The sequence below is a fragment of the Hetaerina americana genome, unplaced genomic scaffold (assembly GCF_022747635.1).
Source record: "Hetaerina americana unplaced genomic scaffold, ioHetAmer1.1.p SCAF_50, whole genome shotgun sequence".
Taxonomy (NCBI): Eukaryota; Metazoa; Arthropoda; class Insecta; order Odonata; family Calopterygidae; genus Hetaerina; species Hetaerina americana.
In genome coordinates, this window is record NW_027287096.1 from 1,758,015 (window position 1) to 1,870,832 (window position 112,818).

Here is a 112,818-nt window from a genome sequence, read left to right on the forward strand (position 1 = left end):
TGACTAGTATATTTCATAAGTTAAGCCTTAATTCTTGAAGAATGTCTATAGGATAATAAATTTGTTTTAATGTAGTATAATAGGGCACAATTTGAATAAAATGTATACTAAAAATCATCATTAGAAGGTGCATAACAGAGATGTTAAGAAAAGACTCATCAAAACTTTTATATGTGGCTATGTACGGCATGGAAACGTGGTCACTGAATCAGGGGGATGGACCTAGACTGGAGGCTTATGAAATGTGAGTGTGGAGAAGAATGGAGAAGGTGAAATGGACAGAGAAGAAAACAAATGAGGAAGTACTTGGTATGGTGGGCGAAGAGAGGGATTTGTTGGGAGAAATCCTATGGAGGCAGGAAAAGTGGATGAAGGGGATATTGACTGGCAGTGGGATGTTGAAGACTGTAATAGAGGGGAAAATGTTAGGCCAACAAAGAAAGGGCAGGAACAGGATAGGGATGCTGGACGGAATGAAGGGAGGAAGGAAGTACATAAAGACGAAGAAGGACTTTATGTAGAGTAGGTTGCTGGATTGTGTTTTGTTAGTACTCACAAAATATTTATTTGGTAGTTGTGTCTATGCACAGCCTACCTTAACCAATAGATTACTTATTAATAAAAATAGGATTGCCAAATTGAATTGTATTACAAGGAAAATATACATAATTTTGACTTTCCTCAGTTTCTAGGTAGATTAGGGAAAAAACATCTAACTTTTGTCTCAGGAACAATAAGTGCTTTAGTTAGTAATCGGATAATATGAGGAATAATATGAACTAGTAGACATTTATTTAAATACATTTGACAAAGTGGATAGAAGCAGAGGAATGTACAAATATAGAATTAGGTTTAATTTAATACGCAAAAACACTTGTTACCGCTAACAATCATTAGAAAAATATTGGAAAACTAGGGAATATAATAAGTACCTCAGGTATACCCCGTTAGAATTTTGGAAGGAGAGTGAAACAGGAGATACCATATCACTTATAAGAATATTAATGATGAATAATTTAGAATATATATATTTAAGATTTCTTTGTTCGTTTGATGATAATGTTGACATTTTTTAAATATAATAGGGACTAAGTTAACTTACACAAGCATAAACAATGCACTGAATAAGATTTAAAGGGAGAAATAGACATCTCAACAGTTACCATTAACGAATTAGAATGCATTCAAATTACTTGCCTTCCAGTATACGCCGAACAGTTCTAATAGCTAATATCCATAATTACATTGAAAATTCTGTATTCAGCCGTGAATCAAAGCTGAATATGTATTCTAACAATCATCGGCTTCTATATGCAACACACAATCGTGTTGTTGCATGTAGTAGCTACACACGTTACACAACAAATAACTTCGTTATTGCTTTAAAATCATTCTATACAGTAAAGTAATTCAAACTGTAATCCAAAAGTCTGTTCGAAGAAAGCTATATACTTGACTAACGTTCAAACTATCTTCAGTTTCAAATAAATTTGGAGAAGGAATTTTATATGGATTCTAAAATTAGTGGTAAAATCATTATGCACACACATCTAAAATTCAAACATGCACAAGTAATTTTCAAATGATTGGTACTTTTTCTAACTTACCATTATAGTAACCCTTTTTTCTTGACTGAATTTAATATTTAAACTGTTTTCTCAGTACCTACTGGGAGACATCCTGTAAAGTGTAGCAGTTGAAAGATAAAAATGTTCGCTATTTTATCGGCTATTAAGCAGAAGTCTTGTATTCCAGTATTTACCACCTTTTTCCGAATCATTTGGGCACTAAAACGTTGACTCTGTTTAACATTTAACAACTGAAAATGCTAAATATTTGTCAGACGAGATATTCTCGTAAAATAGGTCTGTGCCAATTTAACGGAACGTAATAATGAACTATTTGAATTGGAGCCTAAACATTTCGTCCTTCTCTTTTTATATTTCATAAGGGCGATAATGGCGCATTGTGATTTGTTTAAAAAATAAAGAAAATTTCCGCAGCCTTTGAACTTTTGTGTTCCTTCCTCGTAGTAATGACGTAAATTCTTGACGCACTCACTCTTTTGTCCCAATTCGCGATTTTGCGATAAAATTTTAGTTGGTGAGTTATTTTATGAAACGTCGTCTGCCTGTCATGGAACTCCCCTCTCGAAGTAGACTTGATGGTGGTGAGGTGTTCGTATTTTGAATTTAGTATGAATATGTGATACATAAAAATTGCTTAAGTCTTTCTAAATAGTGAACATTTTTTCTCAGGAACTGTGGCTCTAGTAGAACGTAATGAAGAGCCTTGTGGTGTAAGGCTGGTGAATGATAGGGTTGTTGCGAGACGAGCTCCGTCAGACTTAGTAGAACTAGCGCGGGAAATACAGACGGTATGTATATTAACTGACATTCTATTCTCCTTATCAGCTACCATTTCATTCTTTTCACTATCATATTGAATCGATTAATTAATTCGAAAATTTAACCCTGCCTATTTATGCTTTATACAGGCGGACAGTTTTGTTAAGGCCACTGCTTGCGGAAAACTGCAGGTAATTGCAGAGCAAGTTAGATTTCTGCAATCACAAGCACAAAAAGTGTTAGAAGAGGCAAAAATTAACTACAACCTTCACCACGCAGCTTGTAATTTCCGTAAGCTGCCTGGGCAACTTTATCACCTGTATCAGCGACCTTCTGGTCAAACTTATTTTTCCATGCTCTCGCCCCAGGTAATTGGTATTCTAGCCCCATGAGTAATCCTCCCTAATCATAGTGTTCATGGTTAAACATAAAAGTCTTTCTTGCCTGCCTCAATACTTGAGACTACCTGGGTAGCTTGGGTAACATGGGTCAAATCACATTCGGATAAGTAAAGAATGCCATTTGAAGGAACGACAAAGATTAATAACTAGAATATAAAATAATAGAGTTGCTATAGAGTGTATTTCACTGAGTGAAGTGGTAAATTGGGAAGGTAAATTTTTCTTGTCTCCAAGTTCTTTTATTATTAATTTGTTCCGTTCTGAGAATTCCCAACCGAGACTTATATTATCAACTTGAAATGCTAAAATTTGAATGAGATAGAGTATTTATGTTTGTAACACATTTTAATATTGATAAGTCTTCGTGGAGTTACCTGGCAACCATTATGTGCAGATGGACTTCTCCCACATACTTTACTATCCACTTAAAATCTTGATATTGACCTTATTTTGGGGTTTACTACCTCGGGCTGGCCTGTGATATATTTTTTCTGGGATATCAACTATCAAGATGTGGTATTCAAGTACAAATAAATTACAGATAGGTGTCAGGGAACTCCACCTTTACAAACAAGGACATTGGCTCATAATTCCATGACATCCATACATACCTAGTAAATGCAGCTCAAATACAGGAAATCCCTCCATATAGGGTCATGTATGTCAATAACACCTGGGACAAACTTTACTTCAGATTCCCCCTACTTCAACCCTTTTTATATGTTATATTACTCAAATTGCATATTGTTTTCAAATAGTTTATCTTACTATAACTCGTAAAGGAAATATTCAATTCTATATATAATCAAATGTGAGACCTCTTCATACACCTCCCTGCAATAATTCTTCATATGGTGTAAGATGCCCATGCTCCTCTGGCTCTTTTGTTCTCAACAGCATCCCCCACCAATCTTAAATACATTTTCCTTAGAATAAAATTCAGCTGAGTCCAAAACCACACTCCCAATGCTTCAATGTTCAAAATTGAACCTCTATGAAAAATTATCCCATTTAATTTATTATGATTCACATGTTAGAATTTTCATGTTCATTTATGCAAAAACTTAATGTTTTCATCTTCTTTTGGCCCTGAAATTTAGTATACCTAGGTCTTGTGAAATCCACGTAATGCAGTGTTTTTGTTCATTTCAGAGCGTAAGCTATATGTTGTGACCATTCTTTTTTCATGATTCGGAAATAACATTGACTATTTAATGGAACAAGGCATTGTTCTCACTTCCAAAAATTCTGATCCAGTCTTTTATTTATTTACATAATCACTGTGAAGTATGTATCTTTCATTGATAATAATTTTCCATCCTTGACATTTGAATTTGTGAACACACCTATGAACAATCAACTAATTTTGAAAGATTACCCCAAAGTTCTTAGGGTTCTTTTACAATTTATTGTTTTTGATGACATAAGATTAAACCTTTTTTTTCAAAATTATATTTAAACGAATCAATATTATCATATGTGAAAATTCGATCTCCCACTATTAACTGTCCTACTAAATATCTTTTCTTTTTGTCATGTAATGAATGTTACTTATTATACTATTACATATTTACTGTTACATATTATACTTATATATACCAAATACCTATTTTAATTATAATAACTTGCATGTATTTTGCACATTATTCATATGCACAAGAAAAAAAATTTGCACATATATGGAGATCGCTCAGTAAACAACTTTTTTTCCCTACCATGTACAGGAATGGGGTGGAGAAGGCAAGTGCCCTCATCACTTCCTTGGAACGTTTAGACTTGAGCACGATATGTCCTGGACACCTGAAGCAAAGTTACAGGAGCGAACAGATGAATTAACTATTCTTGACAAAGTTTTCAGTTCAGATCAAAATGTGGCCATTACATACAGCTTAAGTAACATGTAGTGTGACAAAAATGTTCTAGGGATAAATATGTAATATTACTATTATTTTGTTTACAAGTGGTAATGTCTGTAGTTCAATTTTTAAATGAAAGTTGGATGTCAGTGGAATATAAGAAATGAAATGTTATATTTTTGCCATTTTTGTCTCACTGGTACTTAAGAGCATGTCACCAATAAGATGCACTGTTTTCAAAAAGAGTACTGTAAAATAAATTATTTGAAACAAGATGATTTATTAGTCCATTTGTTATAGTTCTATTAATATGATTATTTTTCTTAGGTACAATACATGATCCCAGATCTGCCAAACTCTCTTGCTGTACATATAGAAAAGGTTTCATTGTCAAACATTACATGGCTATTAGCAAGGCACAAACCACTTTCAATATTATTAACTAAAAATACCCCAAAATCAAGCTGCCAGACTAGTATTCCCAATATTTTTTCAACTTGAAAACAGAAGTTCCAACATGTACACAGGAGAAGGAAACAGTTTTGATATTAATTACCCACAGAGTTGTACAACATTTTTATTTATTTTTCAGCATAATCTAGCAAATTCTGCTTACAAAATATGTAGGGAGTCAAGAAATGGTATCTGTCTCCCAGATAATGGTTTTCTCTGATACCAGGCTTTGGTACTTTCACTCACTACATGCTAAGTAGGACTGGTGTAGACCTTCTACTTCATTCTTCCACTCACACAATCGCAGGTACACAGATTCACACTTACTACATTTCCTTACTGTTCTCACTTGTAGCATCAAGTCATATTCACCCTATGTGCTGAAATGAAAAAATACAAAAGCTATAATATGTGCAATAGGCAAGAACATAATACTTATAAAGCATTACCCAATATATATTCTAAAATAAGGCCTTGAGGAATGTGTTTTCAGTGCATTAAAATAATTTTACAGATTAATATCATTAAGCATCATGATTAATGTTTTGGAAAATATGAACTATCTGTTAAACTTCAATAAACACAAATATTCATTCTCTGACATTGCAATTATTTATCTATAGGTCTTTCCTTTGGTAGCAATGAAATATTCTCACCCTACCCTTTCCAATTAATTAGTGTTACCTATGATTCTCGTGTACAATTAACTTTGAATCTTTAAGAGTGCCAACAATGCTCTTAGTGGAGCTGACAAATTAACCAAGAAGTCTCCAAGCAACTTTTTTTTCTATGGCCATTATTGTAAATAACAATTGATTATTCACATTTTTTTTGGGGCCCCATTACATTTGGAGGCTTTTGAAATGTAGGTGTGGAGAAGAATAGAGAAGGTGAAACGGACCAAAAGGAAAACAAACAAAGAAGTTCTGGGTATGGTGGGCGAGGAGAAGGGATTGCTGGGAGAATTCATAAGGAGGCAGGAGAAATGGATGAAAAGTTAATTGATCAGCAATGGGATATTGAAAACTATATTAGAGGGGAGAATATAGGACAAATAAGGAAGGGGCAGGAATAGAATAGGAATGTTGTGTAGGATAACGGGGGGAAGAAGTTGTATCCATATAATACCTACCTTAACCAGTAGATAACCTACCATAATATATGGGTTGCACAAAAAGTCCTTAGAAAATTCAAGAAATGGCACCTGTTATATCAGAAAAGGTTTGCTTTTAATTATCCTTATTTATACCTAGACTGCTATTAAAGCTTCAGCTATATCAATCACAAGGTTTCATTTTCATAGTCAATTGAAACAACAAACTTTAGCTTCTTTAGAAAAATTGAAGAAAATGAATTTTGGGTGGCATTTTAACACATCTGTTTCAAAGGCTTCACACAAAAGGAGATCAACGTCGAGTTGGCTGAAGATCATGTCACATCTGCTCTTGCGTTTGCAACTGTTTACAATTGGGTGAATGAGTTTAAATATGGTTGAACATCTACAGATGATGAACATCATACCATAAGAACTGACTTCCTCCAAAATGATTGACAAAATCCACAATATGATTTTGAGTGATTGAAAAATCCAAGTTTGCAAAGCAGTTGAGGCTGCAAGCATATCACAGGATACAGTGTTTTCAAATTTGAATGAAACATAGGGTGTAAAAAAAATCTTGGCAAGATGGTTACCTTGCAGAGTTTGCTCTCAGGGAAGAACAAATGAAGTAATTTGGTTGATTTGAAGGCTCAAATGGAGCTTTTTCATCACAATTCAAACGAGTTTCAGTGTTGATACATAAATTGGTGTTTGATACATAGATTGTGGATGAAAAATGTATACACACCCTACTACACTCCAGACACAAAGGAACAGTCAAAACAGTTGGTTTCTAAAGACTCCAAAGAATGCAACCATGGTGAAATTGAACGACAAGGTGATGGACAGTTTTTTGGGGAGAAAGTGGAATCATCTACATCAATTACATGCAAAAAGGACAAGCGATAAATGAAGAGTATTATAAGTTGCTATTGCACCGTTAATGAGTGAAGAAATCAAGAAAAATGTCATCATTTGGCAAAGGAAAAAATTCCTTTCCATTCAGATAATGCACAGGTGCACATACCTACAGTGATAGCGTGGTACTAGTGATAGTGAAAATTAAAGTTCAAACTATTGCAGCATCCACTGTATTCACCATATTTAGCCCCCAGTGACTTTTATTATTTATTTCAAGATGTGAAAAAATGGCTTGGTGGAAAATTATTCACATCAAATGAGATCATCACCAACACAGATGCCTATTTTGAAGACCTTCCAAAATTCTACCTTTTGGATGGCTTAAAAAAATTGGAGAAACACCGAGGTAAGTCAATCCAGCTAAAAATAGATTAAAATAAAAAATTAAAGAGTTTTCCCAAAATAATTTGATTTTCTTTTTTTAACAAGGACCTATTGAACAACCCACATATGATTCAACTTAGGAAATTTTCAGCAAATCGTTATGAATAATATTTTTACACATTATTTTCATCAATTTCACTTCTCAGTAAAATAGCCAGACAATTTTCATATACAATTTAGCATTTACGCACAATAAGTGGTCATGTTTGTTTTCCATGCGTAATTATGAGCTACTAGATATAAGTCATGGTTTGGGCTTAATATCTGGATAGCATAACAGGAACATCACACCACCATTCAATTCAGTCTTCTTTCTTCTGTGCACAAACATTAATATTTATAACAACATTCGGAAAAAAAACAAAGACTGATTTTTTCATACTTGGGTCATTGAATGGGCCCACTTAGTGAAGATTTGCAAATAGAATGGAAACTCTCACTTATCCTTGTAACACAACAAAGATTTCAGGGCATATTAGGCAATATCTGATCCAGGGATTCAAAACACTAACTCCATGGAGTATTTGTCCCACTATTCCTGGGTACCTTTGATCACTGCCAACTTCAAATGACTTTATAATACAACGGACCCAAAAATATAATAAAAAACAAATTTAAATACATGATCCATTTCAGAATATCGACAAAAATTAAGTCTGTAATAATTGTACCACACTAGGGTCAGATCTAATGCAAATAAGCATTCATGCATCCCACTAATTGTAGTTTAAAATGTATCTCGTAAGAAATTATGAAAGTCCAATAAACTTACACTGCTTGGGTATTCGCAGTGGATCATTATCCTGGACCACACATTCATGCAAGTGTCCATGAAATAGATACTGCACTGATAGACTCTTCTCCTCTCCAACACAAGGATCATAAAATCCTGGCAACTGACTCTGTAAAATGCATATTTCAATATATTAGTAGAATCTAAGTCCTAAAGGCATTTCCCACTAGATGAAACTGGTATGCTTACCATCCCTTGAAAACAACCTACCTTTGTCGACTCATAAAGTATTAGCTTGGATTCACGCACTAAGCACTGTAATGGGACAGTTACATCAATAACTTCCAGCTCTTCGTCAGCCTCTCCAGCCTCTTGCTCCTCAGATATGGCTGAAGAACCTGAGCTGGGACGAGCCCCCCGTCGAGCAGACCTGCTCCTTCCCCACGGGGCAGTGGACAAGAGCACTCCATACAAAGCACGAACTATCACCAGGCCCTTGCGTGACTCTTCTTCTGAGCGTATCCTTGAAAATGTTGCCCGCATTAATTCTACTGCAGCACGTGCTTCCCGTTGCTTTTCTAAAATTCTGAAAGTAAACACATATTATTAATTCTAAGTCCTTTTATATAGATTATTTTATTCAGAAACTATGACATTACTGTCACATAAAATTCACTTTCAAGATATCCATTGTTGAAAAGTTTCCAAGCTTAAGTACTTGTCACAAATTCAACCTCCGAGTATGAGCCATTGATTCAAAGTCCTCAAGGATAACACTTTAAAAAATTCCAATATGAAATTTTTAAAAGTAACTCTTCAAAATATATTTATTATCCCCAACCTGTTTAGCATATACCAATTATTCACATCCAGAAGTAGCTCCTTTAAATGAAGCCATTTAGTATGACTACGCAAAATGTTAGCTTTTGAAGGTTACATTTTTTTGAGACAGTCCAGGTTTGTGTTAGAAAAATATGGCAAGGTTGTTTTCTTTCTATGGCAAAATTATAATGCAGGGACAAAGCCAGGCCCACATAGGCCTACACCAGAACTGAATTGAATCTTGTGTACCTTTTGCCAGGAAAACTATTATATCCTGAGCATGTTGTAATCTACAAGTCCTTTTGTATCTCATGAGTAAAAATTATTAGAACATATGAATTGAAGTTTTAAATTTAAGTTTGACTTGTATGGAGAGACATACATAGGGGCGTAACAATGTAGGAACATACTGATGCCATTCCGATATACATCCACCATGACTAGGACTTCCTCATTTGTTTTCCTTTATGCCCATTTCACCTTTTCCATTTCCACTTTCTCCACATCCAAATTTCACAAGCCTACAATCTATGCTTATCATCTTGCTTCAATGACTACGTTTTCATACCATACATAACAACCCTCCATATCAAAATTTGAGTCATTCATTAATAAACTTAGTGAGCATATGTCTTCAATTCTCTCCTTGTGAATGCTTCTTTTCCAGATGAAATTATTCTTCTTATGACTCTACTACTTTGACCCTTCTGGTCCAAAAAACTTGCAACTGTTTCACCTGCTCAGGTTTATGAGCTCCTACTTTTATATTCAACATAGCTTTTCTCTTTCTCGAAAATCACATAAACTGTGCTTGTTCACAGTTATTCTCATCCCATATCTATTGTACTGACTTTCCAATGCACTCAGTAATGCTTGCAATCCCATAACTGACTGCAGAACTGAAGCTTAATTATTCACAAACCTGATTTCATGAATTCTTCACTGGTTTTCAACCCTATCTACAGTTATGCCTATTCATCATAAACAAATAAAGATAATTTATTTATTTTAAACCAAAATTATGAAATCACTTCCTTATTCACTGATGAAATATTAACAAACTCCAAAAAAAATATAAACATTGGTTAACACACTAGATAGTTTTTCAATAAACATCAAGATCCTATCAATTTTACTAAACTGAGGAATCATTATTAATTCACTGGGAACAAGTGAAATCAAGGCAAAAAGATATTAAATATAGTAAGCATTTACCTTGCCCTGTTTACTTGTCTCTGCTTCTCTTTCTCTTGAGCTTGCTGTTCCATTACGTATGGATCCACAACAAGACGTTTTACAACCAGCCACACAACCACAGGTGCTATCGTGGCATAAAACACAGGACTTGCGGCTACATCCTCACTCAAGTGTATAGGGAAGCTGTAGGTCTGGCTGGCACGTGTTAGCCTAAAAAGTAAAAATGATGACCAAATATCACAGTAAGAAACAATGAATGAAACACATTGGATGTGTATAAACGAGGGTAATTCGAAAAGTAATTTCCCCTATTTTTTTCATGAAAAATCATATTTATTCTCAATTTTGCATACATTGTTGGAAAGGTTGAGCATTAAGCTATTTTTCTACATAGTCGCCTTGACGATCTATCACTTTTTGCATCCCTGTAACCAGCTTTTTAATACCAGTGTCATACTTTTCTCCTGCCTCGCCATGAAGCCAACTGACAACTGCTTCTCTGATATAAATTCATCGCCATTTAGTGAAAGTGTACGGTGAGAAGTGTATGGACATCAAAAACGTGCGGAAGTGGTACAGGGAGTTTTTTGATGGCAGGGAAAACATCCACGATGAGAAGCAGTCGGGGCAGCCATGATTGCCAGAATCAACAGTAGCTCCAATTGACAAGATTGTGCACAATAACCGGAGAATCGCCCTTCATGAGATAAACGAAGGCCTTAATGAAGAGAGTGGCTACTTCTCCGGGCAGAATATAGTGTTGGAGGTCCTCGGTTACAACAAGGTGTCTCACCGAAGGAGTGTGTTTGCATCATGACAATGTATGTCCACATAAGTCACATCAAACGACCACCCTACTCAATGAATTCAGCTGGAATATCATCGACCACCCTCTTTGCAGCCCGGGCGTTGCCCCCAGCGACTACCACTAGTTTCCTGCTCTCAAAAAACACCTTGGATGACAGAAATTCCAGTCAGACAAGGAAGTGCAAGAAGGAGTCTTCAATTGGCTTCATGACACGGTGGGAGAAAGGTACGACGCCAGTATTAAAAAAGCTGGTTACAAGGATGCAAAAAGTGATTGATCGTCAAGGCAACTATGTAGAAAAATAGCTAAATGCTCAGCCTTTCCTACGATTTACACAAAGTTGAGAATAAATTTGATTTTTCATGCAAAAAAATAGGGGACCTTACTTTTCAAATTTCCCTTGTATATCACTGAACAATAAATAGCAACTTCAGACATATAACTCCAACTATAATTTTCTATTTGAATGGTGCCAGTGTATGGGCTCTGGAAAGTAAATTTTAGCATTCTGGAATCCAAATTATTTTGTTACAATGCAAATACAGGAAAGAACTGATGAAGGTCCAAAGTTAACTCTTTATATAATCTCAACTCTCAAATGCAGGAGGCTTACTCAGCAAGCTTACCACAAAGAATAGATATATAATTACAAATATTTAAGGAATATTAAATAATGGTCAGCACAAGAATTTTATTTTCTGAGAGGTAGACGAGATCTATTTGTAATATTCCATTAATCAAAACATCAACATATGCTGTTTTACTTGAGATGGCATCTTCATCTAATGGTCAACATTGCAGCTCCTGCTAAAAAGCTGGCAATTCGAGTGAAAACTCATTCCTTTTGGTCCTTGTATGAAAATTTTTCATCATAAGTGCTCTAAGTTAAGTGAATTTTATATGAAACCCTTAAGTGAGGCTGATTATTTTTTTGGAAATTTTTTCCTGTCCAGTAAACAAGTTTTCAATTGCCAAGATGGCCGACAACTTTAACTTTTAAAGACTGATTTGAATAATCTCAAGGCAAATCTAGAGTCTATCATAGCATTGTCTAGCAAACAAACTGTCATATCTGAGCACATGGCGCAAGTTAACACATCATCTTCTTCTTCTGAAGAGACTAATTCTGATGCGGTTTCAAATCTTCGTCATAATTCGAACACCACAAGTGCCAGTGCAGACAGAAGTAGTGACGACGGTTTTCAATGTGCTAAATCTAAAAAACGCAAGTGGCAGAGGGTGAATGTAATCACTGGAAGTTAGTCTCAACCTGCTGAGAGCGTTTCTTTCACAGGGGTTCCTCAACTAGCCACCATTTATGTGGGTTGGGTTTCTCTAGATACATCTCCCAGTGATATCCTTAATTTCTTATATCAGTAATTTCCTAATAATCACTTTACCTGCAACCAGTTCTTATCGAATGATGTGCATTGTTCTTTTAAAGTCAGCATTCCTATACCTCTGAATGATGGGCTTATGAATTGCTCAGTATGGCTCGAATGCATTGTTGTCAGTAAATTTTTCCTACCAAAGAGGCCTCACTTGATTTCTATGGGTGACAGAGCTGAATCAGATCAGAGGAGACAAAGTGCCAACCATGTCCCAAATCGCAATACTGCAAAGCTTACTGATAATGGAGATCTGTCACTTCAAGCTGTTGTACTGTCCAATGTATTGCCAGATAATCCCCTGGATATTACACCAGCAAGGCCTTTTAACACCACTTCTAGCAGGACAATTACAAGGTCTGTCGGCAGTATCAACAAATCCAAGACTTAGTGACTAGCTAAGGATACTATTCTATTTGTGTTCCTCCTTAATGTTCAATGCTTAAAAAATAAGCTACTTGAGATAGAAGTTTTATTGGATTACTTAATACCTGACATTCTTTGTCTGTGCCAGCATTGGCTCACTTCTGTTGATTTCACCCAACTGGGTGTTTATGGCTATTCCATAGCCGATATTTATTGTCAGTCTGTTTTTAAAAATGGTGGTACATTGATCCCGTTGAGGATGGTTTAGTTTTGATTGCTCTGCCAATGATACCTGATTACTTGGTGTCAGAGAAAACCTTGGAGTGTTCTGTGTGTTCTTTTATTTATACGAACATTGAATGTGTTATTATTTGTGTTTATCACTCTCCACAGGGCCTTTTGACCTTCAATTGTTTGTACAAAATCTCAATATTTTGCTTGACTATATATTCAACTGGATACCTGAGTCACTCATTATATTGACCGGTGACTGCACTTAACATTGCGTTGGCAAAAACCAAAAAAATTTCCTCAATTTACTTAGGTCATGTAACTTAAATGTCAGTACAAATCACATCACATGATGTTAACTATTCCTCATCGACTCAACTCGATCTCACAATTTCAAATCTTGATCCCAACAATGTAAAATCCAAAGTTATTCACTCTGATGTATCTTATCATTATCCCATAATGACTTATTTCTACATAAAATATATTACCACTTTTATTGACCTGCTGAATCCAGGAACATGGACTGACGTAAGCATTTGCAATGACTTTAAAACAAAGCTTTCTTTCTTTTAAGAAAGGTTTTTATACTATTTTAATGTTGCTTTTCCTTGCAAAATTTCAAATTTAAATCTAAAAAATCAATGGATTAAAGATGAAATTCGTGCCCTATCAACAAACCTCAAGGACCTATTCATCCAACATAAATCTTCGGGTAATAAGGATCTAGAGCTTGCATACAGATCTCTCAACAATCCCTCAAAAGTAGTCCTCTGAATCTCAACTCCTACTGACCCAACGCAATTCAAAACCAATTCTCACAAATATTTGAAAAATCCTACCATCGATGGTTAATTCCTTACTTAGAATCCTCCAAAATATTGACCCCATATCAACATAGTTTTAAAAAGAACAAATCTACTACACCAGTTTATTGCACAATTGCATCTATATATGATGCAATTTATCATCTACACAATGCTCTGAATGATAAATTTAATACCTATTATTATTATTAGGTAATCTACTGGTTAAGGTAGGTTTTTGGATGGACACAGCTACTAAATAAATATTTTGTGACTCCTAGCAAAACATAATCCAGCAACCTACTCTACATAAGGTCCCTCTTCATCTCCGAGTACCTCCTCCTTCCCTTCATCCCGTCCAAAGTCCCTATCCTGTTCCCGCCCTTTCCTCATCTGCCTAATATTCTCCCCTCTATTAGTCTTCAACATCCCACTGCCGATCAATACACCCTTCATCCATTTTTCCTGCCTCCATAAGGTTTCTCCCAACAAACCCCTCTCTTCACCAACCATACCAAGTACTTCCTCATTTGTTTTCTTCTTGGTCCACTTCACCTTCTCCATTCTTCTCCACACCCACATTTCAAAAGCCTCCAATCTACATCCATCCTCCTGCTTCAATGACCATGTTTCCACGCCTTACATAGCTACGCTCCATATCAAAGTTTTTACGAATCTTTTCTTAATATCCTTACTTAACATCCCTGTCATCAACTCCCTCCTTTGAATACCTGCGCTTTATTTCTTGATTTCACCAAAGCCTTTGATCTTGTCAACCATAATGTAATCTATGAAAAATTACATAGGATTGGTGTAAGAGGCTCACCAATATACTGGTCGATGTCATATTTACCAGACAGAGTTCAGCATGTCAATATCTATAAAGATAAAACAAAATATACTTCTCACTCTAAAATAATCAATCTAGGTATTCCCCAGGGTTCCATCCTTGGGCCCACACTCTTTATAATATATATTAATGATCTACCCAATATACTGAACGGCATACTGGGCAGTCATCCCATTTTATCGGGAATAAATGATGATATGATATGATATTACATTCGAAATAGGAGGAAACTAGGATGGAGGTTCATTGGTTCTTCCCTTTTCCCTTTACTATTAACCTACTGCTTCAAACAGTATTGGTAACAAGCAGCATCACATGAAGATATTGTTTTACACGATATATTGAACATAAAGCCTCCAAAGAAACTACTAACATACAAAATCATTCACTAAAAATATTAGACCAAAGCAAATTCATTTCCATACATACTTGATCTTCAATGTAACCCCATTAGGGACACCAAATGACACAGCTGCAGACAAAGAACTATGCTTGGAAACCTTTTTTTCCACACCATATTCAAGAACAGCACCAAACGTTCCAGCCCTAAAGAAAAGAAATATCAAATAAAATTTTTTATTGAACAGTAAGTTCATTTATGTCCGCTAACAAGAAGATAACCAAAATAATTGCCATTCCAAATCCAATCATCATAATGCAATGTTTAAAATTCTTTTTAAATTCTACTCAAGGGATTTACAGTACCACTCTAGGAATTATTTAAATAGTTGGGCAATGTGAGACTTCTGAACGTTAGGTATCCAGCATCATAAATTACTATCCATCCAAAATTATCTGTTCCTGATCCTGGTATTCAAAATGAACAAAACCGTGTTCCTTCAACCATTGACGAGAGTAATGCAGGATGTGCCCCCTACTGGTAGAGCAATGGGCAACAAGCAAGTGATACCTCTGGGCAAACCCAGCTTTATATTAACTTCAATTTTACTGGAGTTTCGGTTTTCTCACCCACTCATAGAATGCACTAACAAGAAATACATGATATTTTAAAACATAGGTGCAAATTATTTCTATATACATGCAGGTCCATTAAATTTTATCAGACGTTTGAGAAATTAGCATACTAAAAAGGAAAATCTTATAATGGGAAAGCATACCAGCTGAGTTATACAGCATGTACCTGCTACCACTACATTTAAGTCTCAACCAAGTTATAGCTATAACTTTTTAAATACCTGATGGATAAATTTCTCAATATCAGAGGTATTTTCTATGAATCACAATGGAAAGAAAGAAAACAGTTGGACTCTCGTGGAAGATGAATAGATCTTCCATGATGATAAAGCCCATGAAAACTCTCCTGGAAGAGTTTTCATGGGCTTTACAACTGATAGAACAACTCTCCCAAGAAAATAAGTAACTAGAAAAGATGAAACACACATTTATTATCATTGAATCAATTTATAATCAATGAAATTTATTTACTTACCGAATGGCACCTCTGACTTTAATTTCTTGAGGCACTGAGATTTTGTGGGAATATGATATGGATGCAAATGAATGTGGAATCCCAAACTGGATAGAAAATGTCAAGTGTGACTCTTTGGTTTGCCTGACAACTGTTGTGGTCAACGAACTCTGTTGACCCATTCTCCATGTCATGTACCCCATGGTCTGTTGGTCTAGCTGAGTTCCCAGTGCTGTTCTCACATGAAACAAGTGAATGGTTAAAGAAAAACTGATAATTATCTCTTAATTGCCCAGTAATATCTCATTTTTGATCAAGTAACCGTAGGGTTCAGTGAACAATCAACGTAAGTTAAAATGAAATGCAACTAATTGAGATTTTTAATTTTGCATTAATGTTGATCATGGCCTCCTAGACTGCCTGTGAGAGATTACACATAAATACAGAATGGTAGTCAAAAAAGATTATTTATGGATGCACAATTATTGGATAATACCAAAGGAATACCAACATGATAATTTGGGCTAAATCATTCACAACAGTCAAAAAATATAAGCATTTTCAATTTTTTAGATACATATTGTCTACAAAAGATTACTTCCCCTCTCATACAAAATATTTACAGTATAGCATGTTTAGAGCAATGAACTATGACCTCATTAACTGAAGAACACATTGTGTTCTTCATTTAATGAGCATGAACTTCCACAGAGTTGAGCCAGAAACAATTGAATACATAACTAATGGCTTATTATGCTACACTTATAAGAATAAACATGTAATTAAAAACTAGTCTCTCAAGATTACAATCAAATGAATACCCAATAGAAAATAAAGATTTAAGTTTTGCTTTTGATGCTTGTGTACGTTAGTTGTGGTGACCTAACACCCCCCACCACATGCCCTGGTGGTGGCTTATGGGGTATTATATGGATGAGATGGAAAGATAATAGGAATAATTGGAGCAATAGTTAGACGGTAATATTGTAAACCCTTGTAATCCCAAAATGGTTAGTATAGAGTGGGTGGTTTCTTAAGGAGTTACAAGAGCCATGTATATTGTCAAGAAAATTGTTTTGCTTGGATATTTTTATCAATATGAGTGAAAATACTTGTACCATTAAAATAATTCATCAATATTCAAGTTTTAAAATTTAAATCATGAATTGAAAATTTACACAGGAAACAAAACACATGTTCTTCAAAGAAAATGCCCAATATTACCAACATAATGCAATAGGTATATTTTCTCTCCTTGGGTTTTAAGAATCTTTAAACCCTTTTTTCTAAGTCTGCCACACTGCCTAAATACAATTCTTGGGAGTAGCTGAATTAGCACCTATGAGTTAGCAGTAAGGAAGTCAATCCAACCATTCCTTTTCCATGCAAATAGCTCACTGAATTTCTGTGTGTGGTGTAATTTTTATAGTTAGATTAGAGGGACAATTCTAAAATTTAGTGAAGAGATCAACTTCTAAAGCAATTATAATGACATGGAAAAGAAAGAGAGATGCTAGAAAAAATTATTCATGGTAGACAAAGTGGCTGGAATAAATACTGAGATATACACATGATTTTGAAGGCTGCGATAGAAGGTAATTTTTTGGGGAAGCAATGAAGAAGTGATAAAGAAGGGAGAATGGAAAAGAATAGTGATAAGAAAGATAAAACTATGAAAAGCCGAAGAAGAAATGTAAATGGGAAAATATGTTAATATGTCTGCAGTATTTCAGAAGTCTACATCCAATAGTTTTTAGAAACTGTCTAAAACCTGGATGTACTAAATAGGCTGCCCACAAAAATAATAAATAATCATTTCTAACACAAATACCATTGTGTTATTGCAAAAGGGAGTGGTTGTTACAGAAAAGTGATTCCCTCTCCATGGTATCAGCTAACCCTTGATTTTTTTAATTCTAGTACCAGTAATAGCAATGTTACAAAATCAACAGTTACAGATTTAAGCTCGGCCTTAGCCATGGCTGCAATTAAAACTTGGGTTGTGCAGCCTATTAAAAAAATACTGTCCCACAAATGTGTTGATATTTAAAAAATCGGGAACATTACATTAAAAAAGAAACGGGAGATGCTGCAAAAGTGACTTTTAACGGAGTCATCCCCTTATGCATTCCAATGCAACAATTTCAGATTGTAAAAATCATTCCCCTTGCCCGGCGATTTTGATGGAATGATTTTTACACTGAAATTGTTGCAGATTAAACTGGCCTCAAACTAAGAGTAGACTACAAAACGAAATTTATTAAACTGATGTGCTGAAATATTAATGTGGATTTGCTATTTAATTCTTATTAATAATTTGGCATTTTATTAACCTTTGAAGAGACCATAAAATCTGCAACTATTTGCAATAAGTCTGAAGAAAGCTGCAATTTATAAATGAGAAAACTATCATTTCATAGCATATTCAAAATAAAGTTTTGAACGCCAATTCTCAGTAAAATAGAAATATAACAGCGTTGATGATGCAATGTGAATGATACTTACATTATCCTCAACTTTTCTAGTGAAATCAAGTGTTTTTACACCTAATAAACTAAACCACTAGCAAATGCCTTTCAAAAATTACATAGCTTAATTTGCCTAATATATTAAACTACCACAAAAATTTAAAAATAATGGAAATTAAAATTAATATAAAAACCTGTTTTAAAGTCTGATTGAACAGTAATAAAGTATATATAATCATTTTATATTACTATCTTGTACTAATGAAACTGTCATTGGCAAAAAGGAATAATCAATGTAATTTTCACCCCATAGGTCCAATTTCATGCTAGAAACAAGCAATACTTCTGTACTAACACATAGAGATCAGCTGTTTATGGTTATTTTTTAAAGCCTGCATTATATCTGAGATGGTGCGTCAATATCAACCAAGATTTAATTTTACTCTTACAAATGAGAGAAAATTCTGAATGATCACTTTGTTCTGTTTAACATTTATTATAAGTAAACTGATGAAAAGAGGATCCACAACAAGTAGGAAATTAGGGTAAGAGCATATTGAGTGGTCACCCCAGTGAGAAAATTATCCTTCGTGTAAACAATATTAAATCATCAACATAGTGCAAACCGTTGAATAATACTAATACTTGTTTAACACTTTTTCGTTTAATCTGTAAAATGTATATTTGATTAAATTCCTAAGAAGTTAATGATAACAAATAAAATATACTTTCCATGTTCACTACAAGTTTCAATTAACATTTTTTTCCATTGAATACAACTTAGCGAATCAGGAAATTATTTTTGAAAATGATGGCCAAAGACAACAAGCACAAACAAAATGCACACTTACAGGTCATGAATGCAGGTCGGATTCCTCTCCTTCCCATTTGAAGACTCCCATTTACATTTAGAAATGTATGTTTAGTAAGAACACGAGATGTTCGTAATCCAACCAATGGACCATTTCCAGCACTCACTTCAGCCTCTACCCAACCCCTGTTTGGAAGAAGTCGACGCACAGAAGTAGTCACCGAACCACCTCCAACACCATTGTGCGTAGAAAGCTGTCCAGAAAGGCAGAGGGTGTCTCGAACTGTGAGAGGAGCCTCAATAGACTGGGACAATGTCATACCACTCACTTCAACGATTGGGAAGGAAAATCCTGCATCTCCAATACGATCACCACTAGATTAACAAAAAGAAAATTACCATTTTAACCTTGTAAAAACATTTCAGGCTTTGTAAAATAAATATTAGTGGAAAATCCGTAGAATTTCAATTGTATACAATTTTTACTACAACCCATTCAAAAGTTACAAATTACAGTATGAGCTTTTACAGCAAGTCCCAAATTTGAAGTAAGTAGTGAAGTAAATGAATGACTGCTAAATTTCAGTGGAACAAAAAACATTGCTTAAGCTTCCATCCTAAGTCACAAGTCATTTGTTGCGTAAACTCTTACATAATTCAATTCTCAGAGAATTCAAATAGAGTTATAAACCTTTGAACAATATCAAGAAGTAGGCAATGGGATACAAGAATATCCAATTGACTACCCGTTTAGCTGAGAATACTCTCAATTTGGATCATTTAATACAAGCCATGTCTCAGCTCAATGCACTTATTTCTACTAAATGATACCAATGATTATAATTACATTTAATATACGCAATTGAAGATTAATTTCAATTATGCTTATTAGTGATTTTTTTCACTATTTTTACACCACTTATTAAACTACATTTTTACAACGAAGCACAATTATTACCTGTCTCTTCACGTTAATGAATAATAATTACAAACTTTAAAAATCGAATAGTGGATATTGCATGCGTTTAATCTATAACATAAGAAAACTTAATATTTTCGCAATTCACGCCACCGTTCAAAATTTGCACTTGAGAATTCTGCAACAGTTCTTTCATCAGTTGACAGTCAGCAAATTTATAGAATGAAATGATTGTATTGATTTCCATATAAAGAAAAAGAACATTAATTCTTGAACCAAATAATTAAAATAAAGCAATGGTGAATTGCCATTCGAAGAATTGCAACCGAAAAATGCCCCCATGGAACTTTCTGCTTACCCAACTTCATCATAGTCATACTCATCTTCATAGCTGCTAAAAATATCAGTGGCGTTTATGTTTACAGAAAGACTTCCTTTGGGGTTTGTTCGCATCTGCAAACGCCTTTCCTCTTGTTCCCTGAAATATTGCCATAAAAATTTAATTCGCCGTAATGTTTATATATTTCATAGTATAGTTGGAACTCGGTTAACCAGAATTCCGGAATATTAATGCACTTCCATATTATTGATACTTCAGGAATTTAAGAAGTTGTCAACAGTGTCTACTCCAAAGAGCTATCCCCATTCATACCTAGCTAATCGCTCAAATTCTTCTCTGATTTCCTGAGGAGTTTTCGTTCTTTGTACAATTTCCCATCCTTCAGTCTGTAAGCCTTTAACTCCAACGCTATCATAGATTGCTCTCTGGTGGGGATCACTCAACACTAAAATATTAAAAGTTTAGATGTGATGACTAATAATCCTCTGATTTTACTATCACTTTACCAACTAGGGTAATTTTAACGGTATAGAACATACCCTCGTATGCTCTCTTGGTCTTGTTAAACAATATTTCCGCCTCTTTCTTTTGAGAAAGGTCAAGGTGCTTGTCTGGGTGATACACCCTGCTGAGCCTCCTGTATGCGATGGTAATTTCTTCATTTGTAGCCTAAGTGAAATATATTTCATCCAGTAAATTATTCCGAAAACACCGATCAGAAAAAAGATTTAACTTCATAAAACAATTGCTTAATTACTAAGATAGTAATAACAAATATACTTAAAAATGAAAACCATGGTGATAATTCAATATACATCGAAATAAACGGACAATATGTATCACTATATTTAATGAATTTTAAAAATCTGTTACATTTCTCGGCACATTCAGGAATGCGTAGTAATTTTCTTCTATTAGCATCGGTTCAATCCCTTCATCCTCCATGCTCTTCAGCTCTTCACGAAATATTTGACTGAAGTGTTGACAGATGACACTACAGTAGGAAAACAACTGATGCGTGAAAATCGTTCAATTGGTGGGGGTTTTGTCTTTCGTTGAGTTGTGTACATCATTAATTTGCCACGTACTACTTCACTCTCGGCTCAATGTCAACTAAATGGTGTACAAACACGTAAGCTAAAGAAAAATATAGTTACTTTGATGAATGTGCTTAGCTGGATTCATGGAACTACTTATCCTAGCATACATTAGCTATACTTCCATATAATGATGTGGGAAAGAGTGTACTGTATTTTACTTCCGTAGAAAAATATTTCTTTGATGTAGTATGCTCTTCATAAACTCTCACCAATTTTTCGTAAGCCTTTTAATGCCTCTGATATACCTTTCGATATTTTATCTCTGATTATTATACGAATAACTCAAATTTGCTCTGTTAAGAGTCCACAAATTCCACCCAAAGAATGCAACGATGCACTCATAAAATATGTGTGGTGAGTGTAAACATTTTGTTTGGATATAAATAAAAGACTCGCACTTCATATGTACCAATTAAATAAACAAATGATGGGTATTTTAAATATGCATGAAGTTAATTTCCAGCACATAGGAAGAAGAAAAATTGATAGCAATACAAATTTGTGTCCCAATGATTTCATTAATAATGTGCTCCAACAGCTGAGATGATATTGCAATATGTTCTAAAAAAATGGAGATTAATCATAAAATAATACCTCGTCCTTGCTAGAACTGAGTTTCTAATCCACAATCTTTGCATCAACCACGATGGTAACATCTTGCCAGGCATACAAATGAGCTGTGTATTCATATGAAATATGTATATCTAAACTTTAATATCATGCCCTATTACCAGCAAACTCTTTGCACTCATGTCCTTGATCTGCTTTATAAGAGACAATAGTACACTTTTCATTACCTAAGTCAATAAAATAGCCAGTAGCATCAGATTATTCATGGATAACATGGATGTCTTACAAGTCTAGTACATAAATAGGCTGAGAATCTCTCCAGTGATCTCCAATATACATGTACAGATATCATCCTGTACTGGGACATGGTTCAAAAAGTGAGATATTTCTTAAAACCTGATAACAAAATTCAACATGATTCATTGCTGGGAAAATATTCAATTTGTCCTCTCCCTGCAGCTTTTGGTATCTTTTATGATATATTTCCATTTTTCCTCAATAGTACTCGGCCCTTTTCCCTCATTTATGAATTTCTCTACAGACAGCTAATACTCCTTCCTAGTCGATCCATTTAATGCTTCTATGTCCCATTTCCTAACCCGCTGCCCCTGCCTTATATTTTTTAAACAGATGCTACACTCAATAACAACTAAATTGTGGTCAGAGTCTACATCCGCTGCCGGGAAGCTGCGCGAATTTATCACACTTTCTAAACCTGTGCCTAACCGGAATATAATCTAACTGATACTTTTCTGAGTCACCTGGCATTTTCCATGTATGCCTATGCCTTTTTTGGTGGCTAAACCAAGTATTGGTGATGACTTACCCCTGTCTCCTGCATCACTCAATTGCTTTCCCCCTATGATCATCCCTAAACCATAGCCCCCCACCTCATTACCCTCTCTTTATTCGCCTACCATCACATTCTAATCCCCCAACACTATCAAATGTTTTCCTGCTGGAACATTTGTGATTATGTCCTCCACCTTATTGTATATCCTATTAACTTCTTCCTACCTATGATTGCTTAATGGCATAAATACCGGAACAATGAACAAGTTCATCCGTTCCGCTTTTATCTCTCCCAGTAATATTCCATCCATTGCTTGTTCTTTGTTGACTTTGCTTTTTCCAACCCTTTTATTCAATATTATGGCAACCGCTCATTGGCTCTCGTCCCCTCCACTGTATATTATTCTATAACTATTACTCCAGTAATCCCTGCTATCCTTCCATCTCACCTCACATTAACCTAAAATATCTATATTTCCTCTTTCCATCTGTTGCTCCATATTCTCTAATTTTCCTGTCCTCAACATTGCCCTAACATTCCAAGTTCCTATGATAACTAATTCGGTCTCCTTCGTCTGCATCTTCTGTCCTGCTACTGTCGGTTTTCCTTTGCCAGGGTTTCAATCTCAATAGTTTTTTAACTCAATGGCCACCCCAATGAGGTCAGATGCCTTTGCAGCCACCTCACTGAGGAACAGATGCTGTGTGGACTACCTTTCATCTGGCTCCTAAGCTTTGACCTATTTGGCATGGGTGACCCTACCAGGGGCAATTATCATTGCTCCCACCAGTACTACTCTAGGGAATGCACAAGCTTTTCAACTATGGCAAGGTTGTAGTCCTTGGGAGGTAATTAAATATTAAATACTTAATGTAAAGTTAAGGGATAGGTGGAGATGCTATTTGATAATTTAAGAACTTTTAGGGTGAAAAAAAGAACAATCATATCAACTAAGAGTTCAAATAGGAAACTTAGGAATGGAGCTGAAAGAGAACCAGTTAATATGGTGAGAATACAAAAATATATGGCCTTATAATAAAATATTTTTCAGACCTGCAGTTACTTTAATATGGTTTCTATTCTGTGGATTGAGTTTCAGATACATTTATCTGACATCATTTTTTAAAGCATAAAATAAGTTAAAAGTTTTGAACCCCTCGTAACTGCCAGACCAACTGAAACACTAGAAAATCATCAATTCAAAAATACTCAACCTAGTGTGGAGCTGGGTATGTTTATTTCAAGGGTGGTAAACCAGAAAAAGAAGTGTTGGTTAAAAATAAGTTCCATCAAAACACTAATTCTTCATCAATTTTATACATATATAAGTGGGTCTCAGTAGTCCAGGGGTAGAGTATTGGACTACTGACTGGAGGGCCTGGGTTTGATTCCCTGAAAGGCCTCTCTGGGCACCTGCAGCTCCACCCAAGCTAAGTGATTTTTCCTGGGAAACCATAACTGGTGCAGGGAAAGGAACAGACCCAGTACCCTGATATGTGAATTTCAAAAGCCATCAGGCTTAGTACTGGGTGAACTTTATCATCACCTAACAAACCAATCTTAGAGTTGATTACTGTGTTTATGGATATATATATATATATATATATATATATATATATATATATATATATATATATATATATATATAATTATTCACAACTACTGCTCTTTTTCATAATTCAATTCCATAAGAATAACACATTGGTTGAGAGTACAGAATGAACATGACAGATATACAACTGAAGCAATGATTAGGATTAAACATAATACAGCTTTATATGGTTAGATTGGAAATAAGCACGATCATTTTATTATTTCAAGTACATATCACATTCTGAGAATGTCTTTGAAGGAAGGACACAGATGAGATGTATATCAGGAAAATTTTTTTTTCATTTGTTTGTGAATGTATCATAAAAATGTGGAGGGTGGAAGAAGTGCATAATGTTGCATCAAAAATAATCAATGGCTTTAAAATGGTAAAAATAAAATTAAATCATGTGTTTCATTTTCAAGGAATTGGAAATTCTTAAAAAATTATAATTTTGTGGAGATAATCAAACCATTAATGTGATGCCAATTTAAAATTATTTTTGAGGAAGACATTGAAAAAGTACCTCATTAACTTATTCATTTTTGTATTTCTGAATTCTATATTTCCTGGGGATTGAGATGGTCTGGTGGCTATTGTACTGGCTTCCCACCCATAGGGCACAAGTTCAGATCCCGGCAGAATTTGTTGAATAGTTTTCAGTGGTATCTTGATCCCTACTTGAGGTGCTTTGTGGAGGGCACCTTGAGTAAGTACACCGTCCGTTGGATGGGATGTTAAGCTGCAGACCCCTTGGCGCCTTTCGTAAACAGTAGGCTAATGCCGACGCCGGGTTTCTCTCCATCCTTCAACCTTTCCTGTCCATCCCTAATGGCACAAATGACCTCAGCTGTTGGTCGCCTTCCCTAAATACTACTATATTTCCTTTAAAGCCACGAAAGTTAGAAAATTAAGCATTCATTAAGTTAAAATATAAAACTAAAAGTGTTCGGGTTTATTTTTCACCTAAGCCTTCAAAAATATTTTTGAATACATATATGAATGCAACAATTTGCATTGTGAACTCACTACATTTGTCTTTTGCGAATGTTAACACTTATTGAAAGTGAAAGACAACTTTGATTTATAAACTTATTGCAGAGTTATGATTGGCACTGGAAAAGACAAATCATCATCACCACTCCTTCAAAAATGATTTTCTATTGGCTACCTACAAAATACGTAGTACTTTTGGGGGCTCTTTCAAAGGCCTCTTTATTTCTTAAATGCTCCATCTTAATATAGCTAAAATTCTGCATCTTTATATGCAAGTTTCTCCCATTGCACCAAACCTCGAGGCAATTTTTAGTCCAGAGAAAGGAATCTCTCCTGCAAGCGAAAACATATTCAGTTCTTAAATTTTTACTCAATTAAACTATGTGAATAAATAATTTTATGATCACTCTTTATGAAACAACTGTCAACTACTATCTTTAAATATTTAACAAAATTTGAAACTCTTATACATTAACTTTAAAGGTTCTTCAACAAGTTTTATATTACTCATGAAGAAGCGGTGTGGCTCTGGTGTAGAATGGTCTTAATATCTTGTCTAAAAGACTTTTCAGGGACAAGGAGCTTCTTTGATGCCTTTTGGATTGTCATTTCCCCTTTTTTGGATTAATCCAAAATTTGGTTTAGTCTAATTTTTCTCATAGCCATGGTATAACTTTGACTATAAATTTTTGGTAATCTTAGCACATGGCTAAAGTCATTCTAGTTCTTTCAAAATTACAACCAGTAGCAGTACAATTATACAATAGATTTATATCCATTAACATATTTTTTTAAATGTATGCACTGAGATTAAAACTGAATTCAAGAAATATTAGATTCGACATTTGCAGAAGCACTCCTAGGCATAATCTTATAGAATATTAAGGCTCTTTCCAAAAAATTTAAAAATCCACTACATCTAAATACAAATATTTAATAGGTAACGGCTGAACTGCCTGCAAACTATCAACATTATATAATTTTCCATTAGCTTTTGTACTTCAACTTGAGTACCAGTTGTAAAGTGAGAAGTCAACCAATAGCAGACATCTTTATTTTTTTTTAACTACGAAAACCAAATTTCAATGAACACGAAGTAATTCATTAGTTAACTGAATCTTAAAAATATCACAAAACTGGACTAAAAACCCAAATAGTTTCTCACAATTTGTAACAATGTTGTTTTACCCATGTGCATGCACTTATTTTGAATATAAAGGCCACTAATTAAAACCACCACACCTTTCTCCCATAGACCTACTAGGTACATACACTCAAGAACAATAGACATTGATATACATACACATTTCATTTTTTCAGGAAATCTTCTTATTTGGGTGAGTTTTTAATTTAAAGAATTGAGCTAAAGTTGGGTCTTGGATAGTTGAAAGATATCTGAATTTCCATCAAAGAAAACAATTGACACAATTTGAAGACCAACAAAGTTGGACACTGATATCACTATTGGCTGCAACCTTGAAACTTCTTACCAGCAGGTCTCATATCAGTCACATGCCGTCTCAGTTTACAGCAAAATTACTTGCTTCATAAATTAATGCCTTCTTAAAAATACGTCCAACTGTTCAACATTACCCTAAAGTGGTTTATTTACAGACTAATTTGCTTAATATGGAACTTTTACTGTTCTGTTCTACTTGAGAAATCCTGTGCCAATATTTAATGGTCTTTAGAAGAATAAAATATTTTTATTAAAAAAATAAATGATAAATCAAGGGAGAATAATAGTGGTTTGACAAATACTAGTTTTGAAAATTCACTAATTTCTGAAGATGATAAAATCAAGCAGGTTTCCTAGTTTTCACAGTCTATGATGACTTGTAGTACAGCAACCCTCAGGCACAGGAGGTGCACTTATTGGGTTGGACAGATAAGACTGTGTTTTGTGGACTATGTACAGGGACAAACATAAAACATCTTAACATAGGTTTCAAGATACACACCATATTTGCCAGTTAAAAGTCAAATTTTTTTAGGAAGGTGAAAAAATTTTAATTCAGGAGTGCCAACTACTCAGGCGCTTATTTTTTCTTTCCGTGAATTTTAATTGTTGGAAAGGATGTATTGATATTTGCTGAAGAAATGGTGGCTATATTATTCTAGTTGGTTAAGTTTTAACTAAATCAAATTTTACAGGTTAAATTAATGTGTAAAATGCAGCAGTTCCGACTCTGTCAGTCCAACAATCCTTATCAGGCTACCAAGGATTCACAGACTATTGGAGGTGTCAGTAGATAGAAAAAAAACGCAGTTAAATTTTAACTTCATACTGTAATTTTCATCATAATATGCTATACTTTTTGGTTTAGTTTCCTGAATTGTAACCTCCACTGACAAAGAGACTAGCAAATAAAATGGCATCTGATGATTTTAGGGCTACTGCTTATGGTAATTAATGCCAAATATTACAACTGACACCTAAATTCATCATTTTTTTTAACCAAAATCTGATTCCTTTACTGAATAAATAACCTGGGTATTTTTCAAACAAAAAAAACTTCATAACACTAGTAATTTCAACACATAGGATACCTGATGATTTGTCGAAACCGGTAGTATTACAGTTTTTTTGTGTGAAAAAATTCCTAGTTTATTTATTCAGGGAGCATACATTTTCCCTAAGTAGAGCCTCAAACTATCAAATTCAGATTCCTTTGTGGGTGAGTCATTAAAAAATGTCCCCTCCTCCCTATATCCCTCTTAGTCTCCACGAATGGAAACAATGACCACATATTTGTGCACCTGATAGCTGCCATTGCTATTAATCCGATTTGAAATGAAAATGATGCCCATATTTATTCAGATTTCTAAGTTAAAAATTTTGTTCTCAAAACTGTAAAATTTTTAAACGTGTTCCTCGTAGATTATGATGCAGAATAGATACCTGTACTATAAGAAATTGAGTTTTTCATTCATTCAAAGAATAATAATATGAGAGGAACCATGCTTGCCTAGATAACAACAATAATTCCTACCTTCACTCTTATAACATTTGTACCCCAAAATATCATCAATAATTGTTAACACATTCATTTAAAACTTCATAGAAAAATCTTTTGTTTACAGGATGTTAATACTAAAAATATATGGTTAAGGGTGGTCACAATAGGTAAGAAAATATCTTTATTTTCAATTTTATATTTAAGAAAACTAATTTAGTCGCATATTAAATACATCTTTCAAATTATTATCATATTGCACTATACGAAGAATGTCATGATACATGAATACAATAAGTACTTTCAGCTATTGAGAAGAACAGGAGAGAAGAAGTACCTACAGATATGGCCCATAGTGCTGTAATCATATACATCGAAGAGACTTTAGGTAATCAAACATTCCACATATAATTGAAACTACAAGGAAGATCACATGGTTCCATGAATTACCTATATTGAATGTTATTGATTTTTTAACAATTGTGGTTACTAAAACTCTTCTTTGATCTATAAATTAAAATACAGCTGCACCAAATTCACAGCAATGAAACAGAATGCTAATTATAAAACATTACTTTGGAAAAGATTTAATGCCAGGGGTTCTCACAGTTCACAACAGAAGGTTACCTTTGACATTATAAAAGCTCTTTCTGGTACGGCTATACCAAACAAGGCTCATCAGCAGTGCAAAATTCAAAGTTTTACGCTGGTATTAGTACTAAACAGAAATGCTTTCCATGTGTCGCTACTAACTCCACATCCTTAACAATGTTAAAAGTTATCTAAATAGCTCGCTTAATAGAGAGCACAAATGCCTTTCCTTGAATGAGCACTCATTCCATGCATAAAAAGTACTATGTTCGAATATATTTTTGCAAGTGCAAAAATATTTTAAATTGCAATTGAACACAGTGGGCTTCATACAAAATCTTACAAAATATTAATGACTCTACTAAAACAACCAGTCTTTACCATTCAATCAGGCATGCAATTGCTTATTATTTCTCACTGGTATTTGTGCAAGCAAAGATTAAGAACCTTGATTTCTTTTACTATTGTTATCCAGTGTCATTACCTTTCCAAATTACCAAGCCAGATAATATAACTTATTGACCTGCATCAGTATAATTTTCAAATACTCCAAATGACTTTACAAATTTGATTCATTCATCAAATTCTAAGTCATGATTAAGTAATCTAGCACAGTTCATTGATACCGATTATGGATCTACAAATGATATCATGATGTATCTAGTCCCTCTTGTCACAGGAAGCCCTTCATGGTAGTGTGTTAATCGTCCTGGATGCATCAGCATCCATCCAAGTCTCGTATCCACCACAGAACAGTTGTACCGAAGGAAACGGCAGCCACCACCCTGTAAAATAAATGCACATGGTTTCACAGAATTATTTTGAGGTTCAACCGAAATATTTACATGCAAAGCATCCATGTATTGTTAAATGACAAGGTTTCCACATAATGGATACTTGGTAAGTGTAATTGAAACTTTCCAATAATTCTTGTAATTTGCATCTGCAAGTACATTTAAAAATATATTGAAAATTAAATATGCACTATATTTTTCCAGAGTTTTGTTTTGGTAAGGCAAAAAATATACTTTCATTTCCTAATTAAATGTCATCAAGTACGCTAAAAAATAATTTTATTTACAAGAGAAAATATGTTTCTAATATTATTAATAAGCACCTCTATAATTCATAGAAAAATCATCTTTCCTGATGCTATATTTTTGAAGCTCAAAAAAGCATTTTCTATCTAGCCATTATACTAATGAAAAATATGTTCATACCATTCAGAATTATAATCTGTGTGGAATAAGAATTATAAGAGTGTGAGTGAGATATTTATCTACATTAGTCATGCTTGTCTAATTAATAAACCCAATCACAGATAAATGCAATGCTTCCCAATCCTTACTATTATACTTTTATTTGGCACGTAAATAATGATGCGGTTGATTAGTTATGATTGAATATTCAGTTTTCAAATAGAATAGCCATTCTTTTTTAAACTTATATGCTTCCCCATTCCAGGATTACATGAATAACAACATTCTTGTAGCATGATATTAATTTTTAGAAGAATTATAATTGCTAATTTCTGACTATAAAACACACACACAACCGATATTGAATACCTGGACATTTTTATTATTTAAAGCAGGAAATAAAGACTGCATTTATGGAACCAGAATCCTGAAGTTCTTTTCTTTAACACATTATAAGCTAAATGGACTTCTCTTAGAATATTAGCATATGTATCTCTTGATATTACCATGAAAAGAGCAAAACTTGAGTTGAAGATAAACTATACTCAGGAGTATAACTTTTTCAAAATTGCCAATAAGATAGCATTACTAAATGTATCCTTATACTTCCAGCTAATTGTTTTTTTATACTTTACTTCAACTACTTCATATCTTCCTTTACTCTTGTTCATGCATTCTTGTTTGTCTCTTCATTGTGCCTAAACTCTTTGCCTGAGAACCTGTTACCCAGAGGTGCCAATGCAGGCATCTTTGATTTGATATCAATTGTCACAGCACATTGTGGAACATCAAAACATTGATGAACACCAAGTTGCCAGGTGTCCTCAAAAATGTAATGGCATCTATTTGAGAGGCTTGTTATGTTACTTCACTCTCTTTTCATGAAGGTAAAGTGCCACAAATTTTAGGCAGAGAAATATTAGGCGCTATTGAAGGAAATGATGATGACAGAAGAATGCACATAATTCATCAGCATTATCTATTAAGTAAACTGTAAAAGTTTAATCACTTACCTCGTAATCAATCTTTGGTTTATTTAGGGCAATATTTATAGTATATGTTGATGAGTCATGGTGTGGCCTTAAAAATGGCTGTTCATCTGGCTTATACCTAACTACAAAGTTCATCAGGGATCTTGGAGGCTGAAAACATAATAAGCTTTTATTATATGAAAAGTTAAAATTGAGTCTATATTATACTAATGCATTCATTTTTTAAATATAATATAGTAAAAAAAATGAACAATTACAGAATTCATTGGTTTATAAACTACAAATATAATGCAAATTATTCAGATGTAAACTGATAGAGTTTAAATTAAGACTTCAACATTATTTCTTAAATGAATTGTTATTCAACTAACTTCATAGTTGCAATTCAGTAGTGGATAAAAAAATAATAAATAATCACAGATTTCAATATTGTGTCAAGCATAAGTGAGCCTAAAAATCATTTTAATGGCATAAAATAAGACTTGAAATGGGATTTGAAATCAGTGACCTGATCCATTAATAAAGGCATTTATAAAAATCAACATATTTTGAGTATTTATAATAAATTTTTCCAAAATGAATAAAACTAAAAATTAACACTCAACAATGAAAAACCACTACATAACCACTATCTTTATGAGATTAAACCAAGAATGAAAAAATCTACCCTTGAGACAAGTGAGACTTTTAACGGACGTAAACAAGGGCAGGGTGTTATAACAGGTACTAGTAAGGCTTCATGGAAGGAGAAAGAAGGTTGAAGACCAAGAAACAGCAGCAAGTTAATGGAAGTGCAGCTAAAATTTCAGATGCTGACAAATATTTCACACCAAACAGATAGATAAGGTAAGTTTAACATTTTTATAATAAATGCTTGAATTACATAAATTATTGAAACCTGCATTCATTTAAATGGTTACATGAATAATACTTAGAATCATAATTAAAGTAGGACAACCTTAAAAATTAGGTACTTTTTATTATAATTACTTAGAATTCTGTTCTGATTATAGAAGATAACAATTTTAAACTACGTGCATATAAAACTAACCAACGACTGAGTTCTGATTTGTTAGTATGGATGTAAAACATGTTTTATTAAAACAAAAACTGTCTTCTCAATCTTAACCCACCAAAAATATGCACTAACATGGCATAAAATAAATGATAATTCCAACAACATTCTAAAGTTTTACATGGAAAAACGAGAACATGCATATGAAACAAAAAAGCACAAATTATGCATGCTTAAATATGAAAATGAAATTAAAATGGCAGACAGAAATTAGACTGACAAGAAGAATTAATGCAAATATCTAAATTAAGATTGGTGCCAACTCATACTTCATGGAATGTCCACTTAAAGTACTCCCTAAAATAATTATAAGCTTGAACATTTTTAAAACAATTATTTGCACGATGTAGCCTTTCTGTGTTGGCATTTCAATACAGATACTTTTTTTTAGCTTTTATTCTCTGCATTTTAAAAGTGCAGGCCATTCTTTTTCCATTAACTCAAAATTTTGGCATTTTTGGATGCTAAGTAACATCTAAGATATCTACTTTGTCCTACATCAGTGAAGGAACACTATTGTGTTTTTTATTTTTAAAATATTGTCAATACACATTATTTTGCTAATTTTCTCCCTAATATGAGTACGTAATTTTAATGTGGATTCCACCCATGATCAAAAAAGGGGAACATTTTAGGGTGTCAATTCTCGAGTAACTTGTGAAATATCTTCTGATAAGGATATTTGTCTTTGTCAGATATAGATATTTTTGCTCACTTTGAAAACAGCATTCACAATGAAGTGTTATACATGATGTAGTTTATTATTTAAATTATGTATTTACATTAAATAATGAATAATTAACAATGATTAGTGAGATAGCCAATCTTTAGAACTTTTCATTTCAAGCAATATCTCTGTGATATGTTTTTGGAATATCTGTTCACATTAAAAAATCATTCAGAAGAGGTCTTACACTTGTTATTTAAATATTTAAATAAATGAGTTAAAATGCAAATATCTACAAAACAATAGTTAAATATATTTCAAACAATGAGATGTATCTAAAACACAAAATTAAGATGCCATCTATAGCTATCAAACCGAAAATTTAAAATTCTATATTTCTGTTCATTAAAGTATCCAGTTGAAATTACTATTGTAGATTATGGTCTTAAATAAAGTAAATATTATGATCATAAATGAAACAAAAGTTATGCGGTTGTTGGTAAAGAGCAAAGCTAAGTTAAATATTAAAATATGAGCTAAGAAACTAGGAACAATTTACCTATCTTGGAAGTATTTAGACAAAGATATTAAAAGTAGTGGGGACATAAGAAGAAGAATTACATTTAGCAATAAAGTTTTTACATCAGGAAGGAATTAGGTACATGGACATTGAGTACGGAATGTTAAGAAATGATTCGTCACAATTTTGATATGCAGAATGGTTTTGTGCAGCATGGAAACAGTCATTGACGCATATTACCGTTGAAGCATGGTCAACGATGGGCATACATTAGAGGCTTGTGAAATGAAGGGGTAAAGAAAGATGTAAAAGGTGAAATTGACAGAAAGGAAAATTAATAAAGTACGAAAGAAAAGACGTTCTAGGTGGGGGTGGAGATGAGAGGGCAATGTTGGAAGAAACCCAAAACAGAAAGGAATATTAAAAAAGTTTTCTGATTGGCAAAGGAGGATGAAAGTATGAAGAATTAGAGGAGGACTTATTGTTGTGTTGGATGCCAAGTTGTGTTTTGTTATTAGGGGCAAAGAAATGCATCATAGTATTGCTCTAGAACCAGTGCCCATCCAAAACCTACCTTAAACGGTAAAATACAAAAAATAATAATACAGGTCAAGTAGGATTATGTTGCATAAACATTTGGGATTTTTATCAAGCTGCAATTAAGATTAAAGTGTGGAAAATTTCTAAAATTTTAATTTCTACATGTTCATAAAATTTAAAAGAAAAAATTTTCAACTTTGATTGATTCTACCCATGAACTAAAATTATATATGTGTATACAAAAAAAGACTTTTGATACTCCATCCCTTCTCTGAGAACTGACACTCTTAATCACAAAGATTTGCATTGAAATGTTTAAAACACCAATGGTGTTTTATTCAAAGACATAGAATAACCAGATCTTAGAAATTAACATTTAATTGTATGCCTCCAAATGCCAAAACCTGCAATTCATGTGAAACATATTAAGTGCTATTTGCTACTTGCAAATGAAAAAAGATTAAAATTTAATAGTAGCTGATGAATACATTCCTGCTCGGTATTTCATTCATATATAATGTTTTTAACACAACGAGTTAACTGGCATTCCAGTCAGCTCCTTTAGGTGAACAGAAAATATTACATGTGGATGAAGACCCAAACAGAATTACATTCATCCATACCATTTTGTAGAAGCCTTCATAAAACAGTAGATAGTTTTTTGAACCACCACAACCATCAGAGCAACAGCAAACAAATGATTGATTATAGAAAATAGTCAAGCAACCAGTGTTACACCTCTTGTAATGAACTGACCCATATATGTAAAACATTAAGTAGTGACTGAGTAACAATATAATTGCTTTCATAATATTCTACTAATTTTTCCCTCTTTAAAAATTAAATAGCACAAAAAGGAATAAGGGAAGTTAAACAGCTCAATTTATACAAGCAAAAGAAAGCTGATATACACACATTAAAACTATGTGTTAAATCATAACATGGATGAAAATAATCCACCTCCTAAAGCATGCAGCAAATATTTATTTACTACCTAAGGTTAGTGCTAAATTTCAGTGCAGAAAGAATAAGGCAGAAGCAGCACAAAAAAGATTAAAAGTTTGTTCTCAAATCTTGTTGGAAATGAAAATTCAGTAACAATTTAAGAAGGGAACTTGAATCCTTTATTTGACTAATTTAGATACCATAAAAGATGCAATTAATTCTATGGTAAATTACCCAATGAATTCAAACTGCTAAGACTCACAAGCCTGTAATGCAATATGCATACTGTTGTTTGTGAATCATTGTGCGAGTCAAAAGTATTATGGCAAATATTTAGGTCTGAAAGACTAAAAAACAAAAGTCAACTCATCAAAACCAAGCACACTGCAAGGCAATTTCTCATAGAGCATAAATGGTAATTTGAAGAATGTAAATTGCTTCAGGATTTGATTTTTTAGGACTAACACCAAGCAAACATTTCATATTGATAAAACAGAAATTCTCAGAGTCTAGGGAAATGTTTCTTTAGTATTAAAAACTAAGACATGGAGTTTCACTGTTGCACACATGTAAAATATGAATGGAATGATCATATGGCATTAATTATGGAATTATCATGGAATTAAACATGGCATGAATCCATAAACCCAATATAATGTAGCACTGCTGAACTTTCCCTCAAAAAGGATAAAATATTAATGACTTGCCCAGGCAGGAGTTTGGTGATTAACAACCCCATGCAGATCAAAACCCTACAGAAAGTATTTCCAGCCCGAATAAAGGAATTGTGTACTTCATAAATGATGAATTGCTATACTATCATACATAATATTTTCTGCTGTTTTTAAGCTCGTGATGGGCATTTATAACTTACGTCAGTCAAAAAATGAAATACAGAATAATATTAGATATTTAAAAATGTTATGTTATATGCCAATGTCCAATCTTACAATTATAGAATACTAAAAACTTCATATCGATTTTGTGATCTGTTGTTTCAGCAATCTAGAATGCACTTGTCAAAGCTTTACCTTCGTAAAATACAGCTGCTGAGAAACATGGCCATTATGGTTAAATGTGTTTTGCTTTAAAAACAATTCAGAAGTCATATCCCAGAGTTACACATTTCTCATGGCCCACCATGCTTAATAAACCACTAAAATGTATAAAATAATTATTGATGAATAAAGTCTCCAGTACTAATTAAAAGGTCATGCATAAAATTGAAAACTAGCAAGTTTTACTCTCTGTAAAGAAATAAAATTGCCATGATGGACAAATTCACGGAATATGAGGCAGACTGATTGGTTCACCCATTTTCCAAGGTGAAAACAAGCACGCATCATACAGCAGATTTTCAAAATATCTATACTTTTCAAGCAATGTGTATACATTTAATTTCTGGACATAAGAGGTTGTAATTCTATTAACAAATTCCCCTATCAAGAGTTCACACTTAGTAAAGTTGTCACCTAATGCTTCCAAATGAATGTACTTATATAGGATATCTGAGGAAGCATAGATTTGTCAAATTTTACTCAAGAGCGATGTATATTTGCACCAAAAATTCAGAAGACAATTTTTATATGAAATACTATCATTTCTGTATCATTATAGCAGGTAAAATGTCATCACAATTTTTACTGTTATAATTTAAAACCTGCATTACAAAGAATAAGATCCAGGAATCATTTAACATTAAAAACCTTCGGCCAAATAAATAAAAATACTTCATGCGAAAACATCAGCAATCTGATAATACTTGAGAGGAATCATAGGAAATTTCAATAAAAAAAGTGCAGTGACTTCATGACAAGCACAAAGATCGAAATTAGAGACTTATTTTTATTTCTCTTTAGTTTCTCATTTTAAAAACACATGGACACTATATTTTCAATGAATAAATATTAATAAACTGATTGCAAAACAATTGTTACCATCTCCAAAGGATAAAGTGCACTTTAAAAGCTATTTAAGTCCCACAACCATCTAATATGTTGGACTCTCATTAGAGCTACATTGAGATGTTTGATGTGATTGAAACTGTCTGTCTTACTTGTGTGTAGCCATCAAACACCCTCCTCTGAAGAGGTCTCACAATTTCCATGAGAAAATGGTCCCACTGCTTTTCCATCCCAATCTGATTCATATGGATATCTCTGGTAGGCACTTGCTCATATCCACCTTCAATACGCTGATCCTACATGTTTTCATGCACATACCAAGTTGCATGAAAATTGTGTTTCAGAGTATGTGATTTCATATTGGGAAATATATTGAAAATACATGTGATATGTGAAAAAGCAAATTATGTTAATCACAGCAATTATTTACCATGATCACAAATTTAAGAGTTAGGAAGCAAATTATTTATTCCACAAGAGAAGATTTTATTGAAGCCAGGAATTTTTATATTTTAATGATTGTTAGTTTTAATGTGAAGAAGAGATGAGTTTCGTTGGAAGGGAGAAAAAAAGAAATGAGAAAAAGAAGATGTGAGTATTTTTTAGAAAGAAAATATATGCAGTTGAGCGAGTTAATAAATATTAATAATTTTATTATTATGGATGATGAACGAGGGCTGAGTGAAACAAAAATGAGAAAAATGTCACTTCCTCATAGTTTCAAATTCAATAGTCACTGCCAAAAACTGAGAACACAAACATGGTTAGTGAACTTAAATATGTATGCCATTATTGTTAGTCCAGGAACGTCAGCCATACATAAAAAAAATTAATCAAAAACATAAATCTGAAAATACAAAGAAAAAGATTAGGAATATAAATTGTTCAAGTGGATCAGTCATCACAATATGTTAAATGGTTAATGCCACAGGTCAAGAGAAACAAGCTGGATTTGTGCTGCATTCGTTCACAAAAAGAAAGCTAAGGATTAGTCAGTGAATAAGCAGAACCTTATAAAACTCAATTTCATGGAATATCCTTACTTCTGAATGGATTCTTAAAAGTCATGCTCTTGGAACTGGTGGGCAGTGTTAATGTGAGATTCGGAAATGAGAATATAGGGGAGTTACGGAATTTTCTATTGTTTTGAAAACCAAAGTCATTCCAAATGCATACATGTAAATATGGACAGCCTAACATCTGATTTGCATACTGCCAGTTAATACTAAATATGCTGGCTGTAAAACTTAAAATATCAGTTTTATCAACACTATCATTATGATATTTTAGCGGTTTGATTTAAAGTGAGTTGGTTGGCTGCCATCAGGTAAACTCATGAAAAAGCAAAATCTTTGTGAGTGTCAATGAAAGAAAGCTCAAAATATATATTCGAATAAGAAAATAAAAAGTATTTCAACTTCAGCTACAGAAAAATTTATTAGGGTAGTGAAAAAATATCTGAATTTTTTTGCACCAAAGTATATCTCATGAAATATTTTACTAGACTCATCGAAAGAAAATGGAAATTTGCCGATGACTTCCAACAACAAAAAACAGAATGTTTCACAAACAACTACCACAGTGTCAAAGTTTTGAATTCTATTATGTATTAATTTTGGCTCTTGAGATACTAGTGCTAAAACTCACTAAAGGCAATACTGCCAAAGCAATGATGTATAAAAATATATACTCCCAGTATTACATCTAAGGATTCAAGTCATTACAGAGGAGGGAAAGCAGATTAAACTAAAAGTAAATGGTATTCCTACATACATACATATGTTGTTCATAACATTCAGAAGCCCGAAATGAAAAGATAATTAACACCCTGTGTTAGAAATCTTAGAAAATGAGGACAAAAAACATAACACAATTTTAAATCAAAACAAGTTGCACACTTTTTCACTCACATCCAAAGGAATGCAGCAAACAGAAATACACCATTCAATTCAGATTTTAAACTCTCATCACTGCCTTCATGTCAATGCAATTACAAACTATAGCCAAACCTTATGCCACCATGTATACCAATGGCCATAAAAGCCGATCACTGTATAGCACACATACATCATGAAAATATCCTGTGAAGACAAACTCTTGCAGTGGTCGTACATATAATCTGAGGAATTCCAGCCATTGCTGATCCATGCCAACCTGCTTCATGTGAATATCTCTTGTTGGAACATTCTCATATCCACCATCCAGCCGGTTATCCTATTTTGGTTTCACAATGGTTAATTAATTTCATGTATATTCTTTCATCAATAATGGCTTTAATTAAACATATTCAAATTAAGACACTTTCAACCTTAGCATCAATAACTTTTTTGAGGCTACTTCAAGGGAAGATTAGACTATACTCTTCATATGGTCAATGCTCTGAACAAGATGTTCATATGCTGGAGAGAAAAGAAAGTTTTTAAAATTCACAGATCATTGATATGACAAAGAAAATTAATGGAAAAAATTAATACAAATCTTCAAACATGGAGGTACAGACAAGAACCAATCATCAAAATACTGATTTCCTGTAAATAATTTTGCAGGGAAAATTGGTGGCCTAATCTAAAAAGAACCTCTACCACTGAGGTACCTAAAAAATTAAATTACTGTAATGCAACACATAACATAATCAGTGATTTATGCAAATAGTGCAAAATAGTGGGTAACATAAAATTGTACTATGGTGAAAATATAAATACCACCTGAATAATCTCATGGCAGTTTAAAAAGAGACATTTAAGGCGTGATATGGTGGACTATCATGATTAATTAAAAATTGGCAATTTTCCACAAAATAAAATTTAATGAAACCGGTTTTCAATGTAACTACATCATTATTAGGTGATGTAGTTACATTGAAACCGGTTTCATTAAATTTTATTTTGTGGAAAATTGCCAATTTTTAATTTATCTTGGCAGTTTATAGAAGTAAATATTTCTTCACAAGCCTCAATGAAGGGAGATTAATTTTGATATGATTAATGAATTAGTTCTAACCAATGAATATGAAAAACACATTATACATCTTATTTACAGTCATCATTATTCTAACAGCTAAATAATACAACACCAACACAATAATTAACTTGGAGATTGGTTACAAAAAATGAGGATAGAGCTCACTCACGTGTGAGTGTGTATATCTCATCCATTCAGATTGAGGATATGGTTCCTTTCCACTAGACAATTATATTTTCTCTCAAAAGTTTTGGCACCCAGAAAATAGTATTAATTGAATTTTAAATGGAATTGTCCAAAGGCAGCATCCAGGATTAGAATCTGGGACTTTACAGTTTAGTAGCTTAATGCTCTATCTAGTACCACTGAATAACTGCACATAAGTTAATATGTCAAAACCATGATCAATCTTGAACACAGGTAAAATCAAAATAAGCATTTTTTTTATTCAGCACTGTATATCAACCTCTTCATATAATCCAGCTGTCTTTGAATGGAATTTTTATTTATCACCTTGTAAGTGCCTATTTTCTTGAGCAAACAAACTAAGATAATTAATGTTTCAGGGATCACTCACACCAATTATGAAGTGGTGATAATTGGAAAGATAATTTCATCCATCATTCATCCTCTCCAGGGTGTTTGAAGAAAATATTAGGAGATTGAGATTATTAAAAACATAAAAAACTTGGGAAAATAGGAAAAACCACAAAACTGTTTTTATTCTCACCATGTTGGAACCATCCGACCATTTCCCATAGTTCTCCATTTCTTCTATGAGCTCTTGACAAAATCGTGGTGAACCAACAGGGAACCAATAAACATCTGGGCATGGCTAAATTTGGAAAAAATTAAAAACACCACATAATTAATTACAGACTGCAGTATTTCTTGAAACATATTGATAAAATGGAGAGAAGATTGTTGATTATGATCTTTTGACAATTGATACTTGATCTTCTCACAATTTTAATAATAATACACATTTAAAAGTATCACAAGTTTAATGTTGTAACTATTTCCCCATTGAAAATGACATGTTAACATTGAAATCATAATTAGCACATTCAACCATAGTATAAATTTTTCTTTCTCACAGGTTAAGGAGCTGATTGATTTTCCTCAACATACATGTCTATATCTAACTTCATAATAACAATACATTACATACCTGCAGTATTGTTTTATTTGGGTTGAAATTTTCGGTATAATTTTCATGTATGTAGCGCTGCTCCCAATCCCATCTGTTTTCAAATATTTGGTAGAGGTCATTGTGTAAATGAGATGTATCAAAGTTGTCTGCATTAATGAGATGTCCGAAGTCCAGACGATTGCTTACATACATAAAAACATTCTGGAACATGAAATTATAGCAGGCATGACTTCTAATTTATCATCAGTATGCATATCTTCCAATTAGATACCATACATTTGTAAAATGGCATTATATTAAACTTTCCACATAATTCATTGTTAGAAAAACAGGGCTGGTTAATGGGCACATCAAAATGACTGTAGAAATCAATATGGGCCATTGGAAATGAAAGGAAAACTTTTGATGATGATGCAAGATAAATGCTTACTTAAGCAGAACAAACTGAAACTTAAACAAAAATATATTTGATCTTAATTTACAGCAGAGCTGAATATATTTAACTTCTTATATAATTCTGGATTTCACCAGCCAAACACTTCACCCCAATTAACATAGGTGATACAAACTATTCAAGTCGTGTCAACAAATTATGGAGGTTCTCGATGTACCACATTACAAGGGGAAAGTCCACTCATTAAGTTCTTTAGACACTTACATGAATATGTGCCAAAAGGTTTCTCCAAAAATGCATACAAAAGTAAACCTAAGTATAGCAACATAATTTAACTCTCAATTATGGCATTATCTTCATGCCAAAATTACTTAGTCAGAAGCCACAATAATGTTGATCTCACAACATTTAAAAATTCTAGGTTATTACTTCCAATATTTCTCTTTTATAAGTGGCAGAAAATAATTTCTAGGGGATTAGTAAAATAACCTTATTATAGTAGGACAGACCTTGTATATGTAATGTGGTAGGCTAGATGGACATGATTTTGTAGTGACAAGCAACAGAAACTTAATAATGAACAATCATATAGTAGGGCAAATAAAACTAAACTACCAACATTCTCTACCATTTTTTTCGGAGCACACAAACACTGATGATGTAAAACCCTGATTTACAAACAAATATTCTTCACACGTTGATGTCATTATTTTGATCACATAGTCATCATATGTCAACCAACTTACTTTTTCCCTCATATTTTGACAGAATGCCATATCTGCATCCATGAGACTACGAATATATGACGGCTTTGTTTCTTCATTCTTGATCAATGTTGCATTGATAAGATAACAAGCAGATATGTAAGGGATGTTCCATAGCCCCCTAAAATAAAAAACTTATATTTACTTTAAAAAATATTTAACAGATTTGCTCACATTAAAATTTCAATAATGCATCAAAAATATTTCATCTGTTTAGGTCCATCAATTCTTGGCAAATAGATGAAAATTCCATTTTATTAAGTACCTTACAATACCAGGGCAAAATATATATGAGGCTGAGTAAATATTAAAATAAGGCAAAATATATATAAGATATTTTGTTAGTTATTATTGCCTACTCTCATTTCTGGTAAATACATTTCCTTCATCTATTTTGTCCAAAACACCAATTTGCTTTGTTCAGTTAATTCTTTCCATTGATCATCTTAGGCAACTTTTGCCATCCATTTATTTCATTGACCCATGTCATTCATTACAACATCAACTCAACAACTCATCATGCCCTAACAAGTCATCTACTCAATCTTTGGTAAATTTTCCCAAATCTCCAAAGTCTCCAGGACACTTAAATTCTCCTTTCTCATCATGTACACTTTCCAATAGTATAAAGCCACAATTCACACTGGTGGGTTCTGCAAACTTTATTTAAGCATCCATTTAGTTCACATTTCTTAAAAATGTGTATTTATTACTACAATCCTTCTAATGACATCACTACTCTTTACTTGCTCAGTAACAAGAAAACATCTGAAATGTGGATGATTTATCAATTAAATAGTTACAACCTTTTAATACGTGCTTAGTAAGGACTATTGCGTGCACAAGTAGCAAAACTCTCAGGCACTTTGAGGAAATAAACCAGCCAGTTTGGCAAGCAAGGAATGAAAAGTAAAATAAAGTCTGGCTGGGCATTCAGGCAGTTAGTAAAAAGACTAAATAATAAAATATCAAAATTTAAAATAAAATGTGAAGAGGTAATTATTTACTACAAATAACTATTGTTAAAAACAACTTACTTTTAAAAGTGAATCTAATTCAGTTATTATAGGACCCTTGTGGAAATAAAAGATATACTATGAATAAATGCTAGTTGAATTTATTCATACATATGAATCAAATGCTTTTAACCTTCGACACAGTTTACCATACATGTCACGTCTTCAGTAGATTGATATACCCTAAATGTACGTGGTAGATTTAAATACTGTGAATTAAGCCTCTGCATTTAAATACCCAATCAGCTGGAAGGTTTATGACAGAGGTTCACAAACATTCACGCCTTCCTCAATTATTAAAGATGTTCATGTACTTTTACAAATAATTGATTTAAGGAAACAAGCAATATATTGTTCAAATAATTTTTAATGATAGAATTGGAACATTAAAATTTTTAAATTCTGAAAAGTATACTGAGTTACAAGTTTCATAATTGGTATTTTGAAGTGATTGTCCTTAAATGCAACATTTTTAATTTTTTGAAACAATCCCTGATGTAGGGCTATACCTTCCTATAGAATAGAGGATGCACTATTTTGAAGCTGCTCCCCTGAACTGTTAACATTAGCACCATAGTCTCCAATCATTTAAGTTTGTTATGAATTCAGTTACAAAAATGTAACTATCTCTACCTCCATCTACTATTCAAGATGTAATTTTCAAGCGCCCCAGAGTATTTAATTGGATGTAAGGGAATTTCTCATGCATTTATTGAACTACCAGCTAAAAAAACCAGTTATAAATTAAATGCTTTTAATAATCGCAGGCAAGTCAATGCTGATCCAGGTATAGAAAGCATTGTGAATCACAAATTTCCAAAAGTTCTATTAAATGTTCAAGGATGCACTTCTCTGGAAATCCATCCGACAAAACATTCGGGGAAGGTCATTAGAAGATGAATTGTGTTAGTAAACAATGCATTTCCAAAAGAGAGATAACTGATGATTACGTAGCAAGGATATAATGAAAAGATTTATAAGGCCTGATCTCAAGCATAATGCTGAATGAGTGAGAAAAAGGTTGAGCTTCTGGTTAAAGTTTTAAGGGAAACGGAGTGGACAAGGAAAAATAAAATGAAACGGACATGAATGAAGAAAAATGTGTTTTAGATGATAATGGAGGATAAATTTAGTGGGCTAAATTTGAAGCAGTTAATAGATGAGATACATATTTTGATGTAGCAGAATATGAAAAGGCTGTGAGAGAAAAAACAAGGGAAAGAGGGAGGCAAAGGAAAATCCAGAAGGTATGGAAGAGGGAGGAGCTGAAAAATGAAAGAGTAGAGGGTGAAAGGTGCTGGGAAAAAGTGCTTTAAAATCCACACCCAATGGTCAGCCCTACACAGCCCTACATTGGGAAAGGGAAATTTCAGCCTATACGAACTCCAATAACATGAAAAGCCTAATCTGGATTTCAAAGGACATATTTTCAAAGGTGCATGCTTCAAATGATAAAAATGTACATAATACTAAATAAATTGAAATTATACATGCAACCAAAGTGATTTAAACATTGAAACATTCCTGTATTCCAGTAGACTAATTTAATGCCAACAGCATCAAGGCTGGAAAGGCAATCAACATTAAATGTTCACAGAACGATCATTTGCTGTCTTGAAAATTTGGGAAGCCCAATTTGAAAAGAATATCTTTACACACTTCACTTGCAAAATAAAGGAAGAATGTGCAGCCACTCAGTGGCTGTTGACTCTCTCACCACAATTCCCCAAGTTTTCACCCCTATTCCAATCCCTCAGGGGGCCCCACAGATGGGACTGATAGAGGTGGTAATTACTCAATTGGTGGCAACGGGCCCCCATTCTTCCCCCCTTCCTCCCTCACTCACACTCTCCCCCAACTTCTCCCCCTTCTCCAGGCCCCCAATGCTATCCATAAAACTTTCTGTGCATAAAAAAGACCCTCATTCTGAAACCTTTCATGTTCACCGCATTGACAGCTAAACTCAAGTATTACATGTTTAAATGGATGTTCAGACATATATAAACAAATCTGGTCGTAGATCAGAGTAAATTTCATTGCATATTATCATATTACCTTGAAATGGACCATCCTCAATAAATTATGATAATCTTTTTATTCAAATCATCACTCAGTAGAGTGAAATAATTTTTGTTTTAAATAATAAATCAAGTAAAATGTAAAGATTAATGATGAAAAAATAATAGAATGGACTGCTTGAATGAAGAATATGTAATTCACTTGAGGTAATGAAGTAAACTAATGTTTAATAAAATCTTACATAAAAGGTTTACATAAAAAGATTTGTATCAATCCAAAAAGAATAAAAATGTAGAATTTCAAAGGGTTTACAGATGAATGAGTACTTAAATGGAAAATTGATTCTGCTATTAACAAATACCAGAGGAGGAATCCTAATTAAATACACTCAAAAAGAACTATTCAATTTTTTTATTCTCTCCCCCTCTGACTAAAAGTGGCCTCATGGAAACCCCTTTCAGCATCAATAGAAGGGGGGCTCCTCTAGAGCCATTCAACTCCGAATCTCCCCACTCCCACCCTTCAACCTTAGCAGTCCTCCTAAAAAAAAATTAAAAAAAGAAAACACCTCATATCCATCTAGACCCCCTTCCCATGTCACCGCTTCCCCTCAATCTTCTCCCCAACCAATTGAGGCATCAAAACAAATTCACTCACACAGACCGCCAAAACCGACAAGGGTATCATTTCCCATTTCTGACAGGGAGAGGGGCAGCGGGGAAAGGGAAGGTAGGAGAGAGTGGTTATAGGAGGGAGGGAAGTGGGAGAGACCCTTATGCAAACCACCCTCCTTCCCTGCTGATTCGTTTCCCCTCTTGACACTCAACTCCCATGGAATGATGGGTGTGAATTAATGTCTGTCACACAGTCAGTCCGCGCTTCTTTGGTCTAGGGAAAACAGCAACTTGTCGCCCTAAAAGTTGTGTCCTCCTATGTTGGTTCATCTCAAACAGGATTTTTGCCACCGTGTTTTGGGCCGGGGCCATGACTTGAAGGAATCATCAAGGAAGGACATAAGGTCATAAGAAGGCGAGGGAAGTTAAAGTAGACAAGAGAAGAGATTTATTTAAATACTGCTTAACTCAGGTATGGAAACATTCAAAGGTCAACCACATTTGTTCACAAGGCTAGCTTTATTTCTGTGGGGAATTATCAGTGACAACAAGGCTCTAGTGCGTGACAAGGTGGATGTACCCAAGTTCGTTTAAGTGCTGCATATTGTGAGTGGCTTGGTGTGAGTTGGTTTAATATCTCAACTAAATATCATATTTGCAAGTTTCCTTCAGCAAAAGACTCATGGAATAATGTTCCTAAATAGATTTGTGTCAACATGGTAGAAGACATCATACTGTAGATTGGAAATATTGACTAAACAGATCGGATTTTGTATCAAATTTGGCAATTGGGCTAACTTTGCAATATGTGTAATTTGAGTGAATAATTTTTATTACTTATTTCCCAGTCTTCTCATCCCAATGGAAAACATTCAAATCGAAAAATATCCATTACAGAAATACTGCACAAATCTTCCTAAATGATGACCCATAGAACCTGAGTTAATTTTTGTAAAAAACAGGAAAATATTTTAAACTTGATTCATGGGGAATAGTGAAGTGGCATTAGTGTATGGATATTATTGGAAGTATAAAAATGTTTCAATTTTTCAATACAAATTAAATTTTTGCACTAAGAGTAACATAAGGAAATATTTCAGACTTCGAAGCACATATCCATCAATAAAGAGTACAGAACTCTAAACTCAATGCAGATATAAACTGTACTAACTAATTAAACAGGTGGAAGGCATCCAATCTTAGAGTACTATTATTCATGCTGTTCAGTGCTGTCCTACGGAGGAGAAATCATTTTTTAGGGTCTCACATGAGAAAAATAGTGAAAATCCTACACTGGAAACAAACACTACATACAATGGATTTCATCTCAGTTAATTATCTTGTATAATGCAATGGTGATAACAGATGTCAGGTAGCATCACTAAAGTGATATAAGATTTTATTTTCATTACAGATATATATGACCCCTGAAATGTCAATGGTGTGCAAACTGTTACACTCCCTGGGAAAAAGGAGACTTTGCTTCAAATCGTCATTCCTTCTCATGCTAGTAGTCATCCTACTTTACCCAGAAGGTGGAGAGAGTGCAAGGGCCGGTGGAGGTGCCAGGGCAGGGGCTACTGCTGGTGGGAAGAGTGGAGGGAGGACAGGTGTTGGGAGGGGAGGAGGGCGAAGGACACATTACTCCTCTTCTGGAGTACCAGTTATAATCAACTTTAGGAATCCTGCAAGTGCTAACTACTACAATCATCCAGATGTGAGTAAAAAACCAAAAATCTTCATTCCATGAAATATTTCATTGGCAGGATAACAAGCGACTTGGCATAAAATGCTACTACTACCTGACATACTACCTTGATCAAAAAGTTCCCGGAATAACCACCGTGTGGCGCTCCCATCGTTCCGATTTGAGTTCTGTTTTTTTTGTTAAATTGGTACATCTGTTGTTGATATTCCCTTTAAATCTTAGTGTCATAACTTGACATTTGCAAAAGTTACGGTCGGTTTTCGGTATGTCCATCAGTGCTTCCTGCGATTTTTCCATTACTTCCTCTCGGCTGCTAAAACGCGTTCCCCGTAATGGTTTTTTAACTCGATTGAACAGAAAGAAGTCACAGGGAGCCAAATCAGGTGAATTCGGTGGCTGTTGGATGGTATTTGTTGCATTTTTCGTCAAAAAATTACGAATAATGATAGCACTGTGCGACGGTGCGTTATCATGGTGCAAAATCCACGAGTTTTCTGCCCACATTTCTGGTCTCTTTCGGCGAATTGCTTCACGCAAACGTCTCATAACGCCCAAATAATACTCTTTGTTTACTGTCTGGCCTTCTGGCAAAAATTCATGATGCACTACACCGTTGTAATCCATGAAAACCGTCAGCATTGCCTTCTTTTTTGACTGAAAACGACGTGGTTTTTTTGGTCTCGGCTCATTTGGTGAACGCCATTCACTTGCCTGATGTCTGGATTGCGTGTCGTACTCATAAACCCACGTCTCGTCTCCAGTAATGATCCTTTTGATGAATGTGGGATCGGATTCAGCCTCGCAAATCATGTCTTTTGCGACGTCAACACGGTCTCTTTTTTGCATGAAATTGAGGTCTTTTGGAACCAACTTTGCTGCTACACGACGGAAACCCAAATCATTAACCACAATGTCTTGGGCGGATCCATAGGCAATGTTCAAGTCCTCCGCTATTTCTCTGATGGTTAATTTGCGGTTATTGACCAACATTTCTTTTACTTTATCAATTTTTTCACCGACTTTCGATGTCGATGGTCTGCCACTGCGTTCATCATCTTCGATTGACTCACGACCACTTCTGAACCGCTCGTGCCACTGGTAAACGACCGTTTTTTTTAGAGAATCGTTGCCGAAACACTTTTCCAACGTCCGTGCGCCACTAAATCCGTTTTTTACGCAAAATTTAATACAAGTTCGTTGTTGCAAATTTAAATCCATTTCTGAAATTGTAAAAAATCGCCAACACACACAGAGATAGATGTACTCTTGGCTACGTAAATTTTGCAAATGTCAAGTTATGACACTAAGATTTAAAGGGAATATCAACAACAGATGTACCACTTTAACAAAAAAAACAGAACTCAAATCGGAACGATGGGAGCGCCACACGGTGGTTATTCCGGGAACTTTTTGATCAAGGTAGTAATCGATAGGCTGATTGCACCACATAATCTCATTCAGATACTTTTTCCCGGGCAGTTCAAAATATAAAAGGAAACACAATTAAAAATGTTGATAAGGCAATTACCAACTCATAGTTTTAATAACTGAATAGAAACTCATCATTAGAATATTACAAAACTAGTGTGTATGTAGTCTAATTACTCCACATATCATACTGATAAATTTCATCAGAAACATAATCAAAGCTTACCATGAGAGCATGCACATGAACTGGAATACATTTTTGTTTAGAAGCATTTGCCAACATTATAAAACTGTATTGTCAGACTGTGAATTTATAAAAGTATACAACTTGAGCAGCATTAAATAACACATATTACCTTTCATGTAAGTTGATTGCACAACTATAACTTCATAATATTTCCGCCATTTTTTCTCACTAAAGAGCCTCTCAATTGGCACTCTTTCACTACAAAAACTATGAGCAGTGCAATTTATATTTTTTAAAATAGACAAGCTCATAACTTTTCTGGTTTTGAGTAATGGATGAAGTTCAAGACTTCTTCCACCATATGTGTTCCTCTAATACTCATGCCATCATTTGTATATGCTTGATACATCTTCATTCATTTTTTAACAAAATAAAAAAAATTAATGATTTTTCTTGCATTAACAGGGTGCACAAATTGTAAAATCGTCCCATTTTGAGCTTGACTACATGCTGGGAAGAAAAATAACATTCTTTTGCATGGCAAAAGGTCTACCAAGGCCTCACATTACATGGTTTAAAGATGGAATTGAGCTATATGCACACAAATTTTTCCAGGTAAGATTTACACAATGAGCTCAAATGGACAAATTACAAGAGCATTCCATGCTACAATTTGCAAGTTACTGGTAACTATATTTTACCACATTTTCAGAATAGCTGCTGTGAGAAAGAGTAATTAAAAATTACCCAGCTAGTAATAAAAAATCAGATGAAAAAATCCTAAATATTGAACATAAGTTGACTTGGCATACAATTTATATTCAGTGTTTTTGAGAATGCATGTTGTTTCATATTCTCTACATAGAGTGTATTCTCTATTTTCTTGAACCAGAGAGAAACATGTCATGATCATGTGATGTCTTCAAGAGAATTTTGTGACTATACTTTGCTGAAGGATAAATGAGCTGATTTAATGTGACAGTCACATTTGCTAAAGGAAAACTTGAATGGATACTTGAACAGTTTTGGCATCATACATGTCATAATGTTTTAATTTCTATATGCTTCATATATATTAACTGTTGATTTTGAAAATAACTTATTAACAAAAATATTCAACTTATACACCACAATATAAAATGTAATAATTCAATTTCAATTATTATAAAGTTAAATTTTTATGTTAGTCTCAAAGTCAGTTGAGTTAGAAAGAAAGCACTGATCTAAACACATTTCTACTTAGCTCATGATATTTTAAAATGAAATTGACCTCAAACTTTTTTTTATTACACAGGTTCATGAATGGACAATAGGAGAAGATACAATAAAATCAAAAATGGAAATTGATCCCACAACCCAAAAAGATGCAGGCTACTACGAATGCCAGGCAGACAACCAATATTCAATTGACAGACGTGGGTTTAGGACTGATTATGTAATGACTACTTATTAAATCTCATGTTGGCAATAAATTTGTTTAATAAGAGTTATTCCAATTTCAAAATTAAGATAAAATCATGCATTAATAAATTAAGCATTGTGAATTTATTTCAACATATTTAAAACAGATTTTCTTAGAAGAAAGTGAGATGCTTTTTCATGTACATCTGAGTTTAAATTCTGGGTTTATTAATTAATTATAATTAAAATTTAAATAATATGACTCTTGATCACAATGCTTGTAAGGCAAAACAAATAACTTCCAACTTTCACTGTTCATTAACAGAAGCACATAAATCCTCATCACATCAATTCTCACTTTTAAAATGCTTAAATTTAACAAATAATTTCAGGTAGATAATTATTTAATAATTCATACATTAGGCAGATAATTAGAATTTCCCAAAATATCAATTATTTCAACAACAGATAGAGTTTTAACAATATTTTGCATAAAAGTTAAGGCATTTCTGACTAAATCAAAATGTAACACGCAGTTATCAAAAGATAGCAATATTTTTTACAACATTATTATTAAATCATTTTTGAATTATATGAATTTATCTATGACTTATAAGTTCCTTTTTTTGGAACACAACATAGCAAGACCTCATGAGAAATAGGAAAAATACAAAAAAATTTATGAGCAACCATGCAGCAAATGACTGAGCTGTGCTTAGATTGATTTCATTTTTATAGATTATGTATCTGAATTATGTAAAAATATTCATTTTAATAAATCAATAGACATGTTTTTCAGTATAAATGAAAAGTTCATTTGCTTTATCTTACCTATGATTAACATTTATAGCTTATAAATAACTAAATATGAATAAATACGACTGAATTTAACAGCAAACTATAAGTGCACATAAAAACTATATATGGTGATGCTCATATAGTAATGCAACGATTAAGATGTAAAAGTTATGACAAATAATGCATTAAATGAGTGAAAAACCATCTGAGGGAATGTTATTGATCTAAACCATGTGATTTCATGCTTATTTTAACCTTCAGGCTGTGTGCATACCAGGAGCATGTGAACATCTTCCAATTAGAAAGGGAAGAGAAGGTTTTTAATGAGTAACGCCTGGCATCCACAGACATCAACATTGTTCCCTTAGTTTATTTATAAAAACACATTATTAAGGCACCTCTGAAAATTTAATGCTATGGCTAGACCATAAAGACATGTAAACTGGAAATGGTGGAAGAATATATTTTCCCTTTATTTAGATGAGGAAACCCAAAGAGCTTCCTAATGCTAAAAGTTAGGCTGCATTTGCTAATTAATAGACTAATATTTATCTAGAATGGTTGAAAACACTACAAAAAATAAATCATAATACATGGAAATGATAAACCCATTTTAAAATAGCATGCAGGCATATAATATTTCTCAGGCATATCTATACAATACTAAGCATGCTGTACTGAGCTGAGAATGCTCTTTAAAGACAAAAACAAAACTCACAGCATGAGAGCAGTAGGGCCATTTTGAAAGGATGAGTGAAGGAGTAGCTAGCAAGTGTGGATGCCTTCTAGCAAATAGGAATCTTGTGGGCCAACATAAGTATTACATGACCTGATGTGTGCTACAGGGAACTGCCTGGTGAGAGATTGACCATAGGGAATCGATCCAACATTGAAAGAAAAGCATGGCCACGTGGTAAAGTAAGATACTTTCTCATGTACATATCATATATCTGAATTATCTACCCTGGCAAATTCCAAAGAAACTGTGGGATATGCCACAACAGAACATTTTAATGGAGTCATCAGCTCATGTGCATTTCAATGCAACAATTTCAGGAAATTTCTGAAATTGTTGCGTTATCTCCCTTTGGTTCCTCAGCTTACTGTTCCCATTCTACTACACACTTAAGTGCCAAAAGCTGTGATATTTTTAATTTGCCAGAAATTTTAATTGCTTTTCACTAACTACAACTATTACATCAGACAGGCATCAAATAATGACAAGTATATGCTTGGAAAATGTGTCAGATATGTGAAAATGCTATGCATATAATGATATTAAAGAGTTAACAAATATTAGAAACGAAATAAAATTTCTACATAGGTACATAAGGTGAACCAAAATAACTGCATTCAATACATATCAAATGCTGATGTATTAAATACAGTTATGTTGGTTCACCCAACAAAACATTTTTTTAAAGCCAATTCTAAGGCTGAAGATTATTTACGAGGTTAAATTAGCAGTAATTCATCAGATCACTGATAAAGTGCATACACACACTAAATTTCATAAATCTAACATTTTCTGAATGTCCTTAGGCCAAAGGGCTACTATTTATATGGATTTTGCAACTATATATCCAGCGGTTTCCCTGAAAATCTTCATTACCACTTGATGTCATCATGGTGATGCTTATCTAGTGATTACTAAACATTACCTAAATTACATAGCTGTACATTTGGTAAGGCCACCAGGAATAGCATATTGCAAAATATTTTACAAAGAAATTGTTAACAAAAGAAAATATTCCATAATTTACTAATATAAAGCTACATCAGGAGTTATGATAAGTATGGCGATACACCTGTTAATTGAAGACTAACAGAGTAATGTACATAAAATCTTCAGGTTTCTAAAGCCACTTTGAGAAAAAACTATTAAAATATAACTTCACTTCTAGTGTTCTAGATCTGATGCTAAAATTTTCAAAATTCCTTTTCTCTTGATTAGATTATTATATCAAGATTTTTATTCACTCTGTATCACAAACTAACAGCAATGTTGTGTCCCAAAATTTATGAATGGCATGATTCTATGACCTATACCTATAGTATACGAGTCTTCAATCAAATCTGGAAATTTAAAATAAAAAATTCCCAAATACATACGCACTTTGTGATTTCATACAAAAAGGTTTTCTGTACCATACAGGATCTGTCGAAGATTTAAATTTCAAATACTTGCTATTCATTGACTATTCCACATGAAAAATTACAGCTAACATACGAGATGGAATTAAATGCCATTTCAAAGTGGAATGAATTTAATATGTGACTATATTGTGGTGACTATGAGACATTGAAGTATTAAAAGTATTATATACTCCAAATTTATTTTAGCAGACTACAACAAAATGATTGCAGAGTGCATACTCATTAGCATAATTTTGTACACATATACAAGTATTTAGTATCTGTTATTTAAAAAATCAAAATAAATACAACAAATAGATTGCTCTCATTTAAAAAATGTAAACGTTTACATTTGCCTATGCATCCTTTATGCACATCCATACATCATATTCAATATTAAAATTATTTATTAGGTAATTTAAAATCCAAAATCTTTAATAACATTAGGAAGGTGGAAAGAAAATTTTGTTAATTATAACAGAGAAAAATACTGTTCTTAATAACTTTCATAACCTCTAATCATTTAAAGTAGCAATACCAATAAGAATATATTTTGGAATCCCAAATACCTACCAAGATATTAGAAATAAAATAGTTTTGGACAGAAAGCTATTAATAAACGACAAATTTTAATAGCACCTAAACAATGCTCCGTGAATAGGTTCTAGACAATTTAGAATCCAACAAAAGTCAACACTCAATTATTTTGACAAAAACAAGATTGGAATGAAATGGTTGGGCAAATTTAATGGCACACACTTTCCTTGCATGCATGTGGAAAAAAATTAAAGACATGCTAAAACTAAAAGAACCGGTGCACACAAAAAAACTATACAGTTGAAGGAGATATTTAGAAAAAATATATATAATAATATGGAAACTCACTAATTTACTTTGATTCGGTCATTCAAACATTGTAGACATTCCTTAGTGCAAACAAACTGATGCATTATTTAAGAACAGGAAATGATTTTCAAGAAAAATTACACCTTGTCAGTATTATTATGAACATTCAAAATTTCTAAAACTCAATATTTTATTAATTTCATCAAAACGGTCAGAATTTCACACCTATAACTGGAGTTGCTCTTGGCATGCCTTAAAATGTTGATCTTATTATTGTACCTTACTTCACCAACTTACAGAACAGAAGACATGCTAAATCATAAATAATCATAATGAAGGCACAACCAAAAAAAGATTCAACTTTCCAAACATATTTTATGCCATATCTCTACAATTGGTTTCAGAGAATTATATGTCATAAAAATACTCAGACCGCCATTGATACAGGATCTTGATTTATCTTTTCCATTGATTATTAACGTAAAAGTTACAGACATGAGTGATGTTACATTGGATGTAGTGATGATGCTACATTGGATTAAAACTGTAAATATTTTATGAAGAAATGTGCAATCATACATTGAAATTCTATGAAGTTTTTTATGGATGACTGCAGTAAAACAGCTCTGTATTTTGGAATTTCCTCAATTTCAATGAAATTTAATTAATTAATGGCGAGTTAAAAAAGAATTTGATGAGCCTCTTGCTTTATAGCAACCGTAATTCCTACCTAGAAGGATAACACGTTAACATGGACTGACATGTTCATCGTACCAATAGCCAAGGTTATTTTGAACTGCTGTCACAATTCAAGAAAATCCCCAGCTAAACCAAATGAAATTTGTCCCAGGAGTGACTCAAACTGTGATTTTCATGAATGTAGTACATATAACCAATGCTACTGGATTAAACAAGCTAGTAAAAAGGTGGACAATACCATTTATTCAGGGAGCAATACCAAAGAAAAGTGAAATTAATCTAAGGTGTATTTATTTTCTAAAAATTAAACAGTAGATTAGCAGTTTTCCCAAAAGATAGTCCATTCATCTAACAACTGAGACAAAGGAATTACAAGATGCTGTATTTAACTTGAGATTGTAGATCAAAGTCAACTAGCTAGTCAGCTAACTATTATCATTAAAAATCATATACATACACTCAGTCTATTTTCCCATTGCAGATAACAGAATTTAGTTGAGTTCCTTGTTGGTAAAAATTTACCTTTCCTTAAACCTAATCAATTCAATATCATACACATCATCACAAATTGAATTTACATGACCGAAAAGATCCCTTTACGATACCTCAATATGGTACTAATATGTCTCAGAATTACTACTGATTTTTTATGATGAGCAGAGATACTTCAAATTCAAACAAACATATCATCTCATAATGTAGATCTGATCCAATGATGACAATGAATATAATTAAAATGTGATTAATTATTATCATAACTGAAATTCTACCTGACAGGAGTATTCCTTCAAGCTAATCTAGATCTTAAAGAAATCAAAGAATGCTTAAGCCATTGGCTACATATTTTTCTTTAAGAATTCCACTGAATTATGTAAACTGTTCAATATTTTCTAATATATTTATGTCATCCTATTATAATACACTTAGTTCCTACTTGATGATAACTTAATATATCCCCATTGATTCTGTCTCTTTTCATTCCTTTCAACTCAATGTCATCAAGCATAAAAGAATATAAATTCACAATTTTAATAAGTGATATAGGTGACACATAAGAGCTACCGGTGAAGTATGCATGCATGAATGCTTGTATGCCCCACTATCTTTTTATAATGGTAAAAGGATCAATCAATAAGTATTCATCCTAAACTATGGAGTTGATTCAAGGAATTGAGTTGACTTTTGATAATGAAGATTAAATAAGAAAAGCCAAGGGAAGAGGTCACATGAACTAAGAATAAAAACTATGCTGAACAAGACACAGTTCAGCAGCATAAGCAGAGCACTAAACTAGCTGTCTAAATACCTATTCCATAACCCCAGAATCATACAACATAGAATTTCTTACTAAAATGGTAGTGGCTTAAATGATAATTAAGAATAATGAACTAATTTGTTAAAGAGATAAAAGAGAAACCAACTGTTTCCTTTTTCTTATTTATCTTTGTGCTATTATGCAAACTGTGTATAAGTGATTACTGATTCTATTGCTGTTTAAAGTGATAAAAAGAAACCTCTAATCAATAAAATGGCATTTTATGAAATTGCAACATGGCTAGGTTGAATGTGGCTAAAGCAAGATTGTTATAGTTTGCATTGTGGAGTGTTTTCATGTGTAAAATTCAAGTAAATGACTGTTAAAAATAAGTTAAATGTCATCAAAAATAGTTCATTGGTTGTGATCCAAGTGAGCTATCAATGATAGTCATGTGTATACTCAATTATATTTCATTTGAAGATTGTTGACAAGCATACAGAAATAAAGTAGTATCTTCCAAATATTTTTTGAAACTTCATAACAATAAGAGCAAAAAAAATTTCAAAGCATAAAGCTCCAGCAATAACACCAGATTACTACTTCAGAAATATGCAATGCCAATGAATTACACCACTCAAAACAGTACATGAATCCAAGTAGCCAGCATTTCATTTTCACACACACACAGCTGTAATAGGACTGTATCTTTTGATAGGCCGCCGGGTTCGTAAGAAAAAAATCAATTCCTGAATGACTCTTGAAAGACCCACTGTGGAAACAGCCATCAATCCAGAATAAATGTTGATTTACAGCAATGGGTTGTGCGGGGGAGCTGAAGTTGTGGGAGGAGGAGCTCATGAGAGAGCAGCAGCAGGGGAGGTGTCGGAGGGAAGTTACTGAAAGGAGAGCAGTGGGAAGGAAGGGAGTGAGAGGATAATTCGCAAGGATATATGGAAGGACTACCGGGTGGGGAGGGCTAGAAGTGAGTGATGCGGCTGTAGGGGAGGAGTCCTCTGGCATGAAGGATAAAGCAGTTGAGGTTCAGAGGACACATGGAAGGCAAGTTAAATGAAAAGATAAGAGAACGAAGTAGAAGGGAAAGAGGCTAGAATATAAAGGAAAGGAGTGAGATTAAACAAAGTCAGAATGGTTGAAATGAAGAGATTATACATGTATACATATATGCATTAATGATCAGGAATTACATTATCAGATGGACAAGGTTGTTCTAAACTATTGTCACAATTTGAGGAAAAATAAATCACTGAATAACAATCAACCCTGAGATGGAACAGGAACCTACTCCTGCCTAGCAGGAGAGTATCCTGAGAGAGGGTAGACAGCAAATTGAGCTCTCATTGCTGCTGATTCACACAGGATACTTTATAAACAAATTCAATAACTTAAATATTACAAGCCCTATAGAAAATAGATGATAGTGCTGAAAATTTATAATGGCTCAACAGCACAAAATATACAACTGAGACTTGATTTGAAGAGAAGATAACGTGAGGAAAATATCTAAAAAATAATTAAGAAAAGCATACAAGGGAGATAAGAGATAGCTGAGGATTATCAACAAGCTGTAACATTGGATAGAGAAGTGTGGGGGCATTGGGTATGAGTGAGGATGAAGAGAAGAGAACAGGAGGGAGTTGCTGGAAATGGGGGAGAGAAAGGAGAAAAGTAGGGGAGGCGCTTGGCTTAGTAATGAATACAAGGTAGGAGAGAAGGAGGGAAGGGGGTTCGAGGGGAATTGAGGGGCAGAAGGTGACTGGGAGTTGGGAAGATAGGGAGAGGAAAAAAATAAAGGGAAGGGAAAGCTGGTAAAGGTAGAAGGGGGGAAAGTGGAGTGGGGACAAAACAACGACAGGCATGGGGAGAGGTAGAGGGTGAATGAAGGGGAGGAAGGCAGGAAGTAGCTGGGAAAGGAAATGAACAGGCAGAAATCAGTGAGTGTTAGAGGATGAGGAGGGGAGGTATGAGAGGGATTGGTGCCAGTAGATGGAGGAGGGGACCAGACAATGAGAGCTCATGATAGCACGAACCAGTCCTGGCATCACCCCCTACTGTGATCTCTCCAACCCCCTCTCAACTGTATAACAGCTCCCCCATCTCCCAGCCTCTCTCAATTGCCTCTCTCCCCCTTCAATAAACCTCAGGACTCAACAGGGCAGACTTGAGAGGGAGGGAGAGAGAGAGAGAGGAGGGGAGATAAAGGATAGGCCATATTCAGTCACCCCAGGGAGGAAATAGGAGATGGATCTCCAGTGACCCCACAGCAAACTCACGACTTGTCGGGCAGGCAAAAGGTGTGAACCTGCACTAGAGAGTGTTGAAAGTAGACAAGACTAACTGGACCCACCAGATAAGTGTGCTCTAGCCTCCAAGTGAGAGGTAGCCTACATACATCAAACTTGGCCTCCGACAAACGAAGTCGGAGGTGCCGGAGAGAGAGAGAGATACTCTCTCCTAGGTGTTGCGAGTGAAAACAAAGGGAAGCCATCTCCCCACCCCCCACATAGGTGGAGAACTAAGTGACGGAGTGGGGTTGAACCCAGAGAAGGAGGGAGAGGGGGTGTCGTCAAAAGGGTTCAAGAGTGGAGGGGTGGGAGGGGCACTATTGGGGGAGGGAGAGGGGGGTTCAGAACTTTGACGGCCAGCATGACAGACACTCCCCTTGTCCTCACTCAGGGTGCGTCGATCAAAACTGGAGGGGGAAGGAGAGGAAGTGGAAGGAATGGGATCCTGACCCTCGCCAGACTCCAGCTGCTTCTCCTGCTGATCTCAATGGTGGTCTACCTACTAATACACTCGGGGCCTGGGGATGGGGTGGGATGGCCTCCAGGAGCAGAAGCCAGAAGAGGAAGGGCCCGTGGGAGGTCCAAAAGTCGTGTACAGATTGGCTTACCCATCACAGGAAAGTATCGGGACCCGGAATCAGATCAGTACTACAACAACAACAATGTAAGCAAGTGTATATAATTTTTTCTGCATCCTTTTAAGGTTAATCTGAATATGACTGTGCCACATTAGCTTGTTTGTATAGAAATAATGGAATATTATGATGACCAATACCACCACTTGGCTTTGCCCAATTCAACTGTTTGTGTGTGAAGAAAAAAATAATTTAAGAAAGATTTTCAATCATTATGCATCAGTGTAAATATAGAGTCATTTACTTCTCATATAAATGGCAATACAATTTTAACCTATGACTCTAGCAGTAGAACATCATCACTAGCATGCTTTTATAACAATGAAAGGTATATTGTTAATATGCAAAATCAAGAATTTCCAGTAGTTGATGCAAAAAAACCGGTTAAAGTGATGGCTTAAATCATTGCAACTATTATGTGCTACTACCAATGCAGTTCCTATGGTAATAGTCAAAGGTTATTTATCAACTTAAATGCAACTTTCCTATAATTAACTCCTTAATACTGAAAAAACCAATTAAAATGGCTTACACAACATTAAAATAACATACAAATGGTATCAAATAACTAATGCTGGCAACTACTTTCATAATGAATGGCAAATGTGTTTTTCTAAATTTTACCGGAGTACTAAAACACCTAAAAAAAATACTAATGTCATATTTACAACCTGACCACAGGCACCCATCAAAACTAATTATTTCCTATATTTTTCACCTAGGGAGCAAAGATAATACTAGCATCACATTTCGACTACGAATATGTTCTGGGGCACAAGATTGCCTTCTTGTGTGTAGCAAGAGGTTCTCCTCGTCCGCACATAACATGGTTCAAGGATGGGACAGAACTGTATGCTCACTCCTATCTACATGTAAGTACATATTACAAAGTGCCATGAAATAATTGTTAGTATATCAAATTAATTCAATACAGATAGTGATAAAATTCCATTATGTAAGAAATTGTATGCAGCACTGTCTCTAGTATTAAGCTAATTTACAGTTGAGATAGCATCTGACACCTCATACTTTGATGTGTGAACAAAAATACACTATAGGCTTCCCAAAAACATGATTAATCTCATTAAGCTATTAAATCTATTAATTTCTTAGCGATGGCAGAAATTGTAGAAATATTGTTCCATCCTTATTGATAATGGATTTATCATAAGGCTTGGGATTATAAACATGGCATTTGCATTAAATTGATCCTTATGAGGATTAAAGGGCAATGTGGGTAACTACAAACCTATTTAGGCTTATTTTAAAAGCCTTGTCATGAAATTCTTCCTGTACCCTGAATTATATAATAAGTTCTATAGCTGTTTTTAGCTATAGTCATTTTATTTAAATTAATTTTGAAAAGGACAAGAGAGAGTAAAATTCATCATCAGGCCATTTAATATCAATTAAAATTACAAAATGGAATTCCAAATATTGTGTCTAATGAAAACTCTCAGGCATCTCAGGAATTGAAAAAAATGTTTAACAGAGACACTAACTGCATTTCTATGAAAATTATAAAATTTCTATTACCTTCCAGAAATACTTCATTGTCAATGAAAACAGTTTATCCTATTGTCCTTACTTTATCGCAATATGAGGATTGAAAGATCGAGTATTTTTGACCTGTCTCCAATTAGATAAAAGCTGAAGGGATAAAAACTTCTATCTAGCAATTAATAGTCATACGGCTTTGTTATAACATGTCACCAAAATTAAATCACAAGTACTTTAACGTTAAATCCCAAAAATTTGCTGATATTAATTCCATTTTTTACATTTTTATCCACTAAAAATAATACAGGACAGTAATAGCACTGATAATGCACAGTTAATTCTCCCCGAAAGTAATATCACATTGATGAGTTTGAAAACCTAGCAGTTTTCTGTCCTTCTGGATCATTCATCATCCAACCTAGGTTCAGTTGATCATTGTAAAATATAAATAAAATATTTGTCTCAGTTTTGTTAAATGAAATGATAGCACTTGCATTATTCATGGGAAGCCCATTAGTTAAATAGAAAGGAGGGAATTTGGTGCACTCCATTTCACTTTTACCAAAGTAGCAACAATAATTTTGCAACCTCTCAAAGCATGGTCATCATTATCACTGACCCAGATGAGTTTCACAATTTCAAAAAACTGATTGCTACAAAATATACTTCTAATGTGATGACTTTTTTACTAATCCTCAAATGAACAACCAGAAAAGAAATATTTCCATAAGAATACAAACAAACTCCAGAATTCCTCCATGAAAACTTTATGCATCCATGGAGGTCATAGATTCTATCATTCATGCAACAATTCATAATAATTTTGGTTAAAAAAGTCACACTTGAATTCACATGCAGTGGAATTCGCACTTGGCACTAAAAATAGTTACCATCTTAATTAGGGGGCCTATCATTAAATTAACCAAGACATGTAATCTTGTTCATGTATGCCATAGCCTGTATTTACATATCTCAGTTCTATATTTAGACCATAATCATAATAGCTACAAAAATTTTCACTTAATACTGCTGATTAGCTGCCCATTTCATTGGACTTACTATATTTCATATCTCAATGACATATACATTTCACCATCATCTAAGGTTCGTTCTACCTCTTGAAATATGAATGAATTATTGAACATGGCAAAACAAATATAATACATCTAATTTGTTATTTTAATGTGATATTCAATTATTTCTATTATGAAATTTCTTACTATCAAACCAAAGATTAATTTTCAGTATTTCCCAACCCTATTCTCATCTCAGCTAGCTCTTCATTTTTTCAAAATGTTTCCTTCTAGCCCTAACTATTTGGGGCATTTTTCTGTAACTCTTTACATCCATCCTTCAAGTAAATATTGTCTTTCAGAGGCTGTTATTCCATTAGGGTACATCCTAAATGTTCGCCAATTTTACTTTTCACCATAGTTATAACTTTTTTCAATGAACACTTCATTGAGCTTACTGAAATTATTTTATATATTTCCTAATTAAATTTATCTTTTTCACCCTTTGGTAATATTACATTCCCATTGCTCTCAAATTTTTATCATGGCTGCTATTATTTTCCATGTACCACTACCATAAAATAAAATGCTCCATATATTTGATTTTTTGAAGAGGTATTATCTTACTCTGAAGCTTGTGTTGCAAACTGTCAGTAGACTTTCCTTCTGGTGAAATAAACCTCTATCTCACCTATTCTGTTTAAATATCTTTCTTAATTAACCTACCTGATCCTGTTTCCAAAGGTAACCAATCAACTGGACAATGTATTCTTCAGAAAACAATAATTTTGGTTATATTTTTATCAATTCTTCTACGTTTTTTCTTTCTGCGCCATCTTTTCAGATCTTACTTCTTGACCAATTTGCTTTTTTACATCATAAGATAGCTTGTTAATTATTTTTTCGTGTTCATTAAGTACTTGATTTATTTTTTAAGGAATTTCTGAAGAAATAATAATAGTAATACCAAGCATAATAATATAATATTACTGCCTGATATTTATGTGATGCAATCATTAAATCAGCAGATCATTATAAAAGTACGAAATCATTAAAGAGGATACACACAAAATAGGATAACAACAGTGATATTTGATATAGGACAATAACCTTAAAGAGAATAGAATGAACAATTCTCTTTATAAATTTAATGACGACAGATCAATATGGTTCGGTCAGTGTAATCAATAATTTAAATCCTAAGAATGATCCGGCTGATCGTAGAATGCCTAATTTTTAGAAAGGCAGCTGATCAGATAAAGAGTAGGGTGGATGAGAAAGTATAAAATGAGGCTTTTAAATATTTAGCTGAAAACATAGCTAACACCCAATTTACAAGGAAAAAAGAGCATCATGAAAGCTTACCCATCATCTTCACTTCCATAAATAAAACAAGAAAAAATTAAATGCATATGATTAATTCTGTACGGCTAAAATTTGTTGATAAATAATTCTTTTTGTCTTCTAAAAACAGTATGGTAAATGAGGCAAAGAAAAGTTAAAGCATGCATTATTGACATGGCTATACCTCCTAGCATGATTTTTTGTATCTTGATTAACCTATCAAAATAATTAGAGGCAATATGTATCATTATATTTCATTTTAAAAGGGTCATCTTAAACTACAAATAATATGTATATCAAATAACTTGTTATGAACATGAAAAATATTATTGCCGCACATCATTTTAGCCCAAATACTTATTCTCCATGGCATGCATTCCTTAAATAATTCCAAGGCATTTTAAATGCAAAGGTATATGGAAAAATTACAATAAAAGAGCTTCCATTTATATTAGTAAAAGGGTTCTTTCTATTCTAAACATCAACCAAATCATTATATACCTATATTATTGAACTAAATGAATTAAATATAGGACCTATCATGTTAAAGAGGTCAAACCATATAAATTATGAGTAACTTAATTGGAAAACATAGCCAATTAAATTTGGACTTCATTCATTTAAACGGGCCGAAATATTTATTAGCAGCTATCATTGAAAATTCAACTAACAAATACTTCTATTTTGGAGGGCAAAAGGGGTATCCATTTGTTCACAGTGGAAACTATTGTCAAAATGCATTACCTTCAAGCTGTTTAGGAAAATTAAGCCAGAAAAAAGCATTTAAAAAAGAATTTTGCTAATAAATTTTATGCTTAACAAAAATAACATGGGCCATCATTGATTTTTCTGGCTACATTATCATTGCATTAGCTTTTTCATAAAGAAAAAAAACATTGATGATATGAGCAATGGGGATACTTGTCTTTAAATATACATTAACAGAGACACACAAATTCCAAGACCTCATGAAAAATTTAGCATAAATGAATAACAACAGAAAAAATTATGATTATTATCAATCATCTCAGACATAATGCTGTGGAACAGCATTTTATAACTAAGGGTACACTTTGTACAGCCCAAAGCAAATTTTAATGCCCAAGCATACTTGACGCAAGAATGAAATGATTGTTGCATTGTATAATAAATAAATACATAGGTAGAATCAAAAGCGTTCTTAATTATAGTATGAAATACTTTCTGAAAGGAAGCATGTTTCTGGTGTTTAAGAAAAAAATCATGAACTTTACTGTCTAGGTACTCATTTACTATTTACCGGGCTGAAACTTTATTTGTTAATGTTAATACACTTTCACTGGTAATTTTATGACATTTATATCACTACCTAGGGTGAATTTTTTCTGATTTTCCCTAAGGGTAAATTAGGAAAAGAAACACAGCTGTGGAACCAAAAACAGCAAATCAAAAAATTTAATAATAATAAAACATCTTTATTGGGGCAAGATTAAGACTAGATAGTCCCTTCTTCCACCTAACCCCTAAATAAATGACCAGTAATAAATCCAACTAAAAAATTTTTCACTCCCCAAGAATTTTCAATCCAAATACTCAATGAATTTATTTATTAAGTAAGTGTTTACGGTTATTTTATTCACAAAAGGCCTTTTTAAATTCCTCAAGATTTTAAAATATCATACTCAAACCAATTCTACCCTCCATTACAAAAGCAATTATTTTAAGATCTACCTATTATTACACTAAAAATTGCAACTAGCCGTATTTTTGGAAAAGAGGTTCACATGGTGGATCATACTGCCACTTTATGCTTTAAAAAAATAAACTATTACTTGGGAAAAATAGCAAACCACGGATAAAAATGTCAACAAATGAACAAATATTACATATATCACCTCGTTGTCCATCTCATAGGCATCATTAAACAACGTACATGTACATACATTAACTATGTACCTTTGTACATTAAATAAATTTCAATATTAAGCATAAATTTGCATGGCCATCTTACATATTCTCTTCCAAAAATCCATCCACAATTAGGATGTTTCATAAATGTGTCATATACTTATTTCCAGTCAGGCAAAGCCATTTTTTCAAGTAAACTGCCTGATTGAGCGTCAAAATTAGCCTTAATGTACTGATCCTTATTTATTAATGTATTATATCTTTCTCTTAGTGAAATTAATGATGCTAGGAAAAATTGAAGTTTTCAGTTTCCTTTCCCTATTCAAGTAAAAAATTATCTTCATCAAAGTCTGAGGAAAATAAATTATTCTCAACATCCATAATGGAGTTGATTAAATCTCAATAACAGATCACAGCCAAAAATATATGACGAAGCACTGCTCAAGAAAACAATTGAAATCACAAGTTAAGATCCAAGGGTCCATCCAGTAACTACAAATAATATATGTATGTCTTGTAAGAAGTTGACTTCCCATCAAACATGTTTTTCCATGATGGTGATTAGTAAATATCCAAATTATATTAAATTAATTGAGAATTTTGCAACAATGAATTTTACATTTTCACTTCAGGTATCAAGCTAAAAGATTAAAATTAGTAAATGGTAAATTGTACCAGAGCATTATATGTGATAGTGGGTACATACATATACAATATTTAATATTTTATATGATAATAAATAATTATTTTCATTATTAATATCATTAATAATTAATAAATAACTTATTATTATTTTAAATCATTGCATACTGTAAATGCATACATTGCATTGCATACATAAAAAGCAATGGAAATCATACTTCAGTGTTTTCATTTAACCTCCTATGAAATGTGAATACCAAATAATATTCATGATGCACCACTAGGCATATATTTTTCCGGTTTTACATATCTGCATATTTGACTTGAATGATTTAATGCTTGGCTTATTTGAATGATTTCATATCAACACTGAAAATGAAATAATGCATACAGGAAAGGAAATTGAAAACTATTGCATTTTAAACCAAGAATACCAGCAGGAAAATGCAACAAAGCTCAAAATCATTTATTATTTTAAAGTAAACTCTGAAAAACGTATTTTTAACTCTCCCTAGGTTCACGAATGGAGGATGGGGAAGGATCGCCTCAAGTCGAAGCTGGAAATCGACCCAGCCACCCAAATGGATGCTGGTGTTTATGAGTGCTATGCAGATAACATGTATTCAATAGACCGCAGAAGCTTCAAGACTGACTTCAGCATCAACTTTGACTGATTTACTGATACATTTGTTTGAAATTATGAATTTCAAACTTCAAAAATTTACTGTGCACAGAAGTTTATCAGAAGATAATTTTAAAATGCAGGTATTACTTCAGTGGCTGATTTTCTTCTAAAAGCAATGAAACTTTCCTCACAAAAAATTTCTATTCAATTCCTAACCCTTATCTACATGAGTTACAAAATTTTTCCAGATAAAACTCGAGTTTGACTTCATTAAATGTAATTTTTTAAGCATTGCCGCTTCCTTAGTAAAATACAGTGCTCCTTTCAACTAGTGCGTGCTGATTAACTTCAGCAGTACTATCTATTGCCTATGATGTATCAGCCTTCCAGTCATATGTTGCACATCTGTTGATGTTGAAATGCTTTAGTTTATCTGTGTGTCAATGCATAGATTTTCATAAGAAAAACAGTTAAGACCAATGGTGTAAAAATAATAAGTAACAAATTGAAATTATTTATGACCAAATTCTTCCACTTTTTATTAGTGATAAAGTGTTTTATTGTGCTGATTTAATTATTTGTAGTAGTCCTATGGAAGAGCAGAATAAATCCATTACTGATGTTTATATACTAACAGCAATAATAATATTTGATCAAATTGCAATGCAGTATTCAAATATAACCAAACAGAAACAAGCAATTACAAAATATTATAATCTGTTTTTGCTTTTTGTAATGCATACTTAAATAAATTAATATTTTATTCAAAAATTCAAAGGATTACTCAACAATTGAAAGAGCTACCAAAAAATTACACACTGCAAGACAATTAAATTAAATGCGTCTAATCACAAAATTTGGCTATGACTTTACTGAGGAGCACAAATACTAGTGATAATTGAACATTATTACTACCACTTCTTCAATTGAATATTTATATCAAGAAATAATTAGTCATCACAAAGTAAAATTTGGGCAGCTCAAAATGTAACGGCATTTAGGGAGATTGTCCTGATCTATAATCAGTTTTTTCATGGTGTTAATTACAGAGATGGTGAATTCTTGTTTAGCAATGACAATCAGTTACAAGTTCGTTCTGCTCTGGGTGGATGGTTCATAAAATCTCAGATAGAGACTAAGAGATGGGTATGTTACCATAAGCTTCATTTCAGGTATGTAACCAGTACACATCATGGTAAACTTAGAAATTACCATAGTTTTAAGTTTTAACAGTAGTGTAATAGTTACGAAGCAGAGAAGCTTGATGGCAAGGATGTTTATTATGGATACTAAAAAATTACTATTGAAAACTGACATGGTGAGTGGTTTTGTATGATGCACAAAACTGGTCGGTCGTTCAAGCAATATTTAAGGTGCAGATTGGAGGGTTTTGAAATGAGGGCATGGAAAAGGCAAGCTGGAAGGAAAAGAAAACAAACATAGAAGCACTAGGCATGGTAGAGATGGAGAGAGGGTTGTTGGGAGATATTTAAAGAAGGAAGGAAAGATGGATGCAGAGCATTTGAACAGGTGAAAGAATCTTGAACACAGTGATAGAGGGGAGGACGTTAGGCCGGCAAGGCAAGGGGAGGAAAATGATAGGCATGTTGGATGGAATGAAAAGAGATAGGATTCATGAGGAAGTTAAGAAGGGTTTTTCATAGTGTGGTGTGCTATGTGGTGCCATGTTAAGCCAGGCTTATAAGTGTAGAGGTGTCCAGTTTGCACCCATCAAAAATCTACCAAAATAAGATTACCAAATAATAACAATAGAAATGAACCAGCTACAGAAGAGTCAGGATTTAAGTAAGGGTACAAAAATACTTTAATCCATCCAAACCACGACAGTGATATTCACAAAAATTATTTAAAACCTTGCGTTAAAACAAACATGGGAGCAATATACAATTTGGCTTTCTAATGAGAAATATATAATTGCGCTTCATAAATGACAATTGTCTTTGCAAATGAGAAGACAACTATTAAAGCTGTCAGAGAACAAATCAAAAGCAAACCAGAATTAATTAAACAGAAAATACCTTATTTGCCTTTTTATAGAAAGTGTAATCTTACTACAGTAAAGTAAATTAAATGCTGTTTCATATGCACATTAATTTCATGCACTTAAGAGCAAAAATTGAAAGGCTGCATTTCTCATCCACACATACATCAAAATATGTCCCTCAATTCATTTTGTTCGTTTCATTTGATAACTACAAACAACACCATTTATCTCCTGAAAGGATTTCCTGAATTAATTTCTTATATCTGCTATGATATGTGAAAAACTGTACATAAAAAATGTTAAAAAGAGCTTGCATGAAAAGTACAATTGGTATCAAATATGATTTCTCAATGAGAAAAATGTCACATGTGGAGGTCATAGTAATTTACAAAAATTACTATGTCAATTTTCAAACATCTATCTCTATACAGACCAATTTACTTCACTTCACTTACACTCAAGCAATAGTTTTACTGATTATCATTTCAAAGATGAGAAAAATCTCAAATGGCAATGATTTCATCAACAAGACAGGTTTTGATACTTTGAAATAATTTTTAAAAGAACATGGGAAAGTAAGCACATTCACTGATCTGCACAAAGAATGATGTTCATTTTCAAACATGATTTACCTTTCATTTAATTTTAAAAGAAAGCTAATTAAACTATGGAAAATACCAGAATAAATTTTAATCATAACATTGTTATACTAGAACCCTGCCATGCAACTGCTGATGCATTATGAAAAAAATGAGCAAATGAATTTAATTTAATTATCATACCTTAGAATCAAAGCATACACAGAACATAATAGTAGGCATATTTAAAAAGTATATGGTTAAGTAAATATACTAGGCTGCATAAATTTGCAAAATTCTAACGAAGCTACACTTTACACAGCAATGTTATGAGTGTGAGTGTTTTGGGTGTGAATGCCTATTGTGTATAGGTCCCTTAATAGATCATTTCCTGTTTCTCCAGAACCTTGATATGATGCTCTGAATGTGATACAACCTTCAGGCCTGCACCCTTAAGAGTTAATAGTCACTGACATTTGATTAGCAGTTGATGAAATCGACGCTATCATTCAAGCAATAGTTTTACTAATTATCAATTTGCATGCATTAGGAATTGCCATCGTAATTAGGCTCAAGGAGGAGTACACAGGCTTTATTGTCTATATTAACACTGAGTAGCATAATCAAGGATTCATCATACCAAAACTAATGGGGAAATCAAATACCAAACTTAGCAAACATTTACTAGCCTGATGATATCCTTAAAATACCAGGTACAGCAATAGAGATACATCATTTTTGGCTAACAGATTAATGCAACATGTATTATTATTGCACCTAATTATCATAACTAATTAAGTCAATATATTAATTTAAAATTACAGTTACTGAGAGAAAAAATAAAATATGTACAGAGAAACAGTTGCAAGGTTAAGTGGAATTGCTCAGTGATAGATAAATAAATTGAATTACATTTTCTGCATACAATTCTTTTTATATCGATATATTTCTGTGAATTTATCAGTCTAAACAATTACGTATGCTAAGTTACTATTCTCATAAAACAAAAAAAATATATGGTGATTCAGCCTCTACTTCCGCTAAAGGTTGATCTCATTTCATAAAATTAATTTTACACACCCAAAAGGGAAGCATATTATGCTTTTAATTACTCTTTAATTCTTCATATGATAAATAGAATTGCAACACCTAGAGTTTATCTTTATGGTTCTTCAAATGGTTCTGGTTGATTGGAATGTTCTTGTACTAAATAAAGTTAAATTTAGACCACATCCACACTTCAGACTAAAAATTAAGGAAGTATACGCAGTATACAAAAGGATATACATAACAAACATGTAAGTGCCTTTGGTAATGTGCTAGTCTGTCCATATATATCATCACAGCTCAAGTCAGTTAAAGGATTAGAGCAGTAGTGATAGCGAATGAAGAGCATTTAAATTCTGCACGATGACTGAAGTCATGGAAACAATGATAATATATTGCATGCTCGATAATCAATCATTCAACAAAGACATCAGGGAAAATAAGAGGAAAAATATAGAAAGTATGAAGAGTTCAACACACACACCTATGTTAATATAAAATACTTTCGACTTTTGTTGAATAAAAATTATCTGTAGGCACTCTGTATTGGTGAGTATGTTCAAAACTGAAGCAGGTTCATAAATCGTCAACAATTCACCTTTCTCGGGAACAGCATTCTAGTAGGTATGCACCAAAATTATCTCACTGACTATTGTAAGCATAACACACACACACACAGACACACATATGTATATGTGTGTGTGTGCGCTGCATAATGGTATTTCCTCACAATTTAACGTTTGGCATATACCTTAGTAAGGACATATGTCTCTACCGTTAAGAATAAATTGAGTAGCTTCAGGCGTGATGTGGTGGAAGTCGAACATAATGAATAACTGATCGTAGCATTTTTCCACTTGATAAAAATATTTTTATCAAGTGGAAAAGTGCTACGATCAGTTATTCAATATGTCTCTACCAAATGAAATACCAAACTTAGCAAACATTTTCCAAAATACTAATTTATAGTAGTCATTTCCAGGAAAAATAAAAATATTTTAAAAAACTTCCACATACCTTCTTTCATTTTGCACAATTTCCATATAGTCCATGGACCGAGCATAAAATCCATCGGAAGTCAAAGCACCCCAGAAATTAGACCAAGCCTTTTGGGGTCTTGTAAGCATTGGTCCAACAATACTCCTAAAATTATTTAAATAAAAATCAAGATTTGTAAATCTAAGGTTATTAATAACTCCACAAATATCACTAACGGAAAACACTTACCTATTTTGTTCAATTAGATGAATTAATGCTATTGGATTATCCAAATGTGCAACAGCATCAACATTGAAAAAATAATCACAGCTAATAGTGTTGCAGTGATTTCTGAAATAAAAATTTTATCCAATGAATCACACCAAAAGTATGAATTCAAATGTAAACCAGCTGCATTTTTAATGCACAAGTATGTACACATGAGAACGATAGAAAATATTACTTAGATTATTAATAAGTATGCCCAAACAATTCATACAAAGTGCATTAAATAAATATGAAGGCAGAAATGAAAAAAATGTGATGATCTTTACATTTTATAAATACATATGTAGAAACTTCATAAATCAGTTGAATTGTTTGTCTTTAATACTCTTTCAAGTCAACATTCATAGCAGTCAATTAGTTGATTACCAGCATTGACTAAACTAATGTTCTATGAATATATAATCTTCATCAACTGCAGTAAAAAAGAACAAATTAGTCTTGCTGTTATATAATGTCCAAAAGTTGAATGGAAGGAGTATCACTTTTCTTACTATTCCTGTAATTGGCATAATATGGAACAAAAAAATTAAAGGAATCAAGACACTATTGTCCAGCAGAATTTTAGGCTCTTAAGTTCAAAAATAGTATCTTTATAAGTATTTTCAAGATCTCAAAACCCATTCCTCAAAGTTGATTCACACGCCTTCTGAAAACAGCCTTAAATCAAATACAAAACTTCCACATTTGCATACAGCATAATGTGGGCAAGGAACAAGTGCTGCACTACAGGGTCCTTACAATAAGTATCGGGAATGGTTCCAAAAATCAAAATTTATTGCAGTTATCATTACAATTACTTAATAATCTTCAAAATACATTCCACCTGCATTGATACACATAGTTTGGTACATCTGCCACATGCCAAAAGCCTGCTGGAAGTCAGTTTCCAGAATACTGTTGAGAGCCTACGTCGCCACTGCTTAAACCGCCTTGATGGAGTCAAACCGATATCCTTTGAGCTCCCATTTTATTCGGGGAAACAAGAAAAAGTCAGGTGGAGCCAAGTCAAGGCTGTAAAGGGGGTGAGGCAAGGTTGCCACGCTGAATATTGTCAGCAGCTGCTGTCTGTTTTTGTTCCTCGCTCAAGACTTTCGGCAACAGCTTCGCGCACACTTTCCTCATCGCAAGATCCTCTGTTACAAGAGTGTGGATGGTTCCGACTGAAAGGCCGGTCTCCTCACTGATAAGGGCGATGGTTAAACGCCTGTCAGAGTCCAAAATTTGTTTCACTTTGGCCACCTGAGCATCGCTTTGAGCAGTCATCAGGTGTCCAACGCGGTGCTCGTCTTCGACAAGCTCCCAGCCTTCCTTAAACATTTTGTGCCGCTCAAAAACTCTTGAGCAGCTTAAGGCATCATCCCCATAAGCCTGTCTAATGAGTTCAAGGGTCTCCAATGCAGATTTCCCATCTTTAACGCAAAACTTCAAAGCGTAGCATTGCTCGACGGTGCACTCCATGCTGGCACGACGACACCACAAACAATCACACATCACAAAACTCCACCTCCTGTCTGAATGCATGCCCGGAGGCAACTGAACTAAAGTGCACCTGAGTGGTGGGGGACCCCTCTACCGAGACGACCGGTTGGACCCTCATCCACCTTACTTGAGGCTACAGCGAACCAGTCATGATACTTATTGCACGGGCCCAGAATTTATTACCATCAGTAGACTACACTACATACAAATTACGAGGATCTATTAAACACTTGTAGCTTTGAGAAAGGAGACTTTATGTAAATGCATGATGTTCATTTTTTTTGCTTACATACAAATAATAGATGGAGTATAATGATAAGTTTACAGAGAGTTCATATCGGTTGGTTGAACATTGTGCAACCCAGTACTTCCCTATGACAAAGATGTCATAAAAATCCAACTTTATTGGTTATAAATACCAAACAATAATTAACTCTATTCAATCACTATCATGAACACTTAAATGTAAACAGCGCTAATGATATTACTTACATAGCCAAGTTGCGTGCATGCCATTCCTTTATATTATCTTCTGGGGTAATTTGTTTAATACTAGCATATTCTTTCTCAACACCTTCGACAAAATGTTTTACATCTTTGGTATGGTATTCTTCCTGCAATAAGTCGAGTTCCAGTTTAATTCTGCCAGCATAAAAAAATATGCAAAGGATATATGAAATTGAAAGAAGTTACTCACAATGTTGTGAATAAATATATGAATCCTTTTCTTTGGATACTCTTGTTTTTCCAATTTCTGAAAGAATTCTTCTAAAAATGGAGTAGCTTGCTCAATAAAAATGGCAAGTAATACTGTAGGATAGCTTCCTTCCTTTAACTGTAAAGGAATAAATCATAAAATATACATATACTTAACATATTTTTGTAGCTCTATTGGCCTGCATATATTATTGGTATTTTTTCCATTCATAACGGGTCTGGACTATGAAACAATGCCCCTAGCATAATGAATGCATAACTCACCATGCCACATAATCGTACATTCAAATTTAATCCCACCAAAAAAATTTAGTAAACATAAAATAAAAAATGAGAAGATTGAAGAGGATAAATGAAAAAATATGCTGATTAGCTTCATTAACAAAAGAAAAAAATACTGGATAGGCCATGTCCAAAGAGGGAACATACCTGAGGGCTATGATATAGAATACAAGCAACAAGGAAGAGTGATGAGAGAGGACACAGAAGGGTGAAAATGATAGATTGATTGAAGATTGGAGAAGAGTATAGAGAGATGAAGAGAAGGGCAGAAGAGAGAGAAAACTATATGAAAGACACCTTATACCTGCACAAGCAAATTACTAATGATGATGTAACATTAAGAGCTGGTATTACTTTTTCCTGAGTTGCTTAATTAAAAGCCAAAATGAGGCTCTCTTAACACCACTGGTTTATTTACGAGGGATGCTTATGTTAAATCTCAATCATTTGTTCCGTGAAATCAACTCAACCAGCGAAAACACCACTGGTTGAATAAAGTTCAGAGAACATATGATTGTTAATGTTTTCTATCCTCTGGAGAAGGGTAACTCAAAGGTCCATTAGGGGTTGATTCATACACCTTTTGTCAGTGTTTTGCAAGATGCTATTCCATGAACAACATACACAAACAAAATTCATATTTTCATGAACTTCAAGTGATGGAGTCCACTTTTTTGACTACGAACATCAACTGAACAAAACCTCACTATTTCTATGGAATGTGCATTTGAATGTACATATGTATTCATGTTCAGTATAAAGCTATGTGTGCCTCTATGAGTAGTGTAAAGGTGTGGACAGGCTAATTGGACCATTAAGACCAAAATAACTCTTAAAGATTCAAAAGTTCAAAAGGCGATCCCTTCATTTTGATCAGATTACAAAACTTACATTTTAAATTAACAAAATATCTCATTCGCATTCTTACATGAAAATTTCATCACTGATATCCACACACAAGCCAAAGGGAGCACTCACATTGGATTCAAACAAAGGAGGTAGAGTTTCTTCCAAACATGCAACACAACCATCCTGTGGGTTCCAGGCATTGGCTAAATAATTTCCCAAAGTGTTGAAAATTAATTTGCTAAGTCCATTTCCATGGATTACTAATGGCACCGTTCCATATGCTGTATTCTGTAGATATGCCTCCTTTCCTCTAAACCTTAGCTCAACCTCCACTGAAAGAGCAAGTTACACATATTAATTCATCATTCAGGAAACTGGTAATAATTTCACAAATATCACTATTTTCACACATGCATAAAACAATTGCTGGCATTGAGATGAATCTTATGATTGAACATTCAGATATGAAATTTAAATTACATGAATATTGCAATCTGCCATTTTCAAATGCCCCTTTGATGATAATCATTATTATATACATATATATACATATATATATATATATATATATATATATATATATATATATATATATATATATATATATATATATATATATATATATATACACACACACACACACACACTCACACACGAGGGGGGAACCAAAAATAACAGGAATGTTGTCATAGATTCTTTAGTTCTCAATATAATTACATTACATTTTGTTCACCATCAAAATATTCCACATTGACCACAATGCACTTCTCCAAACAATGCTCCCATTGTTCAAAACATTTCTGAAATTCATGTATCGGGATGCCCTTTAGGCCTTCACGCGATTTTTGTTTTACCTCCTCCACAGTGTCAAAACGCTTTACTTTCATGTCCCTTTTGAGCCTGGGGAACAAAAAGAAGTCACAGAGAGCTAAATTCAGTGAGTAGAGGGGGTGGACAATCGATGTCACGCTGTTTTTTGTCAAAAACTGCATCACGGAGAGGGCAATACCTCCACAATTGAAGAAAAAAATGATCATAGTCTTGATTTTTTATTTCACTTGGCGAGCTTTTTAAGGACGAGGAGAGCCAGTTGTCTACCATTGGCTTGATTGCTGCTTCGTTTCAGGGTCGTATCCATAGCACCATGATTCATTACGAGTAATCATCTTGGAAAAAAAATCAGGGTCCTCTTTGAGCTGATTTTGAAGCACAAAACATGCTTGAACTCGATGCTCCCTTTGCTCATTAGTGAGATGGCGAGTGAAAAATTTGGCTGCAACCCTTTTCATATGCAAATCTCCAGATAGTATCCTCTGAATTGAACTCCATGACACTCCAGACATCTCACAGAGTTGATCAATGGTTCTGCGATGGTCTTCACGAATTAGGGCACTGATTTTGTCGAGGTTTTCGTCAGTTCTTGATGTTAAAGGGCAGCCTGAACGGGGTTGGTCTTCAATTGACATTTCACCATTTTTAAAACGTGTAAACCACTCGTAGATTCTGGTTTTGCTTAGGGCAGCTTCCCCATGAGCAGTCTTGAGCAATACAATAGTTTCCCCGGCCGATTTCCCCAACAGGAAACAAAATTTCACTGCAGCGTGTTGCTCTTGATAATCTGCTATCACGTTTTTTGCCGAAATGAAAAAAGTTGTTTCACTGAAACAGCTCTCACGGATGGACCAATCCAGTCACAGCAATGGTACTGCACATACTGACGCAGGTGGCGTGAGCCTGACGTACGACCGGCTGAACAAAGGCTTCCCCCACTCTCACTCCCCACCACAGGTCAATTCCCATTACTTTTGGGTCCCCCTTGTATGTGCATTTGTATTTTGCATATTCATTAAAAACTTAACATGCAACACTTTTTAAGTCAAAAATTGAAAATTGAACAAGACACTTACATATAGCGCCATTAAGATTTTGAAATATTTCCGATTTGTGATCCAATTGAATTTTATGCTTTTCCCTCATTTCTGTATTAAGATATACTTTGGTGTAAAACAGTTGATCATCATCTGAATTCTTGATTTGTGAAGATGACACAACCGCATAAAGGTCATTAGCATAGCCAATAAAACCTATGATGAGAAAGAAAGATGAATATTTTAATACACATAAAAACACCTGTTAATGACTTTTTGCCCCACCAGACCTCTACATTGATGTGTGCTTGTAAGCTTTCAATATTCCACTTCTGCCTTGTAATCAAGTTTCTACCCTATGGAGTGTCGATGCCAAAATTGAGACTTGAACCAATGATCTTTGGGTTAGCAGTTATGCTAGTCAGAATAATTCAGCCACTAATTAGTGAGAAATAAAACCTTTTTTGTTATTTTAGCAAAAATTATTTTAGAGACATTGATATGATAGAATGAAACTTTTATATTAGGGATATTAGCAAAATTTCATCTCTTACTTTACTTCTATGGTTATGACTGAAAAGTTGTCTAGATGCTATTGTTCATTGCAAAACATAATTTATAATTAGATACCCAATAAGATGTTCACGTATTATAATTTCAGGGAGCATATTCAATATTACTGAGTAACAGCAAGACTCAGGAGCCATTTTATCATTTTAAAATTGTAATTTTATGTCTTATTGTTTCAATTTGCATCATGCCACACTAGTGTGTGTTCATGTTAAAAGGGGATTTGATGAAGTTTTGAGGAAATGTACAATATGAGATGTGCGGACTCTTACCCCCGGAGTTGAGAAAACGTTTTCCTCTTGATATAGTTGGATACTGACTGGCAAGCGACCCATCAGGCCAACAGCTTCGTTCGGCAGAAAACAACACACGAGCACCAAAATTTTCAAACTGTTCAATAATTCTATCAGACCCAGCAGTCAAAACCACATCATAGCTGTAATGAACAAACAATATCACTTGCATCTTGTAAATAGGAGCACCTATAGGATACCTATACAACAAATTTGGTATGTTCACACATTACTTTCAATGAACACTTGCCCCCATAATTAAGAAAATTGTAATTATGGTGGCCTCTTAATCAGTTACCCAAAATCTCTAATTACCAATGACTTGTGACTGAGAGTGGCAAAAGAAAAATTTATAAAATAAATTGAATTAATAAGGGGTTACACAAAAAGCCATCCCATACATCTATGAGTAAGTATGCGACCTTTATTATTATAAATAGCATGCCTAGACCTTTATGAATATCTATAAAAACAATTTCTGGTGATAATTTACTTACCTGTACCTTGATGAATTCCATGATATGAGAGAAAAGAAAATAGTAAAGATTGGTAAACAAAATTAACTGACAAACAACAATATCCAGACACAGGTTCACATATTATAAATAAGCAGTTTTGATATCTGTACTGGAACACAAAAGGAGGTAAAACTAGAAGTAGGACATAGAATAATGGAGTAATCTTCGAAAATTAATGATGAAAAATGAAAGAACTCCATAACTTCATCCATAAAACAAAAATAAACCTGTGTCCAATAACCACATGCTATGATGTAACTATGTATTACAAGCAAAGAGAATGAATTCGCACAAATACACAATTCTGTTTTCATTAGTCAACAGGGCACTTAAGTTCTGTAGTATTGTAATCATAGCATGCAGTACAGACCAAAGAACGCAAAATGCAGAAAAAACAAGCTAAGGATATTATGAAATATTGTAGTAGATAAACTTCTGTATCAAAACTTTAAAAACATAGTGCACACCAAGGAGACAGTAATAGTACATGATTTCCATTCATGTCACCATTCTCATTAAACAGTTTGCATAATTTTATAAAAGGAATGACTGTAATGTACTGTTCATAAATATGCAACATGATGCTCCTTCAGAGGGTTGAATGAAAACAATTGTCTCTTCAGTATTTTCTCCCTCCAATATTCGTCATACAATAACCAATGTGTTAAATTAATTAATTTATTTATTTATTTATTTATTTATTCAGTATAAGTCCGAAAACAGCACATTTTGGCCTTTACATCGAACTATTAACAACGATAACAATGGTCATATTTTACAAACACCCAAGCCCTAGATGGAGCGAAACTCACCCAGGCGCGAATCGAACCCACGACCCTTGGAATGGCAGACGAGGACGTTACCCCGCCGCCACCGGGGCCGGCGACCAAAATTAATAACAAAAACTGAGGATGTAAAAATGATTTCATAAATTATATTTTAAACTAACTTTCTAACACCTTCTCAACACCATATCTGCTTAAAATACTAGGATTGCTCATTAAAACTATCATACACATCATACAATACAAACTATCATACAATAAATCTTAGGAAAAGCCTACTCACAAAAATTGAGGGTTTGGCATATTATTTTTGAGTTTTAATGCAAGAAAGTTTTAATGGAAAAACTATTAAATAAATATTTTACTGATTATAATCAAACAATTTTAGACTAAATATCATTCATAAAAAGAAACTTAGGAGATATTTTAGAGCACAAAGAAAGAAAGACATTTCGTCACAGAAGATAAAATAGCAGTAAGAAATGGATAAGAGAAATGAAAGAGTTAAAAGGCTTTTGGAGCTCTAGAAACATTACAAATTAGTCAAAAATTGAAATTAGTAGTGGAAAGACTATTTCAAAAACGTTCATGCAGGTGATATACTTCGGAGGCAACCAGAGACGTAAGATATGAATGCACCATCTTTACGAGTAATTCAAGAATCTCAATAAATCATGAAGAACCAAAGGCAGTCAGAAAAACTAAATGAAACTGTTCCATGAATGGCATTGCAGTAGGCACAGAAAAAGAAATGGAAAAATGAAGTGCACACTTATGATTGAAGACCGATGGTAAGATGTAAAGATTGGATCATAGAAGGCCATGAAATTAACTGTCGGCCATAGGAAACCACGGATTAAAGATGAAGTACTGGGCTTAAAGAGAATCTATTGTGTCTTAGAAAGATGAAAGTAAAAAAATTTAAGAACTGAGGAAGTGAAATTTAGTCAAAAAAGTTAACAAATGAAATTAACCAAAAGGTGACTAAATTTAAGGGAAGAATGGATAATAAGCCTATGTTAGGACTTGCATCATAACTTTCTTTGAGAAAAAGTTGGAGCTACTCACAAAACCATGAAACATCACTTTAATGTAATCACAGTTAAGCCATTCAAGAGAACAGAGACGAGGTGATAAGAAGAGTATTTGGAGAACATTTAAGACAGGAAAGACATGCACCCCAGAATACATGAAGAAGACAATTCTACTGATGATTATGAAAGTGAACACCACACTCTCAGACCTGAATTTGATGTAGCAATAAGGGTTTAGAGGTGGTCAGGGCATTAGGGATTAATGAAATCTAAAGAGAACCAATAAAAAAATTACATTGATAACTTTAATATGTACATCTATAAAATCTAATCAGTGATATGAAAGGACAGATACTGGTGGACTTTGCGGAGGGATAAATTCCCTTTGAAGAGAGGATTGGAAAGTGGAAGAAAAATTGATGACTAATTAGGATTTACAAGGTTTGTATAAAAAATACTGGCAACAATTTTTACCTGGCATGTTTGTGAAGTGCTGAAGTCAGACTGTCGATTAAGTGCGTGCATGATCACAGATCATATTGGCATTGATAAGATGACAGTGCATCCCATAATCACTGAAAATTTGGGGATGTAAAAGATCTGCCCAAAACTTGTCCAGGTCTACACGGATGACAAAAAGCAGAGTCAAGTGTCTAATTGCGAAGACTCTGCAACACGTTGAAGAAGACCCCAACTTTTTGGACAGTCCCAACTTGGCACCAGAAAATTAATTCCTATTCCAAAAAGTGAAATTCTCCCTCAAAAGGCACCACGATGATAAGTGCCATCAAAGAAGCTTGTATGCATACCCTTTAGGGTCTTCTGGAATCCACCTACCAGGGAGCCTTGGAGTCGTGGAAAAGCCAATGGCAAAAGTGCATCGATGCTCAAGGGATGCACCTTGAAGAATTTTGAGGCATTGTAGCAATATCTGAAACTATCTATCTATTTTTCTATTTATATATCTATTTTTCCCGATACTTTTTATACAACCATGTAGAAGAAACAGAGGAACAAGAAAAGCTATTTTTGTTCTATAACTAATCATTGAGAAGAGCATAAAGTAGGAGCAACTGACCATCTCTGTGCTCATCGATCTAGAGAAAGATAGAGTTTACAGGATTAAATGATCTAAAACCTAAAGGAAAATGGAATGAGCTACAACAACATGATTGATAAATACTGTAAATAGAGAGCTGTCATTAACATACAGACATTATGAAAGCAGAGAAGCAGCAAAAAGGAGTTATACAGCATTGTTTGCTATAAATGTCTATATTGAGAAGGCAATTAATGAGAGGAAAAGAAAAGGCGGTGTATGAATACATGAATATACATGGATAAGGATCGACAAGATTAAATTGGCAGCTAATTAATCTGTATTTGTAGAAAAGAAAGGAGCCCTAACAAGGATGCCAGCCATTAAAGAGAAGGGAATTAACAAGTACAACCTCAAGATAGATAAAATAAAAACCAAGGCAGTCATCGACAGGAAATATAAAGAAGATAGCCTTAAAATAAGAGGATATAAAGGCACTCTGTAACAAGCCAAAGAATTTCGCTACTTCTGCAGTAATTACGCTAGTAGCGATGAAATAAGTAACTAGGGTACAGTAAGCAGGATAGGGATGGAAAAAGAACAATTACTATGGCTTATAGTAACAGTCTAGACATAAAGAAGCATTTCATTAAAATTTATGCATGGAGTTTAATTTTCTATGGTTGAGATATTATTGACTCAGAAAAATGATGAAAATAAGAGATCAACTCAGTAACGATTGATTAAATACTTCAAAGAAAAGAAAGACTTTTACAAGAAGAGGAGAATTAATTCGATATATATTAGAGACATGTTAGTAGTCTGAACACCATCACTGAAGGAAACACACGGGGGAACATTGTCAAGGCTGAATTAATTACAAGACATGAGCATTGAAGATCTGAGTTCAAGGAACTACAAAATAATGAAGATATTGGCAGGTAACAGGATAGCTACGAGAGCTGCTGATATTTCTTGAATATCAAATGCTTGCTACAAAGCAATCCTCAAGATTAATAACTCATGACAATGATGATAAAAGTATTCACGTCAACAGATAAGGAATTCGAATTGAAATGAGCCTCTTACCTGTCTGTAAACATAATGATCTTGTCTTTAGAGTCCTTGTATTTCTTAAGCTCCTTCTGAAGAAGATTCACCTTGTATCCACCTCCAACAGAATTCATGTCACCGCCAAGCCATTTTTCTCCCATTCCAAGAACCTGAAAATATATATATTAATAAACCTGTATTATTGAAAATTTTTCATCATCATATAATAAAAGTTAACAATGATGAGTTATTCAACGGTCAAACACTTATTTTCCCCTAGCCATCAAATTTAAAAAGTAATTTCATGCACCCTCATTGATTCCCCTGATTTGGGAAACTACTAATTGATCTCCAGGACCTCGCCAAGAAAATAAGATGTATTTGTTAATGTCCAGCGGACAAAGTAAAATTTACATGGTAGCTACCAATATCTAAGATTACTTTATCACCGTTCATGTTCTCACTGCCCAAACATACTTGTACTATGGCATCATATTTTGATTTTGTTTCTCCAATAAAAATTAATTCAATAAATTACTCAAGGCAATAAATGGACAAAAAGTGACTGAATGGGTTCAATGCAAAAGGCAGGGATGGGCCAATTGGGATATTTTTTCTGATTTTAATTTATTTTAATGAAACCTTGACCTCAAAGGGAGTGAAGGATGGATGCAGAAACAATGAGAGGTTCAGTAAATGAGGCGGGATGGGTGAGATTTGTTTGGCATGTTGAAGCATGTGTTTCTGGACTTTGAAGATGGATAATGTGATATTTAGTTATAAAATGACTTTTGATTCTGATAAATATATTTGCAGTGTATTTCTCCAGATTAAATACAGGGGAAAGTATGTCAGCGAGATGATACATTGTATTTTTGCACATGCTGGTGGCTTAGGAACATATGTGTTATTAAGCTTGTTTAGTTTATAGTAAATTTTAGAGTCGACGAAGTTTTAGGGAGGAAGTAAAGTAAAAAGAGATGAGTGGACATCTCCTAAATAATTTAGAGAATACCTGGTTGATTGGGAGAGCATTTGAAAAAAACAAGAGCATTTTGATTTAATCTGTAAGGTGAATTCATAGTTTTAGGACAATGGTAAATGTATTAGGCTCTGCTCATCCATGCTCTTACAGCATGGGATGAATTACAAACATGAATTTAGTCCTTCGTTTTGAATTGAAATCCCTGTGTGTATGTGTATTAACAGGAAAAAGAGGAGATAATGATTCTATTTTGCATAATATAAAATTTTAAGGGTTAAGAATATTATACAGAAACCTCAGAGGAATTAAAGTAGCTATTAACCTATGAGCCCATGAAGAATTACCATCTTTGTAGTCACCCCCAAAGATGGATTTGATGCTTTGAAAATATTTTTGTAACCAGACAAAGTACAAAAAAATTATTTATATGTGACCATTTAAGTACTTCGTGGTTACAACTGGAGTTACTTTTATTTGCAGCATGATGTTTACATTAAAATACGAGGTAATTTATAACACACAAATAAAAAGGAACATGAACACCCAAAAATATGACAATATGGATGGAACAAGTAAATTCCTAAAAAGAACTATTTTTGATATGGCCCAATTATCTCAATAGAAGAATAATTTATTCTTTGATTCATTCAATGAGAAAAATGGGAAGGCCCGCTAAAGCAACTTGAGAAAAACGATGTGTTCTTTATGTCAAATGTTTTCATCAATGCATTGAAAGCAAATTTATTTAGATGTTTAATGTTTAATTGATATAAATTCATTTATATGTGGCAAAAATGTGCACCTCCAAACAAATGAACCTGAATTGGTACCTGAATGGTAATAAGTATCCAATGACAAAATCTATTTTGCATTCGATACCATATATAAATGGAATGAATATAATTTTTATAAAAGAATGCAATTTTTCAACATCACATATACTCACTTTAACAGGGACATTGTAAAATTTTGCAGATCTGATGAATCTTTTATACCCTTCAGTCCTATTTGAAGCAACAGTTACAAGAAGAAAATCTGGAAATTGAATAAAAATAAGAGTAATTAAGCTCTATTTCAGTACCTATGTCAAGTTACTGAAATTCAAATGCCTGACTGCAATAGCAAGTCCAGTAATTCATTTCAAAATGACAGGTCATTATGTCATATGATTGGGACAAGTATTTCTGGGTTTGACAAGTAAGCAACCAACTATGTAGAACATTATTATTACAGAATTGAAAGAATGAATTTATCAATTATTTATTTATTATTATTAATATAATAATTAATTATGCATTTAATTATTTATTATTATTATGAAATAAAGCTAAAAATATAATTAGCCTGTTAAATGTATTTTGTTGATAAGGCAATAAATTCACAGAAAATTAATTGTGAAAGTAAAATATTACAGAAACATAGAAGCTGTAATTAAATCACAAATAAGCATAAATGATTAAATTCAAAACTATATCAGACAACCCAAATGTATATTTTTCATAGATGAGGGTAAAGCTCAACTTGTACATATCCCTCTTGCATGTGAAATTCACACATTATGGAGGGGGACCAATTTCTATCCCTGTATTACTTGTAGTTTCCCAGGAAGATCTGGGGGTTTCCAGAGGCATGTACAAATTGCACAACATTTTGTATTAGATTACCAGCAGTCTTTGTGGACTAGAGAGACATTAGATACAACAATAGGGACATGAAATAACAATATGGTATGATATAAATGAATCCTGGGTTTCTTTCGGTAATTAAGTAACTGAAAGTTTTTGATCATTCTTAAAGTAGCAGGGTGAAAAGTAAAACCAGCAAAAGGTACTGCAGTGTGGCAGTACTGAACAAATACGCTGATAATCAAACTACCATTAAATGTTACGTGAGATACTCCAAATAATGGCAGCAATAATTCATATTGAATGAAGAGGGTACTTTGGTGGAGCTTCTCAAAAGTTCCGATTTGACTGTTACTAGTGTTCTGAGATTTAATTTTAATTAGATGACTAAATAATAAAATAGCTGCTGATAACTATGAATATTGTCGCATTCTCTTTGTCTTCATGTAACCCAGAATATAAATTCACAAAGTTAGTAGTATGATTACTTGATTCAATGGTAAATTAGGCACTTTGCATCTGATGCCTGCCATTAAATCATTCATTTGTCATGGCATGATTTGCTAAAATATAATAACTATAAAATTTGCTATTTCAATCTTTTACGAATGGATATTTCAGGCATTCAGATTTCCATCCATGCTATAGTATCCTAAATAATAAGCGCCTATGTCAAATGACAGCAATAGCTACTAAGACATGAAAAATCAATTCAATTTACTGTCAATTTAAAAAGATGATTTCATAGTTTAATATTTACCCTAGTATTCAACTGTGTATCCATAAATACAGGGCAAACAACCAGAAATCGGTGGACAAAAACATCGGTAAAACAAAAACATGTGTGTATAGAGGTCATGCAAAAATGACACAAGATAAGGGGATATGAATGAATATACGAGGAGAGTGGAATTTATGCAGTGTTCTCAAAGTTTCCACAAAAATTAAGAGGATGATTTGTACTTGTTAAAATGTCACTATGAACTTGGGACATATACTATATTTTTAAGGTGAAAGTAGTACAAATGGTGGCAATAATCACGTTATAATATGCAAGTTGTTTGCAATATTCTGTGTAAAATATGAACAAAAGAGCATTTGATACGACCATTTTCAGGATGACTCCTCCGTAAGGATCCGACTTCACGTACATTTGCCCATTTCCTTAGAGCCTTCTCGTTTTGAACACATTTTCGAAGTAAAATTTTATGACTTTTTCACTTAAATAATTCGCTAACTATTACAATTACGCGGCGGTTTTTAATTACTTTTGTGGTGAACGTACTTTCAAGTCGGACAGGGTTTACATTAAGTAATGGAGAGCGATCTTTGAATTGATATGTTCTAAGTATTTGAAATCGTCAATTATCTTGGTAACTAGTAAACACTTTCGTGTATGACAATATATCAAATCAATTCCGTAATTACCCTAATCACTAATTTCCTCGGGCGTATGAATTCGGATGCAATCAAGTTTGCATGAATGTGACTCGCTTGCTAATCCCCTATGCCATTAGGTATATATATACGATACTCGTATATATCCAAACATAAAAAACCTTAAACACAGTAATCAACCTGGTAGAGTTCACCCAGTACTAAGTCCATCGGCGTGTGAAATTCACACATCAGCGTAGTAAAGCCAATTTCTTTTTCCTGTGCCGGTTATGTTTAGCCAGGAGATCTGAAACCCGAAAATCACATAGCTTGTGTGTCCTTGCATTTGCCCAGGCCACCTTGCCCGGGATTCGTACCCGGGATCCTACGGTCAGTAGTCCAACGCTCTACCCCCTGGACTACCGCAATCCATATATCCACTCGTACACACATAAATACTAAGAAACCCACTTATATCCTCTCCCTCATCCTGAAGCGTGATTTCCATACTCGTATTCCCATACGCACTATTAAAACATTTAGTCAACAAATAATTTCCAGATAAGAAGCATGCCCAATTAGTTTGCCAGGAAATAAGCCTCAATCTGTGGTCAAAATGAAATATACCATGATATTATGATATTTCAAATATATTTTCCAACCATACCATAATTAAACACTAAAACACTAAAAATACGGTAACTGAGGAGCATCGGCAATAAAATCTCAACATTTTCGGGAATTTTACGATGTGTCTTTCCTTTCTGCCATCCAAAATCAATGCAAACTCTATATTTCGGTTATGTTATTTTCTTGCATAAACGTGCAAATGCCGCAATGGTGGGATCTCGAAATTGTTACTAGATTTCACTAAAGAAAAACACATGTTCCTGATTGCAACATTTTTTATCGCTCCATAAACCTGGAATAACTGATTGAAGCACTTTTCCACTTGATATCAAGTGGAAAAGTGCTTCAATCAGTTATTCATTATGTTCGACTTCCACCACAACACGCCTGAAGCTACTCAATTTATTATAAACCTGGAATTAGTAAAACGCAGACATGAACTTTAATAATATTTAAACTGCTATTAACAACAACCAAAAGACCGCTTTTAACAGGGAAGGCTTCAGCATACTCACTACGCGTGAGAAAATTAATACACTAAGAGCATTGGGAGCTATTCTTTGGCTGAGGCATCTGTGGTTTCCCAGAAATAGTGGAATTCACAGCATCACACCACTTGAATTTTAGTGGAATTTTTCCAAAGTCATTTGCTTTTGCCCTAGAACTCACGGAACGAGCAGCTGAGTTTTCTAACCACTGGCAATGAAATACCATAATTTATTTAAAGTATAATTTATTTTTACCCACTGAACTACCCTAGTAATAATATACCATTAGTTTTTTTAGAAATATAATTTATTTTAAAGCTTCACCAGAGTATTCGAAAATTAAAGGAAAACACCACCGTATCAGAATGACAAGTATTTGTTGGCAAAAAGCTAGAAAAGTTTTTCTTTTTTAAAATATTAAGAAACCTAAATATTAATTAAGTCAATACTTAACCTTCCGCATTAAAACAGTCCGTGCAAGTAATGGAAGGAGTAACAGCAAGGTGATCAAAAATAGAAGCAACATACATTCAATAATTGTTAATCCAAATATATTTCAACTTAGAGCAAAATGGAGCATTTATTTTCTCCAAGAGCCCCAAGCAAGTAGAATTCTAGTAAAATAAAACACTCCTATGAAAGGCCCTTGTTTACCTCACGGCGAGAGCGAAGTTTTTGAGGGGAATCACGTATAGCATGTACCCGAGTGAGCTATCATAAGCCGGGATTATCTTTCGCAAGATAACCACTTCCTCGCTCATATGAAGCACAGAGTATAGCCCCGACGACGACTAAGAGAGCTTGTCGTAAAGAGATGCCGAGATTGTGTGTGGGGGACTGAAAAGACACCATGCACGAAAAAAAGGAGAGGAATAAATGAGAAGAAGGGGTAGACGGGCGGAGACGCAAACAAACTATTCAACTGGCAAGAACGAAGGAAGACTGTGGAAGAAGGGCCGCAGGCGAGCGACTAAGCGGAGGCGGGTCGAAAGAGATATAAAAAACTCTTGGATCGAGGAAGCGGAGGAGGGAAGAAGAGGGGGAAAGGAGCAGGGGCGTGTACACAGCGTCGGTCGCCGTGGTTACGTGACGCTCCAGTCGTACCGTCCTTCATGCATCGTAGGAAGTGGTCCTACATTCTTCCCGCCTTCCCCATGTGTTATTACGATTCGTTCACGAGCGGAATTAAATCATGGTCAAGAATGCGATTAAAGTCCATTACCCTTCGCCAACAGTTGTGCTGGGAGAAGAGAGGGGGGAGAGGAAACAAAAAATGAATGAAAAATCAACCGATCACAAGGCAAGGGCAGTTGTTTCCAGCATGCCCGTCACTCAAAGACTCCCTTAAAGGAAGAAGCTGGTCTGTTTCACACGTGTTGGAAGCGAAGTCACAGTAATGAAATCATTCCTCGTGAGAGTTCTTTCCATCAGAATAGAATTCTGGGAAATTTGGGACATTTGGCGAGATGGCCTTCGCGTGATCGAGATCATTCCATCACAGATTATGTCACGGCCATTGTTTCCCGTTATTACATAAAATCGGGAAAAGGATTTCACGACACACTCCGTTAAAATACACCAAGAGGCCTCCAAAAAAATGTGAAAAAATGACGATATGAAAATCTCCCCTTCCCCGTAACTAATTATTTGGTTACGTTAACAAGGATTAACAACACGTAAAACTATCAATAGAAGAGTTCAAAACGCTAGCTAAAACACAGATTTACAAAATATTAATTATCTTCTTAATTAACTTAACTAGTGATTCACAACATCTGTCGGTCAACGGCCTTCACAACATATGTTCCGGGCTTCGGGTGGCAACAGGAAAATTGCAAATATTTGTATAGAAACTACTTCTGGCGTATGAATAATTTTATTTCACCATTATTTATCTAAATTCACAACGAAATACAAGATTTGAAGGACATTGCATCAAACTGAATTGGCACAATGTCATTGATCTCAAACAATTAGGCGAGTATTATATACGGTGACAAGACCTTCTTAGTATCCCCTTTTCTAAAACAAAACCAACCATTACGATTAATGGAAAATAAAGAAATATGTGAACTTCCGAATAGTTTTTTCTTACGCCAGCGCTCGCACTAAAAGCAGCAGCATGCCGCGGATTGTGTACCAATGAGATAATCCACGACATAACACATATAACTCATGACATCACTTACAAAAGATGAGTCCGATCCGGCATAGCTACATTCTCATTCAGTTGAGACTACGGGAGAGCATGAAGACCAAATAACTGTGCCATTAGCAATTTATAATATGAAATAAATTCTTCTCAAACTACATTGAGTTTAAACAAAAGTTTTCAACATCAAGGAAAAAGTATTCCTTCACTGTAGGTGGAATAATCTTTTAACTGTCCAACAAATATGGGCATTCCATTGCATATAATAACGTCTGGAACAACGAAACTAAATTACTCCAAATTATGGTTACTTTCCTCTAACATGACCAGTATTTATTTATTTAAAAATTATAACGCGAGTGATACCCACGGTACAGCGGTATTAAATGCTTACGTATTCACGGGGAACAATGCAAAGTAATCTGGAAATACAGTTTCTTTAAAATGATCAATAGTAGTGCACATACTCCATTTAGAACCGCCAAAATTCGGAATGGTTTTTAACCAAATTATTTGGCGTTAAAAATTATTTGTAGTGTCTACATTTATTGTACCAAAAATTTTAACAGTGCTGTTTCCGGAAGAATGTTTCAAACTCATAAGGAGAGCATTCGAACAATAGAGTTGCAAAAGGGGAAGGAACTTTCCCCAAAATTCTCCTCCCATTCGCCCTGCCAAGGCACAAGTCGGAGGAGTCTGCAAGAAGGTTATCATCTTTCGCCAGAGAGAAGAAATAAAAAGAATACTGCGTCACATGACCGGAGGAGGATGAATCCCACGCCCGCTCCAGCACCTCAGTATCTACCACCCCAAGTCCTAGTAATAAAAAAATAAAGAAGCTGGTCTAGAAAAACCAGCTAATCTTCCTTCCTTACGGAAAGAGACAACACGACCGCATGAATGAAATCATTAATCTAAACGCATATGCAGTCAGCCGGTCGTTGACGCGACCTCTTTGCGACGCGGGTCATTGATATTTTTTCTAGAATCCAGGGCCACGCAGAGATATATATATCTGAGATACTGGAGTCACTAGGATTTTGTTAAATTTTGAATCCAGAATAAAAACTTGATGCATCAATTGCATATCATCTATCCCCCGGGCTCTCAAGTCTTCATTCTACTCGATTTGGGATTGTGAAACATATTTCGTACGGTGTCCGATTTTGGACTTTTCAACCACTACCACCATTGGGATGAAAAATCAAAATAGCATGGAAATTGCACTGCGCTCCTTTACGGCGTCAACTTAACTTACAAGGCTGTCAAAGGGTTGTGCATCTGCACTGCAAGTTGGATTTATTGGATATGAAATGGTTGACATAATTAAACAAGTATATAATTGAAAAATGTCTGCAGCTGGTCTTAATCGTATCAATTATCAACATTTGTGGTTTAAACAGGCAAGGGTGAGCGCAGAGGCAGGGGTTTACTCGGCGTTCTGGATATAGGCATGTAATCCCGCGCTACGTTCTCCCGAATCATTAAATTATAACAGAAATGATTAAGGTTAAAAATAATAGGCAATTTAAATTCTATACATATGGTCTATAACAATAAATCGATACTAAATTCAAATTAGACAAATTATTTCAAAGAAAGTGATTACAAGTAAACTCTGTACACAATAAACTTCACCGCAGTTCACAATAAATGTCTTCAGTTTGCATAGTTTTAGATTACAAGCTTTGGAAGCAATTCAGGATACACTATTATGCTGCTTACAGCATCCTTAATCTCATTCGAGGAGATGAAAACTTCCATAAAAGTATAAAAATGTAATCCTTACCTTTTTTGTTCTTCCTATCTTTTAACGATGCCCCATCGAATAATGTGGCGAAATAAAGCAGAAATAACAGTAAAGCAACCCTCAACCACATCATCTCATCTAATACAAGATGTACACATTCACACACTCTACACCAGGCCTTATTTGCAAATGATTTTCTTCGTAAAAACATTCAAACACCTGGCGGTCAACATGTGAACCACTTACAAATGAAACGCCTCTTGTATCAAGTGCTGCTATCTACGACCGAGATGTCAAATATTTAGAAATATTCTGAGCGGTAATTTGGAATCGTAAGGTACCTGATACATCATTTGGCTGGTATCTATAAATACTTTTGGCATCGAAATATTGCAGTAATCAGTAATGAATAAGTTTGAGAAATCTTTTTCTCTAATTCAATTACTGAGGATAAAATATGACTGTTATTGGGAATAAAATACTCCCAAAATATATTTAATTGATTCCTATTCTTTGAATTTGGAATTTATTTCGAAACCAAATTTTTCACAATTAATACTATATACATGTGTTTATGGCTCCCGAGAGTGGCTTAACTTGTATAGGCTTTGGGAGATCAAGGTAATTCTCAGTGCCTATAGGAGAAGAGTACAAAATTAAATCAATTGTTACTCTACTGTTTCAGAGTGTAAAAATCATTCGCCTTGACTGGGATCCCAGTCAAGGCGAATGATAAAATTAAATCAATTGTTACTCTACTGTTTCAGAGTGTAAAAATCATTCGCCTTGACTGGGATCCCAGTCAAGGCGAATGATTTTTACACTCTGAAACTGTTGCATTGAAATGCACATTAGCGGATGACTCCGTTAAAAGTTACTGTTGCGGCATCTCCCGCAGTTTCTTTGGAATTTGTTACTCTACTGATTACTATACATTAGTATTCATAGAACTTATCTCCTTCCTTCGTCATCCCTTATTTTCAATTCAATCATTATACCTCATTCACATTTCTACATTTCCCACAGTGGAAACGTCCATTACGCTCCACTGATATTCAAATCTCAATATCATTGTAAAATATTTATTTGAGTAAATGGTACGTAACTCTTCAGACAAAAAATGAGCACTATATATAAAATTGAACCACGGTGGCCAAATGCAGTCAACATTTCTAAGGTATTATACATGAAATCTATTATCTGTGCATGTACTATAAGTTAAAAGGAATCTTTTGCCTTATAATGATCAAAATTAGGATGCCTTTACTCTGAAACATAGAGTAAGGAATAGTAAGACTCCTCCAATCTAATAATTCTCCTGTTCCGACCTGTTCTGAGATATTTTTTCCGATGTAATTTCTTTATTTTTCTCCACATTAAATGATCACGTTGCTAATTACTAACATATATTTTGCATAAAAAAACAATCATCGAAGGAGGATTCTGATGTAATTTTTATTCAGATAAAATTAGGATCTAAATGCTACATCCATATTACCAACTTCTAGCATCAAGACACAGTATTAAAGCATTTTTTATGCTATTGCAGTCCTAACATGACAATTTCTTTATATATCAAGGAAAATTAATTCATTCAATTGATTTAAAAAAATAGTATAGCGAGTAGGTATTAGTGTCTTTTCAAGCCAAACAACGTACAAAAATGATTTGTTTTGATTGTAAATAAAAAGTTTATCCCTGGAATCATCTCATTATATTTCAATCAATGGTATCTGATTTTTGGCACCTTAATCTTCTGACATACCTGAAACCTAAGAATATGAAAGCCCTTCCTTTTTAAGTGAAATGTCATGAGCCAACCTTCATTTTGTACTCTACTCCTATCTTCTGAGGAAACTACAGGTATATCATATAGTACTCTCAATGGCAATCAAAATTTTTATTTGGGTATGACAAACAGATTCACAAGTAAGAGAAGTGACCTATGTTTCATAGACAAGTAATAGTAATTTAACAACGACAAAGTAATAACACTTACCTATGGGAGTGATAGTGCCATGTTCACCATTCTTTTGGAGTTCATACTTGAAGGCTCTTCTTGAACCCTTCGTATCAGTGCAGATGCCACAGTCAGTAGCAGCAGTAGTTGATTTTGAGGTGCATTCAGTCGATGTCTCAGAAGTATCATCAGCAACTTCACATGCAAAAAAAAATAAATGTTTTTCCACATAAACTGTGCCATGTTTAAAATTATTCAACTCTATAACTATGCATGAAAAACATTAGTAAAGGAATCCATTTCTTTGTAATAAATGGCTCATTCAAGGTAGTGCCAAATGAGAATAATTGAAATTTCATAGCATTTGGGTAAATGGAATGGGAGCTTTTAAATTCATGGTTTTCCCACAGAAAATAAGAGACATGTTCAGATGTTTCATGGTAAATATATTACGATTGTGTTTAATGATCAAATGTATAAGTTTTGGAAATATAAAATATCTCAAAATTCCATTAAACCACCAACCACAGTAAAATAACTGAATGTTGATCGATTTATAATTTTTCTGGTGTATGGAGTTTATAAAGTATCCCTAATTTTCCATCAGATCAGCTATTTTTCTGCTAAAATTTCAAAGAATAACTCTGTCATCATCTCAGGGCATCCCCAAAGCATTGAGGATAATGCAGAATTAGTCTATGAAAAACCAGCAGTGAAATACCTGACCTGATGGAAAACCAAAGAAGACTTCATAAAGCTGAATGCTGGTTTGGTAACTGGGTGAGGATAATGATCACACTCAGCAAAAACCTACTGCAGATGAATTCACACAATAGAGCAGTATCCGGTCTCCTCTGCTCTGCCGGAGGTTTCCCAGAGAGACAGCACCTGAATAATCACTAAGCTTGGGTAACACTGAGGATACACAAAGTCAACCAGGTACAAACCCAGGTATTTAAGCCACCAACCGAACACTCCTCCAATTAAGTTTGCACACTCCTAACTACTTTGATAATGGGTTTAAATTACTATAATATAACAAAAAAGGGAAATACTCTTATCTTATAATAATAATTGAGTCAGGTGAAGCATAAGTAGTTACAGTAAGTAAGGGGATAGGTAACCATAGGTAGTACTTAGTATTACATTTTGGTCTTCAATGATCTCTGAAAACTATCAACAACTGTCATGAACCTCCAAAGATCTTCCTCCTAGAATAATTCAAACGCTCTTTTAATATTTTTTTTATAATTTCTGGTCCAATTCATATCACCTCAAGTACCTATTCACTTCCTTTCTCTTCTCTGATGTCCCACAGTTCTCCATTCTATCATGAATCTCAATATACCCCTCCCACTCAATGGTTTCTGTAACCACTCTTTCTTATCTCTTTGAATTTAAGCAAAAACTTCCCCTTTTTCTCACCAAAAGAGACATTCCACCATTTTATCTTTTTCTCAATCAAACTATTCTCTCCATTCTTCTCCGCATTCTTATCTTCAAAGCTTCTAATTACTGTCCATCATCTTTCTTTGAATGTCAAGTTTCAGACCTATACAATGCTTCATATTTCATTCCATCTTCTTATAGGTTTTTATTCAGTATGTCTATCAACAAGTCCTTTTTTTATATTCTTCTTTTGATTTCATAGTCCTTACCCTGAAGTCGAAACTACTACAAGCATACATGTATAGTAACCAGTTCTATGCTACTTGTTCCTCTGTTCTGCAAATATCCTTTTCCTTTTAAGTGCAGCACAAATATTAAAAAAATTGCAGTTTTAATTTTTTTCCTATTTCCCCTATTAGCCAATTTTTTAAATATTTAATCTTAGTACTACCAAACGTTCTTTTGTGTAAAATATAATTTATCATCCTATGAGGAGAGAATTGATGATAGGGATATTGATTAAGGATGTTAAGAAAAAACTCGGTAAAACTTTGATATGGATTGTAGTTATATACAACAAGGAAACATGGTAACTGAAGCAGGAGGAAAAACATGGATTGGAGGCTTTTGAAATGTTGGTGAGGAGAAGGATGGAGAAATTCGAGTGGACATTACGAAAAACAAATGAGGTAGTACTGGGAATGGTGTGGGAGGAGAGGGGATGGTTTGGAGAAATCATAAGGAGACAAGAAAAATGGATGAAAACCATATTGATCTGAAGTGGGATGACAAAGACTGTGATAGAAGGGAGAATATTAAGCAAACAAGAAAGTTGCAGACATAGGATAGAGATGTTGGATAGAATAAAGGGAGGAAGGAAGTATACAGAGGTGAAGAAGGACTTCGTTGTGGAATAGGATATTGGGCATTGTTTTTGTAAGGGGAGAAAGGAGAAATATGTGATTGTTGTGTCCATCCAAAATTCATCTTTAATGGTAGATTACCAATAATAATAATACTTCATTTTACCACTTTTTTCTTCTTAAAGATGGAGATAAAACTGTCATATTAAGCTTCTGTACCTATTTCTTCCTCTAGTAAGTTTAATTCCCTTATTTTCATTTTCCCTAATGCCTTGAATAACCACAAGGATGTTATTTATTCCAACCACTTTGCTCAAACTTTTAGTAATTTTTCTATGACTCTATCTAGTAATGCAAGACCAGAGCCATTCTCACTCATGCTTCCTTCCCATTCTATGTCTATTCTTAGTTAATTGGTTTGATCCTTCATCACAAAATTATCTATTTCATTTTTCCATCTTCCCTAAATCTTATAACTTTTTTAGGAATTTCAAAGGTTGACATTGAATGGAAGTCATCAGTGTAGCTCCAGAAATTAATTGCATGGGTTTAATATCCTCTATAGTATTAGAACTTAATTAAAGAGAATATATGTAGGTAACAAAAAACCATATAAAAATCTTCTATTGAAAAAGATTGAATTGCCCGTACAATGTTTCCCTGATGCTCTCAGGTTTTAATGTGAAAGTTTTTATTATTTGAATCCATTAATTTCTGAATGATGGCTCATTTTTCAAAACCCCTATCTCAGATTAATAAAAAACATGTAAAGAGACTTGACGTGAAAAATTCTCAATTGATATAAACGAATTGGAAGTTTTTGACTCTGATACTATGATGCTTATACCTACTTTGTAAGCATATCAATTTAGGTTAAGATCATACTTTATATTCCTATTATACTGATAGCCAATCAAAATTAAAATGTTTTTGTGGAAGATGCAAAAGCTGTTTCCTCATTCCATTAATCTTCAGGGGGTTTAGTGAAAATATTACTGATTACAATTGTGCCAAAAGCAAACTATTCCATCCAGGAGATGTGTGGTGTAGGAAACTTGTTGTGATTAAGCATTGAGTAATTTGCATGCATGATCAAACTAAATAAGAATACTGCAGTTTTAAACTGCTAAGACACCACCATTTTTGGCAATAAAAATAATGATAGTAAACACGCTCACAAAGTACTTAATGCCATTCAATTGAAGAGCTGAGTTAATTTTTTGGACAGAAAGAAGATGAGGTATTACAAATTTTACCAAATTTAATTATTATCAACCAATTGTTAAATCTTAATGATATCACCACAATATGCAGGCATGCAGCTCAGTTATATACATGAACCAAATTTCCCTCCTGAGAGCTATTTCTGGGTTCAATAAAATTCCAAATTAATATTGCTTATTTTCCCAACACAGTTTTGAATGCCTTTTGTATTCAAAGCCTAAAGTATTTACCGCAGGGTGTGATCTCTGAGGTGCGATAAGCTTCAAATTAACCGTTTTTTTGGATACATAGGTTGAAAAAAAGACCATTGAATTATTTTTGTTCATATGTGCCCCCCCCCCCACTTCTCAGAGGTTTTCTAGAGCCGCTATTGCACTTTGGTCTACTGGTTAAAACTTTAATGCAAATCTATCAAAATACATATTAGAGAGTATTATTCAAATAGCTGAATGGCATAGTTATGTGTATTCAAAGAAGATTGTAAGAATAAATAAAAAAATATATTCTAGTCGAGTGATGAGGACCAAACCGAATGGCTGGTAATGAGAATGAAGTCTGGCGGCAAGTGTAAGAATACACGAGCGTAGCTACGTCAAAAACTTGGCAAAGAAATGATGAACTCCCAGGACAAGAAGGGTGAAGAATTACAGAAGGCTTCAAATGAGGATAAGTGAGAGTGAAAAATGCAAAGGAAGGCAGAGGCTTGAATGAAAAACACAATAAAAGGAGTATCGGAATGCGGAAGTCAAGTAAGAAGATCCAGATGGAGAAAAAGGTGAAGTCTGATGTTAAGTTAACCTGGTCTTAGGAATTTTTGTATAATGCTTTATCCCTAATTGAAAACCAAATGAAGGGCTCCAAATTTTCGACTAGGTCCGACCTGCTCATACGGAACAGAACTACAATATATCAATCTAACTTGTATCGTACCCTCTTGGGCCAACATTACTTTCATGACATTCTTAGGAACGCCTCCGGATCATGGATCTCGTGGTTTTCAAATACGTTTAGCGTGTTTGATGAATTCCATAAAACAAAGCGAAATTCATGTATGCAGTCGTGTGAACTATGCTTTTAAAAACGAAACATGAGAACATTCACGCTCCACTTGAAGACAATCACGAAGTCTTCGGTTTAGAGAACACAATGAAATTAGAAAGAGCGAACAAAGGGGGTTCAGATAAGTGCGATGGCTGGCATACCGGCTTCCTATCCCGATAAATCGGATTCTAATCCCGGCGGTGGCAGAATTCTTCAATAGTACTTCGATCCCTATTTGGGTGCCGCTCTGTGGAGAGCACGTCAAGATGAGTATGCCACCCTTCGGGTGGGATTTCTTTGCGCTATTCGTTAAGAACATACTAATTCTGACACCGGGTTTCTCTCCACCCTGAGCATCCTACCTCTACCAAATTATCCCCCTATCTCTTTTGGTGCAAATAACTGCAGCCGTCGGTATGTAATGCAATGCAACACAGACCATAGCGTCCACTTGTTGAACGACGGGGATTTCAACACCTGTGCGGACACATTGTATAGAGTAATTTCCAAAAGTCTGTAGGCAATCAACGAGACCCCTAGGAATGTGGAAAGGTGAAAATGTTGGCGGGCACTTGGGCTGCGATAGTTTTCCTTCGCTCTGACTACCTGCCCAGCCTTCATTTACCGATATAACGATTATTTTCACATTTGAGAATGATGGTACCTGATGCGACAGTATGTTTCGAAGTATGCAGAGAAGAAAAAATCTGGAGGAAGCGCGTCTGAGCGCCATTTATGCTCCCACTTACCTAAAAGGGACACTCCGATTGCAGCGAAGCAGAACCATCCCAGGAAACGACGAGGCATAATGTCAATGGGATGTCTTCCGATGGAAAAAGAAGTTAACACGCGGAGCCAACCGAAAACTGAGGTGGCGTCCCTCAAGCGAACATAACGATAGCTGTAACCCCTGGAGAGACTTGGGTGGACGCTGGAGACTTGGACGACCCAAGCTTGCCACCGGCCACAGATCCTCGGCACCAACTAAATGGAAAGATCATAAGGGACGGTCTTTTCAGAAACATTTCGCCTTCCCAGCGTCGACGGGGGCTTCCCCTTCGCCTCTACCTTCTTGCTTTGTCTCGCTCGGACCCCGATGATGGTTTTTTTTCGCCGCGAATTCTCCTCACAGTAGCCGGGGGAAGTGGGGGTAGACGAAGGGGGAGCGAAGAAAGTGGTGCCGGAAGGGTCGGAGAGGATGATGGAATGAGCGCGGGCATGGAGGATGCGGAAGGGGGGAGGGGAGTTTTCGCTCGCCGCAAGTGAAAAGAGAAAAGGATCCCTCCGCCTCCCTCCTTGAAGACGCCCGTTGCCTCACATACAGTCCATGTGCAGAGGTGTGACGGTGCCAACCACCAGCAGGGACGGGCAATCTTGAGGAGAGAAAGAGAAAGACAGTTCTCTCTCCAGCCCCGCAACTCAATAAAACACAGAAAAAGCGTCTCCGCGAAACTAGCTGAGGCCAAAGTACAGAAAAAAAGATGACACTTTGGTGAATTGGACGGTTCCAAGCGCCGCCGGAGATTTTGATTTTCTTTTGCCGTCGGTCCGGAAACCCTTTCTCTTTCTCAAAACAGCGGAACTCGGCGATCCCGTATCGTATCCCTCTCCTTCCACCCCTCTCTCAAGCCTCTCACGTCCCCACCCCTGAGAGAAAGATCTCTCGACCTACCGCGCTAATCTTAATGCATCGCCCCCCGGAAGGTGAAATGATAAGCGGGTTACAAATCGACAATCGAATGAGCCACCCTCCTCAACTGCGAGGGATCGCGATGGTAAGCGTTGAACATTGCATGATCGCTCGCGTTTCCCAGAAACCGACAGCTTACTCAGACCATCGATATAGGGAGGGAAGCTCTTCGCGTAAAAACGGGAAGGGGTGCATGCAAAAGGCAATAAAAATATATTTTTCAAAACGAAATATCCGTAAAAGTTCGTGAAAAAATAAAAAAATAGAATCCTACGCGGTCCACATTACAGGATTCCCATTACGCAGGTGCTAGTGAATTAAATGAGCCGTGCAGAATTTTCAGGGTGTATAAATAATTCGCCTCTCACCCGAATCCCTCGATGTCCGGGCGAGTACTTAAGCTAGTTAAGATGCCTCGGTAGCTTAAATGGCTAAAGCACTCGGCCGGACATCGGGGGATACGAGTTCAAATCTCGGCCGAGGCGAATGATTTTTACACTCTGAAACTTCTGCATTTTAATGCATATTAGCGGATGATTACGTTAAAAATTACTTCCGCCACATCTCCCGAAGCTTTGTGGATTTGTCTAAATGAGCCATGTCGCCCTCAATCTCTTCCTCTTTTGATGGGTGTTCAACTCACTCAGCTGCGAATCTAGAAAACCTCTCATATGTGAAAGTTGAAAATCAAGTTAAATTTGAAAATAATCGCACTAGTATAGACACCTAAATGCACCCTGCAGTAGTTAATTTAATGCTCGGGGAACAGAAGGTATCCAAAAGTAGAGTCCGGGCACATGAATAATAGTCACTTTCGATTTTATCAAAGCCAAACTTACTCCCCGAGCGAGGGGCTACTTTTAGGCCATGCATTTGAAGTCACTGAATTCATAGAAAAAACTAAAAATTTAGATATGCTAACGACTAGATAGATATTTTAGTATCCTGCAAGCCATCGCTAGGATGTGCGGCAGGTGTTATTACACACCAGACTAATTCCTTTTTTAGGTTTAACTCTAATCGCCGAGTGTCCCACCAGCGTTGTATAGCATTAAAGTCTTCTGATAAAGCTACTGCGTTCTTAGGATCGCGGATATCACGGTAAACCACTATCGTCGGCAAATAAACGTATCTTACCAGTAACTACGGAGTTAATTTCGTTAATGTTAAGTAGGAATAGAGGAGGTCCAATAACGCTTCCCTGGAGAACACCTGAAGTAACTTCTACTACATTTGAGCTTGCTCCATCTATGACTACCTCTATGTACCCGACCATTCAAAAAGGTTTTAATTCAAGCTAGTATATTTTTATATAGGCCATAAGCTTCTAGATTTGCGAGTAGTTTACTATCAAGTACTTTGCCGAAGGTATTCTTAAAATCTAGAAAAACCGAATCGATCGAACTAACAGCTATATTTTCTCTAACCATGCACGAAATGGATGTGAGGGAAATAGGTATGTAATTGTTCGGTTCCTCCTTGTCTCCGTTTTTAAATATCAATGTCAAGTGAGCAGTTTTCCAATGCCGGGGAACCTTGTTCTACTAGCTACTCGTACCTCTTGAATATGATTTCTAGATAAGGTGCAATTTTCGACGCTAAATCCTTAAATATACGACCGGGTATTTGATCGCCTTTATCAATTTTAAGGACTAACATTTCAAGTGAAGTTTAAGAAAAGTGTTCGTCTTACCTGTTCAGTATATGTAAATTACAGGTGCATTACGAAGGGTATGAGGTTGATACGCACCAACCTCTACACATCACAGGTTCAGAATGACTTTAATTCGGAATCTAAAAATAATTGAGCAGTTCTGAAAAAAGAGGAGTGTCTGAGGGATAAATATAAAAAGGAGGTAAAGCAATCCAAAATAAATAATTTACTAAAATGTATACAAATCCAAAGGTCATGAAAAATGATAAAAACTTATTCAAGTTACTTCATTAAAAAGAGTAAGTTCAATGTTAACTCTGGGCCTTTTCGTCAGTCATTATAACGTGCATTATTTTAATTTGATTGTTTTTGCCTCTTATCCCAAATAAGAGTAACGGTTTTTATTTATTTCATTTAGTTTATTAAATTCCGTTTCACCATCTTATTCATATAATTTTCCCCCAAATATATCGGAATAGACGAATATCTAATCTTCCAACTAAGGAAAATAATTGATCATTTTAATAATGAGATTTACTATTTCTTAAAAGTGCTAATAATAGCTAATTAGCCACTGTTTTATGCATCTTTCAAAATAATGTAGCAAAAAAGAGCACTTTCTCAGTTACGCCTTGGCCACATTACTATCATGTTGCGGTCGTAATAAATACTGGTAACCATTTCACATACCCACACTGGACTAGGCTTACGTGAATTTAACTATATCTACCAAGATTCGTAATTTCCTCCAAGCAAGGTATTTTTTAAGAATTAGCGATAGGTTTTGGACGATTCCTAGCATCGATGAAATATCGCCACGGGGTTTCTAACATACATTCTAGTTCGTACTTTATAGTTATTATTCAACTCTTCATAATTAATACCAGTCTTTATGTCATCTATACTTTTCCTCCTTCTTCAAAACTCATCTAAACATTCTTCCATCATGGATTTCAAAAATCCAACTGCCTCACGATATCATCACGAGAAAAGGAAATGTTTATGAATCCATACTCCTCTTCTACCCTCTTTTCTTTCCTTCACACATTTTTGAAAATTCGCCAAGCACCCACAATTAGTAACACTGCGTCTTTTGCCTTCCACTCCATCCAAATATTTTATTTAGTCTGCTAAAAGCCCCACAGCTACAAAGTATCTCTAATCTATAGCCAATGCATTGGGTTTACATGGTATATGGTTTCTATGTTTATTAAAAACATAAAGAAGACTAGTATTGGTTCATTCACCATACTTTTTTGAAAAACAATACCGTGGTGAATTGAAAAAAACCTAATCTTTTTCATTTTCTGTATGAACGTATTCTTTAATGATATTCATTAAATCTATGTAAACTTATGAGCAGACGTGTTAAAAGGAGATAGATCTAGAGCGTTGTCCCTTGGTATTGCTGTTCTCAATTCAGAATGTAAAAATTACTCAATTTCAAAAAAGGAGCTTCATATTGGCATTAATGAATGATTGTATCCGAATGAAGGGTTTTAACCGTACACTAAATGTGAGCACATTCACAATGTCTAATTAAGATTAATAGGCATCATAGGCACTCTATATCGTCCCCAAATTTATCGATCCCTTCCGTACTCCTTGTATTTAATCCTAACTTCGCTACGGAGTAATCATCGGCTGACTCCCCCGAATGGCTCCCTTCCAGAAATCGACCTCGTGCCATTAAGAGCTAGACGTTAACGAAAATCATTTCTTGCGAAATACTGCCGGAAGGCCAATCTGCTCAGTCCAAGTCCTTTCTCGCAAAGACGTAATCGTGTGATAACATAAAAAAAAAGAAATTTCATCCGGCAGTGAGGCACCATGCCCAGCTTCAAGGTCTTAAACACCAATCTTGATTTTTGTGTATTGCTTTCGGAAAATGGCCGAATTTTGAATGATCAACAGTCAACAATGTTTCAATGAACATGATTGTCATTCGCAAGGGTCTTCATACCCATGAAAGTTCTTTATCGAGGGTAAACGAATGTATGAAGAGGAAAGTATGTTTTCTCTATTTCTTAGAGTCTTTCCGAATCATGGGTACTATATGAAGTTATAAAGCTTTCACGGATTAACTATCGTGCATTAAAACGCTTCATCCACGCCGATCCCGTGACTTTACATATATGAATTAAGCATTCCAAATTTTTCTTTTGATTGATAGGCAAATATCCATCAAAACTACGCTAAACATGTCGCACTACATCATTGTCGTCACCAAACAAATCCCACAGAATAGGAAAATATACTATGAAGTGCCATGCAGAAATGAATGAACGTATTCGAGGAAGCGGAGTTAATTCACTAGAAGAAGTTTCATGGAAGAAAAATTGATAGAAAACCCAAGAGGGGAAGATCCGGGGAGAAATTTATGGGTACCTACTTAAATGATCGGGAAGGAAAGAGGGACTATTTACCAGAGGGTAAATTAATTTAAACGGAATAAAAAATATGTGAGGGATACAATTTCCAGCTTTTACACTGAAAAAACAACGAATCAATAATAACGACCAAGTTTAATTTGGTGGAGAAAGCATCTGACGGCGAATCCTAACGCAATGTGTAAACTCTGATGTTTCAGTCCTCCAGCACAACGTAAAAATGGATTACAAACACCCACGGACATTTGGAAGATGTCGGCAAACAAAACAAAAGCTTGATGAATGAACGTAGTGAAAATACTGTATATAGTATCTTACATTGAAATGGGTAGAGGTGACGCAAATCCAGAAGAAGAGAAAAACTCAAGAGCGGGTCATAAAATTTCTGTCTTCCGACTTTCGAGTCGATGCTTATTCTTGCAGAGAAGAATGTGTTTGTTCGCGTGGGCCTTGACCTCAGGTACGTCATCATCCGGTTTGAATCTAAGCCAACAAAGGTTGGAAGTCACTAGTTTAGACTTCCTGAAGAAAAGGGTAGCTAATTATACGGTTCGTTTGAAGCAGTATGCAAAACGCCACTTCATTATCAACAGGAATTAGTGCTTGAAGTCGACCTTGGTAGGGCTCCACCCTTGAGTGCGCGTGCAACTCGATCGTCGGTGTATTCACACTGAACGCTGATGCTCGTGTACACACGCATGCATTAATTGGCGGTCACCTCTCTCAACTGGTATAACATTTGAAAAAATGGCAATGGATTCGGAATGTGCAATGATGGAAATTATTAAATGGCTAAATGACATGTCTAGTACTGCGGACTATTTCTGTATGATTGCCAGGGAAGGATTCCTTTCTGCAGCATCCCATGAAGTGCATGTATGCTTGTGGAGGGTGATAATCATGGACATACGGTCCATTAAAGGAGTGGGGGCTCCTTGGTGCTTCCAATTAGGCGCAGGTTAATTACTTTCCACTGAACAGTATTTCAGTCTCTTATCCCTCTTTGCACATATAAATTTCCTTCCACAACTCCCTGACTTCAATTGTAAAGCTTCCGTTTTATTGTTAGCATCCTCCAATATATTAGTGAATAAAATCGCAAGCGTGGAATTTGTAGTTTTAAATGCGTTGAAATTTATTTAAAAACATGCCCGTGCATCTAAGCATATTTTTGCAAATTGCATTTATCATATTCACTAATATTAGCCAATTACATTGCGAGAATCCTCTAGCAACTATTTTTATTTTCATATTTATTGATAATTTTTATCAAAACGCTGGTGCTACATGAAATGGTGCAGTTAGATAATGAATCTTAGTCGAATAAATGATAAAATATCATGAAATAATGTGACATTCTTAGGTGGAAATTTGCATTATTATTTTTGGCATCTAATTCTTGAGTTCACAATGAATTTGTTTATATTCATTTAAATTTCATAACTACCACTATCCCTCATCCATTGAACCCCTTATGATTAGTAACAATCAGAGATTTACTGATGTAGCGATAGACAGATATCTCACACTAAGGTTCCGGTTAAAACCCAGAGTATTATCAAAATTGTCAAGAGGTGGTGTTGTACCTATTTCCAAATTCAAAGGAACTTCGGGGCATGCCGCAAAAGCAACTTTTAACTGAGTCTTTTGCTAATGCGCATTACAATGCACATCACAATTTTCAAAGTGCAAAACACGTTCGCCTTGACTGGGATCCCGGTAAAGGCGAATGATTTTTACACTTTGATAGTTGTTGCATTCTAAGCTATTTACACAATGCACAAAGAGCCAATGCATAATCTTGTACTTTCAGCGATGACCAACAAAAGTAAATATCAATCATTTCTGACATTTATAAGGAAACCATATTACCAAATTGCAAAGGAAACACTTGGTTTTTCCACATAAAATATTTATTCACGACCTAGGTTTCGACGCTCAGCGTCATCTTCAGGTGAAATACAGGCCAAAATCTTTCTTTATATAACAGAAGGAATGGGGAGGTGGGGGGGGGGGGTGTATGGATGTAAGAAAGGAAGAGGAGAATTACAGAAGAGGAGAATTACATCCATACACCCCCCCCCCCACCTCCCCATTCCTTCTGTTATATAAAGAAAGATTTTGGCCTGTATTTCACCTGAAGATGACGCTGAGCGTCGAAACCTAGGTCGTGAATAAATATTTTATGTGGAAAAACCAAGTGTTTCCTTTGCAATATGTATCGTTTCCACAAAGTGACGCCTGAAGCTATCTCCATATTACCAAAGTATTCCCAAACACTACATTTTATTAGAAATTATTCTACAGCTACGAAGTGATTGGCTACTGATCCTTCAAAAAAAAAGAAGCAAAAAGAACGAGTTTTTAAAGTATTGCAGTATTATCTGTGGTCATATCGCACCAACCTGCGGTTGAATCGCAGTTGATTTCTCTGGATATCGTTGAAACAGTGCTCCTAGTGATAAGGCTAAAATATTTATCGAAACTCAACCATTTTTGCACTTTTTATTAGAAGAGGCATGTAGGAATGAACTATATTTTTGTACAATTGTTTAGGAAGTGTCGGTCCAAAACCTACCCAAACCGGTAGAATACCAATAATAATAATAATCATCAACCATTCAGCTCAAATAATACCGGTAGCCGTGCCAACTCGTGCCGTGATATAGGTGAATAACATTGTGTGCTAGTGGCTATCGCCGCTGTCTGAGCGAATTTTGATCGACGACTCCAAATAAGTAAATAACGCAAACCCGACGCGCACAATCAGAGCAGCCGAAGCGAACAGTCCCGTGACGCAGCGCGCGTTTTGGACTCCTGACCCAGAATAATGCCAACCATCGAAAAAACAGCGACGCAGAGGGCACGGAGACGACGGGGGAAGGAGACGACGGGGGAAACGCTTCGGTTGACCGCGCACGCCGGCCAGGAATCTGCGGGAAGCTCCTCGTGTGCGTGCGATCGGGACGGACATCGTCTCCTCCTAAGCACGCGAACAATTTCACGCGTCGGAGGGGCGCAGTAGACATAAACGAAGGGTGGGAGCGAGCCTAATCACACTTCCCGTTCGACCGCGATCCGCATGCCCCCCGCGTCGTCGTGCTCTGATTCTTATGCACGCATCGCAAAAACGTCCCTCGATGCCCCCTCAAAATCCCTCTCCCCCGAAGCTAAATGAATCGAAACGACGCGCTCACGCGTGAGCCACAGAATATCTATCCGTGCCTGGACTCTGGACAGCCGAGGATCGATGAGACCTTGTCTCGAAACAAAAAAAAATCAGGCGTCCTTCACGGAACAGGGACGTTAATTACAATTAAACCGAAAGTCCGAGTACATGAGATGACGAAACGATTTTTCGCGAGTGTTCTCAACTTCCGTTTCCACATGCGCTTTCGTTTTATTTCGCACCGATGCCAAGTAGTTAAGATGCTATCAAACGTAACTTTAAAAGCTTTTCTAGAAATTTCTCTCATGAATATAGATAGACAATCAAGGGAAAAGTATGAGCCATAAAATTTAACAGCAGGTATACCTAATTGAAATTATTCTTTATTTTTCGAGTGGTTTGCAGGAATAAAATCATTTACTGCAGTTGAATTTTACAGTTTAGGCAACAAGATTTAATAACGTGACTTCTAGTTGGAGAGCACGGCTACTAACTGGAGGATCCCGGATGATGCCCTCTGTTACCACCAGTTAAAGGTAAACGGTGTGATTTAGGTACCATAACTTTCTATGAAAGTCCCCTTCCTTTCTCTCCCTTCCCTCTTACCCCAAATGAGTGACTTATCACGCACCATAGGGCTTGTCGTGCTCTATCATCTATCACACCAACCCTCGGGTTGACGTCTATGGTCGGTGGTTTATAAGTCAAAATATAAGAAAAACCTACGTAATAGAACTCCGAAGGAACACCAGGAAGGCTCAAGGTGATTTAATCCTCTTAGGAGGAGCAAACGGGATAAAAATAGTAGACAACGCCGGAGTACGTGTCCTCAACGTCCACCGATCAATCATTTAGCGTCTTGAATGCTGGAAGGAGTATAGCGTAAAATGAGATAGATATAGCTTCGCATTAAATTTTAAATGCATATATTAAATTGAATTAAATTATTGCGAATTTTGGGTTAGGATCACGGCGAGAAATTCGCCAACACGAAACGTTGGCTTAGGAGGTACCAATGCACTTCCAATTCTCAATATAGTTGAAATTTCTCTGTTTATTTCTTAACTTCGAAAGTAATGGTATTTCTGGAACTCGTTTTATTAACTCATAGTATGCCATTTTATTGAATCATCAGTGATATGGCTCGGAGTTACGTAAGATTCATAAAGCTCCGTACATACTTACTCCGAGTGAAGGCTTAGCCTAGCATGAAATCGTTGAAACATGCACGTGGATCTGAGTCGGAAAATCAATAATAAAGGCTAAAGTAACCATATAGGTAAACCTCCAGTAATGGAATGTCTCGGCTTTTGCTCAGCTACGAAATTTTCATTGAAAAGAGAAACTAACTTTATCTGCCCAGAAATTTCCAAAAGACAGTAAGTTCAAAAGAAGAGATAATCCTTTCCCACTGATTATGTGCATTTGATATCTCAAGTAATAATATTCTCTTTGTGAATATCACATTTTTAGGTGAGCTCAACGATAAAATATAATCCAGAGAAACGTCTGAAATCTTCCCTTGAAATCCATACAGCCTTATTTATTTATGAATTAACAAAGGAAACGAATTTTTACATAGAAGAGATTTATTCGTTTCTTTTTTTTCGTTTTAAATTTGTTAAAGTGTCTAACCCATAAGCACTTTCAAAGTATTCATTGTATAGTTCATATATATGTCATGACTATTTCTCTATGCTGTAGAATTATAAACTTGTTCACTACAAAGGTCTGAAGCAAATATAAATACATTTCTCTGTAACCGCATTAATTGTACGGATTTGATGGATGAATTTTTATGAAACCTTTACTCTTAGTCTCAATATTTTGTATAAACTACCATTTATTCTTAAATATTAAGGATTACGATATAGAGAGTCTCTATGTCCTCGTGCCACGTAAATAATGACCTTCATTGACCATTTCATAGTCAAGGATATTTTTCTGCACCTATGTAGTGATAGATTCTGCTCAGAGTATTTGCGGAATATTTACAAAGTCTAGCTAGAAAAATATTCCCCGCGTACCAATTCCCCAAAACCTTAAATGCAAACTGCAACCTTTACTCCTTCGTATGTTGTGACCGGACATGGCAGCGGAAGAAAAAGATATAGGCTAAAACTGTCAAGGAAGATCCCGAAGGAAGTACCGCATTTGACGCATTTAAGGCACCCTGGCAGAAAAGACGCATACTCATTTCACCATGTACGCACAAGGAAAACCTTTCTACAGTTCGCGCGATTCGCGGGTAATTTATTAGGGTATTTTTAAATAAATAATTTCACTCAGTAAGAAGAGCATGCGCTGTTTTATAACGATCTGTTGTGATAAATAACGATCACGTTCGTTGGATATTTCACTCGCACCTCTTTTGACATCACAGAAGTGAGCAACACGATATTCACATCACATGATAGCAATGAGCTTAATAACAACAATTTCAACTACAACATTCTTCAATTGAATAATAAATATGATATTTAAATAAATATAATGGAGTAAAAATAGGTAGTTCTGACCATTTGGAGTAAAAATAAACTCCAGCATTGAACGCTAACCCATAGAGTTGGAACTTTCCCATATTAGATGCGGGTGATTTTTTAAACTATAATTTCGGAAAAAAGGTGCTTCCCATATACCATCAAATACGGTACTCAAAACAGAAAATCGGGGGCTTGACGCAAAGAAAAATAGAGAGCATGAAGATGTCAAAAGATCGGAGAATTGCAAGAAGAAATGCATCAAACCTGTCCTAGTTGTGACGGCCTCTGGCGGTAATTTGATCAACAAAGAACTTGCTATTGATCGATCCACGACATCAGTATGACACAAGAGAATGAGTCTACTCCCTACTACTTTTCCAAATTTCACTTTCTCCTTTCTCCCGATGTTGCGAGGACGCGGAGAGAGTGAATAAAAATGGAAGTTCGTAGAAAGAAGAGAATAGCGAGAACGCATACTTTTTCCCCATTTGTTCTCTGACCGACTCTCGAGAGGGAGGACGGGGGGGAAAGAAGACCTATTGACGCGAAAAGATCCACTCCCCGAACTTTCCCCTCGCCTCCAGATCCTTAGGAAGGAGGGAGGTGTCAGCATGGAACGTACGTGAAACCGTTCCGATCACTGACACAGACCATGCTCGCAGTGCCCCTGCCTGCCAACTGGTTAACAGCACTGAAAACCGTGAGGTGAAGGGAATGCGTGGTGGGAGAGGGGCGTGAAGATCGGAGGGCGGGCGGGAAGGTGGGAGGAAGGTTGCGGGTCGAGGAGGACGCGACGGAGTTAGCGGGAGACGGGCGAAGGAGAGCTAACGGGAGGCGGACGAGTGGGAGAAAATTGAATAAATACCCCAAGAGACCCCGCCGTCATGTCCTACACCCTGAAGCGACAAATCAAAAGAGGTATAAGCCGGCCGGAGAAATTGGATTACGCCCTCCGTCCTCCGTCCCCCGTACCCGCATCTCTCCCCCCTTGCTCGCCAGCGACCGCTCCTCCCGTTTCCTACTCGCGCACTCCTGAATCTAAAGTCATCCTCGCCTTCCCTACTACCCCAAAACCAAGGCAGTCCTTTCGCCTCGCAGTGGAGACGACGCCATACCAATTTCAAGACTTCTCTTCGCGTTTGAAGAATACACTCGAGGGAATGGATGACGTGAGAGGAGGGGACTGAGGTATGGCTCGTTGGGTTGCTGGAGGTCTGAACTCGTGAACCTTACCTCCTCACCCAAGTTTTCCAGGGCCGAAATAACAATCCTATGGTTTACGAAATCAAGTCATTATTGCCATAAAGCCTTAGCGATGAAACCACTGGATCAACGTCATATTTTTGGAATTATGCCTGGATATTTTTCATAGTTACATGCTCCTTCGTTTTCTCTTGATTTTTTTCGCCATACAGACAATGAATACCATAAAATCATCACGATAATTCCGTAATTTTAATGGTATCAATCGATAAAATTTGATGTTTTATAGATGGTTCCGTTAAATTCCCTCAACAGAGACTTTTTTAAAATACTACAATTTAAATTTCCCTTTATTTTCCATGTATTTATTCGAATATTCCGGGGGTGTGTGTCAACGCTGTTTAGGAAGGTTAAACACGTATATCCCAACTATCGACATTACTGTGAGACCTATAAATGCTGCAATACGAGGGCAATCATTTCAATAGAAATACCTGACCCGAACTCGATGGAATAAGAGACTGGAAAGTGAACACGGAGCGACCGCGTTCCATTCCGACATAGGAAGCAAAAATTCAGCGAAGGCAGAGAAGGAAGCCGGAGGCATTCCCCATCTCATCATCCCATTACGAGCGAGCTATATTTACACACAATTATGCAGTTGTATCCGCCCTTACCCCTACGCTTGTAGTGGCCGTGTTCAATGTGCAAAAGTCTGGCTCTTCCCAAATGTATGGTAGTAAGTTGTCGAAGCATGAGTGGTCTAGAGAAAAATAAATACGCTCCAATAATGGAGAAAAGGGTATAAAGAGTGGGTCGGAGTATAATGGCGTGTGGAGCCGGCTCCGCTGATTTGCGCAAAATCTGCACTGAGTAGTTTCTCTCCGATTGTAATGAAAGTGAAGAAATAGATGAGGATACGCCTCTCATTTTCTCTCTCTCGTGATTCGTGAGGGGAAAATGGAGCATTTGGGATGAGTGTAGAAATTGCTGATAGTCATTGTTAATTGGGTCTTTCAGACATCATATCAGAACAGAGGAAGGAACACGAGAGATAAGATTAGTTTGCGCATCGATTTGCAATTCTTCTCGCCGATTGGTTCTGCTGAGGAAACAAAAATATCGCGTTAATGATATTTACAAGTTTATATTCGCCGAATATTTTCTACCAAATAATCCGCCACGCAGAAGTATAAGAAAATTAACTCTTAAGGTATCTTGATAGGGCCGGGCTACCTTTTTGCTAGACGAATAGCTTAACTTTCGTTTATTACACTTCATTGCACTACTATTGACGGATCTACGAGTATCACTAATTATTATTTTTGGCGCCATTTCACTGAAGGATCGCAATTTCGCGTTCTTATGGCTGTGCAACGACTAACGTTAAAAATACTGTCATCTTCATTACCTTCCTTTTGTCCACGTCTTCACCACAAGATGAACTTTCCTGTAATCTAAAAATATTTAATTTTCCGAAGATACTGGCCCGCAAATAGTCGATTTACGTATTCCACGTTAGATTTTTTAAGTTGAAATAACTCTATGGAGCAATTGCGGTTGACGATTTTCGTTTTTATCGGTCTTTGGCATTGAAAGTAGCCTTGAGGACATTTTTCATGAACCGTTTCTTATGTACGTTAAGTAGGGCCCTTGGTCTAGGCGACTTACGATAGATGGTTTGGCGAGGGGGCCAAATTTAGACAAAATTCTAAGTGTCCATCATCAAGAGTAAAGGGAGAAGAAAAAATGTATTTATCGTTCGCACCAGAGTGCCGGCCTCATATTAAGTTTGAGAAAAATTTACAACAATGTTTAAACATAGTCCATCCAGAAATTGTTTCGGTAAACACACTTTCTCTCAGATAAGATGAGGAAAATAACAAGGTAGACCAGCTCACATCTTTCCTCAAAATTTGCTTAGCCTTATGAATCAGGCGCAGGAAGATTTGTTCTGACTCTCTGGGCTTTTTACTTAAAGTATTTCAATGGGTATTTTAAGAGGAAGTTCTGGGAGAAATTGGAGCTACGTGACACTGGAAGAGTTTCACCGAACGCAAGACGTGACAAGCGACGGGTTCCTCATCTAAGTCCGCTTATCGGCCACATTTTTGTCACAATGCATTCAGATACCAGAAAACGTTGATAGTTAAGAGACCGGAGACGTTTTTCTACTTAGTGTGCGCGTGCACTTAACATGATGCAATAGTCAACGACATTAGTGAAAAGTAATAAATAAAATGCAATCATTTTATCAAATGCCGTCGACAATGCAAGTGTTTATTTGCAAATGAAGCTCTAAGCAGCTTGTTTTAACATATAGCAGGCAATTTATTTTTCCTGAGTAGCAATAAAAATATTCAGTGAAAAAATTCACTTCGAAGCAAATGAAGTGACTAAGTCCATCATGAATCTGGCGCCATGTGTCGAAAAATGTGAAAATGAAAATCTGCGAAAACTGAGTGCTTTCGTAGTCCAAAAATGAATTTCCACTAAGTACTGACTAATGCTATCGACAAATTTACTGAATCGAAATTGGTCCATCTTTTTCAAGTGCATTATTCTTTTGTTTGTTATTATTTTTATTCTATAAATATAAACATAAGAAGCAGATGTGGCAGAAACTGTAGATAGGGTGGTTACGCACCTGGCGTTACCAATTGATTTTTTAATCACTAAGAACTCTCGGTAATACTTCATTACAGATATGCTAAAAATCGATTAGGTGGTCATGGACCGTACCAAACACTTCTACGCGATAAATGCGGCCTTCGTATAAAATGACCTTCCCTAAGAATAAGAACAAAGATACTGACTTTGCCAGCGACAATAAGCCCTTTAGACCACAGTAAAAACATGCAAATTTTTATCGCGTTGTATAATGTCTCATTTTGCATAGTCATGGGCACATATACGCCACAATAATAATATGAGTACAGATATAATAATGACAGTTATGCC

At 34.8% G+C, this 112,818-nt stretch overlaps 4 protein-coding genes across 7 annotated transcripts; 2 read left to right on the top strand and 2 right to left on the bottom strand.

Moving 5' to 3' along the window:
• The first annotated feature begins 1,951 nt into the window (after window positions 1–1,951).
• On the top strand, window positions 1,952–4,880 carry LOC139694556 (uncharacterized protein C1orf50 homolog). Its single transcript, XM_071593057.1, has 4 exons — window positions 1,952–2,170; window positions 2,259–2,377; window positions 2,498–2,716; window positions 4,474–4,880. The coding sequence occupies exons 1-4, from the start codon at window positions 2,116–2,118 to the stop codon at window positions 4,651–4,653; spliced, it is 573 nt and encodes a 190-aa protein (XP_071449158.1). The 5' UTR covers window positions 1,952–2,115; the 3' UTR covers window positions 4,654–4,880.
• A 288-nt stretch (window positions 4,881–5,168) lies between these two features.
• Window positions 5,169–21,608, bottom strand: LOC139694555 (dnaJ homolog subfamily C member 11). The gene is made up of 11 exons (XM_071593056.1): window positions 21,504–21,608; window positions 21,170–21,299; window positions 20,943–21,075; window positions 20,649–20,768; window positions 19,412–19,746; window positions 16,114–16,324; window positions 15,093–15,209; window positions 10,233–10,424; window positions 8,466–8,781; window positions 8,235–8,364; window positions 5,169–5,438 (listed from the first exon to the last, which is right to left on the bottom strand). Exons 1-11 carry the CDS (start codon window positions 21,573–21,575, stop codon window positions 5,416–5,418), a joined length of 1,779 nt encoding a protein of 592 aa, XP_071449157.1. The 5' UTR covers window positions 21,576–21,608; the 3' UTR covers window positions 5,169–5,415.
• Window positions 21,609–28,847: 7,239 nt separating this feature from the next.
• Window positions 28,848–90,980, bottom strand: Plod (procollagen lysyl hydroxylase). 2 transcript variants are annotated; one of them, XM_071593101.1, is made up of 16 exons: window positions 90,831–90,980; window positions 83,716–83,804; window positions 81,821–81,954; window positions 77,335–77,498; window positions 76,532–76,708; window positions 74,754–74,956; window positions 73,474–73,611; window positions 73,269–73,390; window positions 71,259–71,360; window positions 71,049–71,174; window positions 42,325–42,463; window positions 41,203–41,385; window positions 40,762–40,866; window positions 37,223–37,366; window positions 31,441–31,569; window positions 28,848–30,013 (listed from the first exon to the last, which is right to left on the bottom strand). In XM_071593101.1, the coding sequence occupies exons 1-16, from the start codon at window positions 90,922–90,924 to the stop codon at window positions 29,858–29,860; spliced, it is 2,205 nt and encodes a 734-aa protein (XP_071449202.1). In that variant the 5' UTR covers window positions 90,925–90,980; the 3' UTR covers window positions 28,848–29,857. The 2 variants fall into 2 exon arrangements, with proteins under 2 accessions (XP_071449202.1, XP_071449201.1); XM_071593100.1 differs by lacking the exon at window positions 37,223–37,366 and adding an exon at window positions 39,138–39,284.
• On the top strand, window positions 32,103–67,118 carry LOC139694576 (immunoglobulin superfamily DCC subclass member 3-like). 3 transcript variants are annotated; one of them, XM_071593103.1, is made up of 7 exons: window positions 32,103–32,265; window positions 47,406–47,708; window positions 49,780–49,929; window positions 50,609–50,749; window positions 59,147–59,419; window positions 60,113–60,262; window positions 66,292–67,118. In XM_071593103.1, the coding sequence occupies exons 2-7, from the start codon at window positions 47,412–47,414 to the stop codon at window positions 66,448–66,450; spliced, it is 1,170 nt and encodes a 389-aa protein (XP_071449204.1). In that variant the 5' UTR covers window positions 32,103–32,265; window positions 47,406–47,411; the 3' UTR covers window positions 66,451–67,118. The 3 variants fall into 3 exon arrangements, with proteins under 3 accessions (XP_071449204.1, XP_071449203.1, XP_071449205.1); XM_071593102.1 differs by lacking the exon at window positions 32,103–32,265 and adding an exon at window positions 35,089–35,220; XM_071593104.1 differs by lacking the exon at window positions 32,103–32,265 and adding an exon at window positions 46,228–46,463.
• Window positions 90,981–112,818: the final 21,838 nt, after the last annotated feature.

What these genes read in the sequence shown, in the direction of transcription:
- Plod (XM_071593100.1), bottom strand. Translation starts at nt 90,924, where the DNA reads ATGATGTGGTTGAGGGTTGCTTTACTGTTATTTCTGCTTTATTTCGCC. An exon ending in ACGTTTTCTCAACTCCGGGG is followed by an intron (nt 76,709 to 77,334) that starts GTAAGAGTCCGC and finishes TTCTCATCATAG; the next exon opens with GTTTTATTGGCTATGCTAAT. An exon ending in AAATCTTAATGGCGCTATAT is followed by an intron (nt 74,957 to 76,531) that starts GTAAGTGTCTTG and finishes TTGCTCTTTCAG; the next exon opens with TGGAGGTTGAGCTAAGGTTT.
- LOC139694555 (XM_071593056.1), bottom strand. Translation starts at nt 21,575, where the DNA reads ATGGAGGATGAAGGGATTGAACCGATGCTAATAGAAGAAAATTACTAC. An exon ending in TATGACTATGATGAAGTTGG is followed by an intron (nt 19,747 to 20,648) that starts GTAAGCAGAAAG and finishes TTGTTAATCTAG; the next exon opens with TGGTGATCGTATTGGAGATG. An exon ending in GGGGTTACATTGAAGATCAA is followed by an intron (nt 10,425 to 15,092) that starts GTATGTATGGAA and finishes TTTACTTTTTAG; the next exon opens with GCTAACACGTGCCAGCCAGA.
- LOC139694556 (XM_071593057.1), top strand. Translation starts at nt 2,116, where the DNA reads ATGAAACGTCGTCTGCCTGTCATGGAACTCCCCTCTCGAAGTAGACTT. An exon ending in TCGAAGTAGACTTGATGGTG is followed by an intron (nt 2,171 to 2,258) that starts GTGAGGTGTTCG and finishes ATTTTTTCTCAG; the next exon opens with GAACTGTGGCTCTAGTAGAA. An exon ending in TTTCCATGCTCTCGCCCCAG is followed by an intron (nt 2,717 to 4,473) that starts GTAATTGGTATT and finishes TACCATGTACAG; the next exon opens with GAATGGGGTGGAGAAGGCAA.
- LOC139694576 (XM_071593102.1), top strand. Translation starts at nt 35,167, where the DNA reads ATGAAAATAATCCACCTCCTAAAGCATGCAGCAAATATTTATTTACTA. An exon ending in ACTACTACAATCATCCAGAT is followed by an intron (nt 47,709 to 49,779) that starts GTGAGTAAAAAA and finishes TTGCATTAACAG; the next exon opens with GGTGCACAAATTGTAAAATC. An exon ending in AGTACTACAACAACAACAAT is followed by an intron (nt 59,420 to 60,112) that starts GTAAGCAAGTGT and finishes TTTTTCACCTAG; the next exon opens with GGAGCAAAGATAATACTAGC.